Genomic DNA, 116,231 nt, shown 5'->3' on the forward strand with positions numbered 1-116,231 from the left:
CAGCCATTAGCGAGTCAACGTGGCTGGGTTCCCATGATACTTTTGCCTGTCCGTCCCTCCCTCGATGCTTCCCAATTTCGGGCACGGCCAGGCTGAATCGTCTGGACTGGAGCTAATAAGGAGTGCCCGGCTTTGTCCTGGGGTGCAAGGCGAAGTCTCAAATCTCCGAAGTGGCAAGAAAATGCATTTGTCCCGGGACTTTGCTTTATTTCCTTCCCTTGTCCTCTTGTTTTTAAGCGCACGGATAAGAAACACTTGGCCATTCCCACGTACACGAAAGGGAACAACCGCGTGAGGGGGGGGGGCGGGGGGATCCCGCCATTTGTCATAGAGAGGCTATCAGGAAGTAACAGGGAAAACTCCCCCCCCCCAACAACCACCTGAAAGCAGCAAGGCAAATGGACGGAGAGTTTTTAAATAGAATCGTATTTAAAGCAGCAACCAATATATATTTATTTATTTTATTTATTTATTTTGTCCAATACACAATAATACACAATGAATGTTATAGAACAGTGATTTTCAACCTTTTTTGAGCCGCGGCACATTTTTTACATTTACAAAATCCTGGGGCACACCACCAACCAAAATGACACAAATCAAATAAATAAATAAATAAATACATACATACATACATACATACATACATACATACATACATACATACATACATAACCCCCTCGTATATACAATCCCATGTAACATCCCCTTATAAATACAGTCAATCATCAATCATCCCTACTCAAATTTATATCTCATTTCTGGGTACTTCTGTCTTTCCCCCTTTTCTCTCTCATGTTTGTCATTTCTCTCTCTTCCTCCCTTTTTCCCTCATTCCTTTTCCCTCTCACTTCTCTTTTTCCATCCCTGTCTCTCTCCCCCCCCCTTATGAGGGCTGGGGTTTTTTCTCTTTTATTCTTTTCAAAAACAGGTGTGGGCTGGGGGGCGTTTCTTATTATTTGGGTGCTTTTTACCATATGCTTCAAGAATCACCCCTCTCTCTCTCTTTTGTTTCTCTCTCCTCTCATTCTCTGCCTCAATCATTTCTTTTTTTCTCCCCTTTTTGTTCTCATTTCTCTCTCTCCTTTCCTCTCCCTATCTGTCTCTCTTGCTTTCTCTCTCTCTTGCTATCTCTTTTTCTCTCTTATTTTCTTTCTCTCTCTCTCTTTCTCTCCCTCCCTCTTTCTCTCTCTTTTTCTCACTTTCTCTCTCTTGTTTTCTCTCTCTCTCTCTTGCTCTCTCTCTCTCTCTTGTTTTCTTTCTCACACTCTTTCTCTCTCTTGTTCTCTCTCTTGCTATCTCTTTCTCTCCCCCCTTTCTGTCTCTCTTTCTCACTTTCTCTCTATCTTGCTGTCTGTTGCTCTCACTCACTCTCGTTCTCTCTCCGTTCTTCTCAGCGGAGGCTGGCGAAGGTGATATTCAATGTCGGGGGGGCGCAGGCGGTTGCGCGCGCTCCCTACCCCCCTGCTAGCCGCTCGGAATATTCAAAATAAGGAAAGCCTTCACCTGCGAAGGTTTTTCTTATTTTGAATATTCCGAGCGGCTAGCAGGGGGGTAGGGAGCGCGCAACCGCCCACGTGCCCCCGACATTGAATATCACCTTCGCTGGCCTCCGCTGAGAGAACGCCTGCCCCGTCTCTCCTGCAACCCCCTTGCTGAGAGCCCGGGACGAAAGTGCTCTCGGCAAAGGTGAGATGGGCAGGGCGTGCGTTCCGGGTGCGGGAGGAGCCACGCCGAAAGGCAGGAGACAGCGGAGGAGGAGAGGGGGCGGGCGGGGGGCAGCGCCGAAAGGCCGAGGGGGCTGGAGGCATCGTGGGGAGGCAGGGGCAGCCGCGGCTCTCTTCCCTTCTGCGGCCGGTGCCTCCCCGCCCCCCCGCGGGCTGGCAGGGGGATGAGGAGCGCGCGGCCGTGAAAAAGGGTGCACACGGGGGTATTTTGGGGTGCATGCGCGCATACGCGCGCAGCTTTCAGGGAAGCGACGAGAAGCCATGGGCGCAGGGGGGCCGACTTTCAAAGCAACCTTTGCCGGCCTCCCGCGGGAGGGTGCCAATAGCGGCGGCGGCGGGGGGCAATAGCGGGGGGGGCGAGCCGCCTCGTGGCACACCTGACCATGTCTCGTGGCACACTAGTGTGCCGCGGCACACCGGTTGAAAAACACTGTTATAGAGGCTATAGTAGAGACGAAATACGACCTATAGGAGAGACTATATGACAGGGGACGGAAGGCACTTATGTACTCCCCTTACTGACTTCTTAGGAATCTGGAGAGGTCAACCGTGGATAGTCTAAGGGTAAAATGTTGGGGGTTAGGGGATGATACTACAGAGTCTGGTAATGAGTTCCACGCTTCGACAACTCGATTACTAAAGTCCTATTTTTTACAGTCAAGTTTGGAGCAGTTAACATTAAGCTTGAATCTGTTGTGTGCTCTTGTGTTGTTGTGGTTGAAGCTGAAGTAGTCTTTGATAGAACATTGCAGCATATGATCTTGTGGGCAATACTTAGATCATGTTTAAGGCGTCGTAGTTCTAAGCTTTCAAGACCCAGGATTGTAAGTCTAGTTTCGTAGGGAATTCTGTTTCGGGTAAAGGAGTGAAGGGCTCTTCTTGACAGATGCCATCCAAGTTGCTAATGCTATTCAGAGTTTTCCAGCATTGGACTGGAGGATGGCACGGGGTGTGTGTGAGGGGGGGGGGAGACAGATATAGATATGGATACATACCATATCTTACTCAAGACAAAAATTAGAAGGTTTCTTTTTTAAAAAATATTTTTTATTAATTTTTAAAATATAAGACAAGACAAGACTTACAACATTTAACACAAAAAGGAGCTACAATTGCTCCGCTCAATATAGAAGTCTTCTTAATACAGAAAGAAAAACTAATTCTTGTTTAGATTAATAGAGAAAAGTCAACTTATCAATAAAATACCTCTATATAATATATGCTGACATAAAAATCTTAACTTTTCAATACTTTCCAGTTATATAATTATAATTAAAATAATTAAAATCAATTTGAAATAAAATAAACTTATCTATCAAATTTCGCTATGTAATATATTCAATCTAGTAAATTTAACTATTCAATACTTTGTTTTGATATCTTTATAAATCTTTTTTTGTATTCCATCAGTTATAAACCTTCTGCCAAGTTTTATAACATTCTGTTTCAGCTTGGTTATTTAACCGTCTCGTCATCATATCTAATTCTGCACATTCCATAATCTTCCTAAAAACCTCTTCGTCTTTTGGAATTTCCTTTTCTTTCCATTTTTGTGCAAAAGCGATCCTTGCAGCTACTAAAATATGGATTATTAAATAATATGTTTATTTTTTATACCTGGTATATGTAATACCTAATAAGAAAAATTTTGGGGTCTTCCTAATTTCTTTGTTTGTAATTTCCTTTAGCCATTTTTCTACCTTATTCCAATAAACCTTTGTTTTTGGACATGTCCACCATGTATGAAAATATGTGCCAATTTCTTTTTTACATTTCCATCAAATAGGTGAGGTACGTACTTGGAAACATCTTTAAAATCCTATTGGGTGGCAAGTGCCATCTATAAAACATCTTGATTTGGTTTTCTTTAAAAGAAACTGATTTAGTTATTTTCCAGTTATATATCCAAACCTTTTCCCATGTATCTAGGTCTATTTCTTTTCCTAGGTTTTTACACCAACTAATCATATTATCTTTTAATAACCAGCCTATTGTCTTGTAGTTTATTAAATATTTATACACCTTCCCAATCAGTTCTCCTTGATTTTGGATTAATAATTTCCCTAATATATTATTATCTTTCTTAAATATAAATATTCTTACATCTTTTTGAAATCTGGAATTAATCTGGGCATATTGCCACCAATCCATTTCTACACCCACCTCCTGTAATTCTTGTTTTGTTTTCAATTGATTATCAATCTCTATATTTCCATATTTTACCTTCTTTTAATAAATTAGGGGGGGATATGGCTTCTATTGGCGAAATCCTACCACTGATATGCATGCATGCCCATAAACCAATACATATGCGTATACAAATTTCTACAGTATTAATAAACATATTTCTTATATTTATAGCATTTTCCTCCTAGAAGTTCACAACTGCATACAGATAGTTCCTTCCTTCTGTATTATTCTGACAGCAACCATATGAAGGAGACTGGGCCCAGTCATCCAATGAATTTCCATAATTAACAGAAAATTTGAAAGTGGCCTCCCCTATCCTAATCCAACACCTTAACCATGCTAGACTTGTCGATGGGAAATTTGGTTCGAGACCTAAGCACCATGTGAAGGGGTGAGTTTATTTATTTATTTATTGGATTTGCATGAATGTTTTTAATCAAGGGTTGTTGTTTTTTTAACTGTTCTGCATTTTTAATCATTGGATTTGTATTTTGTGTTCCTGCTGTGAGCCGCTCCGAGTCTTCAGAGGGGAGTGGCATACAAATCTAATAAATAAATAAATTTGTATGCTCCCCTCTCCGAGGACTCAGGGCGGCTCCCGACATATCAGAACAATATAACAAATATATCTAAAAATCCAATTAATATGGCTAAAAAGATTTAAAAAGGTCTAATATAGTTAAAACATTCATCACCATTCACTTAACAAAACATACTAATAAAGGTCAGAGTATCCATGGTTGACCTCTCCAGATTCCTAAGAGGTCAATAAGGAGCGTGCATAAGTGCACTAGCATGCCTTCTGTTCCCTGTCCTATTGTCTCTCGTAAATCTTATATATTTTTTCTTCTATTCCTATATCTCTTCTACTTCTATTCTTTCATTGATATATTTTATTTCTATATCTTCTATTCTTTCATTGATATACTTACTTAAGAGTATATCCCCTGTAACCTTCATTGTGTTTTGGAGAAAATAAATAAACAAACAAACAAACAAACAAACAAACAAACAAATAAATAAACAAATAAATTACATACATACATACATCCATAATCCATACATACATACATACATACATACATACATACATACATACATACATACATACATACATATTGCCCATCCTTACCTCTGTTTCTGCCAGCCAACCTAGCAGTTCGAGAGCATGCAAATTGAAGTAGATAAACAGATACCATTTGGGTGGGGAGGTAAGTGTTCCATGTGTCTTTGGCTTATACTCATGCTGATAATATGACCATCTAGACAACCCTGCTTCCGTTGTCTAGGAAATGGAGATGAACACTAGCTACTATTATCATCCTTGCTGACAAGAATATGTGTTTATGTGATTGGTTCTGAGATTTAGTGAGAAACAGTCACTAAGTTGAAAACTATGGAATGCAGGGAAATCTGCACATAGTCCGTTTGCAAAGAAAGACAGACTCATCAGTAGCCATATGTAAAGATGCCACAGGAATGCAATTGAATTCTAGATGTTGCCTGTTGTAGTTGGGATCCAGGAAAGCTTATATGTAGCAAAACAGTGATGCCACTCAAACAAACTGGTAAATGTAGTCCACAATTTCTTTTCTATTATCTTCAGAATTGAAATTGAGGGTTTTCCTCTCATGGGAGATAAAATTAGGGAAATAGAGGCCCAGAAACTTTTCAACGCTACATGCAATAAAGGTAGAGTTCAAGGCTACATGCAATAAAGGTGCATGCAGGGTAGCACGCATGCATCCATCCTGATTAGTTAGTGAGGTGATTTCCAATTACTCAAAGTGTTACCCCACCAACTAATCAGATATTTCAACACAGCCAACCAATCAGCTCGCAGCAGCTGTGCCAGCACTCCACACCCATCTAGCTATTAACAAAGTTACAGGTGGTATCATTTTTATACCGTACTATAACCTCATTCCTTCTTCTGCAGCAGAGATACTGTATGTGGCTAGACCAGTGTTTCTCAAACTTAGGCATTTGAAGATAAATGGAGTTCAACTTCCAGAATTTCATAGACATCTTAATTTAACCAGCTTAGCTGCCTGGAGAATTCTGGAAATTGAAATTCACTTGTTTCCAAAGGCCTAGATGGAGAAATTTTGTATTAGAGTATATGACAAACACTTAACTGAATCCAGTTAAAGATACTCAAATTTCACAATGATCTGCTAAATCAAGAAAAAAGGAAAGATAAAGTGTATAGCTCTTATCCTAAATTTAAATATTCTTACAAAAGTCAAGGTAGATAAAGATTGATGGCGGCCAGATATACTAGTTAGGGACAGCAACTTTAAAAAGATACAATACAAACATTGAAAACAATGCCACTGGTGGACCACAAGATGGCACTCATATGGTACAATTAGCAAGACTTTCTACTTCCAAACTATATTTCAGCTCAGAAGATAAGGCTTAGTTTTATGGAACTTTGCTTTTATGTATCATAACAGTAGTAACCAATAGCCACAATGGGAGAATGGATGAGGACGCTGATGGAATCAGAAGAGATGGAGACATTAACAGCCCATTCTGTTCTATTATATTATATTCTGCCCCAAATGTGCTCAGATTAATCAACCAATAGAATTACCATGGAATGATTAAGACTGATAATCAGTCTATACCAGGGGTCGGCAAACCGCGGTTCATGAGCCGCACATGGCTTTTTGGCCCCTAGAGTGCGGCTCTTCTGCAAAAGCATGTCGCCATTTAAATTTGTCGACCCCTGGTTTACACGAACACAAGCAAAAGATGGCGCTGGAGTTGGAGGGGGTTTGCGGCAGGCAAAGTTCAGGGAAGTCTTCCAGCCACGAAGGTTTTTTTCCTTCTCCCCGTTCCACTGCCAGCCCACCATGTACCTCACCCGCGAGTTTTAAAAAGAAAGGCGGAGAGAGGGTGAGGTGAGAGCTCCGGTTTGGGCAGTGCCGCAGGAGAGAGTGTGTGGGTATGTGTCCTATGGGGGAAAAGCGGCAGTCATTCCCGTTGCTCGGCTGACGGCACTGCACAAACCAGAGCTCTCGCCTCACCCTCTCTCTGCCTTTCTCTTTAAAGCTCACGGTGGAGTGCTCAGCCTCCCCCCTCAGAGGCACATGGTGGGGCGCAGAAGTTCACCCTGAGGCGAAGGCGCCCCCGAAGGTGGAAGATTCGAGTGAGGGCCGAGGGATCCGAGTCCCCTCCCGCCGGACGAACAGGGCTGGCTGAGACAGCTTCGCTCTGAGAGAGGTGGCACCTGACTGTCCCCTGCCACAGCCATTTCACCCAGCTCTACTGAGGCAGCTTCACTCCGAGCACTCTCGGACCCTGCCGCAGTTGAGCCAGGCGAGCGTTTCCCTTCTTATCTGCGTGGCCCAAGCACTCTGGGGAGGATCTTGGAGGGCCCGCTGCAGCAGAGGAGAAGGGCCTCTTGGGCTGTTCTGCTGCCATGGCTGCCACAGCCTCCTCTGCTGCAGCAACAAAGGACTTCCGCCCCCGGCTGAAGAAAATCAGGGCTTTGCCGTGAATTCACTGAGCCGGACCCCTCCCTCCCTGCTGGTGGCCAGCAAGTGGTACCTGGCCCTGCTTGCTGCAGCTGGTGTGGTCATGGCCAATGTGCAGGCTCAATGCAGCCCATCGTCTCATTTTCCATGCCCTTTGCTAGGGCCCGCACAGGGCAAAAATTGGCCGGCATCGGCAGGAGGCAGCCCGGTCCCATCCCTTTGTCTCCAGGCTCGCATTTACTGCCGCCGAGACAGAGAGCATGGCTTCTGGCGCCTGGGATGAGGTTTCTTTGCCTGGAAACCCCAGCAGTCAGGCTTAGGGGAAGGAAGATGCTTGCATCTCTCCCAGGAAAGGCTATATTATTCATTCTTAGTTAGAGCAAAGTGACATTTTCCATGGTATTTAAGTAATTACACAGAAATGAGAGAGACCTGGAGGAGAGAATGAGAGAGAGAGGGTGAAAGAGGGAAAAGAGAGAGAGATGTGGAGAGAAAGAAAGAAAAGGGAAAGAGAGGGAGGGAAATAGAAGTGGAGAGGAAGGAAGGAGAAATTGAGAGAACAACGAAGGAAGGAAAGACGGAAGGAAGGAGAAAAGGAGGGAACAAAGAAGGAAGGAAAGAAAGAAAGAAAGGAGGAAGGAGAAATGGAGGAAACAAGGAAGGAAGGAAGGAGGAAGAAGAATGAAATGAATGGAAGGAAGGAGGGAGGAAGGACTTTTTTTTGGGGGGGGGGAGTAAAACTTCTTTTATTTTTCTCTCAACATATATTGAAACAATACAGTGTACCATCTAATTTTCCATGAATAAAATGCAGTATTTTGTTAGTAACTAATATCAATCATCAAAAAAATTGCAAAAGGTTTTTTTTCTAATTTTGTCATCGAGCTACATACATTTTCTTTTAATTAAATTCCCTCCTTAATGTTCCTTCAAAAAGTACACCAATTATATTTCTAACTTATTAATCATTATGCCAAAGTGGTTCCTTCTTTCTTTATGTATTTTTCTACAAACCAAGAAAACTTTGAATAGCCAATCAGATGTTAACAAAAGAAAATTAAAAACAAAACATAAACATATACAAATTACAGACTTCTTCCCCTCTAAATAGTACATTTACCTAATCCCAAATTTAAAAATTATTTCAGCCCATTTAAAATTTAGCCAATTAATACTTATCTACATTTCTTACTTATTAATCTTAAATTTCAGTCAATTTGAGAAAAGAAAAAAAGGGGGGATTCTAAATATTCTTTATTTTCAATCAATTAAAAATCATTAGCTCAAACTCAACCCTGACAAGACGGAGTGGCTGTGGGTCCTGCCTCCCAAGGACAATTCCATCTGTCCGTCCATTACCCTAGGGGGGGAATTATTGACCCCCTCGGAGAGGGTCCGCAATTTGGGCTTCCTCCTCGATCCACAGCTAACATTAGAGTACCATCTTTCAGCTGTGGGAAGGTGGGTGTTCGCCCAAGTCCGCCTGGTGCACCAGTTGCGGCCCTATTTGGACCGGGAGTCACTACTCACAGTCACTCATGCCCTCATCACCTCAAGGTTCGACTACTGCAATGCTCTCTACATGGGGCTACCTTTGAAAAGTGTTAGGAAACTCCAGATCGTGCAGAATGCAGCCGCGAGAGCTATTGTGGGGCTTCCAAGATTTGCCCACGTTTCACCAACACTCCGCGGCCTGCACTGGTTGCCGATCAGTTTCCGGTCACAATTCAAAGTGTTGGTAATGACCTATAAAGTCCTACATGGCATCGGACCAGAATACCTCCGGGACCGCCTTCTGACGCATGAATCCCAGCGGCCAATCAGGTCCCACAGAGTTGGCCTTCTCCGGGTCCCATCGACTAAACAATGCCATCTAGCGGGACCCAGGGGAAGAGCTTTTTCTGTGGCTGCCCCGGCCCTCTGGAACCAACTCCCCCCGGAGAGTTGGAATTGCCCCTACTCTTCCCGCCTGCCGCAAGATGTTGAAGACCTATTTTTGTTGCCAGGCATGAGGGGAATAATTATCTCTTCCCCCCACTACCACATTTTTTTTCCTGACTGTAATACACGAGAATGGTATGATTGTGCTGTAATGATTGTTTTTATTATCTATGGGTTTAAAATTTCGTTCTTAATTTGTATTGGATTTGTACTCTGTATATTGTATTATTGTTGTTGTGAGCCGCCCCGAGTCTTCGGAGAGGGGCGGTATATAAATCTAATAAATAATAAAATAATAATAATTAACATCATTAAACTCCCCAACAATTCTAAACTAAATTCCATTTATGCATTAATCCATCTCAGTATCACCTACTATATATCTTATTATAATTAATACTTCGAACTTTATTAAAACAAATCAGCAATTCCTAAATTGATATATCTAAATAGAAAAAATAATTAAAGTTTAAAAAGAGCAAACAAAACAATACTCCAAGCTTAATCAACCCTTCTCAAACTCCAATTTCTTTAATCTGGGCAGAACTTTGAAATTGAATATTTATCATATGGAGGTTTGATTTAGTAATTGTTTTGAAATAATATATGAAATCCCAATTATTAAAAAAATATAATGATGTTGTAATGAACATGAGGATAACAGGTTTGATTACATACCTAAATATATTTTTAGAGGTTTTTGGTTATGATAAAAGAAGAAATTTTAAAAAGATATTTGTCAGAAAGTTACAAAAGGGGATTACCTGACCCCTGGATACTGCAACTATCATAAATATGAATTAGTTGCTAAGCATCTAAACTTTGATCATGTGAGGATTCTGCAACAGACTTAAGTGCGAAAAACAGTCATAAATTACTTTTTTCTGTGCTGTTGTAACTTTGAACAGTCACTAAATGAACTGTTATAAGTCATATTGTAAAAGGGGCTAGTTTATATAAAGTGTGCTGGAAGAAGGGGAAGATAGAGAGGGAAAGGGGGAAAGAACCATAGAGAAATACAGAGAGGGGGAAAGAGATACAGAAAGAGGGGGGAGAGAGAGAGGGAAAGAGACACACAGAGACAGAGGAGGAGGAGAGAGAAATAGCTAGAAGGGGAGAGAGAGAAAAGGGTTATGTGGTTCCCAGTTCTCTGTCCTAATGACCGGCTTGGTAGGCGTGGCGGGTGTGTGTGTGTCATGTGATTGGGTGGGAGTGAGTGATGTCGAGTTTTGTGGCTCCCGGTGTTTTTTTTTTTCTGTGGGAAACGGGTCCAAATGGCTCTTTGAATATTTAAGTTTGCCTTCCCCTGGTCTATACCTTCTCTTTCTTGCTAAACAGCTTTGTGTTAAGGTCTGATTGACCAACACCATAGTAGGTAGTGGAGGTTGTTTTTATGGAGTGATGGATTTTATGGGTTCATCTGATGAACCTGGATTTCATTAGATTTCCTACCGTTTTCTTACATCTCCTTACATCTTCACTAAGAACTCTTTTTTCTGAGCATTGCATTATGTTGCTTACCTTGAATGGATTGGGGTGTATATCTCTGTCCATACATTTTTTTAAAGAAAAATCCGTGAAGTAAGAATAAGAAATGAGGTAGCACTTCCTAAATATTGCTTTATATATTGGAATCTACTTTTGAAGTGAGAGAATTTTAAGAATCTTTGTGTGTTGACATCAAAGGTAATGATGGAAAGTCTTAGGTAGAAGGAAAGGAAGGAGGGAGGGAGGAGAAAGAAAATGGTAAGAGGAGGAGTGAGGAGAGGAGGGGAGAAGAAAAGGAAGAAGAGGGGAGAGTAGGGGAGAAGAAAGGGGAGCGGAAGAGGAGAGGAGAAGAGAAAATAGGAGAGGAGAACAAAAGAGAAGGGAGGAAAAGGAAAGGACTCAGGGAGGCATAATAATGGGTAGGAAATTTTACCACAAAGTACTTTCCATGTCTGTTATTTAATAAAACCAGACATATATTGGACATGAAAGGAGACATTTGAAACCAAGGCCTGGCTGAAGGGTAACCCTGCCCGGAGTTTCCCTAACACGTAACTAAACTTCTTTGGAAAGAGGCATAAAAATCTCCTCAAGGACGGCAACTGACCTTATTAAGATGTCCTCCCGCCCTCCCAGTGTGGAGAGGTGGTTAAATGTTTTCAAACCAGGCCTGCTCTGGCACTGAGTTACAGCTTTTCTCCTCTCAGCCTGCTGAAAGAAGGGATGGTTTTGATTAAGTTAATGAAAGAGGACAACAGAAAAGAAGGGGGGGAGAAGAAAGAGCGGGAAGGAAGGCTAGTGCGTGCTCTGGGCTGGGATTTCTCTTTTTCTTGCACAGGCCATGCGTCAGTCCCTTCTCCCATTGGGCCAAGGAAACGGGATATGGAGGCCTGTTAATCCCTGTGGAACATTCAATGCTATATAGTTAAGAATTATGGCATGTGGGCTTTGAGGCGGTGGTCTGAAACCCTTGGAAATCTCATTTGTTAAAACTGGCAGATTTAGGACGATCTCAGAGTTCTCAGATCGTGGTAAATTATTAAACTTTATTTCAGGTTCACTCTTAAGGTCTTCTGTGATCCTTGTTGATGAGTTCTGATACTGAATATACAGGAGACTGGTGGATTGACTTCAGTTCTTTATTAGTAAGTTGACCAATCGTCCTCCTTTAGGGAGGACACTCCTTCTTTTGTAGGTTCTGTCCTTCCTCGAAAAGTGTCGTTCTACCTGTCTTCCTTTCCGATATTTTAAAACTAATCTCTGTATTCAGAAATGCCGCGCCGAACTGTTACACATCATGTGACAGTACAGTTCGGAAAGACACAATTATGAAATGCACGCGCAAGGCACAGGAGAACTTCATGTGTCTCGCAACTTGTCTCCCACCATTGCCCCTATATTATACCTCATGTTTGCTTCTAATGGAAAGACGAAATTATTTCTTTCTCAGTGAATATTATACTCAGGTAAGTACAATACTGAATGTATATTTAAATTCTGATAAATTAGAACAATGGGAAAATCAGCATGTTGAAGTTGATAAAAGATGGGTGAAAATATTTAACCATTTCAAAAATGAACACATTCCATATGAAATTTTAGTTATTCTTGTTGAATTTATGTTGTGCTATTCTGGAAGTAATGCAGCAGTTGAAAGAGTTTTTTTCAATTGGTAATGATTTTTGGACCAGTGAGAAATCAAGATTGGATGTTGATACCCTAGCTGCAGAACTTACTGTAAAATTCAATATGAAGGATATTTCTTGCTCTGAAATTTCCAATATATTGTTAGAAAATGATATATTGACAAAAATATTCATTCAATAGAAAAATACTCGTTTAATTAAATAATTAAAAGGGATGTAAGCATAATTAGTTTATTTTTGTTTGAATTAATAAAATGTTTCATTTATTTATATTGTACTTTTTTCTTAATTTTTTTCATCCTCCTTTTCATTGTAAAAAAATTGCTCATCTTATTATTAGGTTACAAAGAGTAACTTCTAGCAGCAGTATACAAAAGTCAGGGGATTTAAATACTGAGTAAATCCAACAGGGAGCCAATCAGACTTTCCCAGGTAGCCATAGGGGCCCCATGATGAAGTTTCTTGCATATACAGGGGTGTTTATTTGTGATGTTCTGATCCCCTCTGTTATGGCATTTTCCATTTTATTCCAAGAACTTGGGGTGCAACCTGTAGAAGAGAGACTGAAGTTTCTGGCCCATCAGAAGGTCAGCAGATCACATCCACTTCGAAATTATGGAAATAAGATTAAATAACTTTGATGAAAATAAATTGGAGAAGCTGATGGCATGATGGAATAAGGTGAAAAATTATATCTTAAGTAGAATTTGTGACGACAATGTGAAAAATAAATTCCAATCACTTTTTGTATGTAAAGAAATGTAAACCGGAGCCAAGGAAGAAATTGAAATTTATTGTAAATAATTTAACCCCCTAAATGGTGGTGGGGTTTATTGGTGTTGGGCGCTTTTTCTTTAAGATTTTTTTGTTTGTTTGTTTGTTGCAATAAAAATTTAATAAAAATATTTTTTAAAAAAGAAGGTCAGCATAGCTTTTGCCTGTAGTTATATTAAGAATTGACAGTCCCCTGGGCCCATTCAGCTTAGTGCCTCCTTTGTCGCTCTGCTAGGCCGTTGCTGCTCAGCTTGAAAGGAGTGATCAATGTGTATTTAATCCCCAGGCAAAAACTTCCTAGCTTCTTCAGGTCATAACACTTGTCATTTTGCATTGGGAATAATATGTGAATTCATAGCCAATATGTGAATTCATAGCCAAGGCATTATTGAGTTGAGATATATTGGGGCTCCCCTGCAAAAAAAAAAAAAAGAGGCACCTACATTTTCAGGCTGGGGAAAACCACACTTAACTGGATGGTTGAACATGCCCCCAACTGAATTTTTCTGAATTTTTCAGTGAATCATGTAGATTTGTATAATAATGTGATTGGCTCATTTCTGGAACTTATTTCCTTCAGTCAGCCAATCACCAGCTTGACCTAACCCACCTTTACAGTGCTCTCTAAGCAGTTCACAGAGTCAACACATTGCCCCCACAATCTGTATCCTTGTTTTACTGACCACAGAAGATAGAAGGCTGAATCAACTTTGAACTGGTCAGGATCGAACTGATGGCAGAGTTATCCAGCAATATTGAATTCTAACCACTGCATCATCATGGCTCATGAGTGTCTTTCCTACTTATGACCATTGCTGCATCTCCTTGGCCATGTGATCAAAATTCAGACACATGGCAACTGGCACGTATTTATGACAGTTACAATGTCCAAGGGTCATGTGATCAATTTTTGCAACCTTCCAACAAGCAAAGTCAATATGAAAGCTAAATTCCCTTAACAATCTTGTTACTAACTTAGCAACTGGAGTGATTCATTTAACAACTGTGGCAAGAAAAATTGTAAAAGAGGGTAGAAATAACTTAATTCTTCTCTTTTGCATTTTGGACTCAACTGTGGTCATAAATTGAGGATTATCTGTAATTATTAGATCCAATCTGGACTGTCATGGTGTCTGAGCCTCAAATAAGCACACATTTTTGTTCCTGATGAAGTGGGGAAGGCCATTGGAGCTGTGAGTTCCGCCACCTGTTTGCTGGATCCGTGTCCCTCCTGGCTGGTCTCGGCCAGCAGGAGGTGACACGGAGCTGGGTCCAGGAGATTGTCAACGCTTCTCTGGGGAGGGGGTCCTTTCTAGATCCCTACAAGGAGGCACTTGTGCACCCCCTCCTCAAGAAGCCTTCCCTGGACCCAGCCATTCTCAACAACTATCGCCCAGTCTCCAAGCTTCCCTTTAAGGGGAAAGTTGTTGAGAAGGTGGTGGCGCTCCAGGTCCAGCGGTCCTTGGAAGAAGCCGATTATCTAGGCCCTCAGCAGTCAGGATTCAGTCCCGGCTACAGCACAGAAACTGCTTTGGTCGCGCTGATGGATGATCTCTGGTGGGCCCGGGACAGAGGTTTATCCTCTGTCCTGGTGCTTCTTGACCTCTCAGCGGCGTTCGATACCATCGACCATGGTATCCTTCTGCGCTGGATGGAGGAGTTGGAAGTGGGAGGCACTGTTCTTCAGTGGTTCTCCTCCTACCTCTCCGATCGGTCACAGTCGGTGTTAGTGGGGGGCTAGAGGTCAACCTCTAGGTTGCTCCCTTGTGGAGTACCTCAGGGGTCAGTCCTCTCCCCCTTACTATTTAATATCTACATGAAACCGCTGGGTGAGATCATCCAAGGGCATGGGGTGAGGTATCATCAGTACGCAGATGATACCCAGCTTTAAATCTCTACCCCATGTCCACTCAGTGAAGTAGTGGAAATGATGTGCCGGTGTCTGGAGGCTGTTGGGGTCTGGATGGGTGTCAACAGACTCAAACTCAAACCCTGATAAGACGGAGTGGCTGTGGGTTTTGCCTCCCAAGGACAATCCCATCTGTCCATCCATTACCCTGGGGGGGGGGAATCACTAACCCTCTGAGAGAGGGTCCGCAACTTGGGCGTCCTTCTCGATCCACAGCTCACATTAGAGAACCATCTTTCAGCTGTGGCGAGGGGGGCGTTTTCCCAGGTTCGCCTGGTGCACCAATTGTAACCCTATTTGGACCCAAAGTCACTGCTCACAGTCACTCATGCCCTCATCACCTCGAGGCTCGACTACTGTAATGCTCTCTACATGGGGCTACCTCTGAAGTGTTCGGAAATTTCAGATCATGCAGAATGCAACTGCGAGAGCCCTAAGTATGCCCATGTTACATCAACACTCCACAGTCTTCATTGGTTGCCGATCGGTTTCCGGTCACAATTCAAAGTGTTGGTAATAACCTATAAAGTCCTACATGGCATCGGACTGGAATATCTCCAGGACCGCCTTCTGCCGCACAAATCCCAGCGACCAGTTAGGTCCCACAGAGTTGGCCTTCTCTGGGTCCCGTCAACTAAACAATGTCGTTTGGCGGGACCCAGGGGAAGAGCCTTCTCTGTGGCAGCCCCGACCCTCTGGAACCAACTCCCCCCAGAGATCAGAGTTGCCCCCACCCTCCTCGCCTTTCGTAAGCTCCATAACACCCACCTCTGTCATTAGGCATGGGGGAATTGAGATATTCCCCTCCCCCCAGGCCTATAAAATTTATGCATGGTATGTCTGTGTGTATGTTTGGTTTCTTAAATAAGGGTCTTTTAAATTAATTTAAATATTAGATTTGTTACCTATTGTTTCATTATTGTTGTTAGCCACCCCGAGTCCACAGAGAGGGGCGGCATACAAATCTAATAAATAAATGAATGAATGAATGAATGAATGAATGAATCAATCAATCAATCAATCAATCAATCAATCAATCAATCAATAAACAAACAAACACATACATATACAAATAAATAAATAAATGCTGTGTGATCATTGTGCACCTTGGGGAAACTTTACAACTCCTCTTGACACATGAATAAAGAAGAACAACAAAGATGATTAGAGGCTAAATATGTAAAGAACAGTTGCTAGAATTGAGTTTAAAGAAGGATTAGGTGTGATTTGGCAACAGTGTTCCAATATCTCGGGCTGCCACAAAGAAGAGGTAATCAAGTTTTTCTCTAAAGCACTTGAGGGAGGACAAGATGAGTATAAAACTAATCAAAGTAACCTAGAACTAAGGAAAATTTTTGTGACAGAACAATCAGTGGAACAACTTGCCTCCAGAAGTTGTGAATGCTCATCACTGGATTGGATAACCATTTGTCTGAAGTGGCGTAGGATTTCCTGCCTAAGCAGGAGGTTGTACTACAAAACCTCCAAGGTCCCTTCCAACTTTGTTGTTGTTGTTGTTGTTGTTGTTGTTGTTGTTGTTGTTGTTGTTATTATGTTGATTAATGAATAAATTAATCTGCACAAGATGTGGGGGTGGATTTAGAATCTGCTTTCACATTTAGTGGAAATACTTTTTTAAAAAAATATTTTATCAGAGAATTACACTTCTTTTACATAATATTAATTTTTGAATTATTTTATTTGACGTGTTGCTTTGCATAAATTTTTATTTATTTATTTCTTTTAGCCAATCATAAAATTTTGCCCATGTTTTATAGTAATCTGATTCTTCTTTTCCCTCTAATCTTTTGGATAGCCTGTCCATCTCCGCACAGTCTAGTATTTTTTTAATTATTATGTTTTCTTCCGGTATTTTATCTGTTTTCCACTGTTGGGCATATACTATTCTGGCAGCTGTTAGTATATGTATAACTAGGTATCTTACTTCTTTTTCTATTTTTTAAATTAAAAATACCCAATAAAGATAATTTTGGGTTTTTTTCGATTTCTTCATTTGCTATTTCTTTTAACCAATTTGTTATTTTATTCCAAAACTTTTTTGCCTGTGTGCATGTCCACCATTGGTGGTAGAACGTGCCTCTTTCTTTTTTACACTTCCAACATTGCTTTTCTAAGCATAAGCATGCTTGGGTTATTAGGAGGATAAAGGGAAGGAATGGGAAAATAAATGTTTACCCTGAGCTCTGGACAAGGAAAGGCAGGTGGTGGGGTGAGGAACAAATGGGATGATTTCTAGCTGTGCTTGGTCCTTTTGTCATTTCTGCAGGCTTACACATCATTCCACATCTTCTAAATTAGGAGTTCTCCATCTCAACTCTGTCATTGTTCAGATGTTGTTGGTTCTAACAGTTCCCATCATTCTAGTCAGCTAAGCCTGGACTTGGTTTACATTGTCTCTGACTGATGTTATACACTGCCCAAGGAGCATCTGAATTCCAAGTGTTTTATACTGAAGAGTCTGGGCAGAGACTCATGGTCTGAGTTCAGCCTAAGCCGTGGAAACTCATTGGATGGCTTTGAGCTGGTTGGATCTACCTCACAGGGTGGTTGAGGCTGGTAGAATGTGAAAACCCTTTTGAGCACTGTAAAGAAAAAGCATTCAATATAACCTCCCTTCCTCCCCCCTAAAAAAAGCTGGACATCATCTGGTTTGATACCTGAACATTTTCATCGGATGTGAAATATATCTTATTGGGGATAAGACCTCCCTCCCTTCTTCCCACTCCCTTCCTCTCTTTTCTTTCCTTCCTTCTTCCCTCCTTCCCTTTTCCTTCCTTCCTTCCTTCCTTCCTTCCTTCCTTCCTCATCTGGAGTACCAACTCCATCATATTTCCCTGTCTTCTGCAGAAACTTGCAAGTGACCTGGCTAAGAGTTTTTAAACATCATGCTTGCTTTCATCACAGTAATAGGTCAGGCTTGCAAAACTCAAAATTTATCCTGTTGCTTCACATCTCCTGAGTCCATCTCTCCCTAATTAAGCAGATCCAGAATCCTGAGACTGGTAGAAGTTTCTTCCTTGCTCAGCCTTTCGCTAGAGCTCAAGGTAGGCAGGTCCATCTTGGAGAAGATGGGGGAGGATGGGGGCAAAGATTTTTTCTCCTATGGAGTGGGCATGAAAGGATAGCCCACTGCATTCTTACTCCTCCTTTCCCAAGCCTCTGGGTGGGAGGGGCTGAATCTGACATCTGGGGGCATGTTTTGAGGTCTTTAAAGAACCAATCAAGAGAGAGCAGGGGAGTGAGAAGCAGGCAACTAGAGGAGAGAGAAAACTTTGGAAAACTTTTCTTTTTAATAATGATTATTGCTTCAATATTGAGGGTGGGCAACAACAAAAGAAAAGTTTTGAGTTAGCAAAGAACGCTTTCCGCTTTCTCTTCTTCATCTCCAGAGGTCACCATCCCTTCTCTTGTAACTGTTTTAAAAGAGTTTCCCCCCCTCCTTTAACCATATTAGGCACCGTCTATCCATTCACTCCACTACTTTCTCTCTGTGTTTCTCTGTCTGTCTTTTTGTCTGTCTCTTTCTCTCTCTCTTAAAAAATGGGTGCTGCAAACTGCGAAGATGAAGACTTAGAATTCAAGCTGATTTTTGGAGAGGAGGAAAAAGACCCTCCAATGATGGGAGTCCCCCTGGAAGGTGAGGCTTTTTTTTTTTCCTATTTGGGCAATGCCTTATTGCAGGGGGAGGGAAGGAGGGATGCTGAAGTTCAGGGAGGGAAGGATGGCAGGGAAAATGTCGTGGAAAAGTGTGTTTTTACAGCGAGTTTGATTCAGCTGAAGAACTGCATGCCCCTAAGTTTATTTAATTTTTTAAAGAAAAAAGTAGATGAATATGTCCATCTGTTTGCAGAGTTATCATACGTGCACATCTGTGAACGTGCAGAATTAAAATCTTAAATTTTCCATTTGTTCTTTGTCTTTCAGACCAGATGTTTCAGAAAGTTTATGTTTGTATGTCAAAGAGCAGGCAAACGAAGGGGGATTCCAGTTGTTAAAGAAAGAGAGGGAGAGAGGGAGGGGGGAAAGAGTGTCCATTTTTACAAATGGAATGCAACTCTTGGCATTTTCTAGAAATAAGTGGCGTTGGATTAATAATGAACATTTTGGTTTTATTTTTAAGTTGGGTTTCAAGGCAACTACAAGCTATTTGAGCAGGAAAGGTTTATTATAGGGTTGATATGAACATCCTGGTATTCTAAGCAAACTGATTTAATAATTGCCTATCCTGTTATTATTTGTTTATATTTATCTATCAAGGGAATAAAAGATTAAAGGGATAATAAAGTTAAAGGGATGCAGAAAAAAAATTGTACCTGGATCTTGTCATTTTTTAAATTATTATTTTTGGGTTTGCTAAATTTTGATAAAACCAGCTTTGCAAAAATTGAACTGAGATATGAAAACATAACATTACTGATTGGAATTGTACCTCATGTGATGTATAGATTAACTGAACTCATATTAGCTGCACATGCTGTTTGACTTTATAGCTAGACTCTTTGGGGACTAGTATCAAAGTTGTACGTGTTGACCTGGTCCTTCTCAAAAATTGTATCTTCAGCTTGTATCTCATGTATATTTTCCTGAAGGTATATTTCTTCTTTCTTTTCCCCTGCTAATACCAGATTTTTCTATAAGCCCCAAAATGCAAATTCTACAAGAATTAGTGGGGTGGGGTTATTGTGTGTGGGATTACTGAGCCAAACAGACCAAGCTTGCAATGCATTTGGGGTGGGGGGGAACAAGCCATTGTCATCTGATACCCCCCTGTTCCAATGTGCTTGAAGTGGTTGCCCTAGAACATGACCTTTTCAACATTAAATACCACATTGGGAAGGGCAAGCTTGGAAGCCAAAACCAGGGTGGGTGGGGAAAGTGGCTTGCCTGACATCCATTTCCTCTAGCCTGTTTGCCAAAATTAGAAGGAGAGGTCGAAGCCCCTGTGGATGGGGGAGATTTGCTGCCAAAGGTGGATCCTTGAATTTGGGATCCCCTGGCAATGAATGGAGTGGGGGGAGGCCAGGTAGAAGTGGATTGAAGGGCTTGCAACCCACTACTTTCTGTCTTTGGGGCATTGCTGTGAGGAAGTTGGCAGCCCTGCCGAAGAGCCTCTCCAAAGGCAGAGGTAGGAAACTGGGTTTTTTTCCAAAAAGAAAGGTCAACCCGTCGCTTGGGCAGGCTGCGTCTGATTCAAATGAAATCCAGATGGGGGCTGTGACGGCCTTGGGATCCCACAGAATTAAGTTCCTCCAGACTGGCCAGGATCCAAGGCTTGGATGCAGGGGGAAAGTTGGGGTAGGAAAGAAAAGAGCCGTGATAGAGAAAAGGGAAGCCTCTCTTCTCCATTTCGACTTGCTTTCTGTAATGGTACAAAGTCTCCCTCCCCCCTCCCTCCCACCCCCCATTTCCCCCCAGTTTGTCTTTTGGGCCTGCGCCCCATTTCCTAGGCAACGAGGGTCCCTGCCAGCCCAGCCTGGGGCTTGGGGGAAATGGCCCTTTAATTGGATTCAGACACTGTTGGTTTCCCCTTTCCCTGCATCGAATCTCTGGTTTGTCTCTGGCCCACCAAACAGGGTGGAGGCCTAGATGAGGATTGGATTTAATTCAGGAGGAGTTTGGAGCAAACTTTCCAAAGTATTTGTTTCTAAGGTAAAGGCGGAGGGCTTAGCCCACTCTTTTTGATGCAAAAAAGATGCCAGCTGCAGAACTAACCCTGGAATGAAAGATGGCTCCTTGGCTGACCATGCTAAATGTTAGGGCCTGAGCTGATGACCGAGGGGACCCCAAAAGTTGCAAGGGCCAAAATCTACCCTGCTTTTTCTAATAATGGCCATGCTACTTCTTCTGGGAAGTATGCAAAGTAGGATCCCCCCCCCATTTCTTTTTAATCTTACATATCTGGAATTTCAAGGTATACTGCCTTTGATCTGGAGGTTCTATCAAGTTGGTGATAAAATTTATTTTATTTATTTATTATTTAGATTTGTATGCCGCCCCTCTCCGCAGACTAATGTCAGTCCTTTCTTTTGTTAAAACCTTCGATCTGCTTTGATTGTTTCTCCTTCTAATAATGGAAGGAGATGGCAGGATCTTTCCAGCAATTGCTACTTAAGCCCTTTTACTAGAGATGCTGGCTGTTAAATTAGGAGTGTCCAAGTGTGTGGGGTGTGTGGGTGTGGATGTGTACACACGCACTTAGTTTGCATTCCTAGCATGTGGCTATGTACCACCAGCCACTTGTTGCCCCAAGTTTTCTCCCTATGTGATTATCTTGGCCTTTAAAATCTAGAATTTCCTCGAAAGTGTGTTCTAAATCTGGAGGATTTGTTTAGGTGCAGAAGATTTTCCTATTGGATGTTTCTACCCTTGCTGCAACTTAGAAAATTGACTTTCTAGGCAAATGTAAACTGGATTGGATAGCGATTAAATCTGAAGCTTTATGGCAGTGATGGCGAACCCTTTTTGGCTCAGGTGTGTGATAGTGTGCACATGGGTTCCTACAACCATAATGCAGTGCCCTCCCCCTCCCATTCATGCGCACAACCCTCTCACTGCCCCCTTCTGTGCCTTACTGAGTACAGTAAGACCTCACCTATCGCTGGTGTTATGTTCCAGACCCGGCCGCGATAGGTGAAATCCGCGATGGGGAATTTATCGACTGATAGTACTTATTTAAGTATTTATATTGTAATTGTTTGGTAAGTTTTCATTGTTTTAAGTGTTTATAAACCCTTCCCACACAGTATTTATTTTAGATACAGTATTTAAATACAGTATTTACAATTTTAGATATATTTTTTTTGAAAAACCTGCTGATCGAGTTCCGCGGGCTGTTTAAATCTGCCAATCGACTTCCTCAGAAACCCGCGAACCAGCGAAGATCCGCGAATGATTTTTCTCATTAATATTTCTTGAAAACCCGTGATGAAGTGAAGCCGCAGTAGGTGAAGCGCGGTATAGCGAGGGACTACTGTATGTGGAGCTGCCCTTCTACTTACCTCCCGATAGTTGCAACCAGGCCTCCCACACCTCGGCCCATTTCTTCTGCAGCCTGCAAGGCTTTCCTGAAGGCCTCTCTAGTCAATAACGGAACTCCAGATTGATCTGAAGCTCTGTTATCGGCTGCAGAGGCCTTCAAAAAAGCCATGCTGGCTGCAGAAGAAATGGGCCGAGGTGTGGGTGGCCTGGCTACCACCGTCCAAAGCCAAAGGCATTCTTGAAGACCTCTGACAGCAAAAAGAAGGCTGGGGGTGAGCCCACAAGTGAACTTCCGGTTGGGCCATTTTTGCCCTCCCCAGGCTTCAGGAGGCTGTGCTGAGGCCCAGGGAGAGCAAAAACAGCCGAAAAGAAGGCCGGAAATCAGCTGGCCACGCGCTGGAGCTAGCATAGGGCAACACCTCACGTGCCCTCAGATATGGTTCTGTATGCTACAGGTTTGCCATCAGTGCTTTATGAAATGAGGGGATACAATAGTCATCCTGAATTACTCCAAACTTAGGCCCAATTTCAGTGCTGCCAAAACGTGGCTTGATTTAAGATGATGATATTATATTTTCTTCATTTATTTTTTTCCTATTTACCTACAGATGTATGGGTTTTTTCCCCTAGCCTATCCTCAGAAAAACGCGGAAAAGCATTTGATTTGAGGTTAATACTCACTCTCTTCCACCATCACCAGGTCCTTAACTAGCCAGGAGGAAGAAGCATCAAATTGTCCATCATGATTTATTTATTTATTTATTCAATTTTTATGCTGCCCTTCGACTTAGACCAAGGGCGTTTACAACATGTTAGCAATAGCGCTTTTTTTAACAGAGCCAGCATATTGCCCCCACAATCCGAGTCCTCATTTTACCCATCTCGGAAAGATGGAAGGCTGAGTCAACCTTGAGCCGCTGATGAGATTTGAACCGCTGACCTACAGATCTACAGTCAGCTTCAGTGGCCTCCAGTACAGCATTCTACCTGCTGCACACCCCCGCTCGTACTTTTGATGCATTTTTTATGTCCTCATTCCACCTGCTATTAGACACTACTGACCGAGGTGGGTTTCTTCCAATTTGGACCAGTTCTATAGAATAGGTATTAACTTGGCATGGAACTTGGGTGGAACCAGCAGTGACCCAGGCCTACCATGCACCCAAACTGGTCCTTTCGGTGGCGCTATTTTGTTTTCAGCTTCTGCACATAAGTTTTTCTAAAGCACTGTGCATTTGCGCAATGCATGCCCATCGCCAAGCAGCAAGAAAATCCAGAACCCACCTCTGACTACAGATCTATTTTCTTTCTTCGTTATTTTAATCTGCACCCATCATTTATTTTGCTTAAAATTTGTCCTTTTTTCCCCAGGGAGGTTTTTGCAGCTTTAATCACCCTATGCCCCAAACCTGTCTCCCTGGACACTTGAACCTAAACTCACCAGGAAGGTAACCAAGCCGCCCTCAGGTCCACATAATCCCGCCGCCCCTCACTCTGGCCGACTCCCGGGAATTCATGAGAAGTGATGGTGGGCAGAGCTGGGCAGGGCAGAGTTGCTGGTGCAGCAGTAAGGAAGGCCAGGCGGGGAGGCGTGGCTGATTGTCTCGGCCACAGTGCCAGGACCCAGATGGGCTGGAAGAAGCATAGTTGAACAGGGCTGTGGCAGCGCAGCCTACTGTGCCTTCTCTTGCCCAGCTCTCAATCCCAGAGGGCCACGCATCCCCACCGCCAATCCTGCGTACAAACCACTCACCTCATTTCTGCAAAGGCAGAGCCCTGCAGGGCAATCTCAAGAGGGGAGGGGAATGCTATAGAAAAGGCCACCTTCCACCTGTGCCTCCTGTGCAGGCTCTGCAGGTCTTGGGGCTCCAAAGCAGCACACTAGCTTCCAACCTGGCATCATGGTCCAGGTTCCCAATGGCACTGGAGGTCAACTTGGTCGGTCTGCAAAGAGAGCAGGCAGGTGGCCTGCTTCAGAGCCCCAAGTGCCATGGAGCTAGCAGGGTTGGAAGGTGGGTTTTTCTGCAGCTTCCCCCTCCCCTCCTTCAATCGCCCTGCAAGGGGGGGGGTCTGCCTTTGCAGAAATGGGTTGGGTTCATGTGCAGCAGCCACAAGACATCCTCTTGCCTTTCTATTGCCCCTTTCAGCATCAACATTTCCAGCAAGGGCCACCTGTTCATGCACCCACTGGCCAGGCCAAGTTGGATAGCAATCTTGGAAGGTAAGTGGGCTTGGGGGACCACTGGGTGAGGCCATGTGGCAGGGCTGCAGGAAAGGGAGTAGGCTGCTCCCTCTCTTCCCTGCCACCCAACATGCTTTCCTGCCTTCCATGTGGCCTTCCACTTGCCTGCTGACTGGAGGCCAACACAGCCCCAGACAGAATTGCACCCTGCAAGAGGCCTATCTCCAGCACTCCGCTGCCACCCCCTGCCTCTTAGCACCCCCCTAAGTCAACCCACTGTGGCCCAGGGAGCAGTATTGCCCACTTTGGGAACCAGGCAGCTAGATGGCCTACAAGATCCCTTCCAACTCTGTTATTTTGTATAATTCTGTATTTATTCTGTATAAGGGCTGCTTGCCTCTATTTGCCCCCACCCCTTGTTATCACATATTTAAGCAACTTTAATATTCCATTGTTCCAACCAAGTCTAAAATGGAACCAGAAACTATTTTGTTATCTATAGTATTATGAATATGTTTAGATAATATGGGCTGAAGATTATGCTATACATAAATATTTTCAAAGCATGAGATCTACAGTCACTGTACTTTGGTACCATAATCACGTAACTGTGGAAGATTAATCAGAATCGAATATTTACCCTGAAAGGGATAAATTTCTCTTAATCCATGATTTTACTTATCAGATATAGTGGTGACAAAATCTCAATATTACATGGCCTGGAAGAATTGCCACCTAGTTTGGTCATTTGTCATTATTGGACAAACTGATGAAATATGTGTGACTATTCAATATAAGCCTGGAAGCTGCTGACTATTTGATCCATTCATGTCGAGAATATATCGTAGGTTAAGAGCTAATAATCTTGGTGTCAGGGTTCCAAATAACATTTAAGTTCAAATTAGAGTCCAAGGCAAAAGATTTCTCAGAGTTTCAATTTATTCCTAGAGCCATGTTGATACATCTCCGAGAAACCCAAATCTGAATTCCCACGGTTTCTCCTTCCACTTTGAAATTCATTCCTCTGTCCCACACCACAAGTTCATCACATGGACCATTTATCTTCTACCAATGGGTCCGTATACTCCCATTTTCTCAGCAGGTGTTGGATAAAAGATAACCTTGAAAATCTAAAAGGAATTTGTTGTGGTTATCTCTACCTCCTCATGCAACAGTCCCTCCCAAATTCCCACAGCAAGAATACATCCCAAAAGAATATAGTGGCAGGCCAAGGTCTCTAAGCAAATCTGGCTTCAACCTGACACTCTTCTTAAGTGGATTTATTCCAGCTGCTAATTGGGCATGATTGTGTTGGATGTTCTGCTCCTACTCTCTATGCTATCCGAGATGATGCCCATTACAGTGTTTCTGTATAGTTCATCTAGATGGGACATAGGGTGACAATGTCCATTACTGGTTCTTCCTGTAGGAGGAGGCCCATAAAGTGGTGCTTAAGAACTCTTCCATTTCCTCATGAACTTCACCTGTAAAGTTCGGCAAAGTTCTGTCTTGACTTTGTGCACCTTGGAATTTAAAGTTTTGAAACAGAGGAAGTTCAAATCAAAGCCTTAACCTCCCTTAATTTTAAAATTTCAGCAAAAACATGTGATATATATGAATGACGGTCTTGGTATATTCGGGTTTCTTCCCGTGTAAGATTTAGAAATTTCTGGTGACGTTTCGATGAGGTCCCACTCGTCATCTTCAGGCTGGTGCTTGCTTCTGTCCTTGTTCTAGGGCGAACACAGCGAGACCTGAGCTGCCTTCCTTCTATAAATACTGGTGGCTGGGCGTGGTTTGATGGCTCAGCAATTGCCTGCTGTGTAGAAACTTCCTGGTGAGTCAGTGGGGTAACACCTGGGGTCGTTGATGTAACTGAGGTATGGTTGTGGATTAGGCATGATATCCTGAGTAGTTGGAGCTTGCAGGCTACTTGATTGTTTTGCAATGTGTGTTCTGAGTCTGGTTTCAGTTTCTATGGCTGGGATACATTTGAGGGCTGGTTTCCAGATGTCCAGTAGGCGGGAGGTATCATCCCGCTTGTTCATATTTTGGGGATGTTTTTCTATCTCGATGGCTTCCATGATTATTCTTTTGCTGTAGTGTTCTGTTTTGGAAATTAATTTAGTCAAAATCAATTTCATGTCCTGTAGTTTTGAAGTGTTGGAAAAGGGAGGAAGTTTTTTCTTTTTTCCTTAATGCATTCTTATGTTCTGCAACACGTGCATTTACTCTCCTGTTAGTTTGTCCAATATATGTGGCTGGGCAGATTTTACATGGTATTTGATAAACTCCCTGGTTTTCTAGCTGGATATTGTCTTTCGGGTTTCTTAGGATGTTGTCCGTGTTTTTGTGATGCTGCAATTTTGCTGAGGCTCCCCTCGCTGGGAAACCTCACCTCCGGACTTCCATTGCCAGCGAAGCGCCCGTTTTTGCGCTGCTGGGATTCCCCTGCAGTATCACAAAAACAGGGAAATCTGGAGGTGGTGTTTCCCGTGGAGGGGAGCCTCAGGGGACTCCCAGCAGTGCAAAAACGGCTGCTTCACTGGCAACAGAAGTCCGGAGGCAGGGCATCCCAGTGGCGGCGGCTGGGTTTGTAAGGTGAAAATAGTTTGGAAGAAAAGGCAAAAAAAAAATCTTAAACCCCGGGTTTGTATCTCAAAAATTTTGTATGATGAGGGGTTTGTAAGACGAGGTATCACTGTATATGAATATATATCTATTCAAATTCAGCACAAAAACATGTGACACATACATAATATAGTTTGTCAGCTATGAATAAATTAACTGCCTTGGAAATGGTCCTGAGTTGGGCTGAGAGGCAGAAAAGGAGCTGTGATGTTCCTTCAATATACCAGAGTGATGAGGCCAAAATAAGGCCGAAATACATCTATCCTAGTCTCCCTTAATTTTCAAATTCAGCAAAAACATGTGACATATATACATAAACATGCATGTATGTATGTATGTATGCATGCATGCATGCATGCATGCATAACATATTTTTGCTGATAATGAAAAGGAAGGGAGATTATGTGTGTGTGTTTGTGTGCGCACACATACACACACACATATTTTATTTATTTTTATTTTTTATTTATTTATTTTGTCCAATACACAATAATACACAATGAAGGTTAAAGAGGATATAGTAGAGAAGAAATATGAGATATAGGAGAATCTATAGGGACTGAAGGCACTCCTAGGAATCTGGAGAGGTCAACCGGGGATAGTCTAAGGGTAAAATGTTGGGGGTTAGGGGATGATACTACAGAGTCTGGTAATGAGTTCCATGCTTCGGCAACCCGATTACTAAAGTCATATTTTTTACAGTCAAGTTTGGAGCGGTTAATATTAAGCTTGAATCTGTTGTATGCTCTTGTGTTGTTGTGGTTGAAGCTGAAGTAGTCTTTGGCAGGCAGGGCATTGCAGCATATGATCTTGTGGGCAATACTTAGAGCATGTTTAAGGCGTCGTAGTTCTAAGCTTTCAATACCCAGGATTGTAAGTCTAGTTTCGTAGGGTATTCTGTTACAGGTAGAGGAGTGAAGGGCTCTTCTGGTGAAGTATCTTTGGATATTTTTGAGGGTGTTAATGTCAGTAATGAGGTATGGGTTCAAAACAGATGAGCTGTATTCTATGATGGGTCTGGCGAAAGGTTTGTAAGCTCTGGTAAGTAATGTGAGATTTCCAGAGCAGAAGCTACGTAGGATTAGATTAACAACTATTGAGGCCTTCTTAGCAATGTTGTTGCAGTGGGCTTTGGCACTTAGATCTTTAGCTATTGGTATTCCGAGGTCCTTGACTGTGTGGGAATTATCTGTGTTAATTTGTTTATTAAGTTTGTATTTTAAGTTCTGATTCTTTTTGCTGATGTATAGGACAGAGCATTTGCTGGTTGAGATTTGGAGTTGCCATGTTTTGGACCAGTCAGAATCTGAGTCTAGGTCTTTTTGTAGTCTTTTTGTTATCAATGGTGTTGAAGAGTTTTACATCGTCTGCAAAAAGAACACAGTTGCTTGTGATGAGATCGCAAAGGTCGTTGATGTAGAGAATGAAGAGCGTAGGTCCCAGTACGCTACCTTGGGGGACATACTGGCTTCAATAAACTAGTTTTAACATTGTTTAACATGCTGGGAAATCATAAATGGTTGTAATGTACCTTTGTTCATATTAGTTTACTAACAAGTAGCAAGAGGCATCTGCTTCTTGATGTATGACCACAATTAAAGCCAGAATTTCCATTGCAATTGTTAAGTGAGCCCTGCCAGATTTAATCACTTTTTTGCCATGCAAATCCTCATAGTTGTGAAGTGAATCATGCAGTTGTTAAGCAAATCCTACTTCTTCCATTGTTGAAGGTCATAAAAGGTCAGAGGACTCTGGGATGTTTAATAGTTGTAAATACATGTCATTTATCAAGCACCCAAATTTTGGTCTGGTGACCTTGGGGATGCTGCTACAGTCACAGATATGAGAACTGGTTATAGATTTTTTTCACCGCTATTGCAACTTCTTTGCTGTCATTAAAGAAATGGTTGTAAACTGCAGGAATGGTTGCAGGAACTGGGCATGGCTAGTCTAGTGAAGAGAAGGCCCAGGGGAGACATGATAGCCATGTTCCACTATTTGAGGGGCTGCCACAGAGTAGAGGGTGTCACATCTCACAAATCAGACGAAGGCGATCTTTTCTGTAACTGTTTATTGAACTAACTAAGGTGACTGAACGCTAAAGTAGAAATAACCGGAACAGAATCACCTTAGCCACGTCTGACAATTCTTCATATACATGGCTGTCAGACGCAGCAGCAAGTCGGGGCGCGCCATTTACGCACGCAAGCCGCCTGCCAATCAGGATGGTCCCGGCTGTTGCCAGGACACAACAGAAGGGTCAATCTCTTTTCCAAAGCCCCTGAAGGTCAGAAAAGGAATACAGTGTTCCCTCGATTTTCGCGGATTCGAACTTCGCGAAAAGTCTATACCACGGTTTTTCAAAAATATTAATTAAAAAATACTTTGCGGTTTTTCCCCCTATACCATGGTTTTTCCTGCCTGATGACATCATATATCATCACCAAACTTTCGTCCACTTTTAATAAATATTTTTTTAAAATAAAGTTTAATAAAGAAACATGGTGAGTAATAATCTAAAAAGTTGCTAAGGGAATGGGAAATTGCAATTTAGGGGCTTAAAGTGTTATGGGATGGCTTGTGATACTGTTCATAGCCAAAAATAGTGTATTTACTTCCGCATCTCTACTTCGCGGAAATTCAACTTTTGCGGGCGGTCTCGGAACGCATCCCCCGCGAAAATCGAGGGAACACTGTAATGGATTGAAAGTAATCAAGGAGAGATTCAACCTAGAAATAAGGAAGAACTTTCTGACAGTGAGAAACAATCGACCAATGAAACAGAAGTTGCCTTCAGAAGTTGTAGTAGCTTCATCACTGGAGGCTTTCAAGAGGAAGCTAGACTGCCATCTGTCAGAAATGGTGTAGGCCAGTGATAGTGAAATGTTTTTGGTTTGCTTGCCAAAAGGTGGGGGGATATGGGTGTGCTAGCATACGTGCACCTGCCCACACCGCTCCCCCCCCGCCGCACTGCCTCCCACGCATGCTCACAGGCCTTTCTGAAGCCTGGTAGATGAAAAAGAAATGCCCAAACCGGCAAACTGGATGTTGGGAAAAACGCATTTCAGCTTTGCCCTTGTGATGTTTTTGCACTCTGGAGAGTTCAGGGAAGCTTCCTGAAGCTCCAGAGTGCAAAAAACAGCACAATGGGCAAAACAGAAGTTCAGAAATACACTTCCGGTTTGTCCATTGTGCTGTTTTTTGCACTCCGGGGCTTCAGGAAGCTTCCCTGAACCCTTTGGAGTGAAAAAAACAGCACAACGGCAAACCCAAAGTGTATTTTTCCAAACTTCTGGTTTGTCCATTGGGTGATTTTTTTTGGCCTCTGGGGCTTTAGGGAAGCTTCCCTGAAGTGTCCAGAGGGTGAAATGACCTTTTCCAAGGCCGAAAGTCAGCTGGCCAGCGTGAACATGCGTGCTGGAGCTGAAACATGGCAAAGTCTCACATGCTCTTAATATGGCTCTATGTGCCATCTGTGGCATGTATGCCATAGGTTCGCCATCATGGGTGTAGGCTCTCTTGCTTGAGGGGGTAGGGGGGTTGGAATAGATAATCTTCCAACTCTGTTAAAACTGTATCTAAATTGAGAAATATAGTGGTACCTCTACTTACGAATTTAATTTGTCCCAAGACCAGGTTCTTAAGTAGAGAAGTTTGTAAGAAGAAGCAATTTTTCCCATATAATAATGTGTGCGATTGGGGAAACCACAGGGAGGGTGGAGGCCCTGTTTCCTCCCAGGAGATTCCCAGAGAGGCCCCACAGTGGCTTCTTCCCGCCTTTTCCGGCCCTGTTTCCTCCCAGGAGATTCCTAGAGAGGCCCCACGGAGGCTTCTCCCTGCCATTTCCGGTTACAATTTCGGAGGGTCAGATTTGTAAGTGGAAAATGTTTCCTGAGAAGAGGCAAAAAAATCTTGAACACCCGGTTCTTATCTAGAAAAGTTTGTAAGTAGAGGCGTTCGTAGATAGAGGTACCACTGTACTTGTATTTGCGTTGCTGAAAGCACTATTGGATCTTAGAAATGGGGCCTTTTTGGTAGTGGATCCTTGCTTGTGAAAATATCCTCTTCTTTGCTGACCTTCAGGAAACCTCCAGGGCCTGATGAAACAGGAGAGGGGCGGCATACAAATCCAATAAAATAAAATAAATAAATAAATAAATTTGTTGGCTTTTCCAGATACGGTGCTTATGATTGTTGGAATTGCTCCTACTTGCTTGCTCGCCTGTATTGATTCAAAACAAAGAAAACCACTTTTCCTTCCTTTGTTTGGCTTTTGTCAGGCAAGGCTCTAGGCATGTTCCCCCCTTTTAAAGGCAGTAGGGGAAAAATATATTTTAAAGCAAATGCTACTGGGTGTGTGTGTGCGCGGTGGGGGGGGGGGTAGGGAGTCAGCTGTCAAAATGCCAGAGCAGGCACAGGAAATGGTGTTGTGTAGAAAGCCAAGGACAACTCAACTCAAAGCGGAGGGAAGGAAAAGGCTGGAGGGAGACAGGATTGGGTTAAGTTGCTGCCTTGGGTCTCCAGAGCTTAGCCATAGCTAGCAAGAGCAGATGAAATCAAGGGAAAGGAGGAAAACTTTAAATTGGAAGCAGATTTTTGTGAAGGAGGGACATGGAGGAAGACAGAGGAAGAAGGGAAATTGAACAAATCAGTGTTCCCCTATCCCTTCCTTTTTCTTCCCCCTTATGTTAATCCAAATGTTTGTTTTTTCTAGGAAAATCAATCCCTTTCTCTTTTGTGGGTCCCCCCCCCCTAACCAACTGTTTATAACCCGAGTCAAGAGGCTCAAACGTGGGCTCCTGGCATGAGGGAGAGTGCCGTGAGCGGAAATCTGCGAACCAGGGAGCTCCTTTTTCCAGTCTTTCTCTTTGGACTTTTGGCTCTGGCATTGAGTTGAGGCTGGGATTGCATAGTTGACATTTCATGTGGCTAGCCTGTGGGTTTGTTTATTTACTAGTTAGATTGGTAGCTTCTCCGGGAGCTTCTCTGTGTTTGTTATTCTCTCTCTCACAACCACCCTGTGAGGTATGTTGAACTGTTCGGGGGAGAGAGAGACAGAAAGACAGAGATGAGCATAGAGAGGGAGGGAGGGAGAGAGAGAGTCAGAGACAGAGAAAGATAGAGACAAAATGAGGGACAGAGAAAGACGGAGGAAGAGAAAGAGAGAGAGTCAGAGAGACACAGAGACAGAGAGAGAGAGAGGAAAAAAGAGAGAGGGGAAGACACAGGGAGGGACGGAGAGAGAGATGGAGGAAGAGAAAGAGAGCGAGTGTGTGAGATAGACACATACAGAGAGAGACATAGAGTGAGTGAGGAAGAGAAAGAGACGGAGGGTGAGAAAGAGAGAGGGGAAGGGCAAAAGAGGCAGAGAGGGGGAGGGAGAGATAGTGAAACCAACAGTGGGAGGGAGATGGAGTGGGAGGGAGAAGGAGAGAGAAAGAGACACACAGAGAAACAGAAAGCAGGAGGAGAGGGAGGGAGAGAGAAAGAGAGGGAGGGAGATAAAAAATAGAAGGAAAGAGACAGAGATCAGGAGGGAGAGAAAGAGGGCAGGAGAAAGAGAGACAGACAGAAATTGGCCCAAAGTCATGCAAAGCCATTTCAGTGTTTATGGATGTACACATGGACCATGACTTATGACTACTATTGAGCCCAAAATTGCTGTTGCTAGGAAAGACAGTTTTAAGTGAATTTTGGTCCATTTTATGACCTTTCTTGGTGGTTAAGTAAATAACTGTAGTTGTTAAGTTAGTGACACAGTTGTTAAGTGAATCGGACTTCCCCATCGACTTTGTTTGTCAGAAGGTCACAAAAGATGATCACGAGACCCCAGGACACTGCAACCATCGTAAATATGGCCAAGCATCTCAGTTTTGATCAGGTGGTCATGGGGAAGAGGCCTGTAGAACGATTAGGTTGTAAACCAAGGATAATCTGTAATCTGGACCAAGAAGAAAAAAATCTGGCAAAGAAAATATATGAGGAGTTGGTGGAATTCATTCCTACAAGACATAAGTGGATCTAATTGCACAGATGTTTTGGGTTTAAAGAAGAGAAGTATTCATCTAATGTAGAGTTTGTCAACCTTAGGAACTTGAAGATGTGTGGACTTCAACACCCATAATTCCTCATTGTCACCTGTTAATGACCCCATAATCCCTTGTGTGGTGGAGTCTGGGCAACTGAGAGGAGCTAATAGAGTGTTAATGGTAGGATGCCCTTCCTGTTGCCAATGTGGAGCTTTGTTTAGCAGATATAGTCTCATCATGCCCAGAGAGAGAAATATCTGCCTCTACCTAGGATTGAACTCACAACCTCCTGATAACACCATTCCCTCCCATAATTTCCCATCTAGCTGGGAAATTCTGGGAGTTGAGGTCCCTACACCTTCAAGTTCCCAAAGGTGACAAACACTAACCTAAATTCTAGGTATCTCATCTCCAGACCATTATTAGCACCAAAAACTAAGAGTATAACCTCCATATACTGCAGTGATACAAGTAGTCCTCAACTTGTAACCTTTCATTTAGTGACCGTTCAAAGTCACAATGGTACAGGGAAAAAAAGTGATTTATCACCGTTTTCCCCACTTATGACCATCACAGAATCCCCATGGTTATCTGATAAAAATTTGAACGCTTGGCATCTCAGGGTCATCTGATTCCTCCTTTTGCGACCTTCCGACAAGCAAAATCAGACTCATTTAACAACTCTGTTACTAACTTAACAGCAGCAGTGACTCACGTAAGAAAAGTCGTAAAATCAGGCAAAGCTCACTTAACAACTGCCTCACTTAACAGCAGAAGTTTTAGGCTTTGTTGTGATCCCACATCAAGGATTGCTTGTCTGTCTTTAATGCTCCAATACAGGTAAGTGGGAGCTAGAAGTCAGCGGTAATTATTTCCAGATTGCCTTTCCTGAGAATTTCCATGAGGGAATTTCTTGGACCAGCCAACACTGTGATTTAATCCAACCAAGGAACTCTTAATTCTCATTTTCTGTCTTTTTTTACAGACTTGGAAGCAGACAATCTCCCTGGCTATTGTTCACTTACTCTCGGAGACCCTCCGCCTTATGCCTCTCCTCTGGGCATCCCATGTCCTCTGCATCTCGGAGGGAGCCGTGCTGGCATGCACTCTCCTCCACCCCGTCCTGCCAACTTTGATGGTGACACTTTCGAGAGCCAGCCGGCCCGGCAAGTGCGGCTGGGAGATTCTCGGGTGCTCGAATGCCCCAGCATCCAAATCACCACCATCTCGCCGAGTCAACGGACCGATGAAGATGAGTGGGACTCTTCTCCTCGAGATTATCTCTTGCTGGAGGCTTTTGGGGGTTACCGGGAAGCAGCTCCTTCTGGATTCTTCACTCCAAGCCCTGCTAGCAGTGGAAGTGTCTCCCCGTGGAGTTTTTTCTCGGATGACGAGGCCCCTGCTGGAGATGATGTGGAACATGAGCTAAATGAGGCTGCAGCTCGTTTTGCCCTTAGTTCACCCTTGGGTTCGCCCCGAGCATCTCCCAAGCCATGGTCATCTGCTGAAGAATCCTGGCCATCTTATAGTACCAGCTATTCCCCAAGTCGGGGAACGGAGGATACGTGGCTGCTCCTTGGACCTCGACCATCGTCCCCATGCGGCAAAAGACGCTACTCCAGCTCGGAGACACCTTCTTCTGTATCTCCTTGCCTCTCCCGGAGGGGCAGTCTTGGTGAGGAGGCTCCAGGGGACATCTTGGAATCGAGCAATGATGTGGTCCTGTTTAACTGCCCTGCCGCACGGCTGGCAGAAAGCATCCCTCAAAAAGCTCGTAAGACCTCAACCGAGCAGACGGTGGCTCTGAGCCGGAAGGAGGAAGGGAGCTGCAATGGAGAAGATATGGGTGGTGGCCCCATGAGCAGTGGGGGACTTGGGATCTCCCGCAAAGAAGGGATGGATTATCTGGCTGTGCCATCCCCCTTGTCCTGGTCCAAAACTCGTCTTGGAGGCCATAGTCCTGTCTTCAGGTATGTGAGGTTCATGTAAGACAAAATAACTTCAATTTCTTGTCAAGACATGAAAACTTTGGGGGGTCACTAAAGTTTGTTGAGAGACATTTTTAGGGATCTGTCAGGCAGATGCCACAAAGCGAGACTTGATGGGGAATAGTACATCATTGGCTCTATAACTCCAGGAGGTGTTAAACAAACACTGATTGCCCTCCTTTTATCAAATACAGGTACTCCTTGACTTACAACTATTTGTTTAATGATTGTTCAAAGTTTCAATAGAACTAAACAAAAGTAGGACATGACTGTTTTTCACACTTATAACCTTTGCAATATCCCCATGTTCACATGATCAAAATTAGGACCCTTGGCAACTGGCTCATATTTATGATGGTTGTGTCCCATGTGAATCTCTTTTGTGACTTTCTGATTAGCAAAGTCAATACAGATTCACTTCACAACCGTGCCACTCATTTAACGGCTGCAATGATTCACTTAACAACTGTGACAAGAAAGGTCGTAAAATAGGGCAAAACTCATTTCATAACTGTCTTGCTTAGCCACAAAATTTTGGGGCTCAATTGTGATCATAAATCGAAGGACTACTTGCAATCAAATGCTATTTGATGGTCCTTGTCATGACTGGATGGAATGATTTATTCCCTTGGTGTCCAAGCATTGGTTTCCTTGCATATAAAGCTATGTTTTACACTTCTTTCAGAGAAGATTTGCTAAATTCATCTTGCAACTGCTGCCATATCACTCTGGTAGCAGGCTGGCATGCTTGAATAAAGAAGCCCACACAGTTATGGCCAAGGGTGGGATTCACATCATTTACCTATCAGTTTGCCCAACAACACCAAAAATGTGAACGTGCATGCATGCTAGCCTCGTTTGTGCATGCCTCATAGATGCATGTACAAAACCTTCCACACCTCAGCTCACATATGTGACTTGAAAACGTATCAGCACTCAAAGACCGCCCTCAGTATCAGCGCTGGTGAGCTGAGCTGTTGTTTAGCTCCATTGAGGTACGACAATCCACTCTGCCGTGTGAATCAGCTCAGCTAAAAAATAAGGGAATATGGGTCATTCTTTGTCAAGTGGACCAGGTGTCCCCACTCAACCACCTTCAATTTCAATGAAACATTGCACATAAATACCTTACGGTATAAAACTGAGTTGTGCAAATTTTAGGATATGGACCTAAAATTTTGCACATCTCAGTTTTATACCATAAGGCGACACCTAAAAAAATGTTTAGCCAAAAAAAATTAGCAAAAAAAAAAATCTCCCTCTCTCCCTCTCTCTTCCTCCATCCCTTTCTCTCTATTTCTCTCTTTCCCCCTCCCTCTTTCTCTCTCTTTCTTCCTTCCTCTTTCTTTCTTTCTCTCTCTTTCCGTCCCTCTTTCTTTCTCTCTTGCTTCCTTCCTCTCTTTTTTCCTCTCTCTCTCTCTTCCTCCCTCCCTCTCTCTTTCTCTCTCTCTCCCTCCCTCCCTTTCTTTCTCTCTCTCTCTTCCTCTCTTTTCTCTCTCTCTTTCTCTCTCTTCCCTACCCCAATGGTGCCTGGATGGAGGCGAAGGCAGGAGAGGAGGCGGAGAGGTGAAGTGAGTCCAAAGACTCAGCAGGTGCTTCCCTTCTTCCGCAGAGTCTCTGCCCAGCAGACCTGGACAGCCCCCTGACCCACCATCCAAGTTCCTCCACTGCTCTTTCACACACTCCACCCAGCTCTAGACCGACATAGAAGGCCAGCTGCGGGGGGTGGGGGTGGATGGAAGGATTAAGCCTCCCCCCAGTTCCACTGCCCCATTACTCACCCATGCAGCTGCCCTTCCTTTTTGGAGTGGGGGGCTGGGAAGAAAGAGCAGCCAGCAGAGGCCCAGACGGCCCTTAAGCTCCTCCCGGGTCACAGGGCTGCAGCGCCGGGACACAACTGGGCCCGTCCGGGGGCGGGATGGTGGAAATGGGTGAGCAAAGACCCTGCACAGCTGGCCAGAAGTAAACACAGAGACCGCCGGCCAAACTGGGTTGGGCAGGGAGGGCGAGGCACCAGCGGAGAGCCCAAAATCCCCTCCTTCCAGCCTCTTCCCAAGGGGGCTGGTTAGGATGGAAAAAAGTGGGACGTATTTCAAAGGACGCGGGACAAATGATGAAAAGGCGTGACTGTCCCACTGAAAGCGGGATGTCTGATCACTTTAAACAACACTGAAAAAAGTGATTTATGACTGGAGGGTGCTCTCTGAGCTCACTTGCTTTCTTGCAGGCATTTCATCATCCAAACTAGGTAACTAGTTACCTAGCTAGCACTAATGTTACCTAGCTTGGGTAATGAAACATCTGCAAGAAAACAAGCCAGCTCAGAGAGCACCAAGGATCTCTCAAGTCAACCCCAAGCTACACATATTCTCTTTTATTAGTGACTTGTGACCATGTCTCATGTTTGTGACTGTTGCAACAGTGATCCCCATGATCAAAATTCAGAAGCTTGTTAGGTAACTCATCTTTTTGACAGTTGCAATGTCGTGTGTGTGTCATGCAAAGTCAATGGGTGAGCCAGATTCACTTAGCAACTATGTTACTCACTTAACAACTTCAGGGAGTCACTTAACCACTATAGCAAGAAAGTACATGAAATAGGGCAAACCTCACTTAATAAATGTCTCACTTAGCAACAGAAATGTTGTGTTCAACTGTGGTCATAAATCGAGGACTATCTGTACCCATACTTCATCATCATGATCATCAACTTCCTTTTTGTAAACCTTTATCATCCCTATCGGGTGGGCCGCTGAGGGCTTGCAGCGGTTTGGGAGAACCTCTAGCTAAGATACTATGCAGTTTGTAAAACCAAAATTCCACTCCTGGCTGGCCTCATCCCTCCCTGCTCCTCTCGGGAGATTCCACATGGCCTATTTTGAATGCTAGGTAAGTGCAGGGCTACGCTGGAAGGGTGGTTCGGTGAAGGGTGAAAAATGGGCCTACTGGAAGTTTGGGAAGGCTGAGAATGGGCCCATTTCCACCTCCAGAAGAAAGCCTCCAGAGCCCAAGGAGGGCAAAAACGCCCTCCCTCCGTAGTGCAGGAGGCTGACTAAGCCACACCCACCATGCTATGCCCACCCAGCAACCGGGGAGAGGAACCCTTGCTAAAATTTTTGAAGGCTACCCCTGACCACTACCCTATCAAGCCACTAGTGAGGCCTAAATCTTTCGTCCAAAAGTTTTTGCTTGAACAGAGCTCTCATCCCCCTCACCTAATTTTAATTCCTTTGGCTCAGGGAAACAGGGCCCCCTGGATGGGATCGCCATTCTTTTAGCTACCTTCAAACCAGCTGGTCTGATTTTGCCCCTTGTGGCTGTCAGCCTTTTTGGTCTGACTGCCAGTAGGTCTATTGTATAAAACAACCTGTCAAGCCAGCTCAGGCAGAAAGGCTGATGTCTCCTGTTACACATCCCAGATCCCAGCTCTAGGGCTGTTGAGATGGGTTTCTTGCATAAACAGACTGTGGTTCGTTCCCTGTTAAGGTAAGCAGTTGGATCAGAAGAATTTTGCTTGTGTGGTAGATTAGCCTTCTTCCTTTAGTGCATGCCGCCAGTCCCTTTTATAATTCCACAGTTCAGGGTTAGTTTAATTCTATACTATATTCCATCAGGGGGTTTTTTGTTTTGTTTTTTGGGGGGAGCTTGGTAAACTAACGCTGCACAGGATTTTTAAAGTTCTTTTTGAAATGTATCTGGTATTTCTAATGAGTGCTTTCTCAGAAGATGAGGTGTAAGTGAATATAGGAAGGAAGAAGGAATTTAAAATGAAGATCTGAATAATAATAATAATAATAATAATAATAATAATAATAATAATAATAATAATATTTAATAATAATATTTAATAATAATAATAATAATAATAATAATTATTATTATTATTATTATTATTACTATTACTATTATTATTATTATGTCAATACAACACAGCAAACGAGATCACTATGCTGGATTTCGTATTTCATCCCAAGCATCTAGGACTGTGTGATGTCGCAGCAAATTATGTTTGCCGATCCCAGTAAAGCGGCCTTTTGCTAAAAAAGCTTTCTTCTGCTATAGCTGAACCTCTAAGCATTATCTTCCAAAAATCCTTCAGGACCAGCACAATCCCCAAGCTATGGTCAAAAGCAATAGTAATCCCCATCTTCAAAAAAGGAGACCCTTCTCTCGTTGACAACTACAAACCAATATCACTATGCTGCGTCTCATGTAAAATCATGGAATCAATTATAAATCAATCAATCACCCTTTACTTAGAATCTAATAACCTACTCTCTAACAAACAATTTGGATTCAGAAAGAAATTATCCTGCAACCTACAACTACTTCGCTGCAAAAATATTTGGACTACCCACCTAGATCAGATCCATTGATGCAACTTATATTGACTTTTGCAAAGCCTTCGACTCAGTGGTCCACGACAAACTACTCCTAAAACTCAAATCCTATGGCATCTCAGGATTCCTCCACAGCTGAATTACTGCATTCCTGTCAAACAGGCAACAAGTTGTCAAAATTGGAAGCGCCATTTCCACCCCCGTCTCTGTCAAAAGTGGTGTTCTCCAGGGCAACGTACTCGGTCCTACTCTTTTCATTCTCTACATCAATGACCTCTGCGATCATATCGCAAGCAACTGTGTTCTTTTTGCCGACGATGTAAAACTTTTCAACACCACTGACAACACACTTACTCTCCAAAAAGACCTTGACTTTGTCTCAGATTGGTCTAACACCTGGCAACTTCAAATATCAACCAACATCGGCAAAAAGAATCCAAACCTCATATATAAACTGAATAAACAAAATCTCACAGCCAACCCACACTCAGTAAAAGACCTTGGAATACTAATATCAAATGACCTAAGTGCTAATGCCCACTGCAACAATATCGCCAAAAGGGCTTCTAGAGTTGTTAACCTGATCCTTCGCAGCATCTGCTCCGGCAATCTCACACTACTCAAAAGAGCCTACAAACCTTTTGCCAGACCCATCCTTGAATACAGCTCATCTGTCTGGAACCCATACCACATCTCGGACATCAACCCCCTTGAAAACGTCCAAAGAAGAGCCCTTCATTCCTCCACTTGAAACAGAATACCCTACGAAAATAGACTAACAATCCTGGGTCTAGAAAGCTTAGAACTACAGCACCTAAAACACGATTTAAGTATTGCCCACAAGATCATATGCTGCAACGTCCTACCAGTCAATGACTACTTCAGCTTCAACCGCAACAACACAAGAGCAACAGATTCAAACTTAATATTAACCGCTCCAAACTTGACTGTAAAAAATATGACTTTAACAATCGAGTTGTCGAAGCGTGGAACTCATTACCATACTCAATAGTGTCAACCCCTAACCCCCAACATTTCTCCCTTAGACTATCCGCGATTGACCTCTCCAGGTTCCTAAGAGGTCAGTAAGGGGCATACATAAGTGCACTAGTGTGTCTTTTGTCCCCTGTCCAATTGTCTTTCCTTTATCTCATATGTCATATATATTTTCTTCCTTTCATATATCTTCTCCTCTAATTTTACATATTATCTTTTTATATATTACTTCATGTCTATTCTCTTCCATATGTATTGCGTATTGGACAAATGAATAAATAAAATAAATAAATAGATTTTGTCAATTCCAATGGTTTTCAAATGTCCACTGAGATCCTTTGGCACTGCGCCCAGCGTGCCAAGTACCACTGGGACCACTTTCACTGGCTTATGCCAGAGTCGTTGCAGCTCTATTTTTAGATCTTCGTATTTCACTAATTTCTCTAGCTGCTTCTCCTCAATTCTGCTGTCCCCTGGGATTGTGATGTCAATGATCCATACTTTCTTTTTCTCCACAATCAGTATGTCTGGTGTGTTATGCTTCAGAATTCGGTCAGTCTGAAGTCAGAAGTCCCACAGTAGAAACATAGAAACATAGAAGACTGATGGTAGAAAAAGACCTCATGGTCCATCTAGTCTGCCCTTATACTATTTCCTGTATTTTATCCTACAATGGATATATGTTTATCCCAGGCATGTTTAAATTCAGTTACTGTGGATTTACCAACCACGTCTGCTGGAAGTTTGTTCCAAGGATCTACTACTTTTTCAGTAAAATAATAATTTGTTTTTTTCCTGCCCAGGTGTAAAAACTTGCTTTTCCTCAATCGTTTGTATTTTCTTAGAAATAATGTTGATAATTGAGATGAGCTTTGTCAGCTGCTGAATTAAAGATTCCCCCCCCTTTGTCATGCCCCCCCCCCAGAAACCAGGCAGAGAACCCCTCGCTAAAATTTTCGAAGGTCACCCCTGAATATTTTAAATATTTAAATATAAACAGTTATAGGAACTGGGCATAGCTAGTCTAGTGAAGAGAAGAACCAAGGGAGACATGATAGCAGTGTTCCAATATTTGAGGAGCTGCCACAGAGAGGAGAGGGTCCAGCTATTTTCCAAGACACCTGAATACCAGAGAAGGAATAATGGATGGAAACTGATCAAGAAGAGAGTCAACCTAGAAATAAGGAGAAATTTTCTGACAGTGAGAACAATCAACCAGTGGAACAATTTGTCTTCAGAAATTGTGGGGACTTCATCACTAGAGGTTTTCATGAAGAGATTGAATTGCCATTTATCATCTGCTTGAGCGGGGGTGGGTGATTGGACTAGATGACCAACAAGATCCCTTCCAACTCTGTTAATCTGTTAAATACTTAACCCTAACTATGTGATTAACACCCCCCCCCCCCAGATTTTATGCCAAAAAGAGACTGGGTTCAATACCCAGCAGCTACACAAGTGACCAAATTTTTTTGGGGGGGAGTGTTCTTATCTCCTGGACATTCATGTGACCGTGGCGATGTAAGCCTTTTGGCTTGCTGAATCTGCCCAGTCTTACCAGCCCATTGACCTGACAACCATCTTTTCCACCTTGTAGAGATGGTCTATCAAGATCAACCTTCAAATGCCTTTCTGCTTTTCTCAACAGATCTTCTGCTCTTCCACCTCTCGACTGGCCTCTCCCCAGTCAGTATGAGCAGTATGAACTGAAGATCGAAGTGCAGCCTCGAACCCATCACCGGGCCCACTATGAGACAGAGGGCAGCAGGGGTGCCGTGAAAGCCACTCCAGGAGGACATCCTGTGGTGAAGGTAACTGAGGGATGAGATGATAGGTGTGGTTTATTTTCTTTTGTTTACTTATTAGTTTGTCAAACATATACAAGTGTGATTGATTATGTATATGTATTATGACAGTGAGTTTGATTGTGATGGGATTTTACTTATTGGCTAATATAATTTTTGTTTTAAGCTATATTAAGGGGATTAAACTTAAGACGAATGTATGAATATGATTGGATGGAGAGGATATCTGGGATGTATGGAATGAATGGAAGGGACAGCTGGTCTGACGGCTTGGAGGCAGGAGGAGTGGGGGAGCCAATATCTGGGGTGGTAGAGGGCCTGAATATTCCAGTCCTGTTGGGGAGAGACAGATATGGCGGGAGACATGGGATAGGCCGCTCCCAGGGAACAAGAGTTCGCTGCTTAAGAACGATCCCTTGTTCTGGTCCCATTAACTCAGCTCGGAGTGCTGGTGACAAGCAAAATCCAGGCCCTGGGCTCAAGTTGTTGCTGCTTAATGCTAGGTCTGCTGCAAACAAAGCTCCCCTCATCCAGGACTTATTCCTGGATAAGGAGGCAGACCTGGAGTGTGACTGAAACCTGGCTGGGACCAGTGGGAGGAGTTCCTCTCTCGGAAATGTGTGCAGCCGGTTTTCAGGTGTGGCACCAGCTGTGACCCCAGAGAAAGGGGGGGAGGAATGGCAATTATAGCCAAGAAGACCATCAAGTTGCGTAGGCTCACTGCCCCTGAGATTACAGATTGTGAATCCCTTCTTATGAGGTTGGACCTATTAGTGGACTTGTTTTTCACATACCTGCCTTCCAGCTGTGGCAACAGCCCTGCCTGCACTACTCGAGGAGGTAGCCGGGCTGGCAATGGAGTCCCCCAGGCTACAGCACGGAAACTGCTTTTGTCGCAGTCATGGATGATATCTGGCAGGCCCGGGACAGGGGTTTATCCTCTGCCCTGGTGCTTCTTGACCTCTCTGTGGCTTTTGATACCATCGATCATGGTATCCTTCTGCGCCGACTGGAGGGGCTGGGAGTGGGGGGTTCTCATCCTACCTCTCTGGTCGGTCACAGTCAGTGTTAGCAAGGGGTCAGAGGTCAACTCCTAGGTCCCTCCCTTGTGGGGTCCCTCAGGGGTCGGTCCTCTCCCCCCTGCTGTTTAATATCTACATGAAACCGCTGGGTGAGATCATCCGCGGGCACGGGGTGAGTTACCACCAATACGCTGATGATACTCAGATGTACATCTCCACCCCATGTCCACTCAGTGAAGCAGTGGAATTGATGTGCCAGTGTCTGGAGGCTGTCAGGGTCTGGATGGGTGCCAACAGGCTCAAGCTCAATCCAGACAAGATGGAGTGGCTGTGGGTATTGCCTCCCAAGGACACGTCCATCTGTCCGTCCATTACCCTGGGGGGAATTATTCCGCAAGTTGGGCATCCTCCTCGATCCACAGCTGACTTTAGAACATCATCTTTCGGCTGTGGCGAAGGGGGCGTTTGCAACCCTATTTGGACAGGGAGTCTTTACTCATGGTCACTCATGCCATTACCACCTCGAGGTTTGATTACTGCAATGCTCTCTACATGGGGCTACCTTTGAAAAGTGTTCGGAAACTTCAAATCATCCAAAATGTAGCTGTGCGAGTGGTTATGGGCCTTCCAAGGCATGCCCATATTTCATCATCACTCCAAACTTGATTGCAGAAAATATGACTTCAGCAACAGAGTGGTCAACATCTGGAATGCTCTATACAACTCCGTTACATCCTCAAACACCCACGCAGCTTCAACCTTAAACTGTGGACTTCACCCCATTCCTAAGAGGTCCATAAATGGTTTGTGCATAAGCACACCAACGTGCCTACCTAATTGTCCACATTTATTGTATTCACTTCCTTCATTCATGTCCATGTTTGCCTGTGTATTATTTCGGTTGAAGCTGAAGTAGTCATTGACAGGTAGTCAAATTTTGTGTATTATGCTTATATCAAGCTACAACCAACGCAGTTCCAGATGGTCCAAGCCCAAAATTTCAGGTCCGGTGGCATAGGGAATACTGTTTCTAATAGAGAAGTGGAGTACTCTTCTCATGAAATACCTCTGGACCCGTTCAATCGTATTAATGTCCGATATACAGTGTGGATATATTAGCTGCCATAGCACTCTTTTGATCATAATCAGAAGTGCATTAAAGAGCTATTGGTTAAGATATCAAAATAGAAAGCTGGAGACCATGAATTCTAGTCTCATTCATCAGTCTCCTCAGAATTGTTGTTGTGGAGAATATAGGAGGAGGAAGGGATATTGGGTATGTTCCCCACTTTGAGTTACTTGAAAAAGAAAACAATAGAGGCCGGATATAAATTAATAAAATTAATTTTCCCTCTCAACAGGGCTCCTACTAAGCCATGATTAAGGTAACTACTATTGAGTTCATTTGTATGCGCTGTGGCTGAGTTTGGACAACAAAAGTCAAGAAATCACAGCATGACTGAATTAGAAAAAGTTCAGTCCAGATCTTTAGATATCTTTTATACAGGTATTTTATGCTGAAAGAAGCTGAATTTAGAACAGAATAGAATAGAATTCTTTATTAAGAATTATTATTATTCTTTATTAAGTCTTTATTAACCAAGGAATTTGTCTTTTGTGCATATGCATTTGTGAAGCATCATGAGGTACGACATTTAATGATTGTTATAGGGTACAAATAAGCAAGCAGGAAACAATATTAATATAAATCGTAAGGATACAAGCAACAAGTTACAGTCATTACAGTCAGGGGTGGGCTCCAGGCGGGACAGCATGGAACGCTGTTCTGCCAGTGGAAATGGAGTTGCCCCCACATCTCCATCCCTGCCCGCCGTGCACATGCTGCATATGTGAGATTTGGCTTCTGCGCATGTGCAGAAGCCAAATCTCGCCACCCCAGCCAGCAGCGACAGCACCCACTGCTAAGTGGGCCCAGAGAGCACAGCGCTTGTCTGGCATGTGTTGGGCGCCTCTGCCACTGCTGCTGCTGGAACTGACCAGTGGCTGTGGGGCTGGGTCCTGCAAGGTGTGTCGGCAGTCAGTCCCATCTGGGAGTTGCTAGCCAGCAGGAAGAAATCCTCCAGGGTGGGGCATGTGGCAAGGCAAGGCTGGCAGCAGGCAACTATATCGGTCACTGCCCGGCCTGCTCATTCCGCCCCATCCCCAGAAGCACCCCAGCCATGGCCCATGGCACCCACGATGGCTACCCCTCTCTGGACTTTGGCCTCCTGCTGCTTGTGCCTGGCTGAGGGCTGCCTGGGCTCAAGCAGCACCTCACTGGTCTCCTCCCCACACTCCTGCAGCTCCTTGGCGGACAGGCTGCTATATCGACCATCTTTCCAAGTGGTGCATCTTCTGGCCGAGCAGTTTGGAGAGGTGGCTGATGAAGCGCCCCACCCATCAAGGCAGTAGTTTCGGCAGTGGTTTTTTTTACTAATCTTTGTTGCTGCTGATCTTCTTGCCCGACACTCTGCTTCTGCTAAAGCCACCTCACCAAAACCAGCTGTTCATCGGCTCACTCCTCAGTCGCTGATCATTTTCCCTTCACCGCCAGCCGATTCTACCGCTGCCGCTTCCGTCTCTTCAGTCAGACTCTGCAGTCGCCACTACCGCCAATTTCTGCTCCCTGCTGCCGGAATCCTCCAAAAGGAAGAATGAAACGCCAAGGGCAGTCTGTTAATTCAGGATTTATTTAGCACAAAAAGCCAACTACAAGTAAAATGAAACAACAACAGGCCATGCTTGGCAGCTATATATATATATGCTGCTGCCAGGCACATCCAACCAATTAACAGTCTTCATTTTCCTGCCAGAAAAATCCCGAAGTCCAGAATCCAAAACCCCTGAAGCAGCCGCCATGGTTGCTGTGGGCCATGGCTGGGGCACTTCTGGTCCAGGCATCCAGTGCTGTGCTTCAGGTACGAATGTGCGCATGCGCAGGAAGATAAAGGGGGTGCATGCATGCACACACAGCCCACTCCACCACCACAACCCCTTTCCAGTAGGGCCGCAAATGCCTGCCCTTTACTGCATACAGTCATACAGTCATAAATGGGAGGAGATGGGTGATGGAAACAATGAGAAGACTAATAGTATTATTAATGCAGCCTTAGTGAATAGTTTGACAGTGGTGAGGGAATTATTTGTTTAGCAGAGTGATGGCATTTGTGAAAAAAACATTCTTGTGTCTAGTTGTCTTGGCGTACAATGCTCTATAGCAGTGATGCCGAACCTATGGTACAGATGCCACAGGTGGCACGCGGAGCCCTATCTGCTGGCACATGAGCCGTTGCTTTAGCTTAGCTCCAACATGCAATGGAAGCCTTTGGAGCCTGAGGAGGGTGAAAAACGAGCCTACTGGGCCCACTAGAAGTCGAGAAACAGGTCATTTCCCACCTCCAAAGGGCCTCAGGAGGGCAGGGGCAGCTGTTTTCACCCTCCGCAGGCATTGAATTATGGGTATGGGCACTCACACATGCGCAATAGCACACATGCATGCTATTTCGGCACCTGGGAGAAAAAAGGTTCGCCATCACTGCTCTATAGCATCATTTTGACGGTAGGAGTTGAAACAGTTTGTATCCAGCATATGAGGGGTCAGTAAATATTTTCATAGCCCTCTTTTTTATTTGTGCGGTATACATGTCCTCAATGGAAGGCAGGTTGGCAGTCATTGTTTTTGTTTACCAGGAATTGTCAGATTTCAAGTCCCATCACACCTCCTTACCACTAACCAACAATGAGCATTATAGTCCAACTTCTTAAATAAGGCTCTTCACTTGAGATTGTGTGGGACATTCACTTTTTGAATGTTTTACAACTCCTTGTTCAGTATCAGTGACATCAGAACTCTGCTACCTCAGGATAAAATAGAGAAGAATATGATTTTTCCTCCAACTTTCCCCCTTATCTGAGAGCATGATGTTTCTTAACCTTAGCAACTTTTAAGATCTATGGACTTCAAATCCCACATTTCCCTAGATAGCAGGCTGACTGGGACTTTATGGGAGTTGAAATCCACACAGCTTTAAAGTGGCCAAGGTTGAGAAATACTATGCCAGTTTTTCTTTTTGTTATTGGCAAGGAACTTGGAACAAAAATATATTTATTTTTAATCTTCTTTCAGAAATACTTTCTCCAACCACATCTTTCTGTCTGACTGAGGCCAAATTCTAAGTCTTAGATATGGGTCTGATAGCCCTAGGAAATTTGATTGGTTTTTTTAAAAAAAAAACCTGGATTCACATATTCTCCCTTCCTTCAAACATACATCAAAATAGAATGTCAATGACATAAATTTCTCTCTCAGTTTAGCTAAATTGTACCCATCTCTTTCAGTTTGAGATATATTTAGTAGCCAGAAAAAGGTCCACATTATTTTCTTTGTCTTGATTTAACCTTGAACTTAAGGTAAAACTTTTCCTGAGCATATTCTGATACTTTTCTGAAGTCATCCCATAATTAAAATTCCATAATTTATTTTATGTTACAAACTGTGTTGCCTTCAAGAAGAGTGATTCAACGGCTTGTTGTCCTGAAGAATTTTTTGTTTGTGTTTTCAGTGTTTTATGAATCCTTTTTCATTTCACTTCCAATCTCCAGAAGTTATTTGCTGTTTGTTTGTTTGTGTGTGTGCATGTGTGTGTCTGTGTGGTATGACATTTTCAGACGTGGAGTAATCTGCAAAGCTAAGTCAGAGCTTTTGGAGAGGTTTGTGGGAACAGGAATTGGAGGGGGTGGGAAGTCTTGTTGGAAAAGCTTCATCCAAAAATCCCAAAGACAAAAACTATTCCCACTTCAAAGACTTCCCTTGCTGTGTACAAAGCAACAAAACAAAACCGAACGCAAATGTCACAGATTTTTCTCTGTCTCCAGAACTTGTGAAATAGATTCCCACTATATTTAGCTTACAGAACCTTTTCTTTTAAATATGGGAATGAGTGGGTGATATTTGGCCAGCTTGAGCTCATAATGAGAAAAAAGAAAGATGAAAAAATGGGTTTTTCAGCCTGATGTCCTCTGGTTGCATTGGACTACAGCCCCTATTGTCCACCAGGATTGGATAGAATGATAGGAATTCTAGTGTTGAATTGGCATGTCTAATTTAATAAAAAGAAAAAACTAAGGGTGACATGATGTCAGTGTTCCAGGGTTTGCCACAAAGAAGAAGGAGTCAAACTAATCTCCAAAGCACCTGAAGGCAGGACAAGACTGGATGGAATGGATGGAAACTAATCAAGGAGAGAAGCAATCTAGAACTAAGGAGAAATAAACTGACAATTACAACAATTAACCAATGAAATGACTTTCCTTCAGAAGTTGTGGGTACTCCAAAACTGGATTTTTTTAAAAAAAGGGATTGGACAGCCATTTGTATAGGGCAGGGGTAAGGAAAGTTGGCTCTTCTTATGACTTATGAACTTCAATTCCCAGAATTCCTAAGCCAATCATGCTAGCTCAAAAATTCTGGGAGTTGAAGTCCACATGTCATAGAAGAGCCAACTTTGCCTACTCCTGGTATAAGATCCCTTCCAAATCTGTTATTCTGTTACACATTCTGCTGGAGTGGCGCGACAGGTAGAGTGTTGTACTGCAGGCCACTGAAGCTGACTGTAGAGCTATAGGTCAGCGGTTCCGATCTCAGCACCGGCTCAAGGTTGACTCAGCCTTCCATCCTTCCGAGGTGGGTAAAATGAGGACCTAGAATGTTAAAAAGTGCTATTGCTAACATGTTGTAAACCGCCCTGAGTCTAAGGAGAAGGGCGGCATAAAAATCGAATGAATGAATGAATGAATGAATGAATGAATGAATGAATGAATGAATAAATATCATATACCATCTGAAAGGTTAAGTGAAAGGCTACCAGTTCGGACCAGTTCATCTGAACAGGTAGTAAAAATGCTACTGGTTCAGTAGAACTGGTATATCCCACGATCAACAGTGTGGCAATCAGCTGTGCCTCACAATCTAGATTAACTGGAAAGCAGACACATATGATTCCCCCTCCTCACTGTTCTACTTACCTTTGTAGATGCTGATGGCTTCAAAGTGCTACTTTTTAAGAGCTGCAAAGTAGTGCCAGTGGTGCACATGCGTGCGCAGCATGGATGTGTGCGAAATGTGCATGCAAAGTGAACTGGTAGCAGACTTCAGAGGATTTCATCTCTGGTATTATGCATAACATACTCTTAACTACAACATTATGTCACTGTGATGAATGAAACAAGAGCTACTTTACTTAACCAATGTGTGGAATAATTATTAATGTATTTAAAACAGAACTAAATGAGGTTGGACTAGAAGACCTTGCAACTCTATTATTCTTTTAGTCTGCCACTTCTAGAGACTGATATGAACATTAAGTCCCAGTATTTCTTCCTCACACATAACACGGTCCTTCAAATGTTTTTGTTTGTGACTTTTTTTTTCACCCCGGTGAACTGGACAGAAAGAAAACAGCGACTTTCTGGCTTTGATCAATTTATCTCCTCACCCTCCCCTTTAGATGTTGCATTCCTGGGCCTGCTTCAATCTCTCCTTCAAGGCCACATCCCCGGGATGTCAAATCTGCCCTTTCCCACGCTCAGATTCCTAAATCGCAGCAATTGCTTTTTCTCCATTCATCTCTCTACGTCACGAGATTGTGAGCAGCAGAGAAAGCAAGAGGTAATGGAAGAGATGGAAAAGTTTGGGCACAAACAAAGACTTCTTACTCCTGTACTTTTTCTTACAAATTCCTCAGCTTTCCACTCTCTTTTCCTTGAAAGATCAATTCTTGCATTATTGAAGTTTCTGGGGATTTTTTAAATATATGTATGTATATATATTTTAAATCAAAGCTCTTTCCATTTTATAATACCGCTGCAGTTTGCTTGCTTCTGATTTTTCTTCAAATCGCTCCCCCCCCCCATCCCACCCACTTCCAAAGTTGGCAAACTCTTTCTGTGAGTTTCCCTCCCTCGAGCCCCCTCCAGCTTTGTGGAATGTTCCATCTGCAGTAACGTTTGGGGGAGGGGAGTATGTGGGGGGATAAAATGTAAAAAGGGAGCGTCTCAAATCGAGTGCAGCTGTGACTGCTTGGCTTCTGATGGAAAACATCTGGCCAACCCCTTGAGGCGAGACCACCGAACTGCTGAAGTCACCAGCTGTGCTGTTGTGGGCTCCTAAGGAAGGGATAGTGGCGGTGAAGGCAGGGAATGAATGGTATAGAGGAGACTTAATTTAAGCCAGGGATTTGCCCTCAAGCCTATTTTTAAATTGCAGGAATTTAGCCTTCTGGAAAAGCTGAAGGACGTATCACAGCCAGCCCTTCCCTTTCAACTAAATCATGATAACTAATTCAGGTGCTCCTTTTCTCCTACTACTGGTTGGAAGCAGTGATGGGTGGAAACTAATTTTTTTTTAATCTTTGCATTGGGAGATTAATGCAGGTCCCTTCTGCCGCATGCAAGCCCTGAACACTTTTTCTCCACTGAAATCATTGCATTTTCAAGGATGCGTAATCAGAATAGAGGTCTTCTAGTCCAACCCTATGCTCAAGCAAAAGACCCTATACTAGTGATGGCGAAACTTTTTTCCCTCGGATGCCGAAAGTGCGTGTGCGTATGCTATCGTGCATGTGCGAATACCCATACTCTTAATTCAATGCCTGGGGACAGTGAAAATGGCTTACCCGCCCCCCTCCAGAGGCTCTCTGGAGGCCTGAAACAGACATTTCCCAAACTCTGGTGGGCCCGGTAGGCCCATTTTTCACCCTCCGCAGGCTCCCCAGGCAAAAATGCCCTCCCCCACACACCCCGGAGACTCTCCGGAAGCTAAAAATGCCCTCCGAGAGTCTCCAGGTGAACTGAAAATCAACTGGTTGGTACACACATGCACATTGGAGTTGAGCTAGGGTAATGGCTTGTGTGCCAGTATATATGGCTCTGTGTGCCACCTGTGGCACCCATGCCAGAGGCTCGCCATCACTGCCCTCTACCATTTCAGACAGGTGGCTGTCCAGTCTTTTCTTAAGAACCTCCATTTATGAACCATCCACAACTTCTGAAGGAGAGTTCTTCCACCACATGATTAGGAAGTTTCTCCTTAATTTCTGGTTGATTCTCTGCTTGACTAGTTTCCAAATCTCTGAAAGGAACATTGAGCTTTGAGATGTCCTTGCATTACCTACAACCTATCCTGATCCCACCAGATTTTTTAAAAAAGATGTAATGGAGCTTGGGAAAGTTGATAGGAGGATAACAAAGATGACAGAGGGCTGGAGAGGCTTCTGTATGAGACAATATAGTGACAGGTGGGGCTTTTTAGTCTGCAAAAGAGGAGAATGAGAGGTGGTATTCAACCGGTTCGAATCAGTTCGAACGAACCAGTAATAGCAACCTGTGGGTGACCCTGACCATTCACCGTCCTGTTTAGGCACATTTTGAAGCCATGTGAATGCATATTATGCACATTAGTAAAGGAAATGTATGGAAGGCCATGGACATGCGCGGAAGATGCACCCGCAACCAAAGTGAGCTCACATCTGTGAACCGGTAGGGAAAGTAAGTGAATACCACTCCTGGAGGGGACATGACTGAGATAGAATTATGTATGGTGAATAAAGTAAAAGAAGAGTTATTTTTCCCCTTCTCCAAATATTAGAACCTGAATGTTAGAACCAATTTCACCTAATCCGGGTCCTCATTTTACCCACCTCAGGAGGATGGAAGGCTGAGTCAACCTTGAAGCGATGATGAGATCTGAACCGCTGACCTACAGATCTACAGTCAGCTTCAGTGGCCTGCAGTACAGCACTCTACGTGCTGCACCACCCCGGCTCTTGCGCGAGCGTCCTTTTGCGAGTGAGATTTTTGCAATTTTTGTGGTTTATTTTTTAAAAAACAAAGAAAATCACCAGAATTTTCTTGGTTGCTCCCATGAACGGGCGTGGTATCCTGGACCTGCATGCACAGCTCCATTTTTACTACCAGAATAGCGTTTCACAGCATTCTGCCTGGGCCCCAACCCTGTTTTTAGAAGACTAATAGTGTGGTTAGTAGATCACGATGAGAACAAATTGCTCGATTAGCCGTCCAGGGATAGGAACCAGTAAGAATTAATTATGCTTTGATAACTCTTGACAGTGTGTGGAAACAAACATCCTCAACCATAAACACACATTCTTGACTTACAACCTTTCACTTGTTGTTTAAAGTTATGATGATACTGAAAATAGTGACATGGCCATGTTTCACACTTACGACCATTGCAGAATCCCCATGATCACGTGATCAAAATTCAGGCATTTGGTAACAGGCACATATTTATGACAAGTTGCTGTCAGCCTCCACTCTGCTGCTTGCTTAAGCTGCTATAGAAAGGTGGGTGAAGATTAGGTATTTGGTGAAAGGAGGAAGCATACTGGAGGTATGCTCTCCTCCTGTTTGATTAGAAAGCTAGGGAGGAAAGTTCTCATTGTGGACTGCCAAGCACATGGAGATGTTTATAGCCTGCTCAAGGTCAATGGTTTCCCTGGATCAGATGTGGAAGACCAAACAACTGGAGCATCCACCTGATATCTGGGGACATGGAGATTAGATGAATTGCCAAGAGGGGGGTGTTATTAGGGAGGGTTTTGGGAGTCTTTGTATATGCATATTACTGGGCTTTTGCCTCAGAACTGGCTTTCTTTTTCTTGCCATCACTTCTTGTCTAGTAAAAGTACTCATCTCTATCAAACAGAGTTGGGGGTTTTCTTTCCTGGACTTTGAATGGAAGCACACCTGACAGTTGCAATGTCCTGGGGTCATATGACCAACTTTTGCAAGCTTCTGACAAGCAAAGTCCATAGGGAAGTCAGATTCACTTAACAACCATGTTACTAATTAAACAACTGCAGTGATTCACTTAATGACTATGAAAAGAAAGGTCATAAAATGGGGCAAAACTCACTTAGCTGTCTCGCTTAGCAATAGAAACTTCAGACTCAAATTGTTTTCATAACTCAAGGACTACCTGTAGCAAGAATAAAGAGGAATCCCCCCCCAAAAACATTTATTTATTTATTTATTATTTATTTATTTATTTTTTATTTATTTAGTCCAATACACAATGAGGGTTTTAGTGGGTATACACATAGTAAAATACATAATGAAGGTTATAGAGGAGATACTCATAGTAAAACATATCTAAGAAAGAATAGGAGAGAAGATATAGGAATAAAACATATCAATGAAAGAATAGAAGAAGAGACATAGGAATAGAAGACAGGTATAGGAGATATAGGAGAGCAATAGGACAGGGGACGGAAGGCACTCTAGTGTACTTGTACTCACCCCTTACTGACCTCTTAGGAATCTGGATAGGTCAACCGTGGATAATCTAAGGGTAAAGTGTTGGGGGTTTGGGGATGACACTATGGAGTCCGGTAATGAGTTCCACAGCTTTGACAACTCGGTTACTGAAGTCATATTTTTCACAGTCAAGTTTGGAGTGGTTAATATTAAGTTTAAATCTGTTGTATGCTCTTGTGTTGTTGTGGTTGAATCTGAAGTAGTCGCCGACAGGCAGGACGTTGCAGCACATGATCTTGTGGGCAATACTTCGATCATGTTTAAGGCGTCTTAGTTTTAAGCTTTCTAGGCCCAGGATTGAAAGTCTAGTCTCGTAGGGTATTCTGTTTCGAGTGGAGGAGTGAAGGGCTCTTCTGGTGAAGTATCTTTGGACATTTTCAAGGGTGTTAATGTCTGAGATTCCCTTACCAAATAATATCCAAGATAGACAACCAGAACCAATTATCCAGGAACAAAGTCACATTAAAGTTATTTATTTTACAACAATTGAAATGTTGGATTTAGAAATCTCTTTCTGAGAATCATTGTCAAGTCTTGATGCATTGTCCTCCTCAAATATTTGACACATGGAAGTATGTGTCATACAGGCATAGATATTTTTGTCTTATTACAAATAATCTGTGGTTGGGGGTGAAGAGATGACTTGACGACCTTATTCACTTTTCCAATAAAGCTTTTAGGTTATGATGAGAAACCCCTGACGTTACAAATGTTCATTGGCACAGCGGATGAGCGAAACCTACGTCCTCACGCTTTCTACCAGGTGCATCGAATCACTGGAAAAATGGTGGCTACCACAAGTTACGAATCTATCATCAGTGGAACCAAAGTTCTTGAGATGTCTCTGCTGCCTGAGAACAACATGGCAGCCACGTAAGTTGCCTTTAGTTGCCCTAAAGATGGAGAGGGGAAGAAAGGACTTGTCCTTATGGGTGATGATGATGATGGTAATGATGATGATGATATAATGATAAACAAAGATCAGGTCCTTTCTCAATCTTAGTTTTTTCCCCCTTATTTTTTTCCTGATAAGGAGAAGAACCTTTCATTCCATTTCAGATTTAAAAAACAAGTTAGCAAGATTAAAAATGACAAGAATCAATACATAAAAAATAAAGTAAAGAAAGAAAGGGGGAAAGAAAAAAATACATAAACACAGACAAAATACTTAAAGGTCAATTGACTAAAGGGCTTGAAAATTCTCTTCTTAGCCATTGTAAACAGATTAACAGAGTTGGAAGGGACTTCGTAGGCCATCCAGTCCAGCCCTCACCCAAGCAGGAAACCCTATACCATTTCTGACAAATGGCAGTCCAATCTCTTCTTGAACATTTCCAGTGATGAATAGAATAGAATAGAATTTTTATTGGCCAAGTTTTATTAGACACACAAGGAATTTGTTGGTGCATATGCTCTCAGCGTACATAAAATAAAATATACATTTGTCAAGAATCATGTGGTACAACACTTAATGATTGTTATAGGGGTCAAATAAGCAAGAAGCTCCAACAATTCCTGTAGGCGAGCTGTTCCATTGGTTGATTGCTCTCATTGTCAGAAAGTTTCTCCTGATTTCTACACTGAATCCCTTCTGGTTCAGTTTCCATCCATTATTCCTCGTCTAGCCTTCATGTGCTTTGGAAAATAGCTTGACCCCTTCCTCTCTGTGGCAGCCCTGTTATCATGTCTCCTCTGGTCCTTCTCTTCACTAGATTAGTCATGCCCAGTTCCTGCATTCCTGCAATTGTTCATTGTATGTTTTAGCCTCAAGTCCCCCACTCAGTGATGGGCTGCTGTTGATTCAGGCGCTATCCTATCCTATATTGCTGTATTTTTTATGGTGCTCAGATGTGTGGAAGACACATGTGAGCAAATTGTTTTTTGATGCTGCATGCATTCACATGCTCACATATCAAGTGCCGGGCGAACCAATTGTTATAGTATGTTATGCCCCTAATCATCTTGGTTGCTTTTCTCTGCACTTTTTCTAGAGTTTCAGCATCTTTTTTATAAGGTGGTCTTACTAAGGCTTTATAGATTGCTATTAGTACCTCACTTGATTGATTGTATCTTAATTTGTCAGAAAAAAAAACAATTAAAACACTGGCAAAACACGTGTATCAATAACCAATTGCTGACAATTTTCCTCTTGGCTTTCCCTATTTTCCAATAAACATTTGAATGTTGATAAATTGAATATAATAGGGACATAATCAGAGGTGAGTTCCTCCCTATTAACCTGTTCTATAGAACTGGTAGAAAACTGCAGGTGATGTCATGGTTTTTGTTAGTGCCAGTCCATGGACTCCACCATCTTTTTTTGTGAATTTTTAATTAAAAAAAAATGATCTGAAGAGACCCAATGCTTTTGTATCCTTTTAAATGGAAGAGAATAATGTAGTCTTCCAGAAAGCCACATCAATTTTAAAGCATCTGTACAAGTATAATCTGGAATGTAACACTATCCTGTTTTAGCATCAAGATAAAGGCAGCTGAGCTAAACCCTAACTTAGTCATATTTGGAGTACAGTGTTCCCACGATTTTTGCGGATTCGAATTTCGCGAAAAGTCTATACCATGGTTTTTCAAAAATATTAATTAAAAAATACTTCTTGTTTTTTGCCCCCCCATACCATGGTTTTTCCCGCCCGATGATGTCATATGTCATTGCAAAACTTTCATCCACCTTTAATAAATATTTTTTAAATAAATTTTAATAAATAAACATGGTGAGTAAATGGTTGCTAAGGGCAGTGTTCCCTCTAATTTTTTGGGGGAGTGGGCGGAAAAGTATAGTGTCTGAGCGGCAATCCCTTCGGGACTGGGCGGCACAGAAATAATAAATAAATAAATAAATAAACAAACAAACAAACAAACAAACAAATTAAAAAACCCACCCTGTTTTGCCTCAAAGAATTTCAAAATAAAATACTGTACTGTGTGTCTATAACAGTGAGTTCATAATAGGGCAACTCTATCAATATCAAAATGCCACTTAAATAGTTGAGCTAGTTTCAAACTAGATTTTGATTTTCTTTCTCTCTTCCTTACTCCCGTTCTTTTTCTTTCTTTTTTCCTTCCTCTTTTTTTTCTATCTGTTTCTCTCTCTTCCTCTCTTCCTCTCTCTCTCTCCTTCCCTCTCACTCTTTCCCTCTCGGCTTCTGGGCAGGTTTGGAAAATTCTGAGTTGATGATGATTTTTAAGTGAACGATTGCTCACTGCTCAGCTTAGAGGGAACTATGGCTAAGGGAATGGGAAATTGCAATTTAGGAGTTTAAAGTGTTAAAGGAAGGCTTGTGATACTGTTCCTAGCCAAAAATAATGTATTTACTTCCGCATCTCTACTTTGCGGAAATTCAACTTTCGCGGGAAGTCTTGGAACGCATCCCTCGCTGAAATTGAGGGAACACTGTATATCTATTTAAATAATTGGGAGGGGTTAGTGTGACTACATGTAAGAAAACTTTCTGGCATTATTATACTGCCATAATGTACATTTCTCCAATTCTTTGCTATTTCTATGGGTCAGGCACACATGCACAGAAATACACAGCTAACAGCATATACCATCTGTACTCTTTGCCAGGAAGCAAATTGCAGAGAGGCAGAGGCAGAATTTCCCCCCTTGTTTTCCTCACCCAAAACTAAGGTGTGTCTTATACTCTTAAAAATATGGTACATTAAAATGAACTAGACTACAACTCCCAAGAGAAGCAACACATCTCCATCTTCCTTTCCTTTAAAAATAAAGACACTTAGTTCCATTGATCCAGCAGAAGATTGTAATTTGATTTTTTGTCTTTTTCTTTGGTCTCTTCTGGATCTTTTCTTCCCCACTCCCCAACCCTCTAGCATCGACTGCGCTGGAATCCTAAAACTGCGTAATTCAGACATTGAGCTGCGCAAGGGCGAGACGGATATTGGGCGCAAAAACACACGGGTACGGCTGGTATTTCGGGTTCAAATCCCACAAGGAAATGGCAAAGTAGTTTCCATCCAGACGGCTTCTGTGCCCATTGAGTGTTGTGAGTATTGGTACTTTAGAATAAAATTTGCCCCCAAAATTGTCCCAAAGGTAAAGAAGGTTCTTGGCTGAGAAGCAAAATGTCTTCAAAGAAAAACCAGAAAGTCCAGTTGACTCTTGAAAAAAAAAGCACCTTTGGACAGAGGTGGTGTTCAGTCAGTTTGGACAAACTGGTAGTGGTGACTGCGGGTGGGCCCACCTGGATGTAATGCCATCCTATTTAGCCACATTTTTAATGGCAGACACATACACAGAAAGGATGCTTGTAAAATGTATGAGCGGGAGTAAAATGCATGAGCGGGAGGTTGTGCGCATATGTGTACTCTCATATTTGCAAACCGGTAGGGAAGGTAGGTGAATACAACCTCTGCCTTTGAGATAACCATGATCGTGATGATTGAGAATCTCTACAGGCATATCCTCAAGATTGTTCAAAGGAAATTGAACTATTGACTCCACATTTTAGGTAATACATATGTGGAACTGGAGAGGGGGCCTTTCAGTGCTCACCTACTTTCACCAATCTCACCTCATCCATGGTAGCTACTCCAGCAACTGGGGCCATTACTTTTGAAAGTTTGCCTGGGGACATCTCTTCTTTACCCAGTGCTGAGCTAAAACACGGGCTACAAAAATGGTGGAAGGTCTTAAGCATAAAACTTATCAGGAAAGACTTAATGAACTCAATCTGTATAGTTTGGAGGACAGAAGGGAAAGGGGGGACAGGATTGAAACATTTAAATGTGTTAAAGGATTAAATAAGGTTCAGGAGATAAATGTTTTTAATAGGAAAGTGAACACAAGAACAAGGGGGAATATTCTGAGGTTAGTTGGGGAAAAGATTAGAAGTAACGTGAGAAAATATTATTTTACTGAAAGAGTAGTAGATGCTTGGAACAAACTTCCAGAAGACGTGGTCGGTAAATCCACAGTCACTGAATTTAAACATATATCCATCGTACCCCATATACCCTGGGATAAACATATATCCATCGTAAGATAAAATACAGGAAATTGTATAAGGGCAGACTAGATGGACCATGAGGTCTTTTTCTGTCGTCAATCTTCTATGTTTCTATATTTCCTATGACACATGCTGCCTAGGAAAGATGCTGTGTTTTGCTCAGAGTTGGTTTTGAAAACATGGAAGAAGAGAAAGTTGGCATTAAAAAAATGTTTCAGGAAGCAATCCCTCTGTACAGGGTGCAGTGGATGAGTTGGTCTGTAATCGCGCTTCCCAAATTTGTTGTCAAAAAGCTAAGACATTTTCCTCTGTTCCACTTGTCTCTCTGGTCCTTCTTTGCAGCTCAGCGCTCAGCTCAAGAACTTCCACAAGTAGAACATTACAGTCTTAGTGCCTGCTCGGTGCATGGTGGGGAAGAGATGATCATTAGTGGAGCCAACTTTCTGCCGGAATCAAAAGTTGTTTTCATTGAACGAGGCCCTGGTAATTGAGATCTGGTTCATTTCCTCCTTTCCTTTCCTTTCCCCCTTATCCTTTCCTTTTCCTTTCCTTCCTCTTCCCTTTCCCCATCTCCATCCCCTTTTCTGAGAGAGACAGACAGAGAGAGACAGACAGCGACAGAGACAGAGAAACAGATTGAGACAAAGAGAGACAGAGACAGAGAGAGATTGACTGAGACAGAGAGAGACAGAGACAAAGAGACACACACACACAGACAAAGAGAGAGAGATACACACACATAAGAGAGACAGAGAGACACAGAGACAGAGAGAGACACAGAGACAGAGATACACAAAGTGTGAGAGAGAGAGATTCAGAGAGAGAGCATTCAAATGTTGGGTTAAGAAAGCTGGCACAGCCCAGATTGTCCTTCTAGTCTTTTTTTTTCTTTTTTTTTGTGGATAGAATTGTCTTAATCTCAGGGGCATTTTTCTCCGGAGTAAATATGATAGTAATTGTTTATTAGCAGCTAAATCTACATTAACAAGGTTAGTGAATCATCATTTATGGGCCCACACTGGACATGAATTATGGGCTGGGATTATTTTTTATCATCTCCTGCTTTTAATCTTCAGGAAGGAGTTGGCTGCATTAAGTGACTCTTTGTCCTTATCCAGAAAACTGCACCTCCATCTCTTACACCACAATAAATGTAAAATCTGATCCATTGGCCTCATAATGAACTATTTTCTTTTTTCTTTCCTCCCTTTTTTGTTTCAGATGGAAAACTCCAGTGGGAAGAGGAAGCAAACGTTAATCGCATGAAAAGCACAGAGGTGAGAATGAGAATTATACACTATCATCTATGAGACAACATTGGAGAGAATTTTCCTAGCCATGAGGTTGTATTTTTTTCCCCTTCAATGTAGCAGCAAATGATGGATAGTGATTGAAGCAGGACATTCTGTTTCTGGGTTCCTTAATTTGACTGTTCTCAAATATTTGCACCTCCCAGAATTCCCTAGATACTTCAGCCTGAGGATTCTGGGGAATTGAAATCCTCATATTTTTTAAAAAAATGCATACCTAGATTGTGGGATTAACCTTCTCTATTGGATTTGCTTGCATTGACATCACTTTCTTCTCCTTCCACAGGCTTTGCTGACCCTCAGCGTTCCCGAATACAGCAACAAGAGAGTTTCACGGCCCGTTCAGATATACTTCTATGTTTCCAATGGGCGCAGGAAAAGAAGTCCGGCTCAAGGCTTCAAATATTTGCCTGGTAGGTGGACCTAGAACAGCGGTCCCCAAACTACGGCCCGCGGGCCACATGTGGCCCGCTGAGGCCATTTATCTGGCTCGCGGGTCTTTTCCAAGGCTGCACTGGAAAAGCAGTGAGAACGTCCCCCTCAATCTCATCTCAGCCAAGGTAAAGTAAGGCTTGCCGAAAGCCAAGCTGGGCACAACACACACACATATCCACGCATACACCCGCCTCCTCCTCCTCTTTGAGTTGCTAACTCCTGTTTTCTGAATGGGGATTGAATGGGAGTCTGGGGTCGGAGGGTGGAGGCTTGTCGGTTGAGTCCTCCGCGGGGAGAGAAGAGGGAGGGTGAAAGAGGGAAAAGAGAGAGAGAGAAGTGGAGAGAAAGAAAGAAAAGAGAAAGAGAAGGGAAAAAGAGCGAGGGAAAGAGAAGTGGAGAGGAAGGAGGGAGGGAAGGGAGGGAGGGAGGGAAAGAAGGAAGGGGGAGAAAGAGAAGGAGAGAGAAAGGGAGGGAGGGAGGGAGGAAGAGAGATAGCAAGAAAGAGACAGAGAGAGCAACAGACAGAAAGAAAGCAAGAGAGAGAGAGAGAGAAAGAGAGTGAGTGAGAGAGGGAGAAAGAAAGAAATAAGGTATGTACAGTGTGCATAGGAATCTGTTCATAGGGTTTTTTTATACTCCGGCCCTCCATCAGTCCAAGGGACAGTGAACTGGCCCCCTGTGTAAATAGTTTGGGGACCTCTGACCTAGAAGATGGGAAATGAGAATGGTTGCATACTAAAGTGTGCTTGATGATCCCTGCCAATCTTCTCTTCTTCTGCAGTGATCTTCAAAGAAGAACCACATCCGGATTCCACACCCCGTACATTCCCACACATCACTCCAAGTGTTCCCTTTTCACTGCCACCAGCACAAGGCTCCATGGATTTCTCCCCTTCCAGACCTCCCTTCTCTTACAGTCCTGAGCGCTCCCCACCTTGTTCCCCCTATGGCTCTAACTGGAGCCCTTACTCTTTCTCAACCCCTCCCCATTACAGCCCAGCCTTCCGTTTTCCTACCAGTGAGGCCTATGGGGGCGTCAATCTCTCTGTACCCCGCCTTGCTCCCCCAAACCTGCCCCACCCTCACACTTTAGATTGCCAACCGCCACACTTCCAGCCCACTAGTCCACAATGCAGTCCCCACGCGCCAGGACGGAGAGAATCCCATAGTGGGGAGAGGTCACCAGAATGGACAGATCAAGACCTTGGATCCCAGGAGTTTAGCCCCAAGGAACTGGAGAAATCGGGGTTCAGCAGTGGCTTCCGGGAAAACTTGCCTATCCATGGGATCACACTGGAAGAAGGTAAAGGTAGATTTGTGAAGCTTTCAATAAGATTTGGTTTCAATGCAAGAAAAATAACAGGATTTTCCTCTCTTTTTTCTATATGCAAAATATGGAAACCCAGCCCTGCCAAAATCAGGTGACACAGAATAGCAATAGCAGTAGCTGTGATGACCCAGGCAGCACAGAGTAACACAAACAGTTGGCAGTTCAAACCAGCCTGTTTAGTGCTCCAAATCTCCCCCCAAAAAACCTCAAACAGCCTCTGGTCACAATTAGTCCTGCCCAGAGCTGTCTGCTCCAAGGCTTTATGGCAATAAATCCCAAATTTATCTAGCAAAACAAGAATAAAGCAAGGAGTTTGGGGAGAAAAAGATACAGATAATCAGTCCAGAACGACACACACAGGAATGCAAGGATTCTTGGCAAGTTCAAATGTTGGCACACAACGCTCCAGGAACTCAGGGTTTGTTCCCTACAAGTGCCCTTCCTTACAGAGTTTTCTTAAGTCTCATTCCCCATGTGTGCCTGGTGAAGCTGGGAATAGCCCTCTTCTCGTTAGTGGCTTCCTCCATAGGAACTGATCTCTCCAAGCTCTTGCATCACAAGGGGGGTGGTTCATGTTCCTTTGCTGAGCTCTGTTCCTCCCTTCCTGCAGGCCTTGCTAATTCCAAACAGCCTGGTCTGACTCTGCCTTTCTCCAGTTTCCTCCAAGGCCAATAGAGATGCCCGCTCACTCACTTTCAGTTCTTGTTTTGGCTCCTATTCCATCACAGAATCAGACCCCAACAGGGGCATGGCAGTAGTACTCAGAATTATATACTTTTCCATAGTGATTTATAGCATTCTTTGAGATGTTTACAATTTGGTGGATTGTTCCCAACAATCTGGGTCCTCATTTTATTAACCTTGGAAGGATTTTAGGCTGAGTCAACCTTGAGCCAGTCAGCATTGAACTCCTGGCTGTGGGCATAATTAGCCTGCAAAACTGCATTCTAACACTGTGCTAACTGTGCTCATGGTGTGAATGCTTACCTGGAGATTTCAGATCAAAATTGCAGAAATCAAAATCGTGCCAAGATGGCAGGAGTGAGACACAGAAAATTTTATTGCTTCCATCTGTTGGTCATCTGGAGCTTTGCAGTCCAGATCTGATCACATCTCTTGAAAAAGTAGCCTTCCTCATCAGCCAGAACTCAATTGTGTTAGTGTTGTGTCTTGCTGGTAGCAGAAGGTAGCACAATAAGGCTGGCACTATGAAATCTGACACCACAGAAAATGATAGGCCACAAAAGGCAGGTGGACAAGGTTGCTGCCAGTTCAGACCAGTTCACCCATACTGGTAGCGGAAATTAACACCCACTCACCGAACCGACAGTGATGGCTGGCTGTCCACACCCCCAAACCGATCCTCTGGTCACTGCAGCTGGAAACGAACTTTCTGCGCATGCTCGACGTGATGTAGGCGCACTCACAAGTAATGCGAACCAGTAGGGAAGGTAAGTGGAACCCATCCCTGAGCTGGACCAAAATAAATGACATTTATAGAATTTTGAATTTCTGTTCAAAGAAATGAATGATTAAGCCAATATTCATATTCACATGTTCTCAAGAGACAGGTCCAATCAGGCTGAAATTGAAAACAAACTTCAGCTCAAGTATGTGCAGGGGACTAAACTTATTTTCAATGTATTAGTATTGGGCATTGAGTCAACCTTCCAACTGAGCCCTACATAACCTTAAACTTAAAATGACTGAGCAATTGGTAGTGTGCATTGGCTGGCCACAATTTCAAAGAATTTTAGCGGAATTATAGATGGAAAAAGCTGGGATTTTCCCGTAGTCTCCCATCCAAGTACAGACTCACTCCAACCCTTTTAGCATTTTGAAGATTGCTAACTACTGTCAGTGACTGTAGACTTGCACAGTGTTAAGCTATAAATCATGATTTCCAAACCATGATGGTTGGATTCACAGACCAAACCAAACTAAACATTGGTGACATTATGAATGTGAGGATATTTGATCCTGGCTGCTGATTTAAATTGTTTTGTCAGTTTTTCAGTGCATGTACCTAGAGATTCAAGAAGCTAAATCTGAGATTCTATGCCTGGGTGTTTGATTACTTCTGTTGGTTTCCTCCTTCAAATCCCTCCATGGGCACAACATTTGAATTGCTACCCATTGTTTCTGCGGAGGCTTCTTGTCTTTTCCTCCTTTGCTCACAAGATGATTGACTTAGGTCAGCAATGGAGCAGCCAACTAACAGATGACAATTAGAAGGCCTTTATCCATTCACAGGAGCCCAGCAGGCTGTTAACACACTACTCTTGTTCAAAACAGATCCTGAGAATCTGAGAATTCCAGCACTGTTGTTCACACTAAATTTCCCACAATGACAAGTGTTGCAGACTAAGCCTCAGAAATTTCAGTGGCTTGGTTAAGGCTACCTAGTGAGTTCACAAGCTGCTGTATGGTGAGCTTTTCTTCAAATTGGGTCTCTCTCTCTCTCTCCTTTTCTTTTTTCTGACTGCTCTCTCCAGTTACTGAGATCATTGGCAGGGACTTAAGTGACTTTCCGGAGCCACCCTGCGATGGAGGACAGAGCTGAGAAGCGACCAGAATCCTAGAGTTCATAAAGTTTCAAGAAGACTGGAAGTTAACCCAGGAAAAGCAAAGATGTTGGAGATCATGCAAACAAAAGCTGGGCCAGCTTCTGAGAACTTTGATATTGATGAATTTGAATCTGACTTTCCTTTTTTAAAAAGAAATCTTCTGCCTGTGTTTTCTTTCAGTCTTTGATTAGGGGCCTCCTATAATTCAAAGCAGAGTCCTCATTACATCTTCTGTCCTCTAAACTCTTTGCAGTCAAGAGGTTTCATTGAATTCACATCATCATCACCACTCCAAGAGTGGAGCAGTTGTGGTCCTGAAGAAGTTGCTAAATAACCATTCCCAAATGCTAACATTTACTGTGTTGGGAGGGACTGGATATCAGCTTCACCATCATTCTTCTACTTAGTGGCTATCCTCTATCGGTAAAGAATTTGGGGAAAAGAGTGACACTACCTATTGAGCTACCATGCTCTCTGTAATAATTAGTCCTTTATTTATCTGCTCCACATTTACATTTTGGAGAGCTGTATGCAGTGGTGAAATCCATTTTTTTAAAACTACCAGTTCTGTGTGTGGCTTGGTGGGCATAGTTTTCCTCAAAACTAGCAGAGGTTTACAATGCTACCTATTTCACTTTCTCTCTAAACTATCTCTCATCCTTTTTCTAACAGAGGCTTGGTGGGTGTGGCTTGGTGGGCATGGCAGGGGAAGAATACTGCAAAATCCCCATTCCCTCCCCACTCCTGGGGGAAGGATATTGCAAAATCTCCATTCCCACTCCACTTTGGGTCCAGCCAGAAGTAGCATTTGCTGGTTCTCCAAACAACTCAATATTTCAGCTCCTGGTTCTCCAGAATCTGTCAGAACCTGCTGGATTTCACCCTTGGCTGTATGTCCTATGATAATTGATTCCATGGACTAATCTTTCTTATACGGCTATCTAAGTAAGAACCTCAGTTTCCCAGAATATTATGGTCTATCCTACACATCTGCCCAGAGTTCTCTGTCTCATGTCCATTCTGTTTTTCTTCCTCAAAACTAGCAGAGGTTTGCAATGCTACCTATTTTGCTTTCTCTCTAAACTATCTGTCATCCTTTCTCTAACAGAGGCAGCTTCAGACTTATTCTCTGCCCAACCCCATCCCCACTGCAAAGGAATGGTTATGTAGCAGATGCTTCTCAAACCGTGACGTTCAAACAGTGTTTGGTGATCCCAGATCTTTGTGCATTATCATTGTAGGATTCCACAATGAAATGATCAATAAAAAAGATTAAGTGTCCCTAAAATTCTTGATTTTTGTATATCCTCTAAAAAACACATATGTTTGAAACAGAGAAGCAAATCAAAGATTACAGATATGTGTAAATGTCATCCCATTTCTGCATGTTCCCCAAACTCTGTTCTGTTCCTTTGCAAATTTTTAAGAAATAAGACTAGGGATTAAGTAAACAAATAAAGGTTTTTTTTTTAAAAAAAATTGGTGACAGTTGGAAAGCTGAATTATTTGGGTTTGTCAAAAGAAGCATTAATCCTACATATATTGTAGGAAGATTCTCTCAACTGCATTTGTCATTGAAAAGAGGCTTATGTTGTAAAATTCTCAGTGTCTCCTCATAACACAAGATGAGTAGCACATACATTTAATAAATGTAAATAAATAAATATGGCCCAAAAGATCCATGAAGAGCCCTGATGACATCATAGCACATATGATGCTACAGTAGTCCCTCACCTATCGCTGGTGTTACGTTCCAGACCTGGCCGCGATAGGCGAAATCCGCGATGGGGAATTTATCGACTGATAGTACTTATTTAAGTATTTATATTGTAATTGTTTGGTAAGTTTTCATTGTTTTAAGTGTTTATAAACCCTTCCCACACAGTATTTATTTTAGATACAGTATTTAAATACAGTATTTACAATTTTAGATATTTTTTTTTTTAAAAAAACCTGCCAATCGAGTTCGGCGGGCTGTTTAAATCTGCCGATCGACTTCCTCAGAAACCCGCGATGAAGTGAAGCCGCAGTAGGTGAAGCGCGGTATAGCGAGGGACTACTGTATTTCCTTCTCCTCTTCTCTGTAGATGAGGGGTGTCGCACTCACGTCATCAAAGTGTCAGCACATTATGTATTGCGATTCCCCCCCCCTCCACCAAACCAAGCATGGGCATGGCCAGCATGTGATACATTGGGCCACAAGTTTGACAGCCCTGCTGTATATGCTAGTGACGGTTATTTTGGACTTTCTTCTGAGTGGAATAGATAAAAGTCATTGTGGCAAACTCGTATTAATACTAAAAGCAGCCCCAAATTTCTATTTTACCGTATGAAATGTAACAACAACAACAATAAAAAGACAAAGCCAGTGGTTGAATATTATAAAACTTACACAAGTACTTCTAAGTGATGAAACTGGGATCTTGATCTTTTTATACAACAGGAAAATTCCTGAATTTGAGTATGTTAAGGAAAAAAAATGCAGGTTCTCATGAACTCACTCATAGGAACAAATACAACAGAGGAAAGTTTTTGGGAGATCTCTATAATGATTGCAAAATGTTGATAGTAAGGGAATGCAGGGCTTTAGCTATCAGTATCTTTGTGTTTAGTTTAATCATATGCCTATGTGGCTCTTTCCCATATTGGCTGTCACTAATGTTAAAATCTCACCTTCAAGATGTTTCTGTATACTGCAAGCATAATTGATTGCTGTAATATCATTGTTTTGATTATGGTATAGGTACATATATTCACAAATTGATAAATAACTTTAACTCCAACCCATTTTGCAGGGAAAAAATAGCTAGATGGCCAAAATAAACAGACTTAACCTATTAGTGTGCAAAAAAGGAACAAGAATAACCCGCCTTTCTCAAGCTGAGCAGGAAACACAAAATTAATAATCATGCACAATCATTATTTCAGTTTTCATTTTATATTGCATTATGTTCCTATCATGGTCATCTCAGCTTTGACTTTCAAGAAATTAAACTCTAATCTCATCAGACATAGCTGGATTAAAATTAAAGTTTGGGAAAAGGGGATGCAGATATTTCTCCTCATTCTTCAGTCCCAACTGTCTGCCTTTACTCATAACAAAAATTGATATAATTTAATAAAACAAAATAAGTCAGAGGCTGAAACCTGTCTCCGTAATGTCATCCATATTCCAGAATTTAGGTCAGGTGAGAAATTCAGATTCACAGAATAGATTCCAAGTATTTTGAACTCCTAACTCTTCATTTAGTTAAAGTAGAAGATCAGTTTAACAATATAAGGATATATTAGCCAAGTTAACCCTCCAAATTATTGGTTTCTTAGATGCTTATTTAGGAGACATTAAGTATAAGAATCTTTTGCTTAATATAAGGCTGAATTTCCAACCTAGAAATAAGGAGAATGAATGAAATATTCTCATTGAATATTTTGTTCTATACAAAGTTGAATGTGCTGACAACAAAATTAAATTGATTGTCAATCAGTGTTGCTCCCTAAGTGGACAGTTTGATTTCACAGAAGTTTGATTTACTTGGAGTTATATTCTGTTGTTTAAGTGTTCCCTTTATTTTTTTGAGCAGTATAGTTAGATAGATATATACACACACACATATACACATACATACTCACACATAGACACACACACACATATATACACATACACGTATATACACAAACACACATATATACAAACATATACATACATACATACATACATACATACATACATACATACATACATACATACATACACACTCACATAAACATATACAGTACACCACATAACATGGAGACATATTTGGAGGACTGCTAGAGGAGTTTTGTAATTATGTGTGTTTTTTTTAGAAAAAAGTATGCAAAGGAAATAGTTGCATTTCTTACGCAATGCCTCTTTGCCTCTATTTTTTCTGGTCAGGAGAGCACTCAAAGAAAAGGAAGTGGTAGTATGCTCCAAAGAAGCTGAAATAAAATGTGGAAGTTATTTTTGAGTCGGTCAGCCTTATACACAGATCAAAAACATAATCCACAGAACAGAGAGTTGATTGTAGATTTCTGAAATAATATAAGGCAAACATTTGGGATGGGGAAGAAGACATGTTTTCTCAACTGATAGAAAAAAAGGACAAGCAGTAAGGTTGACAACATATGCTGACTAGAGAATTCTGGGAGTTGAAGTCCATAAGTCTTAAAGTTGCCAAGTTTGGGATCCCTGCTATGTAACAACTATGCTACAAGAGCTGCATTGGGTACCACTTTGATTGCAGGTCCAATTCAAAGTGTTGATTATGACTTTTACTACATATCATGGGTCCAGGTTATCATTAACCATTTTCGTCCCAATATATCAGTTCTACCCACCCTGTCAGTAAAAGGATTCTGATTGGTGGGATCCAGGAAGAAAGTCTTGGCTGTTGCCCCCTTTGAAATGTAGTCCCACAAAAATGGAGGCAGCCACCAATCTCCTAGTCTTTTAGAAAAAATTGCAAACAAAGGACTGGTTGGTGCCCTGGGGGGTTTCCCTTGCCTTTTATTTAACTTTTAATGTTCAGTTTTAATTATCCTTGTTTCTTACTTGAATTTTATATACAGTTTTATTTTAAAAAATATTTTATTTGTATGCCATTAAGAGTTGCTTCCAATTCTTATTCTGTTATCCTTCTCTCGGTGGTTACTAATTTGAAAACTAGCTACCTAACTAATAAATGGAAAAAAGAAGAAAATGGTTAGAATGGAATTCAAATTCTTATCAAATCCACTTTGCTTTGCTTCACATTATTGTATTATTTTTGTTTAAGAAATAAACAAAGATTTTTTGTCTTTTTAAAAAAAGGTTAATCTGCCTCTTTAAATAAGAAATACAGAAAAGTGAGGCTCATCAAAAATGACTCCGACCCTTTGGAATCAACTGCCCCCGGAGATGCATACTATCTCCATCCTACTGGTCTTCCAGAAAACTGTTAAGATCTAGCTTTTCCGGCAGGCCTGGAATTAAGAATGACTGTGTGTATGTATGGATTTTTAGGTTTTCATGTATTTTATAGTATTACTGTTTTATTACTGTTGTATTTCTTATTGCTTTTAGCATTTATGATTATTGTTAGCTGCTCTGGAGTGGGCGGCATATAAATAAATAAATAATAAACAAGTAAGCAAGTAAATAAGAAAATGAGTAAAAAGAAATAAGTAAAGAAATAATAAGTAAGTAAATAAACAAATAAATAAACAAACAAACAAATAAATAAATAAATAAATAAATAAATTTGGAAGAAAGCTTTTAGATGCCTTGATAATTTATTTAGGAAATTAATAAGGTAACACATGTCCTTCCGCTTTGCATGTGAGCAGGTATGAAGTCAGATGAGTTTGTTTGCTTATTTGCTTGTTTGTTTATTTTATTTTATCAAAGATGTACAAGATAACAAGGATAGGTATGAACATAAACATGAACAAAGGAAATAAATACAGATACATGGAGACAGTAAGACAGGGATAGTAAGCATGTTGGTGCGCTTATGCATGTCCCCTTTACAGAACCTTAAGAATGAGGTGATGTCCAGGGTAGTTTGAGATTGAAGCTGTGAGTTTGAGGTAGTTTGAGGCTGTAACAAAGGAGTCAGGTAGGACATTCCAGACACTGACCACTCTGTTGCTAAAGTCTTGGATAAAACCCAAGCCTTCATAGGGTTGAGAAATAAATCGATCCTTGATGTTTTGTTGTTATAAATGCTCAAACCCTGGAAGTTTTAAAGAAGAGATTAGATAATCATTTATCTGAAACTGTATAGGGTTTCTTGCTTAAGCACGGGGTTTGGACTAGAAGACCCTCTAGTTGACTGTCCCCTCACCTAATGTTTCTATTTTACTAGTATAATGTATATAAACATTGCAGTATCTTTGTATATCACCAATATGTACTTGACAAAACAATAAAATAAAAATAAATTAAAAAACCTCCAAGGTCCCTTCCAGCTGTTCTATTCTCTGTGCGAGCTGTTGTGGGTGCCCCTAGATACACCTACACCACACCAATTCTTCGCAAGGTGCACTGGCTTCCTATTGGTCTCCAGTCACAAAGTGTTGGTTATTACCTTTAAAGCCCTGCATGGTCAGGGATAGAGTATCTCCGAGACCACTTTCTACCACATACTGTACCTCTCAGCGATTGGTAAGAGCCCACAGGGTTGGCCTTCTTTTGGTCCCATCAGCTAAACAGGGTCGGCTGACGGGTCCACAGGGGAGAGCCTACTCTGTAGTGGCCCCAACTCTCTGAAATCAGCGACCTCCTGAGATATGCATTATGCCCACCTTATTGGCCTCTCGGAAAGCTGTAAAGGCCTGGCTTTTCTGACAGGCCTGAGATCATTGACCTCGGGGGTGATGATAGCAAGGTCAGCCTCTGAAAAGTGTTCGGAAACTTCAGATCGTGCAGAATGCAGCTGCGAGAGCAGTCATGGGCTTACCTAGGTATGCCCATGTTTCACCATCACTCCGCAGTCTGCATTGGCTGCCGATCAGTTTCCGGTCACAATTCAAAGTGTTGGTTATGACCTTTAAAGCCCTTCATGGCATTGGACCAGAATATCTCCGAGACCGCCTCCTGCCGCACGAATCCCAGCGACCGATTAGGTCCCACAGAGTGGGCCTTCTCCGGGTCCCGTCAACTAAACAATGTCGGTTGGCGGGCCCCAGGGGAAGAGCCTTCTCTGTGGTGGCACTGGCCCTCTGGAACCAACTCCCCCCGGAGATTAGAACTGCCCCTACTCTTCCTGCCTTCCGTAAACTCCTTAAAACCCACCTTTGCCGTCAGGCATGGGGGAATTGAAACATCTCCCCCTGGGCATGTTTAATTTATATATGGTATGATTGTGTGCGTGTCTGTTAGTACATGGGGTTTTTAAAGCTTTAATATTTTAATTGAGTGGATTATTTATGATTTGTACTATTTGTTGTGAGCCGCCCCGAGTCTTCGGAGAGGGGCGGCATACAAATCCAAATAATAAATAAATAAATAAATAAATAAATGACTGTATGAATGACCGTAACTATTTTAAATTGAAATGTCTTTTATATTGATTTTATTGGAAGCTGCCCTGAGTCCCTAAGGAGTTGGGCGGCATAGAAATGTAAGTAAGTAAGTAAGTAAGTAAGTAAGTAAGTAAGTAAGTAAGTAAGTAAGTAAATATTCTATTGCATCTTTCTTGCATTAAAAAAAATTCCTTTGGTGAGATAAAAGAACTACTTTCAGCTATACATCAATGTTTCTTCCATGGTTCAAAACTATTTATTTTTTATTTCATTTTATTTATTTATTTATTTTATTTGTCATACAAATATAGTATTGTATTGTAGTATGTTTAATATAAGTATAAAGTAGAGATAGAAAAGATAAAAACACATTAGGACAGGAACGATAGGTGCACTTATGCACGCCCCTTACAGATCTCTTACACTGGCTTTAAATTAAGCCATCTTCCACTCCTCTATTTTCTCACAACCTGGAAGCAGATTTGGTTCAGAACAGTTCCAAAGCTCTATTTCAACCTTCCATTTCCAACCATTGTCTGTTGAGTGTCTTCAAAAAGTTTTGCTCTACAGCATGTTCTCAACAAGTATGGTTATTGGCTATCCTCGTGTGCTTCTTATAAGAGATGCGTTTTAATCCTCTTTTTCTTACATAGCTATATCTGGAAACTGAACAAGGAGAGATCCAACCTAGAAATAAGGAGACAGTGAGAACAATCTACCAGTCAAACAGCTTGCCTTCAGAAGCTTTATCACTGGAAGCTTTCAAGAAGAGACTGTACTGTCAGAAGTGGCGTAGAGTCTGCTTGGGTGATGAGTGAGACTAGATGACCTACAAGGTCCTTTCTAACTCTGTTAATTTGTAACTCTAAAACATAGTTAACACCTAATACAAGCTTTAGGAAGCCTCCAATTTCATTTTCGTCATGCCAAGGTTGAAGTCACCTGCCCTACTATCATCATCAATGGTGAAACACTTATATTTTGGGACCTTTGAAAGGGATGGTTTATGGATCTGTGGAGGTTTGGGAAGGGAAGAAACTCAGAAGACACAAAGAGGTTGTGAAAGAGAAAGTAAGTGAGGAAGGGGGGGGGGAACGGAAGCCTTGAGAAGGAGGTTTTTCTTGACAGGAAGAGAAGAGGAATTAAGCCAGAGATGCCGATGAATGCCTGAAGTTAGACCTCTCCGGTAAGAAAGAAGTCAACAAGGACACAGAAAGGTACCTAAGCTTAGGGAGTGTTCTGGGCGGGCAACCCAAAAGAGGAAGAGAAGTGAAATTTCTCCACATGTTGTGCCTCTTATTCCAGATCCAATCTGGTATTCACCAGAGGCAAAAGTCCATTCTGCCTGTGGTATGGAAGAGTGTCAAAATGGGTGACTTTAGGGCCGCCTTAGGGGGTCTAGTGGCAGGGGTGGGCTACTGCCTGGATGGGGGAAGGAACGCAGTGGGGTAGTGAAAATGGAGCTCCACCCCAAAGCACCCAATTTGCACTGAAAGATGTTGAAAGAAAATGCAGGGTGTCATGCATAAGCCATGTCCACAGTGTAGTAGTAAAAAATTTGGTAGCCCTTCACTCTCTAGTGGTTACATTCATTGCCATGGGATTCAAGTGAGTTTCCCTAAAGTAGGAGGAACTCAGCTGGTGGACCTCCTCCCCTTTCATCCCTGCCCTTTTGTCTACTCTACCCCACCCACAATTAAATTTTACTGGGCCATTATGCCAGTAGGAAGTAGAGGAGAACAAGTGGATGGTGTCTTGTATACCATGTGGGGAGTCTAAATTGTGTAGTGATTTCATCCAAGATGTCTATAAAGGAGCTCCTGCTGGGGTGGGAAAGCTACTTAGGAGGAGGGACTGAGGCAGTGAGAGGGTAACAGGCTTCCCTCTGACCCCAAAGGTGTTTTTTCCCCAAACATTTGTTGCCTGCAAATTCTGCTTTATGTCCATCAATTTTGCCTGGTGAGATGTTTTTCTGAAAAGTTCTCAAGATAGATTGATTGATTCAAAACGTGTACAAGATAGCAGGTAAAGTATAGATATGAGCATAAAGAAAAGCAAAGTAGGTACAGGTAAATATGGACAATAGGACAGTAAAACAGGAACAGTAGGCACAATGGTGGGCTTATGCATGCCCCTTACAGACTTCTTTAATAAAATGGACATTAATTCAGAAGATGTTCATCTCTCATTTTGGGTGCCTATTAATAATCCTAGTAATATTTGTAGTAGGGACAAAGGAATTTGGCTTCTTTACATAGTCGGGCATATTTAATACAAGTACCAACCGACTCCAGAATCACATTTCCCATATTTCTGGCTAACCAAAGAACTTCAAAAGACCCAAATCACCAAACAAACAACTCCTTTCTTATTATCCCTCATCTGACGCATGAATTGTTTAACTAGAATTTATTTCAGCAACTTCTTTAGATAGAGACAACAATTGTACAATTGTGTGTAGCTGTGTGCATGTGTTTAAGGCTGAATTCTCATGAAGAAACCCTAAAAATCTAAAGAGAACTAGAGAAAGTGACATCTGAGGTGCTTTCTCAAATTCCATCCCTGTTTGGGTGCACCATTAATACCCTGGCTGAGGTTCTTCCACCTCCTCTTCATTACATTTACCATTCCTAGTTCCAATCAGACAATAATAACTGCATGTTCCAAACTTGTGTTCCTTAGCATTATAATAGGCCTGCTTCAATCTAGATACACTGAAATTATAACTCCCAGAACCCCCTCCCCACACCAACAGAGTGACTAGGAATTCTGAAAGTTCCAATCCCTGCACTTTTGAACAACATTATGCTGAGAATTGCCCACAATCATGTCCTCCTTGCTTTTCTGAGCAACTGGGAACATCTGGGCTTGGTATAGGCCTCAATAGCCTCAAGTGTGATTCCTCACATCCCTTCCCCCATGAATTTGCAGAAGGAGAACATATTGGGAGAAATCACAGCTTTTCCTTTACTATGATTTTTACTGAATGTAAAGATGCATTCAGTTAAGCCTGAAGTCATATTTGCCCTGGCCCTGAGAGCATTATTATCCTGCTCCAGTTGAAGTGTAGTCTCTAGCATAGCACTTCAAAGCAAATGATGATCCTACTTAGCTCCAAAGAAGCTACATTTTTATCTTCCTGTCTCTTGAAAACAGCAATTAATATGCAGAACTACTGAGGCACAACCACTGGTGGCTGATGAAGATTTGGGAAAAAATGGCTGTTCCCAATGAGTTCTATGAGCAGATCAGTGAAGAGCATCTGAAGAACTTCTCCTTCATTGGCGGAGGATCATTTGGGGACATTTTCCGAGCTCGCCACCAGACATGGGGGACTGATGTTGCAGTCAAATTTCTGAACCGGTAATAATGGTTGTTTGAAAGTTGATCGAGTGGAAAGATTGCCTGACCAAAAACATATAATCTCTAGCTGCCACAATCATGTGTGAACTTTGGATATGGCCCTAGAGATCTTCAAACATTGTTCACACACTATAAGTTTGAATGGGACAAGGGAGAAAATGATTAAATATAGGATTTGATAACAGTAGATTAAAGCATATGAAGAATGGTTGTAGGATTTTGGTATGGCTAAGTGTAAAGAAAAAAAGAATTAGGGGTGTCATGATAGTAATATTTCAGAATTTGAGGGGCTGCCACAAAGAAGAGGGAGTCAGTTTATTTTTCAAAGGCCCTGAAGGCAGAACAAGAAACCATGGTTGGAAACCATTCTCTCTGGTTGGATCAATTATCAGAAATATAGACCTAAACACAGGTTTCAAAAGTACCCATAGGTATATTGGTATCCCAACTTCTGCAATATAAGGGTTAACACAAGGAATTCCACGCTGGCCATGTTCCTCTAATTAGCAAAATATAAGGAAAGTCCAAGATGCCAGCCAGATAGAGTCATAAATCTCCGCTAATGATATGTTTCTGTTTTTTTTAAATTACACTCAGAGTCTGGAGAGTTTAATAACTCATGCTCTCTGTTAAACAAAGTCCAGGTAGAAATCTCTCTGCTCCAAGACACCTTTCTCCCTGATGGGGAACATTGTTTGCCACACCCCCTTTCCCATCAGCCTGTCCTTATATACTGCCAAGGTGTGGCCAAATGTCTCATAGATCTATTTAACACCAAGAACCCCTTCTTGTGATATATTCATGTGTTGATCTCATTCTCTTTATCCTTCGCATCTAACAGGGGGTCCTGATCCTCAAAGTCCTCATCCTGAGTCCCCATCCTCGTCCTCTGAGTCAGACAATAGCATAACTGGGGGTTCTACAGTCTCTGGTGGTTCCCCAGTCTCCAACTTCCCTTCACTCTCACTCTCAGACTCCAACTTCCCTTCACTCTCACTCTCAGACTCGGGTGACAAGAACACTGGCCTGTGATGCCAGTACTCATCTGTCTTCTGGTACTCGAAATATGTGAACAGCTGAGATGGACATGGACCACTCATAACAAAAACTAATCAAAGAGAGGAGCCTGGAATTAAGGAGAGACTTCCTAACAGTCGGGACAATTAACCAGTGGAACAATTTGCTTCTAGAAATCATACATGCTCCACCACTGGATGTTTTTAAGAAGAATCTAGGCCAGTGATGGCGAACCTATGGCATGGGTGCCACAGGTGAAGCCATATCTGCTGGCACATGAGCCATTGCCCTAACTCAGCTCCAGCACTCATGTGCTCACTGGTCAGCTGATTTTTGTCTCGCATGGAGGCTCTGGGAGGGCATTTTTGGCTTCCAGAGGGCCTCCAGGGGGTGGGGAGGGTGTTTTTGCCCTCCCCAGGCTCCAGGGAAACTTCTGGATCCTGGGGAGGGTGAAAAACGGGCCTACCAGAAGTTGGGAAATGGGATGTTTCTGGCCTCCTGAGGGGCAAGGGAGGCAATTTTCACCCTCTCCAGACATTGAATTATGGGTGTGGGCACTTGCACAGGTGCAATAGTGTGTGTGCATGCATTTCCAGCACCTGAGGGAAAAAAAGGTTCGCCATCACTGATCTAGACAATCACTCATCTGAAGCAGTATAAGTTCTCCTGCTTGAGCAGGGGACTGGACTAGAAGACCTTCAAGGCCCCTTCCAACTCATTCATTCTGTAGATTATTTTAGTACAGTAGATTAGATTGGATGATTTGGAATGAATAGATGATTTACAGTAGGTTAGATGATTTAGAATAGTAGATTAGGTTAGATGACTTTGATGTCTTCTCCAAGAGGCATCCAAACCGGACAGTTGTCCTACTAATAGATTCAATCAGGGGTCTATCAGCAATAAGAATCCCAAATTTCCCAATTTGGCATCTTGATTATTACTTATTTCCTGTAAAAGAATATAGCTGGAAGGAATGATTTAAGGGGACAAGGAGGGACCAAACCTTTATAGAAGGCCTTACAGAAAAGATTTAAAGCCTGGGAATGAAAGGAATGGGTGTGGAGGATGTTTCAGCAGGGTTTTTTGCTTCCACGCATGCCGAAACACGGGTGCACCTGCGGCTCTGTGCACGATTTTGCTACCTCCACAGGTGCAGAAGCAAAATCGCGCTGGCCCCACAAGCACTTACGAGCCATGGCGGCGAGCGCAATTTAGTGTTTCAGCTCGTAGCCCACCGCTGCCCGGCCTACACTGGAGAGTTGATTTCCATCTTGAAATCTTTTCCGCAAGTCCTCAATTAATAACTTGCTCCTCCCTTTCCCCAGATTAACTCTGCTATTCCTTAGCATCACATTATTATTATTATTATTATTATTATTATTAATTAGATTTGTATGCCGCCCCTCTCCGTAGACTCGGGGCAGCTTACAGCAATAATAAAAACAATGTACAAAAAAATCTAATATATAAAATATCTTAAAAAATCTCTTATTTAAAAAGCAAGACATACACACAAACATACCATGCATAAACTATATAGGCCTGGGGGAGATGTCTTGTTTTCATTATACCTACAATAATCCTCCAAGACAATTGAAATTCCTATACCTCCTGCAGGAATGCTTCCTTCACTCGAGAGGAACTCTTGAATGAAGCCCGAGCCATGGACAAAGCCCGGTTCACCTACATCCTACGACTCTATGGCCTCTTTGTAGGCAAAATGAAGACAGATGCTGCCTCGGTGTCAGCCACAGTGCCCAGATTGGGCTTGGTGATTGAATATATGGAAAACGGCAACTTGAATAACTTAATGAATCAAGTCCCCTCCATACCTTGGGCCCTGCGTTTCCGCATCCTGAACGAGGTAGCCCTTGCTATGAATTTCTTGCACAACCTCAAGCCTCCATTGTTACACCTGGACCTCAAGCCTAGCAACATCTTACTTGATGGGGAACTGCACATCCGGGTGAGTTCTCCCACTTCTATTTGTTATTCTAAAGCTATTGGTTCCCCAAAATTGTACAGTGACAGAATTTATATTTGGAATTATTCTGATCCAGTCCATTGCCCATTTTAAGAAACTACTACAGGTAGTCATTGATTTACAAAATGTTGGAAGGGAAATCCATCTGGTTCAGTTCCAAGCTGGTGTCAGGGTTCTAAATAGCATCAAAAATCAAATCAGAATCCGAGGCAAAGCATTCCTCAAAGTCCCAATTTGTTATTTTGGTTTTTCCACCCAGTTGAAAGTTCAAGCCCTTGTCCCCACATCTCCAGGTCCATCATGTTGACCAATTTTCATCTGCCAACTTGGTAGCATCCCATCTTCTTCCATGGAGGTGCAGAAGTGCAAAGACAAAGGATGACCTTGACAATCTAGAAGGAATTTTTTATGGCTACATGCAGAAATCCCTCATGCAATTACCTCCTCCCAAATTCCCATAGCTAAGGATACATTTTAAAATAGCATCAGGCCAAAATTCCCAATTGAAATAGCTTTGGCCTAATACTAGGAGAAAGATGCTGGAAATAAAATGGAGGCTGGAGGCTGATTGGAAAGAGAATCCATTTTATTGATGAACAGGCCCATGACCAGGGTTTGTGGTTCTGGTGCAACTGACAAAATTGAATTGAGAATGAATGGGAATTAAAACCTTTTTGGGCTTTGTATTTGAGCTTCCTGTTCCTGTGCAAGAACATGTCCTTTAATATTCCATTGGCTGTTGTCAGATTTTTATGGGGTCATGGAGGGGTTATTTAAGGGTGATAGCTGGCTCTATAGGCAAAAGAGGAAATACAAAATGCTACCTTTTGTTTTTTTGATGATCTGAGTCCCTGTCTTGACCCAGTTTTTTGGAATGGGTTACCAGATCTGCATTTCTAAAAGCTGGCCTCCTCAATTTCTGCTTGGGACAGGGGAAACTGGGACAGTTTCTGTCTCCCTTAAGATTCTTTATTTCTCCTTTAGGGAAAATATTTTATCCTGCCTTTTAATATTTCCTAAAACATTTCATTCTCCAAGGAGGGAGGGGTGCTTCCAGTGAAGGGCTACCAAAATTTTTACTACCACACTGTGGCTGTGGCTTATGCAGGATGCCCTGCATTTTCTTTCAACATCTTTCAGTACAAATTGGGTGCTTTGGGGTGGAGCTCCATTTTCACTACCCCACTGCATCCCCCCACCCCGGTTTGGGCAGTAGCCCACCCCTGGGTGCATCGTTTAGTGATGATTCAAAGTTACGACAGCACTGAAAAAAGTTATTTATGACCATTCTTCACACTTATGACCATTGCAACATCCACACGATCATTGATCAAAATTCAGATGTTTGGCAACTGACTCCTACTTATGACCATTGTTGCATCCCAAGGTCCCATTTTGCAATCTTTCAACAAACAAAATCAATGAGAGACTCACCTAAAAACCGTGTTATCCATTGCAGTGATTCACTTAACAACTGTGGCAAGAAGGATCATAAAATGAGGCAAATTTCACTTGACCACTGTCTCACTTAACAACATAAATTTTGGGCTCAATCGTGGTTGTAAATTGAGAATTATAACATTCCTGAGACATGGCCATCTGGCAGAATTGATTGCAGGATGGTATGCCTTCATTGACTTGACAAAAGTCACACAACATTGTCACACAACCAGGGGTGGTCCTGACCCTAAACGGTGGGGAACGCGGTTCCGGTGGCGGCAAGGTAGTGCTTAGACTAGCTCCGGTGATGCCGCTGGGTGTGCATGCACAACCGGTGCTTCCCACGACTTATGTCTGCCCTGCCCCACTGCGAGCCCTTCCTTCCCCTGCTGCGAGCACTGAGTTCCCCTGCTGCTCGCCCCTCGCTCGCCTCTCGCACCGGCTCCCCCCAACTGGCTGTGCTGCTGCCGTTTGCCCCGAGAGTGAGAGGTGAACGGGGCGAACAGAGGTGAATGGCGGAAAGTGGGTGGTGGTGGGGCAAATAGCACCAGGCGGAGGTGAGTGGGCACTTATCTCTTTGCCCATTTCCGGGTTCTTTTCGCTTCTGCGCATGCACAGCTGAATCCCGTGCATGCATGCTCGTGTGCACGTGCATTCCCACATGTGTAGGGGAAGTGGGGGTGCATTCCTGGCCAATTCCGTTAGGGCCGGGAACGGTAGCCCACTGCTGCACACAACCATAACTTCTTCTGTACATGCACCTGCCATCCCAATGTATGAAAAGATATTCAGAGTTTGCCTCAAAGGTGTTTTTTTCAGGAGGCAAGTGGACTTCCTTTTTTTTTTTAGTGTTGAAGATGTTTTGCTTCTCATCCAAAAGCTTCTTCAACTCTGATAGAATATTGGTGAATGGAAGGATTATTACTATACTACTTGTATAATGGAAGGATTTGTACTCCCTAAAGAAGTATAAATCCTTCCATTCTCACTATCCTGTCAGAGCTGAAGCTCCTTGTAAAATGGAAGCAGGGGTCCATTCCTCCTGGTTTGAACCAGATCGCCTGAATCATTAGCGACCTGCTGGTGATGTAATTTTGACATCATAGATCTGGTTCTGTCTGTGCCGGTCAATGTTCACCGCTGTCTTTTTTTCTTAATTTTCAGCCGATCTCCCTGTGTTTGCATAGTTTCTCCTCGTTCTGTGCTGTGAAAAAAGCCTTCCGCCCACACCCTTGATAATACTGAATGTTATTTCTTCACCTGAAGCACAGCTGATCATAACCTCAGCTATGTTCCGGGCTGAATCCACCTTCTCACCATGAACAGAAGTAAAATCACATGAGGGTATGCACACGTATGAGTGGAGCAAGCATGCCCTGCAATACGTCGCGATGCGAACTGGTGGTAGAAGTAAATGGGACCCACCCTTGAATGGAAGGGTATATATTCCCTAAACAAGTATAAATCCTTCCATTCCCCATTATCTTATCAGAGCTGAAGAAGCTTCTGGGATGAGAAGTGAACCATTTTCAAAGAAAAACCCCCCCAAGGAAGTCCAATTGCATCCTGAAAAAGCACCTTTGGGACAACTATGACCTGGATGATTGAGAATCACTACAGAATTCAGAGTTTGTGTGATAGTAACATATCATCATGCTTTAGTCATTTTTACTCTTCTTCTTCTTACATTCAAGTTTTCTCCCAGCTAGGAATGCTTGTGGTGGAATGTTGTTTGGATTCCCAGGAGGGATTGCATTCCAGAAGGACCAAAAGGTAGCAAAATTTAGATAGTTCGGTTGGGAAAAAGTTGGCAAAGATACTTTCTCCTTAGAGATTCCCAGAGAGCATCTTTAATATACAAGTAGTCCTTGAGTTACAATAGTTCATTTAGTGACCATTCAAAGTTTCAACAGCACTGAAAAATGTGACATGAACATTTCTCATACCTATGATTGTTGCAGCATTTCCATGTGATTTACATTCAGATGCTTGATAACTGACTCATATTTATGATGGTTGCAGTGTCCTGGGAGTCACATGATCCCCTTCTGTGACCTGAGAAAACCAGATTTCCTTAACAACCATGTTTTTAATTTAAGAACTGTATTGATTCATAAATGGTCGTAAGTTGAAGCGTACCTGCAGTTGCTTTAGTTTGGCAAGATTCTTGTCCATAAGTGAGGAACAATAAGGGAAATGTCTTAAAAGTAATTTCTTGGTACAGTGGTACCTCAAGATACGAACCCCTCGTCTTACGAACAACTTGTGATACGAACCCGGGGTTCAGAAAAATGTTGCCTCTTCTTACGAACTTTTTTCGAGTTACGAACCGGCGTTCAGAGACTGCTGGGAAGCCGCGCGGCTGTTTTAAAAGGTGACAGCCGGGCGGCGGGGCTTCCCAGCAGCCTCCCGAACGCCGGTTCGTAACTCGAAAAAAGTTCGTAAGAAGAGGCAACATTTTTCTGAACCCCGGGTTCGGTTCGGGAGGTTGCTGGGAAGCCCCCCAGCACGGCTGTCACCTTTTAAAACAGCCGCGTGGCTTCCCAGCAGTCTCCGAATGCTGAACGTAGAAGTTCGGGTTTGGCGTTCGGCTTCGGGAAGCTGCTGGGAAGCCGCGCGGCTGTTTTAAAAGGTGACAGACGGCCTGGGGGGCTTCCCAGCAACCTCCTGAACCACGAATTTTTGCCGAACTTCAGGGTTCGGGGTTTGGGAGGTTGCTGGGAAGTCCCCCAGGCCGGCTGTCACCTTTTAAAACAGCCGTGCGGCTTCCCAGCAGTCGCCGAACGCCGAACGCGGAAGTTTGGGTTTGGCGTTCGGCTTCGGGAAGCTGCTGGGAAGCTGCGCGGCTGTTTTAAAAGGTGACAGCCGGCCTGGGGGGCTTCCCAGCAACCTCCCGAACCCCGAACTTTTGCCGAACTTCTGGGTTCGGGAGGTTGCTGGGAAGCCCCCTAGGCTGGCTGTCACCTTTTAAAACAGCCGCGCGGCTTCCCAGCAGTCGCCGAATGCCAAACGTGGAAGTTCGGGTTTGGCGTTCGGCTTCGGGAAGCTGCTGGGAAGCCGTGCGGCTGTTTTAAAAGGTGACAGCCGGCCTGGGAGGCTTCCCAGCAACCTCCCGAACCCCGAACTTTTGCCGAACTTCTGGGTTCGGGGTTCGGGAGGTTCCTGGGAAGCCCCCCAGCCCGGCTGTCACCTTTTAAAATAGCCGCGCGGCTTCCCAGCAGTCGCCGAACGCCGTTTTTTTGCGGGGGTTTTTTTGGGTTGCACGGATTAATTGACTTTACATTGTTTCCTATGGGAAACAATGTTTCGTCTTACGAACCTTTCGTCTTACGAACCCCCCCCCCCCTGGAACCAATTAGGTTCGTAAGACGAGGTATGACTGTACTTGGAGCCTGACAGTGCTACATTCTCTTTCTCTCAGAGCTGCCTACCTAGTAGGGATATTGTTTGCAAAGCATGCAGAAGAAAAAAGTTCCATGTTTTCTCCCTTGGACTCTGGAAGAAAAGGCAAAATATAAATTCATAAATATTTACCAGTGTTCATTTAGCATCTCACTAGTATAGTGTTGATTGAAAATATACAGCCATAGCTTTTAAGTCAGCAGATGTCTGGAGAAAAATAAAACACTGTTCTAACCTGTGTAATTATGATTTAATTTAGTTCGTAACCCATTTTTATGGCATTCAGGTGTCAGATTTTGGCTTATCCAAGTTTAAGCGAGGAACAACCCAGCAATGTAACCTCAGTTCTGGAGAAGAGGAATCCTATGGTGGGACCCTGGAGTTCATGCCTCCTGAATCCTTTGTTGATTTTAATTACAAGCCAGCCCCCAGCACGGATATCTACAGGTGAGCTGGGTTGCCTCCAGGATCCAATAAGGGATGCTAAATCCAAGTGCACACCTTGGAGCTAAGCTTGGTTTGGAATTGATACCCATTTGAAAGCAGAACATCTAGCCTGGGATCTGAGGTCCATTCTTGACTCTTCATTTTATTTGTCTAAAACTGGCTTTCCATAACAGGAAAGCATTTTTTATTTTATAATCAACCAATGTATTCTATTTCCTCCCATCATTTTGGCTGAATCTGAAATTTAGCTAATAGAGAGAATTGGACAGAGAGGCTCACTGGTTTGAAAGAAGGGTTAAAGACTAGAGACCATTTCCTGTATTTTTCGATTCATAAGGTGCACCAGAGGTGAGCCGAGGTGGCACAATGGGTAAAGTGCAGTACTGAAGGCCACTAATGCTGACTGCTAGATCTGCAGGTCAGCAGTCCAAATCTCATTAACGGCTCAAGGTTGTCTTAGGTGGGTAAAATGACGACCCGGATTGTGGGGGCAATATGCTGGCTCTGTTCCAGAACCACCTGCAAAAACCAAAATCCATGAAGTAGGACTTTCTCTCTCCCTCTCCCCCACACATTGTCCCTCACTTCCCCCCCTCTCTTTACCTCTCGTCTCTCTGCCTTCATCTCTCTCTCTGTCTCTCTTGGGGAATCCTCGCGAGGGGCTCCTGGAAGCTCTGCTCTGCACCTAGCAACAAAGTGTCACTTTGGCAGGGACAAGGCAGGCACGCTGCTGAGTTAGCCCCAGCCCCCCACCCATGCTCGGTCGACAGGACCGGCTAACTCAGCTGCAAGCCTTTAAAGCAGCCTACCTTCCATTCATTACTGCTCAGGTTAGGGGAGAAGGTCTGACTCAGGCAAAACCGCCACCACCTGCACTCACTTCCGGGTCTTTCAGCAACCTATGATGCAGGTGAATCGCGAAGTGGTGAGGGATCACTGTATTGTGTTGCTATGCTTATGTTTTTATTTATTTATTTATTTAGTCCAATACATAATACACATTGAAGAGAATAGATATGTAGTAATATAAATAAAGAAAAGAATAGAAGAAAAGATATAAAAGTATGGGTGAACATATTGGAAAGGAAGAAAAGATAAATGAGATCAGGAAAGACAATTGGACAAGGGACGGAAGGCACTGGTGCACTTATGCACGCCCCTTACTGACCTCTAAGGAACCTGGAGAGATCAATCGTGGATAGTCTAAGGGAAAAATGTTGGGGGTTAGGGGTTGACACTACTGAGTCAGGTAATGAGTTCCACGCTTCAACAACTCGATTGCTGAAGTCATATCTTTTACAGTCAAGTTTGGAGCGGTTAATATTAAGTTTGAATCCGTTGCGTGCTCTTGTGTTGTTGTGGTTGAAGCTGAAGTAGTCATTGACAGGTAGAACGTTGCAGCATATGATCCTGTGGGCAATGCTTAGATCATGTTTTAGACGTCGTGGTTCTAAGCTTTCAAGACCTAGGATTGATAGTCTGCTTTTGTAGGATATTCTGTTTCGAGTGGAGGAGTGAATGGCTCTTCTGGTGAAGTATCTTTGGACATTTTCAAGGGTGTTGATGTCCGAGATGTGGTATGGATTCCAGACAGATGAACTGTATTCAAGGATGGGTCTGGCAAAAGTTTTGTAGGCTCTGGTGAGTAATGTGAGATTGCCAGAGCAGATGCTGCGTAGGATCAGGTTAACAACTCTAGAAGCCTTTTTGGCGATATTGTGGCAGTGGGCTTTGGCACTTAGGTCATTCGATATTAGTATTTTACTTCTAACAGATGCTTGGTGGCTGGGCTGAGGTTTACACCTTGCTGGTCCACACGATCATTTGATATTAGTATTCCAAGGTCTTTTACTGAGTGGGGGTTGGCTGTGAGATTTTGTTTATTCAGTTTATATATGAGGTTCGATTCTTTTTGTCGATGTGGAGGGTAGAACATTTGCTGGTTGATATTTGAAGTTGCCAGGTGTTAGACCAATCTGAGACAAAGTTGAGGTCTGTTTGGAGAGTAGATGTGTTGTCCGTGGTGTTGAAAAGTTTTACATCGTCGGCGAAAAGAACACATTTGCTTGTAATATGATTGCAGAGGTCGTTGATGTAGAGAATGAATAGAGTAGGTCCTAGTACACTGCCTTGGGGAACGCCACTTTTAACCGGGACAGGGGTGGAAATGGCACTTCCAATTTTGACAACTTGTTGCCTGTTTGACAGGAATGCAGTAATCCAGCTGTGGAGGAATCCTGAGATGCCATAGGATTTGAGTTTTAGGAGTAGTTTATCATGGACCACTGAATCGAAGGCTTTGCAAAAGTCAATATAAAATTGCATCAATGGATTTTCCTTGATCAAGGTGGGTAGTCCATATGTTTTTGCAGTGAAGTAGTTGAAGGTTGCAGGATAATTTCTTTCTGAATCCAAATTGTTTGTTAGAGAGTAGGTTATTAGATTCTAAGTAAAGGGTGATTGATTGATTTATAATTGATTCCATGACTTTACATGAGGTGCAGCATAGAAAAATTGGTCTGTAGTTGTCAACGAGAGAAAGGTCTCCTTTTATGAAGATGGGGATGACTACTGCTTTTGACCATAGCTTGGGGAGTGTGCTGGTCCTGAAGGAATTTTGAAAGATGATGCTTAGTGGTTCGGCTATAGCAGAAGAAAGTTTTTTTAGGAAGTATGCGCAAAGACCATCTGGTCCAACTGATAGAGAAGGTTTGAGGTCTTGGATTGCTTTTTCAACACGGTCCATAGTGAAGTCTACTTGGGTTAGGTCGTTGAGAGAGTTTGAGGTGCGATTTATGAAGATGGGGGATGAGCCGTTACTGTTAATGAGGACAGAGCCAAAGAAAGAGTTGAAGAGGTTAGCTTTGGATGGATCATCATGGTTATTCTTTGTTGTTGAGTCCAACGAGAGGTGGAATAGGTCTAGAGTCTTTGAGTTTGTTGTTGACAAAGTTGTAGAAGGCTCAGTTAGATTTGGTGCGAAGGAGATTTTCCTCTTGTTTGCTGTGGTAGTTGAGACATTCTGCTTTTATTAGTTGGCAAATGCTTTTGTAGCATCTTTTGAAGTTGGTTACTTGGCCTTTTTTATTTTTACACCAGAGAGATCTTTTTTTGGTTTGTAGTTTCCTTATTGAGACAGGTAAGTTATTTTTTGTTTTTCTTCTGGTTGAAGTTAATGGTACATGTAGTCTGATAAGTCTTTTAATTTGTAGTAAGAATGTGTTGTAGAAATCATCAATAGTGTTGTAGTTAGAAAATATAGTTCGCCATTCGAGAATTGAGAGATTGGCATCTATGAGTTCGTAGTTGGCTTTCCTAAAATTGTACTTAGGTGACACATTATACAGGTGAAAGTTATCCTGGTGTAGTAATCATGCTATGATCACTGTTGGAAAAAGGTTCTTTTACATGCAGACCATAGATTGTGCTTTTGCTATTACAGAACCTAAGTGTGGTATTAAGGGAAAGATCACATATAATGGTTTCTGGAAGAATAAGATCATGTGCAACTTGGATATTTTTTAGATTGAGTGATTTTTTATAGAATATAGCTACACCGCCTCCTCTGCGGGATTCACGGTCAGACCGAAGGACAAGGTAGTTACTTGATGTGGTGATGGAGTCAGGATAGGATGTATTTAGCCATGTTTCAAAGACAAAGATCAAATCAAATAAGTTGGTGTCTAGAAGGAGGAGGAATTCAGACAACTTGTTAATTATACTTCTTGCATTGATTAGTTTACATTTGAGATTGAGTTTGGGTTCTGGGTTGAAGTTGGGCTGAGTTGAGTTGAATTTAAATTGGAATGGATTGAGGTTGGATTGAACTGAGAAAGTAAGAGGCGCGCTTTTCTATTCTTGATTGGAAGTACTAGGGATGACAATTTGTTGAGGAGGGGTAGTCGGTTGGGAAGTGTGGGATGTCTTCTTGTTTTTCTATTTGTGGTGTTTGTTATGTTGTTTTTTAATGGAAAAAAGGTTAATAAAAACTATTTTTTTAAAAAAGAAACATCTTCAAAGAAAAAACCGAAAGTCCAGTTGCCTCTTGAAAAAAAGCATTTTTGGAATGACCATGACCTGGATTAGTGAGAATCTCCATGGATACTCCAAAGAATATCTAGATAAACTGAATGGGCAACATTTATTTTTTTTATTTAGTTAGTTCCATCTACCTTAAGGACTCTGGGTGGCTCACAAAAACAAAAAACCCCAGAACATACATTATTAATATTAAAACATCTAAAAAGAAAAACAATTTAAAATAATTTAAAATCAAACTTCATTAATTCTTCGATGGGAGACTACCAGAAAATATAATCTATGCCCTTTTACTTTTCAGTTATGGAATCCTGATGTGGTCAGTGTTAAGCAATCAAGAACCTTACCACAGTAAGTCATGCTTCACTTTGCTTTCTGCTTAAGTATTTCTGCTTTCAGATGTATCATCTTTCATAGGTAAACCAGATAGCAAAGAAATCAAATGGCTATTCCTGTGTTATGGTAAGGCAACAGTAACCAAATCTTGTAAATCTGATATTACAAATCTCCTACTATCTCTTTTATAACATGAGAACTTAGGTAGGATAATTTCTGAGTTATTTTCTCCACTACTTATGCCGTTGAGGGCTCCTCCCCACCTTAGCTGATTGTTCACATCATTTCTTCCCTGCTGGCCAAAGTCATTCTCACAAGCAACCATATTGATGGGTTTTGAATGGAGTAGAGTAGAGTAGAGTAGGGTAGGGAAGGGTAGGGTAAGGTAGGGTAGGGTAGGGTAGGGTAGAGTAGAGTAGAATGTGGAATAGAATGGAATGGAATGGAATAGAATACAATGCTTTATTGACCAAGTATGATTAGACACACAAGAAATATGTGCATAAGCTCTCAATATACATACAAAGAAGAAGGTATATAGATCATAGATCTATTATAGATAGGTCATAGGTCATAAAACATAGTTTTATCATTATCATTAATCATCAGATACAAACAAATAAGTGATAAATCATAAGATACTAGTAGAAGAATGTGGTAGGAAAGATGAGAGGGTGAGAAGGATGAGAAGGATAATAGCAATATAGCATTAAATACCGTTAGAAGAGAGTGTTGTGGGAATTTGGTGTTCAAAAGAATGATGGCAATGAGGGGACTATTTTTGTGTCAAGTTGTTTTGGCATGCAGTGCCATTTAACCTCACTCACTGGTAATTCTTGTCTGAAAGAATTCTGAAATCTTGTCTGAAAGCAAAGCATAATGAAGCATATTCATGATCTCCAAATTTATGTTTGTTTAACTTCACTCAAACTCCTGTAGAATCCTCAAAAAATATTCAGAATGATAATTTGTTGGGAAAGTTGTTTGATTTCCTGATTTTCCTCACCAAAAACTATAATTCTGTGGCATGAAGGAAGGCATGAAGTTTAGGTTGATTTATGTTAGCAGCACTGAGAACATAGTTATGTCTACTTTCTTGACTTTAAAAAAAAATTATTTATTTATTTAGTTTGTCAAACGTACAAGATAACAGGTATAAATATAAACATGGACATGAACACAGGATATGAGTACAAATAAATGGGGAAAATTATTTATTTATTCATTCATTCATTCATTCATTCATTCATTCATTAATTCATTCATTCTATGCCACCCAATCCCTATGGGACTCAGGGACAGAGATGGTAGGCAAGCTGATATGCTTATGCACAGCTCCTTCACAGACCTCTGAGATCCATGGTAAACAGTTTAAGATTGAAGCTGGGGGGGGGGAGGTTAAGGATGTAACAATGGAGCTGGGTAGAACATTCCTTCCAGGCATTGACTACTCCGTTGCTAAAGTTGTATTTCCTGCAGTCGAGTTTTGAGTGGTTTACCTTAAGTTTGTATCTATTGTTTGCCCATGTACTATTGCGGTTGAAGCTGAAGTAGTTGTTGTACATTGTAGCCGACAATTTTGTGTATTATGCTTAAGTCAGACCGTAGGCGGCATAGCACCAGGTTGTCCAAGCCCGTAATTTCGAGCCTGGTGGCATAAGGTATTCTATTGTGAGCAGAGGAATGGAGTACTCTTCTCGTGAAATACCTCTGGATCCATTCAATTGTATTAATGTCCGATATACAGAGCTGTATTTGAGGATTGGTCTGGCAACAGTTTTGTTTGCCCTAGCTAGCAATACAATGTTACCAAAGAATTTGAGACCCTTTTTGAGAGAATTGACAGATGGAAGGGTGATTCTCTACAATAAAAGAAATATTTATTTCCCTTTCATCTCTGCTGTTCCATTTCTTTTGTCTGTCCCTGTTGTTGAATGACTCTGTATGGGTGCTTGATCACCAGGGCTTGTGTTATGTTCTGTTTAAAAAAAAAATACCATTAACAGTTTCTATTTCAATTCCGTGCCTAGATCTCCACCATGGCAATGTGAGTTCCTTGATCAAGATGCACATCCCGCGAGGTCAAAGGCCACGGACGGAAGATCTGGAGAAGCAGGTTGATCAAGTGCTGAAGCTGGAAAACCTGATTGAGCTTATGAGAAGATGTTGGTCTCACGATAAGGACCAGAGGCCGAGCTTCCGGGGTAAGTGAGATGCCTAATGGCTTCCCTGGCACATAATCCAAGTTGCACCCATTATAAAAAGGGGAAGGATACTCATTAGCAGAAATGCAACCACAGTACCATCTTTCTCTTCACTGGACTTTGGCTTGGGTTCATCATTAAAGTGGACTGCATCTTAGTAGTTGTAGTGAATAACAGAATAGTAGAATAACAAACAGAGTTTGAAGGGATATTGGAAGTCTTCCAGTCCAATCCTTCACAAGTAGGAGACCCCTATACCACTCTAGACAAATGCCTGTCCAATCTCTTCTTAAAAACTGGTGATGGAACACCCACAATGTCTTCTTTTTTTAAAAAAAAATATTGTATTTTTTCATTTAACAAATCTCATGATTTATACATAACGGCTCATTCACTTATTATTTACATATCTATTATATACATATCATTATATTCTAATCCAAGTATATTCCTTACTTACTATGAGCTATTTAGATTTCTTTTCATTTCAAAATGTGTTCCATATATTCCAAATATATATTTTACTCCTGTTTGTATTTTACTTCTTTTTTTCTCATTGTCTATATTCAATCCAATAATACAATTTCTTCCATAGTGGGTAATATTCTGAATCCATTTGTCCTTTCATTTGACCATTTTGGCACAATATTTTTTTTTTAATTACCAAGCTTTCAGAGGGTACATTTTTTGTCTCCACCATTGTGCAAACTCTATTATTGTTGTTATAAGATGTAACACAATGTATGTGTTTTTTTTATTAGAGTCCCCAACAAAAATAATTCTGGTGTATATTCTATTTAAAGGCCTGTTATTTCCTGAAGCCAGCTGAATTTTTAACCAATATTTCTTTGTTTCTATGCACAACCACCACCTTGCTTTTGACTGCATTTCCAACAATGTGGTTTCAAGATTGGATAAATCTTTGCCAGTCTTCCATATTTTCTCCCAGTCTTCTAATTCTAAGAGGCAGCATAGCCCACAGTTATTAAATGTGTGGAAAAAGACTCTCAGAAGGGACCCTCCCTAGTTTCTTCGGCTGTAAAAGTGATGATGGGAATAGATTTGGAAATATTTCAAAAAATCTGTAAAAGTGATTAGTTATTTCTGTGTTTGTTTTTGTTTTATGTATTGTTTTTATATCTGTTTTATATGTTTTATATAAAAAACCTAATAGAGATCATTTTTTATATTAAAAAATTATGAAGGCAAAACCAAAATCTACATCTCTAAAGATTTCAGGCATCTGCTGGAGGCTGTTTTACTATGCAGGAAATTGGGACTATTTTCTGCCTCTAAGAGCACATTTCTCTATTTCTCCTTTGGGGAAATACAATATTTTGCCTCTCTTAATATATTCCCCCAAACATTTCATTTTTCAGGATGGGCGGGCTTTCCACAGTTCTTTACTTATTCTTGTTTCTCCCCCATTTCTCAGATTGCAGAGAAGAAATGGAAGTCGTGTATTGCTGTTACAGGTGGAAGATTAGGCCAGCTGTCACTAAAGTCCTAGATATTTTGGTAAAGAATAAGATTTTTAAAGTTGCCTTCTTATGACCAGCCTTCAGAGGGAAGCAGAGCTCCAGTTTTGCCATACAAAGTATTTCCATGCAAACTGATCACTTTTCTTTTCTTTTCTTTTTTATGCCATTATATTTCTTGGATGTTAATTTTGCTACATAGTCAATAATTCTGTCCCATACAAGCTAGTCCTCAACATATGACTAGAATCGTGCCCCAAATTTCTGTCACTAAGTGAGACATTGGTCAAATGAGTTTCCCCCCATTTTACGATCTTTTGTGCTATAAGTTCTTAAGTAAATCACTGCAGTTGTTAAATTAGTAACACGGTTGCTAAGTGAATCCCCTTTGACTTGAATGGTCCTGTGAAAAAATGGTCATAAGCCACTTTTTTTTTCTTTATACAGAATAATCAGGGATGGGCTGCTGCCCAGATGGGAGGGAATGCAGTGGGGTAGCGAAATTGGAGCTCCACCCCAGAGCACCCAATTTGCACTGAAAAATGCTGAAAGAAAATGCAGGGCATCCTGCATAACCCATGTCCACAGTGTGGTAGTAAAAAATTTGGTAGCCCTTCACTGAGTACAATGAACTGTTGTAAGTTGAGGACTACTTTTAAATTATCATCAGGTGGTATAATTACTGAGTAATTAGAATGCAGTATTGCAAGCTAAATTTGCTGCCTGCCAGCTGCCTGCAGTTCAACACTTCAATTCTCACTATGCTCAAGGTTTGACTCAGTCTTCCATCCTTCTGAGGTTGGTAAAATGAGAACCCAGATTGTTGGGGCCAATGGCCTAACTCTGTAAACTGCCTAGAAAGGGCTATAAAGTGAAGTGGTAGATAAGTCCAAGTGTTATTGGTTTTAGTGACTGTTCAAACTTACAACAGTACTAAAAAAAAGTGACTTACAATAGGTCCTTCCAATTACAACCACAGCAGCAAATTCACAGTCAAATGATCAAAATTTAGGTACGCATTTGCAATGGTTACAGAATTCCGAGGTCTTGTGATTACTATATGTCAGTGATGCAGAACCTAAGGGGCGTGCATAAGTGCACCAGAGTGCCTTCTGTCCCCTGTCCTAATGTTTCTCTTTTACTAATATCACGTATATAAATATTATTATAGCTTTGTATACCACCAATATGTACTTGACAAAATAAACGAACAAACATACAAACAAATAAACCTTTTTTGGTGCCAAAAGGATGTACATACACGATGCCGTGCCTACGATAGCATGTCCACACCCATAATGCAATGCCCTGTGCATGCGCACAATTCCCCCTCCGCCCCCCCCCACCGCTGCTCCCCTGTGTGTGTGTGCAGGCCTCACTGAAGCATCTGGATTTCCAGTAGCCCATTGGAAAATCTTCTGAAGCTCTCCTCAGGGTTCAAGAAAGCCTCCTGAACCTTGGGGATGGCGACAAATGGCCCAAGGGGCCAACGGGAAGTTCAGAAATGAAAGGAAGTGGAGCTGCCCTACTACTTACCTTCGGATAGTTGCAACCAGGCCTCAGCTCATTTCTTCTGCAGCCAAGAAGGCTTTCCGGAAGGCCTGTGTAGCCGATAACAGAGCTACGGATCGATCAGTTATGCAGGCCTTCATGAAAGCCTCAGCTGCAGAAGAAATAAGCTGAGAAGTGAGGGGCCTGGTTGCAACTGTCCAAAGCTGAAAACTTCTGACAGTGAAAAGGAGGGTGATACACACAAGTGAACTTCCAGTTGGCGCTTTGGGCCATATTTATTATTATTATTATTATTATTATTATTATTATTATTATTATTATTATTATTAATTGGATTTGTATGCCGCCCCTCTACGCAGACTCGGGGAGGCTAACAACAGCAGTAAAACAGTACAACAAAATCCAATACTAAAAAACAGTTAAAAACCCATTATATAAAAAAACCAATCATACATACAAACATACCATACATAAAATTGTAAAGGCCTAGGGGGAAAGTGTATCTTAGTTCCCCCATGCCTGGCGGCATAGGTGGGTTTTAAGCAGTTTACGAAAGGCAAGGAAGGTGGGGGCAATTCTAATCTCTGGGGGGAGTTGGTTCCAGAGGGTCAGGGCCGCCACAGAGAAGGCTCTTCCTCTGGGTCCCGCCAAGCGACATTGTTTGGTTGACGGGACCCGGAGAAGACACACTCTGTGGGACCTAACTGGTCGCTGGGATTTGTGCAGCAGAAGGCTATGGAGAGAGCAAAAATGCCCAAAAAGAAGCCCCAAAATCAGCTGGCACACTCTGGTGCTGACATAGGGCAAACCTTGCATGCCTTCAGATATGGCTCTGCGTGCCACCTGTGGCACGGATGCCATAAGTTCGCGATTACTGATGTATGTGATCTTACCAGCTGGCTTTTGATCAGCAAAGTCACCGGGGAAAGCCGGATTCAATTAAAACCAGTTAACTGACACAAGCCATGGTGGTGCAGTGGTTAGAATGCAGTACTGAATTCTACTTTTCCTGCCTGCCAGCCACCTGTAATTTGGCAGTTTGAATCTCACTAGACTCAAGGTTGACTCAGCCTTCCATCTTTCTGAGGTTGCTACAATGAGGACCCAAATTGTTGAGCCAATAGGCTGACTCTGCAAACTGCTTAATAAAGCACTGTAATAGTAAACTACTAGTAGTGGTAAAGCACTGTAGTAGTAAAGCACTGTAAAGCAGTATATAAATCTAAGGGCTATTACTATTCACACATTATAAAATTAGGTGTATCTTATTCACCAACCTCCTTTCTTAGTAATGGAAATTGTGGTGCCGACTGTGACTTGGAATAATCAGTGGGAATGTTTTATCCTTTTTTATTTTTTGAGGAGGTCATGGACCCTAGATGAGATATGAGTGGTACAACAAAGACTCCCACTCAAAAAAGTCAGGAGTTTAAAAGTCATATGCAGTGGCAAAAAGTATAGTCTAAATTAAATTTGCCTTCTTAAAATGAATTACCAATATACAAATATTGGTAAATGTTAAATGATTGGTAAGTAAATGATAGCTGCATTCCAGTATTTGATGGGCTGACATAAAGAAGAGCAGGCCAACTTATTTTCCAAAGTATCAGAAGATCAGACAAAAAACAATGGATGAAAATTAATCAAGGAGAGAAGCAACCTGGAATAATGGAGGACAATTAATCAGCCTGTCTTCAGAAGTTGTGGGTGCTCCATCACTGGACAACCATTTGTCTCAATTGGCATAGGGTCTCCTGCTTGAGCAGGGGGTTGGACTAGGAGACCTCCAAGGTCCCTCCCGCTCTATTCTGATTGATTGAAATACTCCCCTATTCATTTCTTAAATTCCTTACTATCCATTGGCAATTCTGGGCTCTTAAATCCAAGCAGCTTTCAGAGGAAAGCTGATCTCCTCATTCTTGTGTCTCCAATTCTTTTTTCATTTTCATGCTAAAATCTCCTTACCCACTCCTCATTTTCTTTTGTTACTCTCAGGCCAATCAAGGCTTTGACATTTCTCTTGGGGGTGTTTTACAGTTTGTTTGACCATTTTCACAAGGCCCTGAAGACATGGCTTTACCAAGAACTCTGTCCTGTGTGATATACCAAGTGCAGAAGCTGAAGTAATTGCTTCGATGATTGGGCTTGGGATCTAGGAGGTTTATGTATTTTACAAAGGTTTTTGAAAATATGCTTTTATATTGCTTTTTCTTCTTCTTCTTCTTTTTAATGTTCTATTCTTTTTTGTTGCTTTTATATTTGGTTTTATTCTTCTGAAGCCCTCCAGGAGAAAAAGAGAGAGATAGACAGACAGACACAGAGACACAGAGGCAGAAATCAAATACATATAGGTGGTCCATGTCATGCTGAGTATTGCCAGCCTCAGAGACATTCAGTAATTAAAAAGTTAATCATGTGTGCCTTGTCATTAATCACCTCCCATATTTTATGTAATATCCTCCTTGACATTTCCGTCTTATTCCTCCCGTTAGTTCTCTGCCGTTAAGACTCCATGATGTGAGCTTTTGTTTCCTTTGTCTATCCAGACACTGTTTGTTTTCTACTTTTATTATAAACAGAAAGCTTGTTTTGAAATAACAATGCTTGGGTCTCTTAAATCCATCACCTCCGCGGTGTAAAGTTCAAACGGACTTTTACAATCCGTGACAGTCCATAACTTATAACAGTTCGCTTAGTGACCATTGGAAGCTACAACGACATCTTAAAAAGTGACTTATGACCATTTTTCATCCTTACGTTCTTTGCAACATTCCCCATGGTCATGTGATTTATTTTTGGATGCTTAGCAACTGACTCACATTATGACAGTTGCGGTATTCTGAGATTCTGGGGTCCCCTTTTGAGATCTTCTGACAAGCAAAGTCAATGGGGAAGTCAGTTTCACTTAACAACCATGTTATTAATTGAATAACTGCAGTGATTTGCTTAATAAATGTGGCAAGAAAAATTGTAACATGGAAGAAAACAAATATCTCGTTTATGACAGAAATTTTTGGGGCTCAATTGTGGTTGTAAGTTGAGGACTACCTGTAACTAGCAATAGCACATAGACTTATATACTATTTCATTGTGCTTTTACAGCTCTCTCTTAACAGTTTACAGAGTCAACCAATTGTTCCCAACAATCTGGGTCCTCATTTTAGCCACCTCGGAAGGGTGGAAGGCTGAGTCAACCTTGAAACTGGAAATGGCTGTGGTTTCTGTTGCTTAAGTCACCTCTTTCCATCTTTCTGGAAATCTCCCTAGATGTTTACTGTCCCAGTCTTAAAAATATCCACAGTTAGTTGCTCAGCATTTCTCGGGATCTTTTTGGGCATCAAAGAAAAGCAAGGGAGACGGCCAACCTATCATACAGCACAAGGCAGATGTATTCCTTATCCCCATCTGCCCACGACAATTTCATGGAAATGGCTGACTCTTTTTAAAAACATTCTATTTTCTGGTGCTAGTAACAAGGAAAAATGCAAGCAAATAGATTAGCTTACTCGCTTCAGAATCACTCCCATCTGGAGGTCTATAGAGATTCTTAACCATCTAGGTCAGGAATGTCTTGGAAAAGTATGAGACCAACTCAAAGGTGCTTTTCCAAGAAGCGACTGGTTTTTTTCCCAAGAAAGTTCAGTTGCCTTTTAGGAAAAGCACTTTTGGGACTTAATCTAGATCAGGGGTGTCAAACCCGATTTCATTGAGGGCCGCATCAGGGTTGTTTCACCTTGGGTGTGAGGATGGCCAGCTCAACGTCACTTGTGTCAGGAATGCCTATGGTGGCTCGAGAACTGTCAGCAAAAATGGGCTCCCGATTTCTGTTTTCAGCTGCAAAGGCCTCTTGCAATCCTCTGCCAGTGAAAATGGAGCTTGGGAGTGCTGTCTGTGGCCCCCATAAGTTCCATTTTTGGCTGTGATGGCCTCCTGAAACCCTCTGCCAGAGAAAACATAGCTTGAGAGTGCTGTCCCTGGTTCTCACAAACTCTGTTTTCAGCTGCGATGGCCTCCTTAAAACCGTCTGCCAATGAAAAGGGAGTTTGGGAGGGCCGCACACAGCTCTCCCAAGCTCCATTTTCGCTGGCAAAGGCACTGCAGGCCATTCTTTCACTGTTTCCAGGATGATCATGTGAGCTAGATATAAGCACCCTACAAGCCAGAACCGGTACCCCTGATATAGAGGGATTTTATCTCCTTGCTCCATCCAAAATGACTTTAACAGATTAGATTAGATTTAGATTAGATTTATTGGATTTATATGCCGCCCCTCTCCGAAAACTCCGATTAACAGATTAACAGAGTCGGAAGGGACCTTGTAGATCATCTAGTCCAATCCCCTGTTCAAACAGGAGACCCTATACCATTTATGACAAATGGCAGTCCATTCTCTTCTTGAAAGTCTCTAGTGATAAAGTTCCCACAGCCTCCAAAGGCAAGCTGTTCCATTGGCTTATTCTTCTCACTGTCAGAAAGTTCCTCCCTGTTTCTAGGTTGAATCTCTCCTTGATCAATTTCCATCAAGTTGGTGTACTCTTCCTGCTTTGCCAATTTGTCTTCTTTTCACTTCCAAAAGATGCAGAAAGAAAACTCTTCTAGAACAGAAGCCAAGGTCCCTTCCGGTTCGAGTTCCAAGGGAGCCAGTCTTGACCCAGTGAGAACTGAGAACTACCGAGCATTCTCTCCTAACTATGGCTTGGAAGAACGTTTTACAACTCTCCATCTAGATGAAATGTCATCTATGCAAAATGGCAAGTACAATGTGAAAGGGGTGGTGGATCATGCAGCTTTTTATGCTTTCCTGGGGTTAAATGGAACTTGATCTGAAGATTGAAAACCCTTTTTATTTTAATCTTTATGTGAGTGATCAAAACTGAGGGCTTAAGGATTAATGGCAGTAGCATTTGATAGTAACAAGAATAGTAATAGCGCTTAGCCTTAAATACCATTTCAGTCCTTCTCTAAGCATATTGCCTCTAACAATTTAGATCCTCATTTTACCGACCTTGGAAAGACAGAAGTCTTAGTCAACCTTGAACTGGTCAAGATTGAACTGCTGACAACCAGCAGTGTTAGCCTGCAATGCTGCATTCTAACCAGTGCACCACCACAGTTCATTTAGACGCCCCCCCCCCAATAGCACAGAACGTTCTAGGCAGTTTGCAACGTCAAAGCATTATTTACATATTGTGCCCAATAACCTGAGTTCTCATTTTTCCAACCTTGAAAAGATGAAAGGCTAAGTTAACCTTGAGCCCCATTATGATCAAACTCCAGACTATGGGCAGAGTTTGCCTGCAATACTGCACTTTAACCATTTTACCACCAGGGTTCTTAAGAACATTCCCTCTTTGTTTTCCCCCTGGTTTTGGTCCCACCTCTTCTTGTTTTTCTAGCTAGACCAATATTTAACAAGCCATCACACGTCTGTAGAGATTCTCAGTCATCCAGGTCATGGTGTCCCAAAGGTGCTTTTTCAGGAGACAACTGGAGTTTTTTGTTTTTTCTTCTGAAGACATTTTATTTCTCATCCACAAAGTCCAGTTGTGTTGTGAAAAAGTATTTTGGGGCAACCTACCACATCTTATTGCATTCTTTGACAAAGTAATGAAATTATTGGACCATAGGAATACTATTGATATAATTTACATAGACTTCAGTAAGACATTTGATAAATTAGACCATAACCCTCTACTAGAAAAAGTAGAAGACTTTGTGTTAGATACCAGATGGATTTTTAACTGGCTGACCAACCACACTCAACATGTAGTCTCAATGGAACTGCATGTACATGGAAGGAAATATGTAGAGGAGTACCCAAAGGCTCTGTTTTAGGCCCAGTACTCTTCCATATCTTCATCAACAACTTAGATGAGGGGATATATGGGAAACTCATCAAATTTGCAGATAACACCAAACTAACAGGAATAGCCAACATTCCAGAAGATAGGCTCAAGATACAGAAGAATCTTGACAGATTTGAAAACTGGGCACTATCTAACAAAATGAAATTCGGTAGTGAAAAAAGTACATTTAGGCAAGAAAAACAAAATGCACAGGTACAGTATATGTGGTACCTTGCTCAAGAGTAGGAACTTTGAGAGGGATCTTGGAGTCCTAGTGGACAACCATTTAAATATGCAGTGTGCAGCAGCTGCCAAAAAAAAGCCAACACAGTTCTAGGCTGCATAAACAGAGGGATAGCGTGAATGCCACTTTATAATGCCTTGATAAGGTCACACTTGAAATACTGCATTCAGTTTTGGTCGACACAATATAAAAAAGAGATTCTGGAAAGAGGGCAGAGAAGAGCAATGAAGATGGTTAGGGGCCTGGAGACTAAAATACATGAAAAGTGGTTGCAGGAATGGAGTATGTCTAGTTTGATGAAAAGGAAGGCTAGGGGAGTGATAGCAGTGTTCTAATATCTCAGGGGCTGTCACAAAGAAGAGGGAGTCAACCTATTCTCCAAAGCACCTGAGGGTTGAACAAGAAGTGATGGGTAGAAACTAATCCAGGAGAGAAGCAACTTAGAACTAAGGAGATATCTCCTGACATTTAGAATAATTATTCAGTAGAACAACTTGCCTCCAGAAGTTGTAAATGCACCAACAGTGAAAACATTTAAGGAGATTTTGGATAACCATTTGTCTGAAGTGGTGTAGGGTTTCCTGCCTGGATAGGGGGTTGGACTAGAAGACCTCCAAAGTCCCCTTCCACCCTGTTATTCTAATTCTAATACAGTATATTATTCCAAGTATTGTAGCTTCTTTCTATTTTAACATTTGGTCTCCAAATCATGGGTTTTACTCCAATTTTTTTTTACAAATACCCCAAGGTAGACAAATATTTTTGGGTTGAATTCTGAAGATATTAATACACCATTAATCTCCCATCCCATACTATGCGGTTCCTATTGGCTAGTGCTCTTTGTAGCCTCTGTCCCCAAAAGGATCCAACTTGGCTATAAGCCAGTATCAGAAATTTCTACATCAGTCTTCCCATAAACGCTTGCTCCTCCAGTCTCTTGAATTTAAATTATTCACAGGCCTTCCTGGATTGGAATGACGAGAATTGATGTCCAAGAGAAGCGAAAAGCTCCAATTATAGGAGACTGATCTGGAATCCAAGCATACATTCTAATTCATATTTAATTGGACAATGGGAAGATGTTTCCTGAAAGTTTTTCTCTGCTCAGTGTTTCCAGCCACTTTGCCCAAATGTCCTTTTCATTTCACATCTGAATGTTAATTAACAATAGCGATTGCTCAGTTACTCTGACTCTTGTCGTTCAATTGACATCTTGTTGCCAGAGCAATCTGCTGGTAACTAATTGAGGTTCTGCAAGGAACTGCTTATGTCATCAGCAATAGCATTCAGTTGCCTAGTCATCAGTCAGTTTCCCTAGTCAGTTTCCCTATTAGTAAAGCAGATATGGGCTGCAAAAAATAGTACAATCTCTAATGGCAGCAAATGGCTAGCAAATCTCATTGCTGCCATCTAGTGGACATTTAGATTTTTGTAGCCTAATATGGCTGCCATAGACTAAGCCCCTTTGAATTATTTGTTTGTGTGTGTGTGTGTGTGTTTGTGACTGCTGATCAGCATTTGCTTCTTGGAGTTTTTGCAAGCTTTTGCTTGTGCCATTGGAGACCATGATTAGCTGGCTTGTCTGTTGCCTTCCATTTTTGGAAGCAGCAAAGTTTGCCATGATGGGCTAAAATCAGATATGTAGAGATTCTCAGATATGTAAACATTTGCAGTCATCCAGGTCATGGTTATCCCAAAGGTGCTTTTTGTCTGTTGAAGATGTTTTGCTTCTCATCTGAAAAGCTTCTTCAGTTCTGATAGGATTAGTGGGAAATGGAAAGCTTTAGATTCCTTGCAGGCAGCTGGTAATCTGCATCCTTTTAGAGGGTTGTTGAAGTACTAGAAGATTTATCTGTGTCCTCAGGGTCACCTGAGTAGTGCTCCTAGTTCCTGCAATTTTTCCTCTGGAAATCCTTTTCTACTCCCACACTATTCAAAGGGTATTCACCCTAAATTCTATAGCTAAAAGTCTGTAGAGATTCTCAATCATCCAGATCATGGTTTTCCCGAAAGTGCTTTTTCATGAGGCAACTGGACTTTCTTGGTTTTTTTTCTTTTGAAGACATTTCACTTCTCACCCAAGAAGCTTCTTCAGCTCTGCAATGCTTACTTTATGATTGCGGACATGGCTGATTCAAGAATTCTGGGAGTTGCAATCCACAAGTCATGAAAGAGCCATCTTTCCCTACTCCTGGGCTAAATCAAGAAGGGCCTATAAAGCCTAGAACTCTTTGGGCTAATGTCAAGAGATAATTTATCTAGATAATTACCTAGAGATAATTTGGACCTGGTTGCCATAGCTGAGACATGGTTTAAGGATTCTAATGAATGGGAAATATCCATACCAGGATATACACTGTATAGGAAGGATAGAATAGAGAGAAGGTGGGGTGAGGTGGAGTAGCCATTTATGTTAAGGAAAGTCTAAAAACAACACTAATTCAAAATACATGTAAAGATCTGGAGACTCTCTGGATTTGCATGGAAAATAAAGGCGGTTCTGTCATTAGAATTGGGGTGATCTATAGGTCTCCAGGGCAATCTGAGGAATATGACAACAGGATCATGGATGAAATTACCCAAATGGCAGTGAAGGGAGACATTGTGGTTATGGGTGATTTCAACATGCCTGATGTTGACTGGAATATCCCCAGTGCATGGGAATTGGGTTTCAGAAGTTAAGGTGGGAGAAAATTTAGGTTGCAGTGACCATCTATGTTTATGGTTTGATGTAAAAACTGGTTGTGAGCAATCCTATACTGCAACCAAAGTATTGGATTTCAGAAAAACAAATTTTAATGCAACGGGGGAATATTTAAATAATGAATTAAAGGGGAGGGATAAAATGGCAGGAGCGAGCACCCAGTGGACTGTATTAAAAAAGGCCATCTTAAAAGCCACTGGACTGTATGTAAGGCAAATAACTAAAGGTAAAAGGAAGAAGAAACCGCTATGGTTTAGCAATGATGTAAGGACTATAGTCAATGCAAAAAAGGCTGCCTATAGGAGGTATAAAGAGTCTGGAAGTACAGCTGATAGAGAGGTGTATAAAATGAGACAGAAGGAGACAGAAGGAGGCGAAACAGATAATATATGCTGCTACTTCTGTTCAGTTTTCTCAAAAGACACTTTACAATATAATTCTATAGATGGATATAGCATTGCTTCCAGCTGTACGGATTCAGCCCCAGTGATCTTAGAAGCTGATGTCTTAGAAGAATTTGAACAATTAAAGATAAATAAGGCAATGGGTCCAGATGGCATCCACCCCAGAGTTCTTAAAGAACTCAGATTTGTCATTGCTACTCCCCTGACTGATTTGTTTAACCAATCCCTGTTAACAGGAGATGTTCCTGAGGATTGGAGAATGGCCAGTGTTGTGCCTATCCACAAGAAGGGCAGTAGAGAAGAAGCTGGTAAACTTCAGGCCAGTTAGCCTGACATCAGTTATAGTTAAAATGATGGAGACTCTACTCAAAAAGAGGATAAATCAGCACCTAAAAAACAATAACTTATTGGACCCAAATCAGCATGGCTTTACTGAAGGCAAACCATGTCAGACTAATCTCATTGATTTCTTTGACTATGTCACAAAGGTGTTGGATGAAGGTGGTTCGGTGGATATTGCCTATCTGGACTTCAGCAAAGCCTTTGATATGGTTCCACATAAAGAGCTGAAAGATAGATTAGTGAAGATTGGACTTAATCCCTGGATAGTTCAATGGATTTGCAGCTGGCTGAAGTGTAGACATCAGAGAGTTATTGTTAATGGCGAGTATTTTGAGCAGAGACAGGTTACAAGCAGTGTGCCACAAGGGTCTGTTCTGGGTTCTATTCTTTTTAATATGTTTGTGAGTGACATAGGGGAAGGTTTGGTAGGGAAGGTTTGCCTATTTGCCGATGACTCTAAAGTGTACAATAGGGTTGATATTCCTGGAGGCGTCTGTAATACGGTAAATGGTTTAGCTTTAATAGATAAATGGTCAAAGCAATGGAAACTGCAGTTTAATGTTTCCAAATGTAAAATAATGCACTTGGGGAAAAGGAATCCTCAGTCTGAGTATTATATTGGTAGTTCTGTGTTAGCAAAAACTTCAGAAGAGAAGGATGTAGGGGTAGTGATTTCTGACAGTCTCAAAACGGGTGAACAGTGCATTCAGGCGGTAGGGAAAGCAAGTAGGATGCTTGGCTGCATAGCTAGAGATATAACAAGCAGGAAGAGGGAGATTATGATCCCGCTATGTAGAGTGCTGGTGAGACCACATTTGGAATACTGTGTTCAGTTCTGGAGACCTCACCTACAAAAAGATATTGACAAAATTGAACGGGTCCAAAGATGGGCTACAAGAATGGTAGAAGGTCTTAAGCATAAAACGTATCAGGAAAGACTTAATGAACTCAATCTGTATAGTCTGAAGGACAGAAGGAAAAGGGGGGACATGATCGAAACATTTAAATATGTTAAAGGGTTATAAGGTCCAGGAGGGAAGTGTTTTTAATAGGAAAGTGAACACAAGAACAAGGGGACACAATCTGAAGTTAGTTGGGGGAAAGATCAAAAGCAACATGAGAAAATATTATTTTACTGAAAGAATAGTAGATCCTTGGAACAAACTTCCAGCAGATGTGGTTGATAAATCCACAGTAACTGAATTTAAACATGCCTGGGATAAACATATATCCATCCTAAGATAAAATACAGAAAATAGTATAAGGGCAGACTAGATGGATCACAAGGTCTTTTTCTGCCATCAGTCTTCTATGTTTCTATGTTTCTAAGAAACCCATTGGAATTATTTCTCTGCTCCATTTTTTGTTACCATTTGTATGCAATAGTTCTTGTTTAAAAAAAGAAGCACTAGTTAAAAAAAGAATGTCTGGGCCCCACAATAAAATTCTGTGGAGAACAAAGTGCATTTGTTCAATAAAAATCCTATTTGGAAGGACCCAGGTTCATCCCAGGGGTGTAATTTCTTCAAAATTATTTATACAATGGGGCAAATCCATGCAGGCTGTGAAGAAGAATGGGGTTTCCTTCATTTGTCATTTGTAAACTATTGCCTATTTCAACAAATGAATTCAGTAATTCTGACTAACAGTACAAATCATAGCACATTGCTTCTTACATTTAGAAAGAAAGAAAAACTAAAGAGAAAGCTGTCAGCCTATAAATCCACAAAGTTGATCCACTGAATGTGAATAAATTCTACTAAGCCAATTTTATTTTATCTTTAATATTTCATAATTAAGGATATCTGAAAATCGTTTCACTAGGCCTGCAAAATAACCTTGTTCTTCTCATAGGCTGGATTTACATATTACCCAAATTCATAATGAGTTTCCTTTGATTTGGTTTTGCTTGGGAAAATGTGTGAATCAAGCCATCATAATTAATTTGAGTCATGTTTTGTAAATTCTACCATTATAAGCTACCGTGGCACAGTGGTGGCATTACTGCAGGCTACTTCTGCTGCCTGCCGGCTGCCTGCAGTTTAGCAGTTCAAATCCCACCAGGCTCAGGGTTGATTCAGCCTTTCATCTTCGGTGGGGTGGGGGCAATATACTGACTTGGTAAATTGCTTAGAAAGGGCTGTAAAAGCACCGTGAAGTGGTATATAGGTCTAAGTGCTATTGCTATTATGGTTTACAAATCACATATAATTGCTATAGCTGGTTCATGGTATTGTTTTAATTGACTGTTTGCTGACATAGATTTTTCTCAGTGATAATATATGGAATCATGACTAAAAAAAATCTATAGTTAAGTGTACTATGATAAGTCCAAATTATACGAGGATCACCAGAAAGTAATGCACCATATTATTTTTCCAACAATTATTTATTGAACACAATGAAACTTACACACAAGAAAGAATGATGTGTCTTCCACACTCCCTATTTTTCCATGTAATCTCCATTCTGTTCTATGGCCTTCCTCTAGTGAGACCCAAGGGTGTGTATGTCCTGTCGGTACCACTCCTTGTTCTGGTCACGAAGCCATTTCTGCACTGTGCAACTAACCGAACCGTCTTCTAATGCCCTCTCACCTCTGAACCCAGTGACTAACCATACTTCTGTCGACTGCAGATTCTCCATAAATTGTGGTGTTTGTGAATGTTCCCAACAGTTTATTTCTCTGCAGTGAGAAATTCAGTGATGACATGCTGCTTGTAACGTACATCACTTACAGACGCCATTTCGAAACACTGCTGCAGCTACGTTATCTGTCTGAAGAAATGCAAAATTTACACACGCACTCCTGACAATTCAAATAATGTATATCTATGAAAGCATGCAGCCCTCCCCCAGTGGGTCGTCCTCTAGAGAGGCACAGCATGCCATGATTGCCACATCAGAATGAAATGACAGAGAGAAAGTTTTCTCGATGGAGCGACCTTGAATGCATCAAGACCTCTCCTTTTTATTGTGTATTCACAGTTCTGACATGTGGTACAGAATAACCAATTCGCGAACGCCACATACATTAAGCCATCCTCCAACTATTCATTCCTATACCATATAAGGCTTCCCTTTAGGTAATTAACAGAAGCTACATTCTTTGCCTTTTCCCAGGAATGTGTTAGCAAAGGAATGTCAATAATGCATCCTTATATGGAAGTTTAGCTATAGGTTTTTCTTCACATTGCATACCAAGTCCATACATGGTCTGCAGCTTGCTTACTCAGCCTAGACTTTACTGCCTTTCCATAGAGGAAGAATTAAAGTTTTATTCAGCACACGATTTAGGCTTAAAACATCACTCTCCAGCAATATCTTATTTCCAAATTTCAGTGCTTAAAACCTATGATTACAACATATCTAAAGTTTTGCATTTGTACCATTACTGTAGTAATGTAGTGTGTTACCTTCTGGGCGACCCTTGTAGATTTGTATATTGTGTGACTTTTAACTATTGTCGTTTGTAAGCCATGATTTTTGTCTTAAGATAATATAGATAATATTGTGATTAATTCAAGAAACCATGGCTAAAACAAATGAAGGATAAGTGCAGTGTGTAATCATTATTCCCCCACCTTTCAGAAGCTCTACCACCACAAGTTGTTTTAAGGAAGAAATCTTCTGGGACCATTCACCGAAGTAAAAGCATGTGTAACAAGAATGTAAGAACATAACTATTAATTTACTCTTTTTTTGCCAGTTAGAATGAGTTAGTCATTCATAGGAAACAGAGAGCATTCTGGTTAGTGACAAACTTAGGAAATCCTTGATCAGAATTGGTATGGAAAATGGCATGAGTGACTAATGTCCCATGAACCAAGGCCAAAAGGGTCCAGCTTTAAAGACACATGTGCTGAGGCTCTTGTTCAATCACATATAACCATTCAATCTTGCCCCCTATGCCTGGGCTTTGTCAAGCTTATTTGATCTAATCCAAGATGGTGGCCGTGATTAGAGAACACTATGGAAGACTAGAGCTCTCACAACAAGCCTTCTTGGCAAAGGGTGCCTGTAAGATCAATGCTCATTGGGTAGAAATCAGGAAAGGAATCTGAGGCTAACACTTCTATTGATGCAAGGAACATAAATGTGAACAGGTCTTCTCTAGGGGACTGACAGGGGCATCTTGAACATAGGATCATCTATTAATTAGCCTGATGCTTTGTTTTCAAGAAAGCTGAAAGGACAGAGCAGGAAAATCCTCAAGCATCCGAAGTCCAAACTCCACAAAGGAGCTCACTCAGAGGTATTTGTTTCTTCTGTCTTGTTTGGGGAGATCTACTAATCTAAAACCAGGCATGCTACAGCAACACCATCATGGAACTACAGTGGTACCTCTACTTAAGAACGTCTCTAGTTAAGAACTTTTCTAGGTAAGAACTGGGTTTTCAAGATATTTTTGCCTCTTCTTAAGAACCATTTTCTACTTAAGAACCCGAGTCCGGAAAAATTTCCCAGGAAATTTGAGAGAAGGCCCAGCCAGTTTCCTGCCATTCCCCCTTTAATCCTGGCCATCTCGGGCTTTTCTGGGCTGCCAGAGGAGCCTTTTGGTGGCTCTTAAGGAGGCTTTGGCAGTTCAGAGCGAACAAAGCATTTTCCTTTCTCTGGGAGCTTGGAGAGGGAATAAACCTCTGCCAGCTCCCAGAGTAAAGAAATACTCCCTTCGCTCTGGGCAGAGACTGTCTTCCTTCTCTTCTTTCTCCTCCTCCTCCCACCCAAATTCCAAGCTTTTATTTCTTTCCTAATGGTTTTGTACACATTATTTGCTTTTACATTGATTCCTATGGCAAAAATTGCTTCTACTTACAAACTATTCTACCTAAGAACCTGGTCACGGAACGAATTAAGTTCTTAAGTAGAGTTACCACTGTATTATCTCCTATTGCCTTGCGTACAGAGTTCTTTATATAACAGGACTTGTTCCTTGGCAGGAAGAATGAACAAATGACACACATTTGTTTGCGGGTGCATAATCATACAGACATATTTCCTATTAGCAAAGGATAGCTGTAACATCTTTACTTGGGTTGACTCTCTGTCCCCATGTTTTTAATGGTCATGGCCACTGCCAGAATATCTTTACTGAAATTAAGTGTAACTGTGGCCTCATATATCTGGATTGTAGTTAGGCACCTCATTCCTGAATCGAGATTTGTTAGGATGGGAGAAAGGTGGACCGTTAAATGTGGGATAAAGTAGAGCAGATTTATGGCCAAGCTGGCCGGGAGGAACATTATGGAAGCTGTAACTGATAATTTTACTTCTCCAAAGGATTTGGGAAAACTTCTCAAGTGAGTTCTATTAATTTATTTTTTCTCCTTAGAGAACTTTCTTCTTAGTTCTAGGTTGCTTCTCTCCTGGATTAGTTTCCATCCGTTGCTTCTTGTCTTGCCTTCTGGTGCTTTGGAGCATAGATTGACCCCTTTGTGGCAGCCTCTCAAATATTAGAAAACTATCATGTTGCTCCCTTTTTTTAAATAGGTAATAGGGAACGGCCCCGTTCAGATACATTTGCTACTGCACCATATCCAAATTATCCTGCACATCTTCATTATCCCCTGGTAAGTAAATGCGAAACACTAGAAACAAGATAGGGAAAATATGGTGAGAAACATCCTTAAGAGATCTCTTTTGCTTACTTCTACGAGGGTTGTATGCATTTTATTCCATCCAGCCTTTTCTTTCAAAAATAGGAGCATAGAACATTGGCAATGATATTCTAGGAAGAGCTCCGTTGGAACTAAACTTCATAGTTCAGTGTCCTGTTTCCATAGTGGTCAAACAGAGATTTTGTGAAACTTTCCCTCCTCAGGGAAAATAATCCGTACCTTTGTCCAATCAGAAACATGTGCTCCCAAAGGTCCATACACAAACTGTGCTCCTAAAGGTTCACAAACAAATACACACAAATACAGTCATGCACAGCTACCTCATTCTCTAGCCAAAGGAATTTCCCCGCAAAACTTGCAGTACATTTTTTAAAAAGCTCCACCACCACAAGTTGTTTTAAGGAAGAAATCTTCTGGGACCCTTCACCGAAGTCAAAGCATGTGTAACAGGAATGTAAGAACATAACTATTAATTTACTCTTTTTTTGCCAGTTAGAATGAGTTAGCCATGCATAGGAAACAGAGAGCATTCTGGTTAGTGATAAACTTAGCAGGAAATCCTTGATCAGAACTGGTATGGAAAATGGCATGAGTGACTAATGTCTCATGAACCAAGGCCAAAAGGGTCCAGCTTTAAAGACACATGTGCTGAGGCTCTTGTTCAATCACATATAACCATTCAATCTTGCCCCTTATGCCTGGGCTTTGTCAAGCTTATTTGATCTAATGCAAGATGGTGGCCGTGATTAGAGAACACTATGGAAGACTAGAGCTCTCACAACAAGCCTTCTTGGCAAAGGGTGCCTGTAAGATCAATGCTCATTGGGTAGAAATCAGGAAAGGAATCTGAGGATAACACTTCTATTGATGCAAGGAACACAAATGTGAACAGGTCTTCTCTAGGGGACTGACAGGGGCATCTTGAACATAGGATCATCTATTAATTAGCCTGATGCTTTGTTTTCAAGAAAGCTGAAAGGACAGAGCAGGAAAATCCTCAAGCATCCGAAGTCCAAACTCCACAAAGGAGCTCACTCAGAGGTATTTGTTTCTTCTGTCTTGTTTGGGGAGATCTACTAATCTAAAACCAGGCATGCTACAGCAGCACCATCATGGAACTACAGTGGTACCTCTACTTAAGAACGTCTCTAGTTTTCTAGGTAAGAACTGGGTGTTCAAGATATTTTTGCCTCTTCTTAAGAACCATTTTCTACTTAAGAACCCGAGTCCGGAAAAATTTCCCTGGAAATTTGAGAGAAGGCCCAGCCAGTTTCCTGCCATTTCCCCTTTAATCCCGGCCATCTCGAGCTTTTCTGGGCTGCCAGAGGAGCCTTTTGGTGGCTCTTAAGGAGGCTTTGGCAATTCAGAGCGAACAAAGCATTTTCCTTTCTCTGGGAGCTTGGAGAGGGAATAAACCTCTGCCAGCTCCCAGAGTAAAGAAATGCTCCCTTCACTCTGGGCAGAGACTGTCTTCCTTCTCTTCTTCCTCCTCCTCCTCCCACCGAAATTCCAAGCTTTTAATTTCTTTCCTAATGGTTTTGCACGCATTATTTGCTTTTACATTGATTCCTATGGCAAAAATTGCTTCTACTTACAAACTATTCTACCTAAGAACCTGGTCACAGAACGAATTAAGGTCTTAAGTAGAGTTACCACTGTATTATCCCCTATTGCCTTGCATACAGAGTTCTTTATATAACAGGACTTGTTCCTTGGCAGGAAGAATGAACAAATGACACACATTTGTTTGCGGGTGCGTAATCATACAGACATATTTCCTATTAGCAAAGGATAGCTGTAATATCTTTACTTGGGTTGACTCTCTGTCCCCATGTTTTTAATGGTCATGGTCACTGCCAGAATATCTTTACTGAAATTAAGTGTAACTGTGGCCTCATATATCTGGATTGTAGTTAGGCACCTCATTCCTGAATCGAGATTTGTTAGGGATGTGAGAAAGGTGGACCGTTAAATGTGGGATAAAGTAGAGCAGATTTATGGCCAAGCTGGCCGGGAGGAACATTATGGAAGCTGTAACTGATAATTTTACTTCTCCAAAGGATTTGGGAAAACTTCTCAAGTGAGTTCTATTAATTTGTTTTTTCTCCTTAGAGAACTTTCTTCTTAGTTCTAGGTTGCTTCTCTCCTGGATTAGTTTCCATCCATTGCTTCTTGTCTTGCCTTCTGGTGCTTTGGAGCATAAATTGACCCCTTTGTGGCAGCCTCTCAAATATTAGAAAACTATCATGTTGCTCCCTTTTTTTAAATAGGTAATAGGGAACGGCCCCGTTCAGATACATTTGCTACTGCACCATATCCAAATTATCCTGCACATCTTCATTATCCCCTGGTAAGTAAATGCGAAACACTAGAAACAAGATAGGGAAAATATGGTGAGAAACATCCTTAAGAGATCTCTTTTGCTTACTTCTACGAGGGTTGTATGCATTTTATTCCATCCAGCCTTTTCTTTCAATAATAGGAGCATAGAACATTGGCAATAATATTCTAGGAAGAGCTCCGTTGGAACTAAACTTCGTAGTTCAGTGTCCTGTTTCCACAGTGGTCAAACAGAGATTTTGTGAAACTTTCCCTCCTCAGGGAAAACAATCCATAGCTTTGTCCAATCAGAAACATGTGCTCCCAAAGGTTCACAAACAAATACACACAAATACAGTCATGCACAGCTACCTCATTCTCTAGCCAAAGGAATTTCCCCGCAAAACTTGCAGTACGTTTTTTTTTTAAAATATTTTTTTATTAGTTTTTCTTAAAATAAACAGACACACATACAAACATTAAACATAAAGTGGGGGTGCATTTCCCCCGCTTCTCTTGAAAGTATAAATTCAAATACAGAAAAAGAACACATAATTGAATATATGTTGAATATTAAAAAGTCTAGTAAATTTGAGTTAGAATTTTCGAAATCTTAAGTACTATGTATATATAAACTAAAGTTCTTAGTATTGCTTATACATAAACTAATGTACCATAATCATCAAAAAATACCTTTAATCTAGTTTTAACTACTATGCGTGTATAGACCAAAATTCTTTATATATTACTTATACATAAACTAATATACCATAATCATCAAACAATACATTTAAACTAATTTCAACTACTATACGTATATAAACCAAAATTCTTAATATGTTGCTTATACATAAACTACTGTATCATCATCATCAAAAAATACATTTAAACTAATATTGACATTGTTATCACCTAGGTAAAAACAAATACAAAAAAATTAACTAAAGATAAATTTGTATATCTTATTTTTTCTTGTCTATCCATTTATAAACATTGTTCCATGTTTCATAGAATTTAGTATCTTCTTGATCATTTAATTGTCTTGTCATCATATCCATTTCAGCACTGCAGTACTTTTTTTTAAAGTTAATCTTTGCTACTTGGTTTACACGTGGCATGAAAGGAGAAAGGAACAGGAGGGCAAAGGAAAAAAGATCAGTTTATCACTTTAAATTTCTTATAAGGTCCACAGAGGTGGTATTTAGCCATTCTAACCAGTTCGGGCAAACTGGTAGCGGTAATTGTGAGTAGCTCAAAGAACCAGCAAATACCCTGTCCTATATTCCCTTGTTTTTTAGCTCAGCTGATTTGTGTGGCCTGTGGGTTGCTGTGCCTCATCTGAGCTAAACAACAGCTCGCTCAGCAGCGCTGACACTGAGGGTGGTGCTGCATGCACACATTTTCAACCCATGTGCATGTGTGCAAGTGTGTGACTTGAAAAGCCATGCACATTTGTGAACAAAAGCACACATTCATACGACTGGGCGAACAATCAGGTAAATAATGTGAATCCTAACTCTGGCCACCTGGCATAGAGACAGCTCAGGCTGCCAGAGGGAATGACATATAAGTGATTGGAAGAGGCTTAAGTAAGAACTCTATGGCTTTAAGATTCCGTAATCCTTAGGGCAGTGATGGCGAACCTTTTTTTTCCTCGGGTGCCAAAAGAGCATGTACACTGTACACTGCTTTATTGTTGCTGTTAGCCGCCCCGAGTCTCCGGAGAGGGGCGGCATACAAATCCAATAAATAAATAAATAAATTAAAAAATGTGCAGGTGCTATTGTGCATGCACCAGTGCCCACACCCATAATTCAATGCCTGGGGAAGGCAAAAACAGCTTCCCCTCCACCACCCGCCCGAGGCCCTCTGGGGACCATAAACGGCCTGTTTCACAACTTTTGGGGTGTCCAGTAGTCTCATGTTTCACCCTCCTCAGGCACCAAAACATCCTTCCCCATCCCCCCCGGAGGCTCTCTGGAAGCCAAAAATGCCCTCCCAGAGCCTCTGTGTGAGCCATAAATCAGCTGGCCAGCACACACATGCATCTTGGAGCTGAGCTAGGGCAATGGCTCATGTGCTAGCAGATATGGTTCCACGTGCCACCTGTGGCACCCGTGCCATAGGTTCACCATCACTGCCGTAGGGCTTCAGACCAGATCCCTAGTGATTAAACGGTTTTTTTTATTGGCAAATTAGATAATTCAGTCATTTGTCCATCCATCCATCCATCCATCCATCCATCCATCCAACTATCCATTTCATACATTATTTGCTCCTATCCAAACAAACTCTGGGTAGGGTACAACACAATATCAGTGATGGTCTAACAGTTCATGTGCTATTGTGGTGGAATCATCTGAAGGAGGAGGAGCCTTCTAGGGTGAGTAAAAAGACATTATAGCTTGGAACTGATTTTGGGGTAGGTGAAAATGTAAGGTCAAATTCTTAGGTCTATATCTGCCCATTCCCAAAGGTAGGCAGACTGGTGATATTCTTGTAGCACAGGTGGTCAGCAATAAAGAATCTACTTGGGCCATTCACAGAATGGTTCTGGCTACTTGCACAGCACCTGCGGTATGTGTGGAAGCAAATGGGCAGTGAGTTAATTCAAAACCCATGCCTGCCTCTAGTGCAGGAGCAACCTTCCCTGATGAAACTGTAATCCTCTGTAAAAAGAAAAGAAAAGAAAGGTAAAAAAGAAGGGTTGAAATCACATGTAAGGTTACCAGAGTTCATGGAATCCCTGGGTCTACACATGAGACCTCAACAGGTTTTAAAACAGGTCATTCACAATTTGAAAGAGAGTATGTGAGATCTTACAAATGTAGAGCAGCAGTGGTTGGATTCAAATAGTTTAACAACCCGTTCATGACTGGGTGGGTGGGTGTGGCCATGGTGGGCATGGCTAGGGGGTGTGACAGGCAGCACTGAGCCTCCTGCACCCCCCTGGACCCTGAATGGATGTGCCCCATGCCCCATTTTGGGCCTAGTAGCTCTTCCTGCAACCTCCTGGGAGCAAAAACAGGCCATGGGGGGCATGCCACACCCCTATGCCCCATTTTGGGCTACTAGGCCTCCTTGAAGCCTTTTGGGGGGTGAAAATGAGCTACGGGGGGGGGGCACTGCACCCTCACACCAAATTTTGGGCCTAGGAAGCCTCCCTGCATTTACTTGGGAGCCAAATGGGGCATGTGTAGTGTGACCAGATGTCCAGCTTTCAGTGGGACAGTCACACTTTTTCATTATTTGTCCCACGTCCCGCACCCTTTGAAAAATGGAGACTGGAGGGAGGGGATTCCGAGCTCTCCGCTGCTGCCTTGCCCTCCCCTCCCCAACCCAGCTTGGCCAGAAGTCTCTGTGTTTACTTCCGGCCAGCTGTGCAGGGTCTTTGCTCGCTTGTTTCCTCCACCCCGCCTCCTCTCCCGCCTTCGCCTCCCTCTGGGCACCATCAGGGCAGGGAAGCTGGGTGGCTCCTGTGCTGCAGACATCCCGCCCATCGGCCTCTGAGCCCGAAGAAGGAGTGGAAGCCCCTCACTCTCTTTCCAGGTGAAGCTGCTCCTGGGCTGGAGCGCTTACTCAGCCCCAGGGAAGGGGCTGGGTTTGGGGGGGGAGGAGGGAGGGGAAAAGAGGAAGGAAGGGAGAGAAAGAGGGAGAGAAGGAAGTAGGGAGAGAGAGAAAAAGAGAGAGAGAGAGAAAGGAAGGAAGGAAAGAAGGAAGAGGGAGAGAGAGAAAGAGAAAGAGAGAAAAGAGGAAGGACTAGAGAAACAGAAAGAAAGAAAGAAATATTTTTTTTGCTAATTTTTTTTGGCAAAACTTTTTTTTAGCCCCCCTGCCTTCCACTCAATGATGTCACTCTTTCCCAATCTTAAAATCTGGTCACTTTACGCATGTGGGGACTCCTAGAAGGGATGGGGCCACTCAGCAACTACTGAACTGGCTGAATCCCATCACTGTAAGAGCACTGAGATGATTTAGCATGTTGCACGAACTCAATCCTCTGTGGTATGTCAAATAAACTATCAGCTGAATCAGATTTGATATGATTTTTAAAGTCCATTTCATATTGGGTCACCAAGATGATATAAATGTAAAGGTGATCTCAATTGTCACCTTTTCTGTTCCCATGCACACTCATCCATTTATTTTTCCATTTTTTTCATTTGAATACTTTTTCCACAGCCATTTTATTCCCCCCATCATGGCGATATTGGATTTGCTCCGCAGAACCAGTCATTCCCATGGCATTCTGTACCTCCAGTTTCCTGTGAGTAAAAGTAAACATTCCTAGAATATAACCAACCCACTCCAGTATGATGCCTCTGTACTTAATCTTATTCTTTTCTTCACCTCCAGATGGTGGAGTTCAAATCAGTGGCAACAGCATCACAGGAGTTCAGATTGGAGGTGGCAACCACATGCATGTTGAACAAGCTTCTCAGAGAAGACAAAGCAGTAACCAATGAATGCTGCTAGAAAATGGACAGTTTCAGCACTGTGCTTGGGAGCATTCCAGCCACCTCCACTTGTTTTCTCTATTGTCCCTGACTTTTCTGAGCAATCCCTCTAACTCAACCTAATCCATCTAAAAAGATTAAAATCACAGAACAAAAAGGATGGGAGGTGACTTGAAATCATCTATTTCGGGGCTCTCCAAATTTGGCAATTTTAAGATTGGTGAACTTTAATTGCCAAAATTCTCCTGCTGACTTGGGAATTCTGGGAGTTAACAGATTAATTCCCACAATTCTGGGAGTTAACGGATTAACAAAGGATCTTGTAGGTCATCTAGTCCAGAGGTCCCCAACCTTTTTTGCACCAGGGACCGGCTTTAAGCTAAACCAGTTTTCCACGGCCCGGGGGGGGGGGGGGGGGCTTTGGTCAAATGGGGGTGGGGTTATGGAGGGGTGGAGCTTATTGACGCAGCCCTCCACACTTCTCCACAGGGCGGGGAGAATCAGGAGGCTCCTTTGGCGGCTGGGGGCTGCCTGGCTTTGTGATTTTGGCTGGGGGGGGAGTTAGGAAGGTCCTACTTCTCCCCCCCAGCCAAAAACTCAAAGCCTATCTGATGGATACGGGCGATAAGTGGGACAGATCGGCGCGGAAGCCTCTTGCAGCAGCTGCCACAGCCACCGGCTTCGGCGCCGCTCGTCCCGCTCATCGCCCGTATCCAGCAGTTTTTGAGTTTTTGAGTTGGAGGGGGAGAAGTAGGACCTTCCTAACTCCCCCCAGCCAAAATCACAAAGCCAGGCAGCCCCCAGCCACCAAAGGAGCCTCCTGATTCTCCCCGCCCTGCCCGACGCCCCACCCTGTCCTGCATAATGTCCTCTGCCGGGAGGGCAGCGGTGCCGCGGACCGGCTGGAAAACCCCAACGGTCCGGTCCCGGTCCGCGGACCGGCGGTTGGGGACCTCTGATCTAGTCCATCCCTCTGCCCAACCAGGAGAGCTTACAAGATTTCTGACAAATGGCAGTCCAATCTCTTCTTGAAAGTCTCAAGTGATGAAGCTCCCACAACCTCCGAAGGCAACTTCTGTTTCATTGGTTGATTGCTCTCACTGTCAGAAAATTTCTCCTTATTTCCAGATTGAATCTCTCCTTGTTCGTATCCATTATTCCTTGCCTGGCCCTCAGATGCTTTGAAAAATAGCTTGAAAAATAGCCCTCCTCTTTGTGGCAGGCCCTCAAATATTGGAACACTACTATCACATCTTCCTTGGTCCTTCTTTAGCCATGCCCCAGTTCCTATAACCATTCATCATATATTTAGTCTCCAGTCTCCTAATCATCTTTGTTGCTCTTCTCTGCACTTTTTCCACCAGTCTTAAACATTCCAAATTTGGAGACCCTTGATCTAATTTAATTGCCTGTCAGCTCCACTACATCAGCATCCTTCATGGATGGCCATCCAACCTCTCTTAAAAAATCTCTAATGAAGAAGAACCCACCACCTCCCCAGGCTGTCTGTTTTTGTTCTTGGACAGCTTTTACTTGTTAAGAAACATCTCCTAACATCCAACAAAATTTGCTTCCTTGTAATGTTAACCTGTTGGGGTTTATTTATCTCGCCATTAGAACCATACTGAATAATCACTCCCAACATTTTACACAGCTGTAATGGGAAGCTGGATTAAATCATGCCCTTGATCAGAGGTGGGCCAGGGGTGGGCCATCAAAGCTCCGCCCATGGAATTCCCTATTGGGATTCCCCACCTCTGTTTGAGCCTCCCGACCGGCCCGACAGCTCCATGGCTCTTTTGAAAAGCTGACAGCTGGGCGGCGGGGCTTCTCAGCGTCCTCCTGAACCCAAACGCTGACCCTGAACTTTTGCCGAACTTCCAGGTTCGGCATTCAGGCGGCGGGTTCGTAAGATGGAAAAAGTTCAGAA

The 116,231-nt window shown here is 42.2% G+C and overlaps 2 protein-coding genes across 6 annotated transcripts; both read left to right on the forward strand.

Annotated features, from left to right (window-relative positions):
* Positions 1–18,414: 18,414 nt before the first annotated feature.
* Positions 18,415–65,596, forward strand: NFATC4 (nuclear factor of activated T cells 4). 4 transcript variants are annotated; one of them, XM_070727191.1, is made up of 10 exons: positions 18,415–18,818; positions 33,987–34,971; positions 41,974–42,136; positions 54,161–54,360; positions 57,340–57,512; positions 58,818–58,958; positions 59,697–59,752; positions 60,072–60,198; positions 61,002–61,529; positions 64,046–65,596. In XM_070727191.1, the coding sequence occupies exons 1-10, from the start codon at positions 18,722–18,724 to the stop codon at positions 64,111–64,113; spliced, it is 2,538 nt and encodes an 845-aa protein (XP_070583292.1). In that variant the 5' UTR covers positions 18,415–18,721; the 3' UTR covers positions 64,114–65,596. The 4 variants fall into 4 exon arrangements, with proteins under 4 accessions (XP_070583292.1, XP_070583293.1, XP_070583294.1 ...); XM_070727192.1 differs by having other exon boundaries at positions 61,002–61,523; XM_070727193.1 differs by lacking the exon at positions 18,415–18,818 and adding an exon at positions 20,086–20,306.
* A 6,684-nt stretch (positions 65,597–72,280) lies between these two features.
* RIPK3 (receptor interacting serine/threonine kinase 3) lies at positions 72,281–114,698 on the forward strand. 2 transcript variants are annotated; one of them, XM_070727198.1, is made up of 13 exons: positions 72,281–72,360; positions 74,300–74,506; positions 77,144–77,492; positions 82,639–82,799; positions 87,139–87,188; positions 89,204–89,377; positions 90,813–90,895; positions 96,944–97,118; positions 105,499–105,578; positions 106,090–106,162; positions 107,398–107,477; positions 114,027–114,111; positions 114,201–114,698. In XM_070727198.1, the coding sequence occupies exons 2-13, from the start codon at positions 74,343–74,345 to the stop codon at positions 114,308–114,310; spliced, it is 1,584 nt and encodes a 527-aa protein (XP_070583299.1). In that variant the 5' UTR covers positions 72,281–72,360; positions 74,300–74,342; the 3' UTR covers positions 114,311–114,698. The 2 variants fall into 2 exon arrangements, with proteins under 2 accessions (XP_070583299.1, XP_070583298.1); XM_070727197.1 differs by lacking the exons at positions 72,281–72,360; positions 74,300–74,506 and adding exons at positions 108,494–108,566; positions 109,796–109,875 and having other exon boundaries at positions 77,171–77,492.
* Positions 114,699–116,231: the final 1,533 nt, after the last annotated feature.

This window comes from Erythrolamprus reginae, chromosome Z, assembly GCF_031021105.1.
Source record: "Erythrolamprus reginae isolate rEryReg1 chromosome Z, rEryReg1.hap1, whole genome shotgun sequence".
Classification (NCBI taxonomy): domain Eukaryota; kingdom Metazoa; phylum Chordata; class Lepidosauria; order Squamata; family Dipsadidae; genus Erythrolamprus; species Erythrolamprus reginae.

Bases quoted from the DNA above. Each gene is read 5' to 3' on its own strand.
- RIPK3 (XM_070727198.1), top strand. From the start codon at position 74,343: ATGAAGATTTGGGAAAAAATGGCTGTTCCCAATGAGTTCTATGAGCAG. The intron at 105,579-106,089 runs GTAAGAACATAA...TTTGTTTTCAAG, and splicing joins AAAGCATGTGTAACAAGAAT to AAAGCTGAAAGGACAGAGCA. The intron at 107,478-114,026 runs GTAAGTAAATGC...CTTTTTCCACAG, and splicing joins CACATCTTCATTATCCCCTG to CCATTTTATTCCCCCCATCA.
- NFATC4 (XM_070727191.1), top strand. From the start codon at position 18,722: ATGGGTGCTGCAAACTGCGAAGATGAAGACTTAGAATTCAAGCTGATT. The intron at 18,819-33,986 runs GTGAGGCTTTTT...CTTTTTTTACAG, and splicing joins GATGGGAGTCCCCCTGGAAG to ACTTGGAAGCAGACAATCTC. The intron at 59,753-60,071 runs GTGAGAATGAGA...CTCCTTCCACAG, and splicing joins ATCGCATGAAAAGCACAGAG to GCTTTGCTGACCCTCAGCGT.